A 142,744-nucleotide genomic window follows, 5' to 3' on the forward strand; every position below is an offset into this window, starting at 1 on the left:
ACCTTTGCAAGTATCCCAGCAACCAGCAAGGATTAGGTGGAACACGAGAAACTGTCCAGTAGTTCATCTATATAACCAGGTACTTTCCACACAGGAAGACTATTTTCCTGAGCATGCAGAAGGGGAAGAATGGTTTCTCCCTGTATAATATCTTTTCCCTTACAGTTTGGCCAGCTGACAAAGAACCTTTCTAGAGTCAATGCTGGCCTGGGAAAGAGACATATTGGGGACTCCTCTATCATCTAGATTTTCTGACATTACAAAAGCTTTGTAGAAGAGGTGTACACTTTAGCACAGCCTTCCTGAAACCAGTCTCCTCCAGACTTTGGTACTACAACTGCCAGAATTCTTGACTATTGGCCATGCTGGCTGGACCTGATGGAACTTGACATCAAAAATATCTGGAGGGCACCAGGTTGGGGAGGGCTACTTTAACAGCTCCTATCCTGTGATGCTAACATGAGAAAGGTCCCAAAGAGTATTTTATTAATTTATTTTAAATTTGTGATTTTATTTAATCTGCATTTTACCGTTTATCCTGACAGATTTTATTGTTGACCATTGCAGCTGAGGGGTTAGTATAGTTTATATTTTTATTCAGTAAATTTATTCTGATGTCTTCCTATTTGTTTGGGTATCCATTCTGTGAATCTAGTTAGGAAGACGCTAAGGGCCAAACAAGGTGATGCATGAGTGGATTTCATGTTTCTGTAGTTATTTTGAAGCTGAAACAGCAGTACCATCGGTGGGTGCATCCTGATCCAGATCAGGACTGTGGCACACCATGCCTTTCCCCTCCACACTGTGGTTCTGATGCAAATGGTATCCCTAAAGCTACTATTCACCCCTGGAGGGAAGCTGCCATTAAAATCTGTACCGGGAGCATTCGCACAGTCTTCACTATGTAGGCACATGTGCATTGTCTCAGTCCTGATTTAGGCTGCCTCTGCTACAAAGTAGTCATGTATCCAGACACATTTAGGTCTTTGTTAAATGAGTAATTTATAGCACACTCTTTACTGGCTACTCACATATATTCGCAGGTCCTTTTGATGACACAGTCAGCTTTCTGCACTCCTGCTCCTTTTCTCAGTTTTAGCATGACAAAAAACACACCCTCAGAAAGCCTCTTCTGAGGTTACACTATAAAATGCCCACTAGAGGATGCTGTCCCATTGAAATGTACAGTCCATGTGGTTGCTGCTCTGTTCTCAGTATAATTGTGCTCATTTCAAATGTGGAAGAGAACTAGGAAGAGACCAGTGGTAAGGAAATGCGACCCCACCCCACCCCCGCCTGAAGGGACCCTTGTACTCTTGCCAATATATTTCATTTCAGACTGACAAACAGAATAAGTGATGTAACAATTGTTTGGTCACTTCACCATTGGCTTGAAATAAAGATCAGAGCAATGCACGTCTGGTCATGCAGATTGCTCCGTTGTAATAAAGGAGGTTGAAAACATCTGTGTTCATTCTGGAGGGGATTCTGAGACTTTGGCTCCTTCCCCTTGCTCCCAAAATCAGTTTCCCACTCCAATATGAAAAGAAGCTTCTGCCCTTGCCTTTTCTGTTGATTTAGCTTCCTCTCTCCTTTTTCCTAGTCTTTTCTCACCTCGGCTGTGGGCAGTGGGGCTTGTTAGTTCTACCTGAAGACCATGCCGGGCTTGTACTGCCTGCCAGCTTGGACCACCCTGCCTCTACAGAGCTCATGTGTGAAGGCCTGTGCCAATGGGTATTCCCTGGGACTCACTGTTCACCTTACTTACATCAACTTCGAGCAGCAGCCTGTAGAAGGTAAGAGCTGTTTGGAGCTTCACTGGCAGATTATGCCTGAATAGATGGTAGACAATGCTGTTCCAGATTTAATAGATATTTATTTATTTATTATAGTACTTTTATCCCACCCTTTAGCCAACATGACACAAAAGGAAAGGGGATTGGGAGGGAGGAGGAAAAAAAAGGAGCAATTTCAGGCACTTGATTCCTAGTTGCAAAGTTCAGCAGCTGCTTCCTTTCCCTCCGATGGCCTTAGCAGCGACAGTTGGCACTGGACTCTTTATTTTTGTGCTGCTTCAGGTGCATGACTCCTTTTGGCAGACAGATAATTTATGTATAGATATGGACCACTTCTTTGTTGCCATAGTGGTCATAGCTCAGTGGAAGAGCACTTGCACTGCACTTGCATGCAGAAGGTCCCAGGTTCTCCAAGTAGGACTAGGAAAGAATCCTGCCTGGCACCCTGCAGAGCCCCTGCCAGTCAGTGTCCAAAATACTGTGCTAGATGGACCAAGGATCTGACTCTGTTTTAAAAGGTGGCTTCCTAAATTCACATCAGCCACTACTCTTAAACTTTTTCTGGAAAGTTTTCATTCTGGAAGAGACCAGCAGACTCTTCTGGGTACAGAGTATATCTGTACCCTCAATTTGTGGTAGAATTAAGATGATTTACAATAGCTGTATGGATGAGGCTGAAGTTTCTTGCCCTGTATGAGTCTGGGAGTCATTTTACAAGTTATAACTACTTGTGATAGTTATAACAAGAAGGCAGATAAAATGAATGCTGGGTGGGTGGCGGACTGTTCCTTGGGGATCAGCGTGGCTTCTTTTGTACAGGAGTATTCGTTTATCCCCTGGAGGAGTCAGAGGTGATCTCCAGCTTTGAAGCTGTGACAGGAAGCAGAACCTTCACCTTCCAGATCCAGAACCGTCCCCGGGTGGAGGACTGCTGCCTTGACTGTACTGCAAGTTGGAACCAGCCACTCCGCTGCACTAACGGTTGGTTGTGGTAACATCTCCTTGCAGTGCTCTGTCCCCGGCACTGCTGAAATGAATAGCAGTGTGGGGCTGGAATCAAAGACACCAGCTCAAAGTGGATTCAAATAAGCATTTTCTTGGTGTGGAAGAGTTGCCAAAGGTGATTTTTCTTCTTCTGTTTCCATGAGATAAAGTGATCTGCTTCCCCACTCCAAGAGCACTATCTGTAGGCTAGAGCTAAAGGCGGGTTAGAGAGATCCATTTGACAGCTGGAATAGCTTTAGAGAAGCCTTCCCCAACCTGATGACCTCCAGATGTATCAGACTACAAGTCTCATCGCACCAGCCTGTGTGCAGCTAAAGGCCATGTTGGCTGGGGTGGATGGGAGTTGTAGTCAAACACTTCTGGAGGGCACCAGGTTGGAACACTGAAAGTTTGGAGCCCAGGGTTTTGGCAAAAAGATCAAAGAGAACAGTTCTGGGTCCAACTTTTTCTGGTTGTAAGACATAACCAGCAAAAGAGGAAAGATGGTTTTGAGCATTTCAGACAGTGGATATAATAGGATGGATATCAAATAGACCCGAATCCTATCACCCAAAGCCTCTCAATAATTGTTGCCATGCTTGAAGGTGCGAAACCTCTGTCTGCCCACTATACTTAACACCAATTTCAGGTAACTAGCTTATCATGCGGTATTTGATTAGGCACTGTTCAGTGAATTTGTATTTTTAATCTCTTCATGTGTATGTGACACAGGATCTCATGACAAGACTGCTTGCTAAATATTACCGAGTGGATATAGCTAAATCTACAGCTTTTGGCCTAACCCTCCTCCATTTGCCAAGAGTATACAGAATTTCTGGGATGTAAATACAATGTCAAGAAGCTTCAGTGAGATATAAAAAAGAATATTTAGAGTGGTTTCCCCCCACCTGCATCATGATTTTCCATCCCAGTGGTAGCTTTTAAATGGGAAGAGGAAGCAAGGGCTATGGGGTGACTCTAGTCTTTCCTTGGCTCTATGGGTAGAGATGTGGCTTTTAGACTCTGGCATAGAGAAGGTAGTAGCCTCCCCCATTAGTCTGCCCAAAGCACCTTCCTAACTGCCTCCTCTCTACCTTCTGCCTAGGCCACTTGGTCCTTGATGAAGACTTAGCTCGTTCTACTTTCGTCATCAGCACAGGTCCTATTGGGCCTTCAGAAACCTTGACTGTGAACTTCAGCAGCAGCCAGGAGCTGGCAACTCTGCCGAGCGGTGCATTGCGTGTCCTCTTCCCATCTGTGCTCACGCCCTTCATCGTATCCATTCCCGAAAGTGAAAGTGAGGCAGGAGGCTTGTGTGACGACAGGTTGGCCCTATGGTGATTTTCATGGCTTTCTCGGAGTCTCTGCTATGTGGGGTGGGTGTTGAGGAGGTTCTGGGAGCCACTGATAGCCATCAAGTATCTATGGCATGAGAAGGGTATAGGAGAGTAGAACTGTTTAGCTGACTCACACAGATTCTCATTTTGTACTCCAGCATCACCATACGTAAACAACCTTGCACTGTAGGACACTCTCCCAATGTGGTTTCCTGCATCCTAAGTCCCCTTGTTCTTTTGGCATCATGCACATCATGTCTGTTGGGTCTTCTAGTGGATAGATGCAGAAGAGAAAGAGAGAAGTTTTAGGGAGACTAAGGTGTGTGTAAGGAACTGGAAAGGCCTCAGAAGAGCTGTGGTCAGAGTGTGGATCCACAGTCCACAAGTCCAGGTAGTAGTCCTCAAAAGAGTTACTCATGCCGTGGACATGTGGCACACGTAATATAGGAGTCTGAGCCAATTGGAAGCTTGTTGGGAGTCACGTGACCACAACTCAGCTCAATACCCTCAGTTTTTGATGTTCAGAGGCAATGACCCGTGCTTCTAAAATCAAAATGGCACCATACATGTACAAGAACTAAGTATGAGCAGTCTTGGGGATCTCCATGGTTTGCAGAAATAGAAAAAAATATTTAGGTGTGGGGGGAAAGCAGCCTAATGAAGACTGAATGTGCTCAGTGGCCGCAGAATGCTGACTGACTGTTGTCGTGCTGTAGGGAGCAGAAAACCAGGTGGAATGGGGAATGGGATGGAGTATTGTGGTATCGCACTACCAGTTGGATGTTTGGTCTCGAGGAGACTGCTCTTGTGGTCCATGCAGTCCTTTCCTTTATCCTGTATTAGGACACTGACCCACACTCTAGTAAATCAGCTTGCTACTCACCCATACTGTATGTGTGATGCACAGAGACCACGAAGAAGAAAGATAGATTGCTTACCTGTAACTGTAGTTCTTCAAGTGGTCATCTGTACATTCACACAACCTACCAGTCAACCCATCTTCAGTGTCACACTCGAGATCAACGTGGGTACCGAAGTTCTCACTTCAAAGGTTACAATGTCAGTCGCAAGGAACTGAGGGAATAAGCAGGAACCTGCTAGGGACATACACAATGGGACAGTGGGAGAAGGTTCCCATCAAAATTCCTCAGCTATAGAGGTTTCCTAGAACAAGGCTCCACACAGGCACAGAGCCCACATGTGTGAAAGCACAGATGGCCACTTGAAGAACTACAGTTACAGGTAAGCAACCTGCGTTTTTCAGCATTCCTCCGTCTGAAAACAAAGTATCTCTTTCTAGCATTGTTCTGTTTCTTTCAGGATGTTGGGATGCATTTATAGGAACCTGGGGAAGTATGTGATTTAAAAATAAAAACGTTTCTTGTGAGATTTCCCTGTTTCCAGAAACAATATCATCATTGATTCACTTTAAGGCTGTTTTTGCATTCCCACCACCACCACCACACCAGTAAAAACAGCTGTGCAGCTTAATCCTATCTCTGAAGAGGCCTCTTTGCAGGCCTTGAGTTCTGTTGCAAATATACACCTTGTCCTGGAATGGGCCATTTGCAGGTCTCGCAAGTTAAGGTAACTTGTCAAGCTCAGCCATGCCCTGGTACAGACCAGGCAGCTCTGGTTTGTGACTTTTCTCTCTTCTTCAGCCCCACCAGCTGCTTTGGATCCACTGGTCTGAAGAGTGAGCAGTCTTTCCTCATGCCTCCCGAGGACACCGACATCTTCAGGGGTGAGGTTTACAACCCCTTTCCCTACGAGTTCACCTTTGAGATGCTGGTTAAGGGGCCCTGTTTGCTGGCAGGTATGATATGGCTTCTATTGTTTGCATGTGTTTGAAGGGTCAGTATTGCTGGTAGGGCACATCGCAAACAGATATGGACAGGCAGGAAAGTGCACTTTATGACTTTCCCAACCCTACAGTATATGTGCACAGAGATAGGGGGTTGGACTCGATGGCCTTATAGACCCCATCCAACTCTAAGATTCTATGTCTTTTCTGTACTGATTTCCCCTTCTGCTCCTGGCAACCCACACATCAAAAGGGAATCATTTGGATACTAGTGCAGCATACGTGGCTTTCTGGTTCAAAAGTAGGTTTGATACTATATTTTTGAGGTTTCAAATTTTCATCCTATACTTAAGATGAATAAGAAGGGGTAGCGTAGAGTTTTAGAAATGGCTGCTAAGTAAATACTGTTCGCATTTTGCTAGCATAGATATGTTCACGGCTGCCATTAGAGGGTTCTCTCCACTACCGCTACCTCCCACCCACCCCAATCCAAGGTTCATCCAAACGTGTGGATGGAGAATTCCAACATTATTCCATTCCATTGAATGGTACATCTTGCTTGGATCTTTGCTCAAGTGCTGGCCATTATTATGGAAGAGATGCCATCTCCAGGATTTGAAGCAAATAGGCTTTAACTTACAATTTAAACACCATTCTTTAGTGTTGTGAATTAAGTAGAGTGAAATTTCTTGCTGTCTGTTGATATAGCACACAATTTCTGGAATCCACCGTCACGGCAAGCAAGGTTGGGTTAACCCTTATGCTAAGTACTCCACAGAGTGGGACCCCATTAGGGTTCAGCCGTATGGAAGTTTATCGCCATGATCTAGCGCTAGGCTTCTTGGAAGATGTCTGTAAGGCAGAAAATGGTGGCTTAGTTCGAGGAGGAAGCAAGAGCCATGCCATCCCCCAGCTGTTGGAAAACTATAGTTTTGCCAGCGTGAGGAGTAGAATTCTCTCTGTGCCATGGAGGATTTCACAGTAGAGGACAGTAATGAGGTGGATAGGAATAAGAAGCTGTGTCCACATTTGCCTCCATATATGAATTGTAGGTATGAATTCTTTCAGATGGAGGGCTTCTAGCGCTAACACTTGAAAGGCATTGTGTAGCTGTTCTGTCTTTTCCTCCTTAATGCATTTTATAGGGGGGGGAAAGACAGGGCGTTTTTAATACAAGGCCGTTGATTGCTGTATCTACTTACAGAAGAAAATGTTTTAAGTAAAGAAAGAAAAAAGACAATTGCAGCACAATGCCTTCTGATTGGTAGTGTTAGGAACCCTCTCTCTGGAAACACCCAATGTCTTGATCCTCCATAAAATTCCATGAACGAGGCGGTGTAAATTACATGGCAAAGGTCTCATCTGGAAAAACCTTCAGACTGACTCCTGGGCTCAGTGATGTAGGAGCCTCCAATATTCAGCTTAGGGATCATCTGTGTATTTTTAAAGTAACAGTATTACCAAAACATACATGTATAGCAAATTATTATCATTATTATTATTATTATTATTATTATTATTATTATTATTTATTACCCGCCTCTCCCTCTGGATCAAGGCGGGGAACAACACTAAATAAAACATAATACATATAGATACATGGATATCTATTTTGTGCGTAAACTGCTTAGATATTTTATAATATTAAATGTAATATAAATAAATAAATATTGGGGAGCAGATTCCTGCATTTGAGGTTGGAACTCATATCCCTTCTGTTCACCCCACTGTCCATTCTTGATCCAGTAGCAGGTTACTTGAGAAGACAATGGGGGGATTCCACACGCCGTACTGAGGGCGCTTCCATGCGCCCCCAGTGCGACCCCAAAGCGATCGTGTAACTTGCCTAGCGAAGAGATGACGAAGAGGCGTCCTTGCCGCCGCCACCCACCTACCTCCTCGCCGGCTGGGTCGGAGAGCTCCGTCGAGCTCTCCGACCCGGCCGGCGAGGAGGTAGGTGCGTGGCGGCGGCGGCGGCAAGGACGCCTCTTCCTCGTCTCTTCGCCAGGCAAATTACACGATCGCTTTGGGGTCGCATTGGGGGCGCATGGAAGCGCCCTCAGTATGACGTGTAGAATCCTCCAATGTCAACTCTACCCTTTCATTTTCCTTCCTTTCTGGGCAAGAACAAATGCAGGTTATTTGCTTTTTCTGATCTCCCCCTGCACTTTTTAAAAAGAAATGTCTCTCATGATCTCACAAGACTGGATACTAGAATAATGTGAAAGATACCTTGTACTAAGCAGGTCCAAAGGGAAAGGAGAATGAATGAAACCATTCCCAGAAGTGCTTCTAGTTAGTTGCACCATGTGAAGGATTTATGTAGTAGCTTGTTGAAATTAGCTGAGGGAATCTTGGTTCTTTTTTTTTTTATAACTAAGGATTTATATAAGCTTTATTGCTGAGCTTATTCTTTTTCTCTCATGAAAGAATGATGAATGTGGGGGGCAGAAAGGAAGCAAAAGATGGGGGGGGAGGCGGAAGCAGCTTTGGAGAGCCTGGACCATATGCTTCAGACAGACAAGGGAATTAATCCCATTAGGAGTTGGCTCAAGTCCCATCCCTCTGAGAGGTGTTGCCCTCAATGTCATTCAGTCTAGTAAAAATGCCCGTCTTTCTGTCCTGAGGAATGACCTCTTTGTGATCTGTGCACAAAGGGGGGGGGGGAACTCTGCTGAAAATTTATCCTGCTTCACAAAAGTAGTATGTTTATGCTGGCATCTACGTAACTAAATAAAAGCTATGTAACTACCGTATTTCTTCAATTCTAAGACACACTTTTCCCCCCCATATAAACATCTCTAAAAACGGGGTGTGTCTTAGAATCGCGGGTGCGACTATTATTTCTTAGAATCAAAGCTTTTTTTCTGTTGGTGGTACTGAAATTAGTGTGCCTCTTACAATCAATGGCATCTTACAATCGAAGAAATACTGTATATGTATTTTTATTATTATTATTTTGCATGGTCTGTGGTGACCACAGTATTTAAGCCTTTATAAATTTTGAGATGCTTTGACAAGGAGTGATGGAAATTTTGAACAATGGATAACAAAGGGGCAATCAGGGAACATTCAGGTAGTTGTAGAGTATCTGGGCTGTGTGTTTTTGTAAACAATGTGCAAGAATACACACACACACACACACACACACACACACACAAATCTATACCATGAAAATCCGAAACATTAACATGGTGCATTTAAGTGGAGGCAGTCATCAATCACTGAGTCTTGAAGTTTTTATTTCTATTAACTGTTCAGTTCACATTACGCCTAATTCACACACACACAAACACATAAATGCAATAGTACCATACTTCTTTCACAAGGATGCAGTGGCTTCCATGTCTCAGAAATGTATATTTGTTTATTTTTCAATATACAAATGTTACATTTGCGTAATTGATACATTTATGTTTGTAGTGGCATACACACACATAAAAAATCACCACTTGATGCTGAGTCTTCAAATAAGTGCAGTTGTGTGAACCAGCCTATGTTCCGTGTAAGAACAAGTGCAGCTATTTCCATCTGACAAGCTTTATAGCAGCCTTCCCCAACCGGCTGCTCTCCAGATGTTGAAGGTCCTGCTGGCTGAGAATGATGAGGGTTGCTGTTAAATATATCCGGTATGAGCAATAAAGTCCTATCTCTCCCCTGCCCCTCCTATTTTTATTCATTTGTTCTTGCAGGATTGGAGAGCCCTTCACACGCGCTTCGAGCTGACGCGAATCCTTACGCTACCTCTGCCTCAACAATATGCATTACCTTGGCAGAGAAGCACAGATGTGACAGGAAACTGGAGATTATCTTGTATCCTTGCGGTAAGAGAGCCAGGAGAAGCTGTGATCTCTATGAGGTTTATCACACCAGTATTATACTGTGTAATCACTGTGGATTGCATGGAAAGGACTCAGAAGTTTTCCACCTTATAATCTGCTTTGATTGTGAAGTACTCCCATGCATCCTGCCTTAATTGTGCTATAAAGCCAAAAGATTTGCCGTATTTAACCCCTACTTTTTGAGTCTAACTTCCGAGCTGCCGCTGGGGCACAGGAGCAGGATTTTAAAGAAATACTTACATCTGTGTAATAGCCTTGTGTGGCGCAGAGTGGTAAGTGGCAGTTACTGTGGCCAAAACTCTCCCCACGGCCTGAGTTTGATCCCAGCGGAAGCTGGTTCTCAGGCAGCCGGCTCAGGTCGACTCAGCCTTCCATCCTTCCAAGGTCGGTAAAATGAGTACCCAGCTAGCTGGGGGAAAGCTAACTGCGACTGGGGAAGGCAATGGCAAACCACCCTGCTTCAAAGTCTGCCAAGAAAATGTCAGCGAAAGCAGACGTCCTTCTAGGAGTCAACAATGACTCAAGTGCTTGCACAAGAGGTTCCTTTCCTTTCCTTTCCTTTCTTACATCTGAGTAAGCTTTAAAGATAAAGACACCAGAATTGTCACAGTAATAGATATTAGGGAGAGCTTTAAGCATACCAAATTTGAATTGAATTGGGTCATCCGTTGATTTTTTAGGATTTTTTTACATTTCCCCCCTTAAATTCACTTCCTGGTATGCAAAGGATTGCAATATCTATGCTGCTTATGCAAATCATGAAGACTTTCAAGTTGCAATCCAAAAAAAAAACAACACCTTAGATATACTAACGATTGGTGCATACCAGGTATCTCCTATACGGAAACCATTATAAATTGTTCTTTGGGATGACAGCTTCCAAATGTTGGGCTGTTTCTGTGCAGTAAATGGGTCACCATGGGAGGAGGTGGCTTTTATTCCCATTTTACAGATGGGGAACCAAGACTGGGAATTGCCCAAATCCACCAATTCAATCATGGCTGACTGGGGTTTTTGAAGCAGCCCAACTCTCTATGCACTGGATCATTCTGACTGTCATACGTCTTTACAATCCCCCCACCCCAGAACCTCATCATCCACACCTGATCATCGAAGAGGGAACTATGACGTATCACGAATATGAGGCGCACATAAGGAACCGTCGGGATTATGCACGTATCGCCAAAAAAGACAATGATGGGGAGAGACAGGTAAGCAGATGGGGAGGGGGGAAACATTTTTCCGGTCGCATAAGGATGCTCTAAACATGGATTAAAATGACCAGGACCCAGAAGTAGCACCTTGCTATGTGGCACCAGTAACTGTTTGTGAAATAAGTGTTTCCAGACTCTGACCAAGTGCTTAAGCCCAGCACAACCAAATCTCCACAGCCTCTGGTATATCAAAACCCACATCGTTGTGGAAGGTGGGTGGGTGGAAGTCGTTGTAGTGCAGCCTTCCTCAACCTGGGGTGCTCCAGATGTGTTGGACTACAACTCCCAGAATGCCCCAGCTGGCTGGGGCATTCTGGGAGCTGTAGTCCAACACATCTGGAGCGCCCCAGGTTGAGGAAGGCTGTTGTAGTGCCTTGTGAATCAGCTTTTATTTATTTATTTACATTAAATACTTTAAAATACATTATAATATAAAATACACTATGGAACGATCTCCCCCGATGAGGCTCGCCTCGCGCCAACGTTGTTATCTTTTCAGCGCCAGGTCAAGCCTTTTCTCTTCACGTAGGCATTTAACAACATAGGCTGAGTTTTTCAACTGACCCCAGAATAATTGCTTTAAACAGATATTGTCTGTTTTTGTTTGTATTTTATGCCTTTTATGGTTTTAAATTTTGTATATTTGTTTTTAATGTTCAGTGTTTAAAACTTTTGTAAACCGCCCAGAAAGCTTCAGCTATGGGGTGTTATATAAATGTAATAAATAATAATAATAATAATAATAATAATAATAATAATAATAGCAATACTACAATTAAAATACATAATAATTGCTAAAACATTTATATAAAACCCAATTGTGGAACAATCTCCCTGACGAGGCCTGCTTGGCACCGATACTGTTATCTTTTCAACATAACTTTTCTCTTCTCCCAGGCATTTGGCAATATGTAATGAGCTTGGGTTTGTTTTTGTATGTTTTTGTGGTTTTAAAATGTATGTTTTTGTGGTTTAACATTTTTGTATATTGTTTTTAAGTGTTTTTATTCTATGCAGACCACCCAGAGAGCTTTGGCTATGGGGCAGTATACAAATGCAATAAATAAATAAAAAATGAAAAAAATTAAAACATAAAAGCCCATTAAAACCAACACAACACCATAATTACAAAACGAACAAACTGGGCAACACACTCCTGGATTTATTATATTTTTATCTTGCCATTTCTCCACGGAGCTCCAATCAGCATGCCATGTCCTTCCCCTTACACAAGGCAGGTTAGGCTGAGAGGTCACCCAGTGATTACATGGCTGAGTGAGGATTTGAACCCACTTCTCCCTGATCTGACATTCTAACCAATATAACATCTTGGTTCTCTTTTTTAACCTGCTTCCAATCACCCCTAACGAACTGAAAGAGAATCTCAACACCAGCATCTCTTGCCCCCAGTTCACTCCTGCAGCACACAATTTGCAAGTATTGGAGGGTAATCTTTCTCCTAGACATGTTGTACGGGAAGCCCGTTACATGGGCTACACAGCCTGTGTTGGTCCCTATTAGCTATGTGGACTCCTCAGGTACCAGTCTGAGCCAAAGCACTCTTGTGTACTGTGGAAATGGATGTCCTGAAACCTCATGTCCTATCTTGTCTTTACAGGGAAGGTCAGGGGGGGTAGACTGGGAGAAGGGTAAATGTAGAAAATTAAAGGAAATTGTACATAGGCAGCCAGGAGAGCCAACATAAACTTTTAAAAATGTGCGGTAGAGTCTTTCCAGGACTGTAATCACACAGATAGAACATGATTTCATTTTTGTGTGCTGGCACCACAGTTACGGAAAGGAAGCCTGTGAAGCTTCATCATGATTGAATTTAATGAGGCTAGTTAAGTTTAATTTCTTCTGCCATGCTTTTGGGAATGGTGAATACTGCTTTAGTTTCTAGAGATTGTATGTTATCTACTTTATTGATTTTTGGATAACGTTTGTATGACTGGTGATGTTTTATTGTTGCTTGTATTTTTCATTTTTAGTATACCTCTTTGAGCGATCCAAAAATATATATAAATAAAAAATGCTTCCCCATGGCGTAAATTCCCTGCCCATCATAAACTAGTCTGTCAAGCGAAAGAAATCTAGTGTTAGTTTTTATGTGAAAACTAAGGTTTCATGTATGCCTTTAAAAGGATTGGACAAATTCATGCAAAGAGATACCTTTCAATGGTCATTAGCTGAGATAGCTAAATGGGGGACCTCCAGAGACAATGTATCTCCCAGCTAGCTGCTAGAGACAAACAAGAGGGCCTTTATCTTCGTGTCCTGCTTATTATCTGGAGTTGTGGGGTGCAGTGCCACCAGTACGCTGATGACACCCAACTCTACTACTCCTTTCCACCCAATTCCAAGGAAGCGGTTTCTGTGCTAAACCAGTGTTTGTTGGCAGTAATGGATTGGATGAGGGCGAACAAATTGAAGCTTAATCCAGACAAGACAGAGGTGCTCCTGGTCAGTCGAAAGGCAGATCAGGGAATAGGGATTCAGCTTGTGTTGGATAGGGTTACACTCCCCCTGAAGACACAGGTCCGCAGCTTGGGTGTACTTCTGGATTCAGCCCTGAGCCTGGATGCTCAGGTTTCGGCGGTGGCCAGGAGTTCATTTGCACAGTTAAAGCTAGTGCGCCAGCTGCGCCCGTTCCTGGAGATGTCGGACCTGGCCGCGGTGACACATGCCTTAGTTACATCCCAGTTGGATTACTGTAATGCGCTCTACGTGGGGCTGCCTTTGAAGAGTGTTCGGAAACTCCAGCTGGTTCAAAGAGCTGCAGCCAGATTGTTGACCGGGGCTGGTTACAGGGAGCACACAACTCCCCTGTTAAAACAGCTCCACTGGCTTCCAGTCTGTTTCTGGGCACAATTCAAAGTGCTGGTTATGACCTATAAAGCCCTATATGGTTCGGGTCCAGGTTATTTGAAAGAACGTATTCTCCCTTATGAGCCTGCCCGTGCTTTGAGATCTTCTGGAGAGGCCCTTCTTTCAGTCCCACCTTCTTCACAGGCACGCTTGGTGGGGACATGGGAGAGGGCCTTCTCGGTGGCTGCTCCGGTGCTCTGGAACTCTCTTCCCGGGGAAGCTAGGCTGGCTCCCTCCTTGATGGGCTTTTGGAAGCAGGCTAAAACTTTTTTGTTCCAGCAGGCCTTTGGAGAATAGTCTGGCCCTCCATCTATGTTAATGTCTTATAATTTTATTGTGTATTTTAAATGTTTATGGTTTTGTTTCCCCCCCCCCACATGTATATTTTAAACTTTGTAAGGCCGCCTTGAGGCAAAACTTTGTAAGGCCGCATTGGGCAAAAGGCGGGATACAAATAAATATCATCGTCATCATCATCATCATCTTCCCAGAGGCACTGGAAACAAAGCTGGACAAGATGGGATTTTGTCTGACCTGGCAAGGCAGTTCTTATGGATCTTTCTGAGGTGCCAAAAGCATGTGCAGCTGTCCCCAACCTTGTGCCCTCCAGATGTGTTAGGAACATAAGAAGCTGCCATATATTGAGTCTGACCCTTGTTTCATCTATCCCAGCATTGACAACACTGATTGGCAGAAATAAGTCTTCAGGGTTTCATGCGGGATACTTTCCTTGCCCTATCTGGAGAAGTCAGGGATTGAACTTGGGACCTTCTGCTTGCAAAGGAGGTGCTCTATCACACCGAGCTATGGATTGCAACTCCCATCATCCCCAGACAGCATGGCACGATGTTGCAGTCTAACTCAACTTGAGGGCACCAGGTTAGGGAAAGCTATGTGAGGATATACGAGGAACAGCAGAAGAGAAGTCTGAAGTTGCAACATCCCTTCTTCCTTTCTCTGCTCCCAGGTGGCCTTTGTCCAGAAGAGGTTCCACAAGGACATCTTCCACAATCCTGTCCTGATGCTGAATTTCTGCCCTGAGATGGGCAGCATTTCCACTGATTTCCAGACTGTCACTCGGGAAATGCTCTTCCTCATTGACCGGAGTGGAAGGATGACAGGCCCTGGCATTGATGGGATCAAGGTAAATAGAGCATTGGCCTAGGGGAAGATAGGAAGCCACCTTATATCATGTCAGACCATTGATCCATCTAGCTCAGTATCATCTACACCAGGAGTGGTGCAAATGCAGCCCATGGACCATTTGTAGTAACCTGTGAGCCATATGTGGTCCTCCATGGCTATTTGTTCACCCCACCACCACACACTGCATGTTCCCCTCTGGCCCCGCCACTGCAAGTGCTGCCTTGGAGCATTGGCTGACTGAAGCCCGATGCAGCAGGGGAAGAAGAGGAGTCATCTCCACATGCCTTCTTTCCCTGGAGAATTGTTGCGAGGTTAAAGCACCCTGCCCTTTGCAGCGATCTTCAGCAGCATTGCTGAGATGAGGATGAGTTTTTAACCTCACCCCTATCACAACAGCTCTCCTGGGTAAAAGGGCATGCAAGGACTCATCCTCATATTGCTTCTTTCACAAGAGAATTGGACTTTTGTCTGGCCGCCAAACATCTCTTCGGCAGGCGGGTAGGAGTAGGATGCTGCATTACAGGAGTCCAAACAAGACGTAACTAAAGCATGTGTGACCATACCATCTCTAGGAACAGTCTTATCCAAAGCTCTATGAATAACTTCCATCAATGTACTTTGAACTTGAAAAAGTATTGGCAATTTCATTATCCTGTTTTTTAGTACTGAAAGTAAAATTAACAAAAGCTCATCCACAGACAACTTGACCGCCTTTCCATGTAACAACAGTTACTTTGAGTTTGAAATCTTTGTAGGTTGTTTCTCTCTCTCCCTCTCCCCCTCTCTCTCTCTCTCTCTCTCTCTCTCTCTCTCTCTCATGCATTCTCTCCTTGCTCAGGATGCTCTATTGGTGGCTGTGAAGAGTCTCCCTCCTGGCACCTTGTTGAATGTTGCTGGCTTTGGCTCCAACATCAAGCCTGTCTTCACCACAAGCAAGCCCTGTAATAGTGTGAGTATTCTGCCCACTGAGGCTTCCTGACCATGCCCTATGGCTGGATCTTGACCAGAACTCTATGGGCCTGCAGGAGTGCCATGGATTAGCCTGGTACTGCTGAACTGATTCTGTTCTTGGAGGAAAGTAACGCATCATCAGTTTATTTATTTATTTATTTATTTATTTATTACATTTTTATACCGCCCAATAGCCGAAGCTCTCTGGGCGGTTCACAAAAATTACGTTCTTGTGAAAACCTTGCACCTAAGACACCTTAATCCTGTGCAAAGAAAAATTTAATTCTGTGACTGTTGTATATTGTGCAAAGCATAAAACTGGCACAGATTGGCTTATTTTGTACAGGTTAGGGATAGGCATGGGCCAGGAGCTACGCAAGGGGTGGAGGGTCTGTCTAATGATCCTTTGAAATGCTGCTCAGTTGCACACCTCCCCTCTGCTTCTGAGATTGCCTGAAAGAAAGGAAAGGAACCTCTCATGCAAGCACTGAGTCATTAGTGACTCTTGGAGGGACGCCAGCTTTCGCTGACGTTTTCTTGGCAGGCCTTATAGCGGGGTGGTTTGCCCTTGCCTTCCCCGGCCATTATTACCTTTCCCCCAGCTAACTGGGTACTCATTTTACCGACCTCGGGAGGATGGAAGGCTGAGTCGACCCAAGCCGGCTGCCTGAAACCAGCTTCCGCTGGGATCGAACTCAGGCCGTGGGGAGAGTTTCGGCTGCAGAAACTGCTGCTTTACCGCTCTGCGCCACACTACATATCTTCAAAGTTATCTTCATAGCCATGTGTGCTAGAAACTTGTTTTTTAAACAAGCAAAAGCTGAATTCTGCATCCAGTGTCAAAAGCTAGCTTGTGCAGCATGATTGTGGAATTACAGAATTCACATAGATCTGCTTATAATTACAAGAATTGTGTATCTTATTGACACATAAAGAGGAAGGCAAAAAGATTAAGCAACTCTGTGCTAGGTTAAGTTCGTGATATCTCCAGTTAATGGATCTCCATTATCAGGCTTGAGAAAGGGATACACGTGACCAGGGGGGATTCCACACATCGTACTGAGGGTGCTTCCATGCGCCCCCAGTGCGACCCCAAAGCGATCGTGTAGCTTGCCTGGTGAAGAGACGAGGAAGAGGCGTCCTTGCCGCCGCCACCCACCTCCCTCTTCGCCGGCCGGGTCGGAGAGCTCGAGCTCTCCGACCCGGCCGGCGAGGAGGGAGGTGGGTGGCGACGGCAGCAAGGACGCCTCTTCCTCGTCTCTTCACCAGGCAAGCTACACGATCGCTTTGGGGTCGCACTGGGGGCCATGGAAGCACCCTCAGTATGACGTGTAGAATCCCCCCAGTACTTTGTTTATTAAAAACAACCAAGAACCTTTTGTCAGTGAAAAGACTAACGCATTTCTTTTACCCTAAGCTTTTCTGGACTATAGCCCACTTTATCAGATGCATGGAGTGTTACCGAGGTTTTCAAGTGGCCACAGCCCACAAAAGTGTGTGCTAAAATATGTATTTTTGTCTTTAAATTCCCACAAGACTCTTTTGCTGTCTTTTCTGCAATAGATTAACATAGCTACTTTCTAGAAATTATTTATTAAAGAATGTATATGTTGCTTTTTAGCTTGCAAGCTGTGAAAGCGGCTAACAAAGTAATTATTATTATTTATTTATTTATTTATATAGCACCATCAATGTACATGGTGCTGTACAGAGTAAAACAGTAAATAGCAAGACCCTGCCGCATAGGCTTACATTCTAATAGAATCATAATAAAACAATAAGGAGGGGAAGAGAATGCAAACAGGCACAGGGTAGGGTAAACAGGCACTGGGTAGGGTAAAACTAACAGTTTTAATAAAATAAAACAGTTTTAATAAAAGTAATAAAATCAAATCAGAAAAACAGTAACGTATTTAACTGTTACATAAAATAATGCAGCAGAGCAATAAAACAGTAAAAACTGGCATCAGTAATACAAGTTACCAGATTTAAACCAGGTATTGGATGTGCTGAAAGGCCTGGGCAAATAAAAGGACCTTTGCCTGATGCAAAAAAAATATCAGACGTGATGCCAAGTGAGAGGCCCTGAGAAGAGCATTCCAAAGGCAGGGATCCACAACTGAAAAGGCCCTTTGGTTCTGTAGTATTCTGGAGCTACAGTCAGAGAGTTTAACATGGCTCACACATACAGTATTTGACACCTGGCAGATCAGCCTCCTGGCAATTTCAGCTAATGTATAGCTATGCAATAAAATTGTCAATGTGTAGACGATGCCTGGGGAGATCTGAGAAGCTGGACAGCAAGTTAACCAGGGAGCTGTCTATATGTGGCAAAAGCCCAGCAGTGGCTGCAAATCTGCGCTGCATCAGTTAGATGACACAGCTGCAGCTTTGCAGCCACCACGGGGCTCTGTGGTTAAAAAGCTGTGCAGTTAAAAAGTCAGGGACTTTTTTGGTGGGAGCAAGGTCAGTATACTTCTTCTGACATCTGACCTCACTCCAGGACTGATCTGGGGGGTGGCCCTCGTGGAAGGTAACCAGCGATTTGTTGTCAGAAAGCTGGAAGGGGGTGGTGGGATGGCTCTGGTATCCAGATGACCGCCAGAAACCCTGCACTCCTTCCTTGGTGTTGGGATCACCCAATGCCACCCCACGTAAGGGAAACCGCAGGCTTTTGGGGGAAGGCGGCACCAACTCGGTGCCATGAAGACAGCCCCCAGGACTCTCATTGGGCTTCAGTGCTGTGCCTCATAGCTCCTTTTCCTTTATCTGTAAGCAGTGTTGTAGTAGAGCCAGGGTGTGAGGGTCAAAGTGCCAGGGCATTTTGGTTAGCTGGGACAATGGTGTCATTTGACACCACCCTCACCTGTTGGGCTTCCCTATTCCCTCTAAGCTTAGCTGCAATCCTCAGTTGCTGGGGCGTCGGTGGGGGTGGATTTCCCCACAAACAATATATTGTTCCCCGTTTTTAATGCAAATTATTTTAGGGCGGGGGAGGGTGGGGTGGTCTTGAAGGAGCAATAAAAATCTATTAGCTTTACAAAAGACCTGTCCCTGATGAAGAAGAAAACTACTAGACGTGGTTTGTTGATATGGATTGAACTGCTGCCTGCATTTTCGGACTCTCCTTGGGGATTGTCATGATGAGCGCCTCCACTTTAAAATGCACTTACCACTATACCACAGCCCGTAAGTAGCAGGAGTCATTGGGCCTGTTCACACATAACGGCAGCAAATCAGTAATCCTTGATCGTTAAATCATAATCAGTAAATTGTAATTACAGTAATCCATAATTTGCTGCAGCATGCGCCTGGTGAATGTTACTGTCACCTTGAGTATGCAGGTTCTAATCAGCCTGATTGAAGGTTGCTCTGTGAGGTCCGAAGCTGGACACCTTGGGTTAATCATGGGTTAAACAACCCAAAGTTAACCAAACAACTAATTGCATGTTAACTTTGGGTTCTTTAACCCACGATTAACCCATAGTATCTGGGTTTGGATATCACAGAGCAACCTCTGATGGAGCCAATCCAAAGTTTCATATCCAAAAGGGTGGCGGGTGGCATGCTCTGGCAAACTATGGGTTAATTAAACCACAATTTGCCACTGTTACGTACGAACTGGGTGAATTACTTCGAACTATTTCCACAGTGCATTCAAGCTACATAACCTGATCCTTCAGGATCCAGAATTCGAGTGAGTTTGCCATAAAATGTATGTGTTTGGGTAGAGTTCATAATGGTCTGTGGTCTATGGGTAGATGGTGACGGTTCTTTTGTTGTAAGAGTCTGACTCAGCCCACTTACTACCTCTGTAATCTGCTCATATTTACAGGAGACCCTCAGGATGGCCTGTGAATACATTCAGAGACTACGGGCTGACATGGGTGGACCCAACCTCCTGGCTGCTCTGACGTGGATGCTGGGTCAGCCTCTTCACCGCGGGTATCCGCGACAGCTCTTCCTCTTCACGGATGCCAGTGTTGGTAACACAGGCAAGGTCATTGAGCTGGTCAGGAGGCAGGCGAGCACGGTCAGGTATGGGCTCGTGTGAACTGATCTCAGATGCTGGCCTTTCCTGTTGCAGGGCTATAATTCTAACTACGTATACATAAGGTCCTGTCTATGGGCCTGTATAGGATAAAGCCCTCTGTATTAAAAAAAAATCTTGAAGAACTATTACCATCCAGCACATAAAAGAATGTTGGTTCTGGGTTGGCTTTTATCAAGGAGAGAATCTCTGTGATAGCCTCATGAGGGCCAAAAATCAATAATACTTAGCATTTAAACAGCACTTCCAACTGCTCAAAGCTCTTTGTGTACATTATCTCAGTAATCTTTGCATCAGCCCTGTAAGATTGGCCAGTATTGCTATCATATTGCCAGTGCAGAGGATGAGGGTGAGAGTGAGTGGTTCGCCCGAGGCCTCTTGGTGACTTTATGGCGGAGCAGAAATTTCAACAAGGGACTTTCTGCTCATGCTGTTAACCGCTATGCCACACTAGCAGTTCTGTTCCTTTCCATGATGGGAAAGGCTTCACTTGCTAATTTCTGCCTGACATTTCTGCTGTTAAAGGCCAGAGCTTCTGTACATAAAGATCCCTCCAAAATGAGGATGTGGCAGCAGGGTCTGCTGTAACCGATCATGTAGGAGCACTCCACAAACTAGGACCAACTGCTGGCAAACCTTGACTCTGAGCCCCCGTTGACCTTTCCTGCAATGTTGTGAGAACTCAAAGCAGGGCAACCTGGGCTGACCAAGAGCAGAAAAGCTCACACGGGAGTCAATGTTTCCAAAAGTGCCTTGTGCCTATAGCAAAGGCTCTAAGCAAGCTTTACTGGCTTTGGGTTAAGTCAGATGTAATGTTCAGGTTCGTGATCACATTCAGTACCTCACCATGGTGTTGATCCTGGTTTCACAACTGGCCTTTCTCAGATACATAACAACTAGAGCAGCCTTCCCCAACCTAATGCCTTCCAGATGTTTTTGGCTACAACTCCCATGATCTCCGACTATTGGCTGGGACTGATGGGAGTTGCAGTCAAAAGCATCTGGAGGGCACCAGGTTGGAGAAGGCAGAACTAGAAGAATTTATTTATTTATTTATTACATTTATATACCACCCCATAGCCGAAGCTCTCTGGGCGGTTTACAGAATGCTGGTTCAGGTATTCGTCTCATTCTTTCTTCCCATAAATGATGAAGGCTGACTGCTTTGGGGGGGGGGGGGAATTGTTGAAGAGACATACATACATTACTACATAGAATCATAGAATAGTAGAATTGGAAGGGGCCTACAAGGCCATCGAGTCCAACCCCCTGCTCAATGCAGGAATCCACCCTAAAGCATCCCTGACAGATGGTTGTCCAGCTGCCTCTTGAAGGCCTCTAGTGTGGGAGAAGAGCCCACAGCCTCCCTAGGTAACTGATTCCATTGTCGTACTGCTCTAACAGTCAGGAAGTTTTTCCTGATGTCCAGCCGGAATCTAGCTTCCTTTAACTTGAGCCCGTTATTCTGTGTCCTGCACTCTGGGAGGATCGAGAAGAGATCCTGGCCCTCCTCTGTGTGGCAACCTTTTAAGTATCTGAAGAGTGCTAAAAGGTTGTCACACAGAGGAGGGCCAGGATCTCTTCTCAATCCTCCCAGAGTGCAGGACACGGAATAATGGGCTCAAATGCAGAACACTGAATAATGGGCTCACATACATGTGTTCATCCTTCACTTCATTAAAAAAACCTTCAACAGTTGCAAAATTGTCTGGGGATTAGATGTGGGTGTGTTGGGTTACAGGCACTAGCCAATAGATACCCTTCACTGCTAGTTTCTAATTTTTTTGCAATTGAACCACATTGTACACCTGCAGAATCAGTTTTTGCAGACCCCGCCCTGTGACAGAAAAAAGATATGTTGGTACTGAATGCAGTGGAGGCCACTAACAAAGTACCCCCACTTCTGTTAAAATGTCAAATCTGTCTTTACCAGCTTTCCCCAACTTGGTGCCCACCAGATGTTTTGGACTGCAACTCCCATCATTCCCAGCCATTGGGAATAGCCATTGGTTGGCTGGGAATGATAGTTGCAGTCCGTCACATCTGGAGGGTGCCAAATTGGCAAAGCCTGGTCTTTACACTTAGAGTTGGACCTGTGAGTCCTTGGTTCAAATCATTCCTGAGCCATGAACAATTTGGGTAGCCAAAAGCAAGTCCTTGCCTCTCAAGGCTTTTCTACGCAAAGTTGTTAATCGAATGTTAATTTACTGTATCGACTTTCGGTTTCATTGCAGAATTGAGATCTGAGCACTACATGAGGAATGTTTCCTTTCCTGCTTTTCTGCTACATAACCTCTAGGTGGCACTGTGGTATAGCAGAATAGCGCAAATACTCAAGAAGAAATTGCACTTTCTTTCGCTTTCACAATTAAATGACATATTTCCCCTGCTCAAAAAAAAAGGTGCTTGTTAGACCCAAAAGTAAAACTGTAGGGTCACAACCCCAAAGTAAAACTGTCGGGTCACAACATCATCTACAGAACCCATAAACAAACGTGAGTAGAGAACAACAAGCATGCGATGATGGGCTCTTGGTCTGATCCAGCATGGCTCTTCTTATGTTCTTAAAACCCCTCAGCCTCAGTTCTCCAGCAGCAATCTCACAGCTTTTGTGAAGATGAATGAGGTATTAGTGTTTTTAGTACACTCTGCATACTAAAAAGTGCTGTGCTATAGGATGACAGGACGCATCTCAGTAGAATTTGGAACGGAATGCAATCAGCCCTGAAACAGGCTGGGTGGTTCTGTGAGCAGGCATCTGCATGTCTCTGAAGTGTAGGGACTTCTTTCCCACAGGTGTTTCACCTTTGGCCTGGGCTCTGGTGCCTGCCGAAGACTCCTGAAGGGATTGGCAAAGGTGAGCAGAGGTCGGGCTGAATTCCTAAGCCCAGGTGAAAGACTGCAGCCAAAGGTATGTGTTCTTCTTTGGTGCCAGTACTTTTGTAGTGGGTTCAAAACCACCGACATTAGTGGTCATTTAGTCTCAGTAGTTATGCCATGCTCACAGTGGGTGCAAAACACAGTTTAAGACAGACTGTACACAGGTGGATGGATCCATAGTCCAGGGTAGTACCTTCCTCCTCACTTTCCTGAGTCTCTGCAGACATTCAGCTGATCTGAATGTCCAGATCAAAGGCTGCCAATCCTATAGGAGTTCTGTCATTTCCCCAGCTAATCAGAACAGTCCATTTTGAATCCCTGTTTTTTCACCAAGATTATCTTGACCCAATCTGCATTGCATTCGAATAATTGCCACATAACACCTGAAATTCTCTGTCCTGCTCCTCATCTATTAATATTGATTTGTCACACCGTAAACCATTCGGACCATTCTTTGGCACCCTGCTGCCTTGGAGGAGAAGCAGCAGCTGAGAGGCAAGGCTGAGCCGAGGCGTGGCCATGATTAAGGGAAGTAATCCTTGGTGCCATCTGCTTCTTGGATTTGAAGGGCTTGGTTGAAGTGGGCGCAATTGTGACTAATGTTTTGAAGCAGAGGTGAACTCATCTGAGAAGCTGAGTTTCCTAGCGTTTAGCCTCAATCGCCTCCTTTAATCAGCCACTAGTGGCTGAAAATGAGCTGTGCGCTTGCTGCATAAAGAAGGCGTTGAGAGTTTCCAAAGAACATACTTTGCCAACACAAGGATTTCGAAATGTGTTACCAGCTCCCACTCCCAAAGTACGTTCTTTGTCTACCCTGAGTGTGGAATCCAGCACTATAAACTGAAGTACATGGTTGGCACTACATGAATAATAAGTGTTCTTTTTTCAGTTGCTAATTACTCAGTGGGGAGGAGGGAACATTCTTAATATGCTCAGAGGCACTCCTTTCTTCAGTGCAAGCCCTTATATTGAAAGTTGTTTCCAGCAGTGAGTACTGTAGAAGGACCAAGTGGCTGCAGTTCTCCATAATCTGTGGGAAAGCTGCCCTATTTGCTTCCCAGAGAAATCCTGCACTGGAGTAAATTGTCCTATGCTCTGGCAGTAGTTAAGAATATTGTACTGTATGGTTTTGTTTCTTGGGTATTATGTGATGTTCTAATGTCTCGTGTGGTGCAGAGCGGTAAAGCAGCAGTTTTTGCAGCCGAAACTCTCCCCACGGCCTGAGTTCGATCCCAGCGGAAGCTGGTTTCAGGCAGCCGGCTCAGGTCGACTCAGCCTTCCATCCTCCAGAGGTCGGTAAAATGAGTACCCAGGTAGCTGGGGGAAAGGTAATAACGGCCGGGGAAGGCAACGGCAAACCACCCCGCTATAAGGCCTGCCAAGAAAACGTCAGCGAAAGCTGCCGTCCCTCCAAGAGTCAGTAATGACTCAGTGCTTGCACGAGAGGTTCCTTTCCTTTCCTTCCTTCTAATGTTTTGCACATCACCCCAAGCACCTGCTAGATGTAGCGTGCCATTTTATAAATCTAATAAAGGTACAGAAACAGGGTAAAGACTAATTATTTGGGGTAGAGGGTTGGCTGCTGAATTTTGAGACCAGCTAATCTGTTGGTTCCTATGATCGTTATATTCTAATGCTGTTCAATAAAAAGACATCCCTCTTTGTCCCCTCATCGTTTTGGAAATCACTTTCCAGGTGACGCCCAGTAAAGCTGGTTCTTCTCTTGTAGATGGAATTTTATAGAGATTTCTATAGCTTTTTATTTTAAAAAATATATAAATTGTTTGATTCGATAGTTTGAATCAATCATGGTGAGTTGTTGAGTGTGTGTGTTTTAATTGTTTTGGTACGGTGACTCCTCATTAGGGTGCTTCCAGATTGAGAGTTTTATTGGGAAATCACAGAGCTTTTACGGGGTTCTAGATGGCAGCGTCTTCCATTCGTAACCTCATGTTTCCCCATCGTTTGTCTTTTTTCTTACCACGGAGGATCCGTTGAGGAGGGAAAGAAGAAATAGCTGCACAATGTCTTTTGATCGATTGCCCTTAGTGGCTGCCAATAATGCTTTGGGTTCTACTCAGTTGGCAGAGGGTGTAACCTATGTCTCTAAATAAACAAGAACACAGTAATGAGATATTAGAAGTGAGTGCTGAATATTTGTGGTTTCTCCCCAGCTGATAAAGTCTTTGAAGAAAGCAATTGAGCCAGCTGTGAGTGACATCACAATAGACTGGTATGTGCCTGACACTATGGAGGCCCTGCTGTCGCCCAATGAGATCGCAGCCCTATATCCCGGAGACCGGCTCATCAGCTACTGCACCCTTTACCACATTGCCAGCTTTCGGGACAAGAAGGCAACAGTTGAGCACCCATTCCCTTAAAAACCATGGCTTTCCCTTTGATGGGAAAAGGGTCCACTTTTAATTAGTGGGTGGTCCCTGTAGTCAACTTGCCTTGGTTGGCCAGTGATGTATAGCAGGAAGATGCTAGTGTGTTGGCATATCCTTCAACACTTGAGGATAGAGATGTTTTTCATACCTGCCATAATATATTATTATTGTTATTTGGTCATCGTATTCCCCCAGGGCAGAGAACGGATGTGTCGGAGTCTTTCTAGAGGCTCTACGGGTTCGGTGTTCCCATCCCAGGAGGAAGGGATAGGACAAGGAGGAACTCATCCACACCCAGCTGTGGAGAGTCAAGACATTTGTAGAGCCCTTCACGAAATTTCCCATGAGATATCCCTGGAGTTCTCAGCTGAGGGCACAGAAGACTCCATGAAGAGTGAGTAGAGCCACAGAGGGGCAGCATTCATTTTGGGCAGCCTTCCCCAGTCTGGTGCCCTCCAGATGTTGTGGACTACAGCTTCTATCATTCTCAGCAGTCAGCACTCCCAATGGGCATGCTGGATGGAGGATGATGTAGTCCAACACATCTGGAGGGCACCAGGTTGGGGAAGGAAGCAACTTCTCTGAGATCTCTTGGACTGCTCAGGAATGGGCAAACTTTGTTCCAGGTGCACTAATCAATCATGTGGCTTTTTTAAACTGTGAAGAGTAATTAAATGGTGGTGAAGGACCAGAGCTTTTTGCAGACCATGGCTCTGCATGTTGGAGCTTCTGGGTTCACACCGTGGCATTTCCAGTTGAGGTGTCTTTGGGTGCTGGATATCTTATGCTGTTCTCCATGCCAGTCACCCTAAATGTTCCTCCCTGGCAGGTGGGGATCCTGTGTCAGGAGGAGACATCTGGAAGCGGATTTACCGGCCCTCCTACATCCAAGAACAGTATGTGCTCACCCACTGCTCGGTCAGCACCGACCACAGCCAGGGCTTGCTCTCTCACAGCTCCACCAGCAGTGAGTCCACCGGTTCCAGAGATGTCCCTCCAGAAGGAGGCTCCTTAGCCCAGACTCTCGAAGGCAGCTCTCAGCAAGGCCAGAAGAGTGTCTCACTATGCAATTCCTCCACCAAGTCTGCTCCAATCCCCCAGGCTCAGCCGGGTGCTGGTACTAAGGTAAGGCATGCTCCAACTGTCTTAGTGACTATGGGAATAAGCCATCAAGCACTGGTGCCTGGCTGAAAAGCCATAACTTGTAGAGCAAGCCTTAGCCTCTTCATACATGATGTGGTGGATCAGGGAGAGAGGATGCATGAGTGAAGGGCATGTTTCTGTCTATGCTCCCTATGTCTTGTGCAGAGAGAGATGGATCTGTTCATGCTGCTGGTATAGCTCATGCAACTCTCCGCCAAGGGAGAGAGACGCGTTTCCCCTGCACAACAGATGGTTTGTTGCACTGCCATGTTGCATGTGAAGCCCTCTTTTCTCTTGGAATGGTGCTTTTGCTGTGGTGTGGAAAGCAGAGCAATTCCTAAAAAGGCCTGTGTTAACTGCTTCTTCACAATGAAATTTCACTTGCTGCAGGGTTTGGAAGCATTTCCAGTTAGATGAAGGCCGAGAAAGGATGGTAGCAATCCAGACAATGAGCCTGCTTTCTCATATTAACTTTGATCCACACGATTCTAAAGAATGGTCTCTTATCTCTGTAGAATTTAGGCAAGGGTCAGCTTTATGTGGGCTTCATGCCAGAGAGAGGCTTGTGGAAGAACTTGGGAGCCAAATATGAATCAAGCGAAGCAGCATGGGAGCAGCCTTTATGTCTGGGTTACGTGATGGCCTTGCTTCGAGTTCCCCCATCATTCCAGAGGGCCGTGGAAGGGAGCTGCACTTGGTACAGTCTGGCTTCTTTGCGAGGTTTAACTTCAGATTGTTACAGTTTTCAGACATCAGGCTTAAAGTGGATCCTGCTTCAACTGGGTTTGTAAACCCAGTCCATAACCAAGGCCTCTCAACTATCTCTGAACATCCTTTTTATCGTTTTGAAAGTGCTACATAGGTAGGTGCATGTGTGAGCGAGTGTGTGCGTGTGAGAGGGAGAGAGAGAGAATGAATGAATGAACCTCAGGTGTAGGCCCAGCGCTGGACCTGAACAAGGCAAAGGGATTTTGCTTCCTTGCAGTAACGTTAGGGGTAGTTCCCTGGGTTTTCCCAGCCTTGACCCTCTTGCATCCCTTAAGGTATCCACAGCCTTGAGCTCTGAGGAGTTGGCGCGAAGGAAGACGGCACTGGCCCGAGCTGCCCTGTCTGGGCGGAGTTTCTCCTCCCCACATGGCGAGTTGGACGCCCATCGGTTGCGCCGGGCCCTGGAGAAAGTATCCCAGAAGCGGAACCGATCTCTCGAAGGGAAACTAGATGAGATCGGGCCTGAGTTTCAGAAGTTGCGCAGGAGCCTTGCTGATTCAAGTGAGTGATGAGGGGGGCGGAGGTTGAGGGAACCTACTGAGAGAAGAGAAGGGGCAAGATCCACCCCTGCCGTCATGAGAAAAGAGAAAGCCAAGAACGGCTGGGATTTGCAAACGGGGTGGACACAGAATACGCCTCTCTATCAGTGGAGGATGGTATCCCAGTGCAGGTTATCTTCCCACTCCGGAAATTAGAACCATCATATCTACCATATCTACCGATTTTGGTCCTGCCTGCCCTGTTGAGTTATGGCATAAAAGCTGATTAGTTATGGCACAGACTGGGATTCTGGCACGTAACCTTTTTGTATTAAGTCTCTGTCTGGGCCTCCAGAGACTAGCAGAGGATGCAGCGGTTCTCAGCCAAGAGACAGCAAAGACATGAATTAAGGCAAAGATTCTTGTAGGTTAAAACAAACCTTTTTACTGGCAAATACATATAATTTAGTTATGGCAGTACCGATACAAATACTTACAAACGGTCAGTCAATACAGCACACATCAAGTGGTAATGGGGAACAAGCAGCAGATACGGAACATGCAAAACACATTTACTTTTATAGACAACCTGTACAATGATGCAACTCCTTGCAACCCTTAATTGAAGACAATCACTTAGACAATTATTCAATTATGACACTCAATGTCCAGGGCAGGATCTACACTATTCATTACACCGTTGTTTAAGTGCATTGTTGCGTCCTCCCTTGCTACGTTACAAAATGCAACTTGAGCCCAGTCAATCGAAATACCTTTTCTTCTATCGTTTTACCCCAGCACACTCTTCTTTAGAACGTTCTTCATTATGCTCATACCGGCTCTGAAGGAAACCTCCTTGTTCCGGTGACTCTGAGCTAGACCTGCCGGGATAAGCCGGCAGGGAGGCGGGGCGACGCGTAGGGACGAGGGAAGCCCTGCAGCGTCTTAAAGGGGCCACGTGCGCCCCGAAAGATAAGCGTTTTTTAAAAAAAATTAAGCCTCTGTCCCCTCTTTCACCGCCCTCCCTCCCCCTCCCCCTCCCCCTCGTCGCGTTGTGCCAGCTCTCCCTCCCCTAGAAAAGCCCTCACTTGTCCTAATCAGGAAGCAAAGACCATGGTCTTTGAAAGACGGCATTGAATACAACGAAAGGTTGGGGCACATTGTTAGTTTTAAAACGATTTTAACAGAAAGTGGAACGGTTTTAAAAGTCAGAAGAAACGTAACAACAACAGCATCACTTGACTGCTGACGTCATCTCTGCCAACTTGTTACGTTTCATCTAGACAAGTGTAGACGGGCTCCCTGTGTAGAGTTGACCTTTAAGTTTCTGCTGAGTCCTCTGTTCTTCCAGATCCTCAGCAATTAACAAAGCAATGGAAAACATAACCAAGATCCATTCCAGGATCCAACATGCCCCACAGAGGCAGGGCTTTCCTGGGAGAGGTTTTTAAAGTGTTTTTCTTTCCTTCTCTTTTTCTTTTTAAAATAAGCAATACTGCTCCATTTTTTCCTCCCCACTCACCCTTGACTGAGCAGTTGCCTGGGGAAATACGAATCCAAAGGCCGTCTCCAGAACACAAAAAGACCTTTGCACACAAAACGTGCCACCTCCGAGGGCCCTGTGCGCCCAGCGTTATGGAGAGCGTGCACGGCTGTCAAGAAGAGCCCACGCCCTAGGCCTTCTCTGACATGGAGAGAATCACATCTTGGGACAGGCAGGGTTGTCAGCTCTCCAACCTTGGAGAGTACTTTGCAGGATCGTAGCAAGACTCATCCTGGATCAGGTGGGCCATTGCTGGTTAGTGCCCAGTTACCTCCCCTTGTGAAATAGCAGCTGCCGTTTCTGACAGCAGGAGAAAGTGCCCCTTTCCTGCTGATGTCGGGACCAGAAATGAGCTGGTAAAATCTCCCTGCTCTTGAGTGTTGAAGCAGAGCCTCATGGGGTTGCAAGTAGGGGCTCTCTGTCAGGGTTAAACGCCCTGTGGTGGCTGCGCAGTGCACTGTGTCGATTACACGACACAGCAGTCACCTTGCAGCCACTGCAAAGCTTTCCCGTGAAGATGCACAGTAAAAAAAAAGTTGGGGATTTACCCCGACTTTTCCTGCTGGAGCAAGGTCTTCACCATCTGTCCTCACTCCGGCGCCACGCCACATGCATTCCCAGGTAGAAGGCAACTTCCCACTAGTTACCGGAAGCCAGGCAAGGAGGAGGGGGCAGGCCCAGAGAGCCAAATGGCCGCCGAAAGCCCACGCTGCCTCCTGTGTCAGGATCACTTGACGCCACCCTGCAGCAGCAAAAGCGCGGATTTTTCCAGAAACCTCAAGGCAGCCCTCTGTACTGGGTTTACAAGTGACTACCATGCCTTAAATGGTCATTGCAGGCACTCACAGTCTCTTGGATCCTGCAATATTTGGACGTTGTGGTAGCTGGGTGTCAAACATGGGTATGTGTATAATGCTGGGACTAAGCAACAGGGATGTCCATCACCTGGGTGAGAACTTCTGGAGGTCTCTTCCAGAGCCCAGCTTGGGAGCCTTTGTCCTACTGCAAAACCTGACCTCTCCCTCACCCATACACTACCATGCCTCACTCTCTCCTAGGCAACTTGCTGTCACCAGCCCACCTGGACTGGGACACACTTTTGGAGCCCCCGTACCTTTTCAGCCCATCGCCGGCAACCGAGCAGGGAGAGTGCGAAGGCAGCTCCTGGCCGCCTCTTCGGTGCCAGGTGGTGATCCGTGCGCTCAGTGCAGGCAAGCCGGTTTCCTGGGAAGAGACTGTCGCCCTGGATTCTCTACTCCTTGCCAAAGATAGCCAGGCCAAAGAGGAGCCTTCCCAACGACAACCGCAGAGCAAGAGCTGGGATAAACTGCTCCACCGCCTGACTGCTGGCTCCGTCATCCGTGATAACGAGAATGTGGCCCAGAAAGAAGCTGAACTGGAACATGGTGAGCCTGCCCTGCCTGTAGGTCATAGAATCATAGAATCATAGAATAGCAGAGTTGGAAGAGGCCTACAAGGCCATCTAGTCCAACCCCCTGCTCAATGCAGGAATCCACCCTAAAGCATCCCTGACAGATGCTTGTCCAGCTGCCTCTTGAAGGCCTCTAGTGTGGGAGAGCCCACAACCTCCCTAGGTAACTGATTCCATTGTCGTACTGCTCTAACAGTCAGGAAGTTTTTCCTGATGTCCAGCCGGAATCTGGCTTCCTTTAACTTGAGCCTGTTATTCCGTGTCCTGCACTCTGGGAGGATCGAGAAGAGATCCTGGCCCTCCTCTGGTTGACAACCTTTTAAGTATTTGAAGAGTGCTCTCATGTCTCCCCTCAATCTTCTCTTCTCCAGGCTAAACATGCCCAGTTCTTTCAGTCTCTCTTCATAGGGCTTTGTTTCTAGACCTCTGATCATCCTGGTTGCCCTCTTCTGAACACGCTCCAGCTTGTCTGCATCCTTCTTGAATTGTGGAGCCCAGAACTGGACACAATACTCTAGATGAGGCCTAACCAGGGCCGAATAGAGAGGAACCAGTACCTCACGTGATTCCTCTCTATTCGGCCCTGGTTAGGTCTGTGGATAGCTCTGGTCAACAACTGGCCCTTACAGGAGGGCTACTTCAAAAAGAGGATGGCGGGCAGTGATCTAGTCTCCCTCCCATCTCCCAAAGTGGACGGCAAGCAAGACCTTTTGCCTCACCCACTCAGCCTTCTACATACCTCTATTGCCTCTAGGTTAAGAATATAAGAAGAGCCCTTCTGGATCAGACCAAAGGCCTCTCTAGTCCAGTATTCTGTTCCCACAGTGGCCAAGTACGTGCCTACAGGAAGCCCCAAAGCGGGACATGAGTGCATTAGCACCCTCCTGCTTATGTTCCCCAGCAACTGGTATTCATTGTACAGCACCATGTACACTGATGGTGCTAAATAAATAAATAAATAAATAATGGCTGTGTTGGGGGGGGGGGGGGAGAGGAATCTGAATTCTATAGTAAGAATAGCTACTGTAAATTCCACAGCTGGAATGAATTGTGCAACCAAATTGAATTTGGATGGGCTGGGTTCTGAGGTGTTAAAGCTCATCCCTAAAGACACAGGGAATCCAAGCACGTTTAAAGATACAAAAGCCTAAGACTGTGTTGCTGAATTTTTTGTCTACTTAACCGGCCTATCCTATATCTGAATCTACCTCCCCTCCTAACTTTAACCGTTGCTTTAGTTAGTGCAAAGTAGTGGCCAGACTATAATTTGGCGTGCGTTTTTAGACCGTGTAACACAGCTTTGCTTGAACCTGAAACAGCTTCCACTGGCTTCTTGTTTCCGAGCCAAATTCAGGATGCTGGTTCTTAAGTCAAAATCTCTAAATGGCCTGGGGCCAGGGTACCTGAAAGATCACCTCCTCCCGTAAGAACCTGCCTGAAGCCTGTGCACATCATTTGAGGCCCTGTTATATGTCCCACCTCCTAGAGAGGTGAGATTGGTGGGCCGTTGGGAGACAGGGTGGGTGTCTTCATGGCGCCAGGTTTGCGCCAGGTCCATCGGAAACCCCACGGCTTCCCTCCCCCAAGGAGGGAGCCGCCCCTGCCCTCTTCATGGTGGAAGGCGACCAATCACAGGTCGCCTTCCACCAGGCTTCGCCCAGCCAAGCCTCCGCTGTGACTCCGGAGCGAGGCTTTGGGGCAGTCTTGATGCCCTCTTGCGCATCCTCGCCTCGCTCCAGAAAAAAAAAAGTTGGGATAAGTCCCTGACTTTTTTTTCTCCACAGCTTCGGCGGAAAGCTCCGAGGTGGGTGCGCGACTGCAGTGTCGTCGTATAATTGACACAGCGCAATCACCCCGGGGCTTTCTGAGCATTTACTCAGTCCCCCAGGGTCTTTTGTGCTGTACCCCCCTTTGTGTAATTGCCATGCCAGGGAGGTTGGGATGGCTTTGTTGTTATTGGCCTTTAGGCAGCCGGTAAAAACTATACAGTATGGCTGAGCTTTGAGTGACTATTGATTTTAGAGGGTTCCTCTGTTCTGTTCTGTAATATATGTATTTTTGTTGATTTTGTTTTAAGGTGGGGGGTTTTAATGGTTGCCTTTTATTCTTTCTATGGTTTTATTGTGAATTGCCCTGAGCGCTCAGTGAGTGGAGGTGTGATAAAAAAAAATACGTTAAATAAATAAAATAATTTTGGTTGCCTCCCACCTTCTGCGCAGGTTTCTCACGAAGGTTCCGCCTTAAGGCTGTGCAGTCCAGCAAAGCTTTTAACACACCCTCCATTTATACGTCCGTGGTGCCTGTGGACTCTTCCACTCAGGAAACGTTGCCCTCCGCCCTTGAGATTCGCAGCAAAGGTAGGTCTGCGTGGAGTGTGGATGTGCATGGCTCAGCTTCTTAGGTCAGAATCCCTGGGATTCTCTAAGCCTCCTCTGTTCACCTTTGATGAGAAGTTATATCACGATTACTAGGAATTTGGTGACTTTCCCTAGTCTAGTTTATTTCCTCCTTGCAGGATTAAAGCACCCTTCTGCCCCTGTGTATTGCTGTCCTCGCTCTATGTCCTTTGCTGGTGGCGTGTGCTTAGAAGAGAGGTCTTGCTGATGAAAGAAGAGGGTGGGGCGGTTCTTCTTCTCCAGCACAACGTGTCGAACGAACAGGCTTGTGCTGAGTTGGTTGAATGGACTTTTGCTGCTCCAAAATGCTTACAGCACTCATTTTTAAAGATAAAGAGATGGAGCTTGGCACCATGACAGCTCTTAAGTAGGGCTTTAAGGCATGCCGAGTTTGAAGCAGATCCCTTCATCCCTTGATTTTTAAAGAATTCTTTAGTTTCCCCCCTCAAACCATTCCACCCCCATAAATAAACACACACATACCTCTGATTCTGTGTTAATCCACCCCTGCACATTTATGGGGGGAGCTTTTATCCTTTACTTTGCTGATACATATCAGGGGGGGGGGGGAAAGTAGGTGTGATGGACTTGATTGTATCATTGGGAATTTGGCTGGGAAGAACGAACCAGCCTCGGTTAAAGTGGGCGATTGGGAAGATGTTAAACTGGGCATGTTTAGCCTGGAAAAGAGAAGATTGAGGGAAGACATGATAGCACTCTTCAAATTCTTAAAAGGTTGTCACACAGAGGAAGGCCAGGATCTCTTCTCGATCCTCCCAGAGTGCAGGACACAGAATAACGGGCTCAAGTTACAGGAAGTCAGATTCCAGCTGGACATCAGGAAAAACTTCCTGACTGTTAGAGCAGTACGACAATGGAATCAGTTACTTAGGGAGGTTGTGGGCTCTCCCACACTAGAGGCCTACAAGAGGCAGCCAGACAACCATCTGTCAGGGCTGCTTTAGGGTGGATTCCTGCATTGAGCAGGGGGTTGGACTCGGTGGCCTTGTAGGCCCCTTCCAACTCTGCTATTCGATGATTCTATGATCTTTAAATGTCAAAGCAGGGGCAGGGGCAGCCTTGGTGAAACTTTTCCGACAAGGCATGGGGGAAAGTGTGCATGAAAGTTGGGAAGCTGGCTTTATGTTAAGCAAAGAGGTGGCGAAAAAGTCACCCATGTGCTGTCAGGAGGACTCTGCACATGGCTTAAAGTCCTCCTCGCTCGTCCCACCACACGCTTCCCAAACATTTTGAGGACTTTCGTGACATACAGAAGACCTGCCTGTGACTCCCCAAATGTTAACCATTGCGATCACTCCGATGTTGGGAACGCTTTGTATATTCTCATCTCCTCACATGTTTCCTGGCAATTAAAAATAAATAAATAAATTAGGTCCCGAGTGGAGGCGCCCACGTTCGTCACTGGACAAGAACCAATAAACTGGAGGGGGAAGGAGAAGGGGTGGGGCGGACACAATAGCAGGAGAGCAAACAAGTGAAAAGAGAGTTCACCGGTATAGCAACGATTGTGAAAGGGACCAGCGCTTACCGTGCTAATGAAACAGAGGTCAAAATCGCGGGTGCATACCAGGGGGAAAAAGTAGGTGTGATGGAGCTCATAGGCTAAGAAGGAATGTTAGTAGGCAGCACAGGTTCCAAATTAGTCCCAAAATAGACTCTGTGCTCTAGACTTCCAGAACAAAACTGGTTGCTTCTACGAGCTTCTCTCTTGCTAGCAAGTGCTGAGAGTAGCCGCAATTTTTGCAGACTCTCTGCTCTGCATAGATATTTATATATATATAAATTTCAGACATAGACAAGTAACTAGGGAGAAATATTTGTCTTGCTGCATTTAACTGCATCAACTTGAATCAGTCTCTGATTGAAGGGGGAAGGAAGATTTCCAGTAGCAGCCAGGAATATATCTGTGTCTGTTGAATGCCTTTAATGCAGAGAAAGCAATATTGTTCTGGAGAGCTGAATTTGCCCAACGATGACCAAGCTGGTATCTAAACACCCTTTTGAAATGTCCTGTCTTCTAGAGGGCTTATACAGCTACCAGCAAAGGTCCCGTTCAGTCAGCAGGCGTCAGCGCAGTTACTCAGCAGGTCTCGGACGGAGGCAGGACTCAGAGGACCTGGACGATGCACCTGTTTCTGCAGGTACCAGTCCCACTTCATCTGTCTAATCTGAGCCCTTTACCTGCATGACACATGCAAAGGGGGATGGGCTTTTTATTCATATGTACGGCTGCCAAGTGTGCAAGCAAAGTTTCGTTTCCTTTGGATGGGAAAGCATTAGAGACTTCTTTCTTTCTTTCTTTCTTTCTTTCTTTCTTTCTTTCTTTCTTTCTTTCTTTCTTTCTTCATTTTGGTAATATTTGTTTGTTTTTTAAACATACAGACAAAGCCTAATGGAAGCAAATAGGCAGCAGCCCTGCCTCAGATTCCCAGAAAGCAACAATTTTAGCCCGAAACTAAGGCTGCCCTCGGGTTTGCTAGCTTCAGCTACACCAGTGGTTCCCAAACTTTTTCAGGTCACCGCCCCCTTGGTTCCACAAACTCACGCCCAGTGCCCCCCGCCCCCCCGGGCAGACACCATAAAAATCATTATTCAGAATAGCGGTTTTCAACGACCCACTAAGGAAGATAACAATAAAATTCAAAACAGTAACAATTAATTGATTGTTTATTCAAAATCCAATTAACTTTTTTTTAATTTATTCAATTAAACTTGACCCAGTGATATCATCTTTTCAGTGTGATAGTCATTAAGCAAGGATATTAGGTATCACATTTAGTAACTAGGGTAGAGTACCTCACTATTCTGTAAATTCTTAATGTGACAGATGGGCTTGATGAAGTGATACCAGTTTCCCAATGTCTGGTTTAAAGTCACTAATATGAGTCTTAAATCACCACGTTTAGTTATCTGGAGTTGATTTCTTTACTTGGAGAGAAGTAGGCAGACCACACTAAAACCACATTCCACCAAATATGATGTTGGAAATGCAACCAGGAGCTTCTGAACCACTCTCCATAGAGCAGGATAGCAATTCACCATTAAAAGGACTCTTCTTAAATGGTATTAATACATGTGTGGATCCCCTATTTGGCTTGGGACCAAACTACCTTCTCCCATAAAAATGTCCCTGGGTTTTAAGACCTTCTGGAGAGGTCCTTCTCGGAAAAGACCACCTCGAGTGCCCCCCTGCCGCCCCTTTGCCTTTTAGTGCCCCCCCTGCCGCTCCCCTGCCTCTTAACACCCCCCTATGCAATCCCACCGCCCCCAAGGGGGCGGTAGCTACACTCACAGATTTCTCTGTCTCACTCTCTATTTCAGACCGCAAGCTGTTTTTCTTGCTCATATGTAATGACAAGTCATCTTGGATTAATTTACCTATGGGGCTTTTTGACGCATGTCAGCAGATGTTTTTAAATGGGCTGTTTTAGGGTTGTGGGTGGTTTGTTAATAACGACAACAACCCACCCTGGCTGGATCACCCACCACAACTTGCACTTTAATCATCCCAAATGTCTGCTGCCGTGCAGCAACGAGCTTTGAGGGTAAATTAACCCATAGCGACCTGTTGTTAGGTGTGAACAGGCTCCCAAACACACACACCATGCAGAGCACAGGTTTCATATCCTGCCCATTCAAGGGAACATCTGTAGCCATTAAAGGACCATTACGTCTCTTTTGTCAAATCCCTAACTCCCATCAGGTAACCACAGTTATCAGACAGCCCATGTTCACAATTCTTTGGCAATAATTGCATAGCATGTTAAATCAACACAGAGGGTTGAAAGGCAACATCCCGGATACAAATGTCAGGGGAAGGTGGATACTAGTATTAGATGTCTTTCAAGTAGACACATTCTATGATTGTGTTCCAAGTATGTTGTATTCATTTTTTCTGTCCGTTCCTCATCTCCTGCTAGGTGAACACGGGACTTTTCAGAAGTTTCTTTTGAGAAGTGGGGAGAAGGGCAATGCTGTCTGTTTTAGTTAGGGCGACCAACTGCCAGGATTTCCCTGGATTTGTCCTGTTTTTTGTTCTATCCTGGTTGTCAAGAGGGATTTGCTATAATTTCCTATAATGTCCTAGAAAGACAAGCTTTCCCTTTAAAGTCCGCCATTAGCGTGGCAGGAGGGTATGATGCGCTTTCTGGAGGTGTGTCATTTTTAAAAAACAACAACCCACACACGCTGCTCCAATCAGTGCCTTAAAGGGGAAAGCATGTCATTCCCAAACATTATAGAATAGGCCCTGATTGGAGCAGTAGTGGGCTGGAATGACATGCTTTCCCCAACTCCACTCTAACTGGGACCTTTAAGGTGGCAGCGTGGGGGAGCTGTTTCCCCCCCACACACACACACTGGGTGTCCTCTTTTTTTGGTTTCCCACATATGGTCACCCTATTTTAGTAATGTAGTAGCAATAGACACATGAAGTCCTTTTCTGATCCCAACCATAATGGATGTGGGGGCAAAGTTAGGCCTGATATCAAGGCTGGTCTTGCTTTGAAGAGAAAAGGAGGGTGTTGAACAAATGGAAAAGTGCTGAAATCTGCCCCACAGTAGAGGGGTTCATGCACTGGTTATTTCTCAGTTGGACTACTGCAACCTTCTTCTCTCTGGCCTTCCTTCTTCTCACATCAGTCCGTTGGTCTCTGTCCACCACTCTGCCGCTAAGATCATCTTCTTGGCTCGCCGCTCTGACCATGTCACTCCACTACTGAAATCTCTTCATTGGCTTCCAATCCACTTCAGAATCCAATATAAACTTCTCCTTTTAACCTTCAAAGCTTTTCACGGTCTAGCTCCTGCCTATCTCTCCTCTCTCATCTCACAATATTGCCCCGCTCGTGCTCTTCGCTCCTCTGATGCCATGTTTCTCGCCTGCCCAAGGGTCTCTACTTCCCTTGCTCAGCTTCGTCCATTTTCTTCTGCTGCCCCTTATGCCTGGAACACTCTTCCAGAACATTTGAGAACTACAAGCTCAATCTCAACTTTTAAAGCTCAGCTAAAAACTTTTCTTTTTCCTAAAGCTTTTAAAACTTGATGTTGTTTGGACTTTATACTGTTAGTTTTACCCTACCCTGTGCCTGTTTACCCTACCCTGTGCCTGTTTGCATTCTCTTCCCCTCCTTATTGTTCTACTATGATTTTATTAGATTGTAAGCCTATGCGGCAGGGTCTTGCTATTTACTGTTTTACGCTGTACAGCACCATGTACATTGATGGTGCTATATAAATAAATAAATAAATAATAATAATAAGGGTGGGGAGCAGTTAAAAATTGGCAAGGCCGTTCAAGGTGGTATGGATAAATTGGGGAAGGGACAGCTGGTACAGCTGCCTTGGGTATCCTCCAATACTACTGGTGAAACCAGTATAATTTGCATGGACAAATGTGCTCAGTGGAGCCAAACTATATGTGAGGTAGGGGAAATGTAAAAGTGTCACTTGACCTTTTCTTTTACAACTTTTGTAGCACAGTGAGGGGCCGCTTCACCTTTTCCCTGCAGGGCACCTGCCTGCTAAAAATCATGTTCACCTCCCCCTTCTGCAAACAACTTTCTCTCTGCATGCAAGAGAAAATAAATTTGTGAACCGCCCAGAGAGCTTCGGCTATGGGGCGGTATAAAAATGTAATAAATAAATAAATAAATAAATAAAATTTATTTATTTATTTATTTATTTATTACATTTATATACCGCCCCATAGCTGAAGCTCTCTGGGCGGTTTACAGAAAAGATATAAAGAAATGTTGTATTTCCCTCTCTGGGTATAGGAAAGCAGCATAAGGAGAGCACTTTTGATGGGAAAGGACTAAACCCACCCCATCACGTGCCCCTAATCACATTTGAGCCTCCTGCTGCTCTGGTAAAGTTTTGAAGGCAAAAAATAAATTTTAAAAAAATCAGCTCCACTTCCAAGCAACTGAATATAGCAATTTGAGTGCCTGGAAACTGTGACTTACTAATGATGGGAACACTTGGTGAGATGATTTTGTTTTGACAGGTTAACAATGGTTGCACCATCTGCCCAGAAAAAGGCAATGTTTAGAAAGGTGTTCTGTAGGATGATGCCAGCGTTGTGCTATCTCATTCTCTGCAACAATCCAGTGCAATACGTTGCTACGTTTTGAAGGCAAATCAAGCGGTTTTTCTGATCACTCGGATCATTCCCTTTCACACACTTGACATATTAGTGTCACTCTTCTCTGCCATTGCTTGCCTTCACTGAATTTTTTTAGGCTAAAATGAGCTTTGTGCGGTGGATGTGATTTGCAGTGGATTTTTTCTGACTTCATATTCTGAGAGTCTGCCTTGGCTTTGTACAACTTATTGCTGTGAAGCCCTCCACTTCTCTACCAGCTGTATCAGTTCGTTTTAACATCTGCATCTTACTTTGCTTTCTAGAACGAGAAGAGATTCCTCCTTCTCCTGTTAGCCTATCCTCTGCCACCCAAGAAAAGCCAAACTATCCTGATGGTAAGTCCTGCTCACAGTGCAGTTTGGAAAACGTGAAAGTTTTAGACCCTGTATTAGACCCTGTGCTAAAATAGATAAAAACTCAGTGGCATGGTAAGCCAAATTCTGCACCAAGAAACATTGGGTGTTGAGCAATGTATATACATGCTTATGAAGTGTCAATTATTCTACTTTTGCTAGATGAAGGAAGAGTTATGCTATTCAGAGCACTGAAGCTCCAACTGGGAGGTATTTGCCATTAAGATGCAGCCATGTGAATGAAGCTACAGCTGTAACAAGCTTTATGGAAAAGCAGCTTCCCAGTCTTACCTACATTTCTCAACTCCTAACTAGTCTCCCTCTTGCTGTTCTAGGTGTTGATTCCAGTCCTTCTCCTGTCTCTGTGGGCTCCCAGAAGTCGATGGAGAACTTTGCAGGCTCCAGGTGACACTTTCAAGGCCACCTTGGGGGACGGCTAGGAAGGGAGATGTGATCATTTGCAGGAAGGTTATTCTTTGATCGTCGCTGGAGAAGACTCCAGCCATTGAGATCATGCAGCACCAACTAGCAACCTCAGAGTGAATTCTCTTATCGAGCAGCAGCAGAGAACCTAGGTGCTCTCAAGGAGTTACCAGATGAGACGGCCCTGGGCACAACCGAAGTATTTTAGCACCAACAATGTACTGTGTGCTGTATAAAATTCAGAACTGACCCATCCTGAAGTTTTAAGAGAGACAGAGCAAAAAAAAATGATAGTAGGGAAGGACTCAATAGAGGGTTGGGATGGCAGAAACAGAAAAGTGTTTTTTGTTTTAAAGGAAGGCAGGTTAATCAATAAAAACTTATTCCAGGCATAGGCATCAGCATAGCAGAAAGAAACAGCAAGAGCTTCTCCAAAATTGGATTTAGCCCTTGGGCTGAAAGAGGTTCAGTTAGCCTTGGCATTATTATTTATTGCATTTTTACCCCACTCCTCACCCTAAAAGCCTCTCAAACTGGCTTACAAATATTAGTAGACCTTTGGTCCAATCAAGCAAGAGAGTCCTTACAGCCTTGCGTTTTTAACCGGCCAATTTTCGTCTCTGCAGATTCAGCATCAGCCGGCGACGGGGACAAGGCCTGGCACTGCGCCCACAGTGTCTGAGCCCTGAAAGCGAACTCTCCTCTCGTGATAGTGCCATTCAGGACTACCTCCCGTTGGTAAGCACCCCTTCCCCATTTCTCACACCTGCCCTGAAAGTGGCATTCTCTCTAGTCCAACTCGTGTGGGCTCAGGCCTGGACCATGTGAAAACCCTTCCTCTACTCTACATCAGCAATATACAAACTACCAGGGCATAACTGGGCTGTTGCCTTCCTTCTGAGGGTGCCTGTTTCTGTTTTAGCGTGCAGGGCGCAATCCGTAGGAAGCTCTGTTGCGCAAACCCACTGAAAGGAAAGGGAGCTGCCCAGGAGTGCTTCTCACTGGGTGGATCGTGGCCCAGGTGCTTTATGCTTTAAGTGCATGTGCAATTTCTTCCCCGCCACCCTAGGTGCGGCTGCAGGAGGCCCCTGGCATGTTCCAGCTGACAGAGAGCTTCTCAGACGTTGTGCAGATCCCACTGGATCGCTTGCGCAGGGCCTCTCCCTACACCTCCCACCGCGCCAGCCTCAGCCCTGCCTCCAGCACCTCCCCTTGGGTGCTAATAGCCAAGAGCAGCCCAAAGGCGTCCGCAAACCAGCCTTCCCCAGATGGCGGTGAAGAGGTGGCTGGGACAAGCAAAGAGGGGGCAGCGGAGCCAGGTTCACCCCACTCCCACAGCACCTGCTCCGACGTGCTGAGTGCGGCCGTGTGGGCACAGGCAGACAGCGGGCGTGGCTCTGAGACAGACGCCTGCGACCATTCACATTCAGATGCCTCCGAAGTGAGCGTCAGCCTGCAGGAGACGGGCCTGGAGCTGGAGGAGGGAGACCTGGAGAGCATGAGCTGGGCCACCGCTGTAGCACTGGCCTGGCTGGAGCACCGCTGCGCTGGCTTCTTTGTCGAGTGGGAACTGCTGGCAGCCAAGGCTGATGCCTGGCTGCGGGCACAGCAGCTGCCCGAAGGTGTGGACGTCGCCACCCTTAAAGGAGCGGCACGCCAACTCTTCCTGCTGCTCCGCCACTGGGATGAGAACATCAAACTGAACATGCTGTGTTACAACCCAAATAATGTGTGAAGGAGCGAAGAGCAGGCTGGGCCTTCCAACTTTATGGGTGCCAATAAAGAGAATTGGTTTAGAGTCTATAGTGTCATAGCTCTGTACGTCTGTACCCGCTGCTTTGTTTTGTTCAGAATACATACCAGAAATTATTAACACTTGTCTGTTGGAGAAATCCAGGGTCATCCTCAACTTCCCTGCAGTGTGCACCCTTCTGAGACCAAATGTGGGTGTTTTAAAATATTGAAGTGTGTGTGTGTGTGTAGGGGAGTGGCTTTCAGATCTCCCAATGATGCAATCTGCAGTGCTCAATTGCAGGGGAGTTTGGAGTGCAGTTTCCGTAAGTCCGGCAAGCATGGCTAGAAGCTTCTGGGTGTTCTCCAGAATGTGCCTCAGAATGCTCTGCGATGCAGAGGGATTTCCATGGTCGTGGAGGGGTTTCTTAACAGATAACCCAATATCGAAAGAGACTGCTGAACACAGGAAGTTCAAACAAGCCACCTGAGAGACGTTGGGACTGAACCTGCTGGGATCTTCTGCATGCAAAGCACGTGCGTTGCTACTTTCAGCCCTCTCCTGCTCGTGACCAAATCTTGTGTCGGACTCCTGATTAGGATATTGCGACACGAGCAGAGAAATTTGTACTTTGGAAAGAAAACATAAGATACTCTCTCCCAGTTCTGTGTCACGTTTGCAATAGAAGAAGCGATTTGCTATGAGGGAAGGGTGAAGCCCCATCCCATAATTACCGCACGTTCTAGTTAATCCCTGTTCCCAACTCGCCCCACTACACCCCATCCTGGGACTTTCCCACTCAGTCTACAGGTTGAAGTTTTCTCCCCAGTTATAAAAGGCCTAAAAATGTGCTTTAAAAACAAAGCTAGTGTTTCTGGGACGCCACGTCCCATATGGCCGAATGCATCAATTGCAGCCACAAGATAAAAACACGAAATGCAGAGGCAATAGGCCTCAACCCAGGCCCCAGCTGTTTTATTGAAGGGGTTTCCACCGTGCTGGTGGCCGATACGTGGGTTGTGCTCTTTCGCAGCCGCTCTCCAATCAAGCGAGACAACTCGGGGCCAGAACGCAGCGCCTACGCCTGAGCAATGGAAATGGACCATCAGCAGCTGCCCTGGAGCATTGTCCAACCCAAGCCCAGGCTATCTTGTTCAGATTCTCTCGCTGTTCTCGTCCAGTCCTTACTCTGCCTTTTTCGACGGCTGCTTTCCTTCCTGGGCGGCTGAGGAAGACGCCGTCCCGTACCAGAGCTGCAGAAGGATGATGCCGTGACAGACGTGTAGGGAGGCTGCACTGTAAACTGTCGAGGGATATGTGTTCCAAGAGAGCTCAATCAAACCTAGGATAAGCACCCTGAAGCAAAGGGAAGAGAAGCAGGCTGTTAGCCAGTACTGAGTTTGGGGCAGTAACCATTCAGACAGCTGCGTAAAGCCGTGTACAGGCCTACCTGCCAAAAGAAAGTGTGAGATTTTCTGCTTCCCCCATTTGGGGGGAAGTTTGACACACATACAACCTCCGAATCTTTGCCTACCCTAATCCCATGCTTTATTTATTTATTATTTATTTATTACATTTATATCCCGCCTTTTTTCCTCCAAGGAACCCAAGGCAGCGTACGTAATCCTCCTCCTCTCCATGTTATCCTCACAACAACAACCCTGCGAGGAAGGTTGGGCTGAGAGTCTCTGACTGGCTCAAAGTCGCCAAGTGGGGACTAGAACCCGGATCTCCTGACTCCCAGTCATAGAATCATAGAATAGTAGAGTTGGAAGGGGCCTACAAGGCCATCGAGTCCAACCCCCTGCTCAATGCAGGAATCCACCCTAAAGCATCCCTGACAGATGGTTGTCCAGCTGCCTCTTGAAGGCCTCTAGTGTGGGAGAGCCCACAACCTCACCAGGCAACTGATTCCATTCTCGTACCGCTCTAACAGGAAGTTTTTCCTGATGTCGTGCCGGAATCTGGCTTCCTTTAACTTGAGCCCGTTATTCCGTGTCCTGCACTCTGGGAGGATCGAGAAGAGATCCTGGCCCTCCTCTGTGGGACAACCTTTTAAGTATTTGAAGAGTGCTATCATGTCTCCCCTCAATCTTCTCTTCTCCAGTCTAAACATGCCCAGTTCTTTCAGTCTCTCTTCATAGGGCTTTGATTCCAGACCCCTGATCATCCTGGTTGCCCTCCTCTGAACACGCTCCAGCTTGTCTGCGTCCTTCTTGTGGAGCCCAGAACTGGATGCAATACTCTAGATGAGGCCTAACCAGGGCCGAATAGAGAGGAACCAGTACCTCACGTGATTTGGAAGCTATACTTCTATTAATGCAGCCCAAAATAGCATTTGCCTTTCTTGCAGCCATATCACACTGTTGGCTCATATTCAGCTTGCGATCTACAACAATTCCAAGATCTTTCTCGTTTGTAGTATTGCTGAGCCAAGTGTCCCCCATCTTGTAACTGTGCATTTGGTTTCTATTTCGTAAATGTAGAACTTGGCATTTATCCCTATTAAATTTCATTCTGTTGTTTTCAGCCCAGCACTCCAGCCTATCAAGATCACTTTGAAGTTTGTTTCTGTCTTCCAGGGTATTAGCTATCCCACCCAATTTGGTGTCATCTGCAAATTTGATAAGCGTTCCCTGTACCTCCTCGTCCAAATCATTAATAAATGATTTTATCCAACACCTTAGCCACTACACCACACTTTAGGTGATCTGTTTTCTGCTCTAGAGATAGGTTTAACAAAGGTTTAACAAAGGATCGTTTTTTACAACCACGTTTGTGAGAAACCTTCTCGCTACAAGCAATCATCGTAGGCCAAGGTTGTGTTGGAGCTTGCATGGTTAGTGTCATGTTTTACCCTTACTTTCTTCCTTCTTCTCCTAATGTCATGTAAACTAGACATGGGAAGCTATATCCAACTGCAGTGTGCCTCATGAGATCCTCCAGACAACACACAAACTAGACCCTGAAATAGGAGGCTTCTGTTCCCCCCACTCCCTCCTTGTCCCACGCAGGTAGATAGATAACATGTTATTGCAAGCCTTGATCAGCAGCACACACACACACCCCGTGCAGGTACGTACTTTAGCAGGTGAGCAAGCTTCTTGGGAGGCGTGCACCAGAGCAGGTAGGGCAGAGTGTGGAAATACCACACATAGAACTGATAATGCAAGGAGCGGCTGAAGCAAATGCCGATGAAATTGGAAGTGAAGAGAGGAAAGACTACCTGTAGCCTTCTGTTAAGGTAAGGTTACACTGCATGAAGTTCAGAGCGCATCTGTAGAACAGCTCTTGGGGGGTGCTAGGCCCAACCTCAGGCTCTTCCCCCTCCATCCCTCAAACCAAGACAGGCTCAGGTTGTCCTGTCGTCCCTTTTGGCAAAAGGATATGATTGGCTGAGAGGGGCTGTGGAGGGTTCTTTCTCTCCGCTGGATTCTTCAGCAGTGACAGAATGTTTTCGTGAGACCTGGAGATGGGTAGGGTGGGGGAAGATAAGAAGCAGAACTGTTGTAATCCATAAGGAAATGGCCTCTTCCTTGTCATTGCATCCTCCCGGAAGAGGTTACTACAGGTGAGATTCTGGGAGATGTAACCTGCACCCCAGGACCATCTCATCTGTGCAGACTGACCAGATAGTTGGGCTCAGAAAAGAATCCTCCCCACGTACTGGTTAACAGACTTGAGCACTTTGGGCCTTCCTTTGAAATGGAAGACAGAGCTACCAGGTGGAGCTATTGCACTACAAGCCTATGAGATGCTATGCCGTAGACTGGTACTTCTTTACAGTTCAAACGCCTATCTTATCAAACTATCTTTGTAACAATTGGTGAGAGGGCGACTGAAGAGAACTCCCCATTGGTCCACCAGCACCTATAAGCCACAACAGCTCTAAGAATCTCTAAGGCAGCTTCTCTGTGAAAACCAGGTGCTGGGGACCAGCAACAGGCAGGTCTGCTGCCTTCATACCCTGAATGTAAGCATTTGCTTACCTCTGTTGGAAAGAGAATCCTGGACAAAATGGACCTTTGCTCTGACTGAGCGGTTCTGTTCTCCTGACTGAGTTTCATGGTTACGCTGGGATTTCAACCTAGGACTCCCTAGTCCAGCTCTTAACATTCATGCATTACATTACACCAACTCTCAATGCAAGCAGTGACTTGCAGGGTCCCGTGGCTGGGATAGAGTCTGGGAGATTTGTGTCCCTTTTGCACTTCTTTCCAGTGAGAACAAGCACAGTGCTACCATCTCACCTGTGCCACCTATTCAATGCAAAGAGCCCCAAGGCAGTCAAGTGGGCGATCAGCAGTGCCAGGTGGAAAGCCCGGTGCTGGAAAACCTCTTCTGGCAAGAATCGCCAATTTACTGTCCACTTGAAGAGGAACTGGCGGCCCAGATCAAAGGAGTGGGTCAGATACCCGACGGGATTTACCACCAGGAAGGGAAGCCCCAGAACCACCTGCAAGAAACACCAATACCTTGAAACCCTCTCCCCAAGAACAAGGTGAGGTGGTCAGTTTCTGATTCAGGTTGTCACACTCTAGCCAGAGACACTACTGATTACTATTTCCACCGAATTCCACCCCAAGGCAGAAATTGGTTTCCCTTAACGCAACGAAACGGTAGGCAGACGTACCAACATCCATAGAGTTTCATAAGCTCTGCGGTCCATTCATCCAGGAAGTACTCTATTATTTTTAGCACTAATGATGCGATATCAGGTACACAAAGGTACTAACCCTTTATGCTATCTGAAGATTACAACATCCACGATGCAACGCAGATGAAAGCAAAATATGCAGATGTAAAAACAATGTCCGGGGCCCCATATCTATTACCTCTGACTTCCTCCTTTTATCTTTGGAGTTATCTGTGCTGTAGCTCAGCTTTGTTCAGTGTCTGTTCAAACGACCTGCTGCATTTACTCTTGGCAACCTAATCTTAATTGCTGCAGGACTGTAATTGAACCCTTTGGGTACATAGCAATAAGCTTTCTCTTGCCAAAAAAGCTTTTTCCGAGCTTTGCCAATGTAACTGTCCTCCCATTTTTGCTGGAGAGGCAATTTACTTGCCTGCATCTTCATAAATCATATTTCCCCCTCCATTTAGGAAATAAAATACCAGGGAGAAATAACTGGCATTTGTTTTGTGTGACTGAGAATTATTCCATGAGTTTCGTGCAACTGATCACACGCACAGAACTTACGGAATAATGTACAACTGCCCAAAACAAAATGGTATATGCACACTTTCTTTGCAGGGTGTATTGCTAGGTTATTCATCAAAATCTGCACTCTGGAAAGAACTAGAGGTCAGGGAAGAAAAATGTAACAGGACACATCACAAAAGAGATATGTGTGACATGGAGGAAGATGTATACTAATCACTGGAAGTCCAATCCAAAATCTGACTTCTGGGTCTGCCTGCCTGCATGAGGCCTAGGAACTTTTTTAAATAATAAAACCTGAGATATTGATAACATCATAATCAGGGTATAAGGATTCCAGGGGATGGGATAGGATCACAGTTATGCAGCTTTCCAAGTCCTTGTGGGCAGCTTCTTGCCTATACTCTTCTTTCACTAGGCAGGTCCAGAATTTGACTCGCCCTACACAGTCTTGCACAAACTGGATTGTTCACCTGCAACCATAAATGCAGGCACATCAGTGCAAACATCCAGAAGGGAAGATTTGTGGCTCGGCCTGCCCATTTAGTTGATGCATATGAACAGCTTTGAATCACAAGATGAGTCACCATATGAAGCCATTTAAAGAGCCCAGAGAAAGAAGGTAGGTAAATTAGGAAGTTGGAGTGCAGTGGCCCACATTGCACCAAACACTGTAGTAGTTAAGTAAGGGACCAAGTCATATGCTACTTCTATATGGAGCTGCCATCTACGAAGTCAAAACATTGGTCTATCAGAGTACTGTGTATTCTAAGTGGCAGCAGCCTTTCCCAGCCGTACCTCTGAAACCCTTTTAACCGGAGATGCCAGGGACTGAAGCCCTTCTGGCTGCAAAGGAGGTGTTTTCGAATTGATCTAGGATCCCTCCCTCCTCCTTACCTGCAGGACTGCACAGATGGCAAGCTTGGGAACAGCACCTACGAGGCCAAAGCGCCACAGGAGAAGGAAAAGTAGACCTGGCGCAAAGAGCAGAATGTTCATTTTCACAGACACAGCCAGGCTGGAGGAAGACAGACAAGGAATAGCGTCAGGGCCTGCAGTTAGCACAAGCTCTGTTCGATATTAAATACCACTGCTATTTAATATTGACAAAGCACCAATAGTATAGAACGCAAAAGGATTCTGTCCTTGTCCGCAAGGTTTGCAATCTACACTGGACAAGCAGTGCAAGAGGGACCGATGAATGAGCTATAGGAATGGGACAAGGCACAGAAAGGCAGCACTGGAGGGGCAAAGTAAGATGAGTGAATCTGCAAGAACTGGGTTGAAGAAGTGGATCCTGAGGAGGGATTTAAAGGGGGAGAAGGGAGTCTGCCTCCTTAACAGAGAGGGGGAAGGTATTGTAGACAAAGGCCCTGTTCAGAAGACACCTTAAACCATGGCTTTAACCATGGTGAATAAAGCAAAAGGCCTTATTCACCATGGTTAAAGCCATGGTTTAACGTGTCATCTGAACATGGCCCAAAGGGTTCAACAGAAAGGAAGGGAAGAAAGACAAAAGGGGCAATTATTGTTCATGTGGAGCAAAAGAAACAAGAAGGGGAGATAAGCAGTGGAAAGCTTAAACAATTAGAAACCTGTAAATGAGGAAAGGGCGGCGCAGTTAAAAAAAAATTAAGAACAAATTGCCAATTCTGCCAAGTAGTGGGTGGGAATGATATTTCTTAGAAAACTGGGCCTGCATCTGTAGCAGAATGAGGTGGTGAAATGCCAAGGTGGAAGAATGGATTGTAGTATTTCAGACACAAGTGGAGTTTGCCGCTTTTGAAGGCTTCTGCACATAAGAGACTCACTGCAAGAAGAAAGCCAGCATATCAGGGTTTCTTAGCTCTTTGCTTGCTGTTCTGATTTAGAGATGTAAAGACCCAGGGTAAAGAATGGGGGTGGGGGAATCAGTAGGAAGAGAAAGGGTTTTTCCCCATTCTCCTCCACCCCACCCACACACCAAACTTATCAACAGAAAAATTGGACATTTTGGGGAATGCATAACATGCTTTTTTAAGGCAAGGTTTTACTGAAATGTCTGAGGATTTTTAAGTAAGTCAATCGAAAGCATTAGAGTGATAACCCCGGTGCACAATATGTAGACATACACAACACTCAAATACAGGACACATTTCTACACTAGACAGTGCTGCCATCTTCATGAGAGGAGCAATACAGGGCCTTTGTTTTCTTGCGAACTGTTACTTGCTTCAGACTGGTGACTTTTGATCTAGTCTGGAAATGCTAAAGGAAGTATCCTGCATCTGCTGTACTTTTGCTTATACAAAACTAAGGCTGCACTCTTCTACACACTTTTAAATCCCATTGATTTCAATAGGGCTTCTGAGTAGACAGGTATGGGATTGCACTGAAGGGCATTTATACTTTGAGGCTGCAAACCTGCGTGTCCTTAGCAAGGAGTAAATACCACTAAACTGAATGGATCATTTCTGAGTAAACAAGCACAGGGTCGTTCTCTTAAATATCTTGGATATGCCACATTGCACAGTTTTATATGCTTAGTTATGAATGATGTGTTTTATGTCGTTGAAGCACTAAAAATAAGTTTGCTTGATAAGAAAGTAAGTCTTGCATATATTTCAATTTAAACCAAAATTTCAATTCCTTACCCCAACCCCAACTCCTCCCACTTTCCACCGGAAAACCATGTTTTTTTCAATGACTCAATGACTTTCTAGAAATTCTACATCCCTGTTCTGGTTATCTATCTGCAGGGATTATTTTAATGTAGAGGAGCATTAAAAAACTGTGCGTGCACACGCATACGTCCACTGGCTAAAATGCTGCTGTCTATTCTGCCACTTCATTCTGCCATGTTTATGAACAGGCAACTTGTATGAGTTAGGAAGGGCAGAACGAAGAAGTGGGGCTTGGACAAGAGGTGGAATTTCATAGGTGCAGTGGGGATAGGTGGGAACAATAAGAACATAAGTTAAGTATTGATTATCTTTTTCTTCGTAAAGCTTCGAAGAGGTCAACAAAATCTAGGAGCTAATTAACATTAATAGTGATTTTGAAATCTTACACCTGTTTACTCCAAAGCAACAAGGGAGAGGGCCTTTTCAGTGGTGGCCCCCCCCCAATTCTGGAACAATCTCCCTGATGAGTCTCGCCTGGAGCCAACATTGGTATCTTTTCGGCCCCAGGTCACGACTTTTCTCTTCTGCCAGGCATTGAACAACATATGCTAAGTTGTTGGGTTTTTTTAATGGACCCCAGAACTGTTGTTGTTTAAATGGATACTGTTGTTTTATACTGTTGTTTTTATATTTTTGATGGTTTAAAATTTTGTATACTTTTTGAGGTTCAGTGTTTTTAACTTTTGTAAACCGCCCAGAGAGCTTCAGCTATGGGGCGGTATATAAATTAAATAAATAAATAAATAAATAAAAATAAGCATAATAAGAAGAGCCCTGCTGGATCAGACCAAAGGTCGCACTCTGTTTCACACAGTGGCCAACCAGCTGTCGGCCAGGGCCCCACAAGCAGGACGCTCTGCAACAGCACCCTCGCAGCCATGATGCAAATAGCCTCACTGCTCGGATACTGGAGGTAGCACCTAGCCATCAGGACTAGTAGCCCTTGATAAACTTCTCCAGGAATTTATCCAAACCCCTTTTAAAGCCATCCAAACCCCTACAGCTTGTGGTAGTGAATTCCATAGTTTAACTATGCGCTGTGTGAAGAAGTCATTTGTCCAGAATAAATGTGGAGCTACACAAAGGGTTGATTAGCAAAGAGGTAAAGAATCGAAAGTTTCACCAGTTTTAGGGGCCTCCTGTGAACTAACGGACAGGCTCTGTAAGTCCCCGCGTCGCATCGCATGGATGGATGGATGGACTCCCAAGAGGGTCTCACCTGAAGCAGAAGCAGCCCCAGGACCACCGCTCCTCCAGGAAGAGGTTGACAGCCAGGAAAAGGATTGCCATGGCAACTGGGTCATTGAAAAGGCGCAGGACAAAGATTGAGTGGATGCGGTAGGAGGCGCAGCACATGAAGAAGAAAACGTAGGGAGGGACCTGTAGGAGAGGTGGCCATGAATAACCAGACTCATCTGTCATAGGTGCAGCCCCAGCTCCAAGAGACTGAAGCTGCTGCACTTCCCATTCTACAGACGGGCACCTTTCAACAGCATTTATTAAACCAACAGCCTCTATTTCTTGCTGTATGTGACGACTGCTTGTGTGGGTTCATGGCTCCTCCAAAAGGCGGAGGGAGGCTGAGAGTTCTGCCGAGGGAAGATTTCAGTTTGTACAACAATTAGAACCATAACCCTGCCCTTCTTTATTTGGCAACCCCCCAGCAGAAGCTGCCCAAAGCATTTCCCATTAGCCATTAATATCTTGCATTTTCTCAAAAAGCAAGGGCATGTTCTCAGGACTGTCCTCCTTGATATACCTGGTGCAAAAAAGGGGCAACCACAGAACTGAAAACATGTAGGTGTATCTCTCTTTCACAACGCAAGAGTGCATTTATACAAACCATCAACACATTTCTGTAAAAGATAAACGAACACCAAAGTTTCCAAATTTCACAGTTTGCAGCATCAGCTTAGACTGGACATTCCTTGGGGCAGGGAACGGTCTTTTCTTCTTTTAAACTGTTGCTTATAAAACTGTGTAAAAGGTCACAAACACTGAATGCTCTATATAAAGTATAAAGCATGATCCCCGCAAAACAGATTGCTAGAATTTCTGCCCCTCCACCTAACCGGAACCCCTCTGCTGTCCTCCTTTTGGCATTCACTTTCAGGTGACACAACCTCTCCATGAGATGAATGTGCTTAGATGTAGCTAACTATCTGCAGTAGGAAAAGCAATAATCTTTAGTAGTTCCTTGAGATTCTCTAGTGGCTACTGACCTTACTCGTTCGGGTATAGATGCGGAAAACAAGCAGCAATGTGACGAGGTAAAGCGCAGCAAAGAAGTACTGGGCCAGGCGGACGTTGGTGCCATGGCCAGTGGCATAATACAGACCCAGAAATATGTAAACAAACCCAGCAGGGTACCTGTGAAGGGAGAATAGCGTAACTAAAAAGGAAGAAGAGTGATGCTGCCCTGCAGCCCAACCTAAGATTTAGGAAGAGATGCATCCACCCAACCCTCCTGATCTATAGTCTTTTGACACCCTCATTATGCCTGCAAGGTCACTGGTACTCACACAAGGGGGCCTGTGTCCCCCTTTAGTTGGGTGTAATCCAAGGTCCCATTGATAACACCCTCCACCTCATCCATGTAGGCTTTCCAGTCAATCTCTGTATCTGTGGGGAGAGCACAGGGGAAGCTGCACCATCAAGTATGAGCATGTGCTTGGTTCAGCAGCTGGAAAGATCTGGGCTTGAAAGGACAGCTCTGAAATGGGGTGGGAGGAAGGCACACGGTAGATTCCCTCTGTGATTTGCAGCAGCTCGGCAAGGATTTCATTTTAACAATAGCTACAACGAAAGGACCCCTCTCCCAACACCCTAAACTATTCTGCTGAAATGAAGAAAGCTTGGGGTAACCAGGAGCCGTGTGTGTGTGTGTGTGTGTGTGTGTGTGTGTGTATGTATGTTATATATATATATATATATATATATATATATATATATATATATTGTGAGCTCTGTTCCATTCTGAGACCCAAATTTCAGGGCCCAGAATTCTTAATTCTACTTTTGCACCAGACTGTGGTTTGTGGATCTGAGGATTCTAGTAAAAAACAGCAGCTTCCGTAAGTCTGCCCAGCGAAGTCTAAAATGATCTGTGTGTTCATAGAATCATAGAATAGCAGAGTTGGAAGGGGCCTACAAGGCCATCGAGTCCAACCCCCTGCTCAATCGTCTCTTGCTGCCCATCACACCTAGGCACAATAATCCAGCCTCCGACCTCCCATCCTCCTAACCAGCACGCTGGTCCTCAGGACCTGTCCACCGCCACCCAAACAGCTTCAGGCCTGGTCTGCTGCATTCCTCCCTCCCCCCGCCCCAACCTTGCCCCTTAGCCCCCGAGATCCGCTGGTGCCCATAAGTTCCCCAGCCGCCCTCACCCCCTGCGATGGGCCCCTCCCGCTCCTTTCCTGGGACAGGGCGGGGCGGGGCGGTGGGGGTCGCCGCAGGCACTCACTCACATGCCACCCTCTGTATGACCCAGTGATTGACCCCCACTTCCGCCAGGCAGAGGCAGGCGGCCACGAGCGGGGTGTACTGGGGCTCGAAGAGCACCAGGTGCTTGTCCTGCCAGGCCCGGCGCAGGCTCTGGCGCAGGAAGGGCGGCCAGCGCAGGTGGGCCAGCCCCGCGGCCCCCTTCCTCCTCAGCCCGGGCCCGGGCGCCATGTCCCCCGCCCGGCACAGCCTGCTCGAGACCGACGCGACGCCGACGCCGCCGACGCCTGCGCTGCTTCTGACAGCTCGCGCAACGGGCAAAGCGCTCCGACGCCCCAACGCGCGCTCGGCGCAGACCGTTCCGGCTCTTGGCAGGCCCCGCCCGTGCCATCGCCTTGGAGCTGCCACGTCGCCCGGACGGCTGTTTCTCTCCCTCCGGCTGAGGAAGGTGTTCAACACCACCACCATCATCATCATCATCATCGAATCATAGAATAGCAGAGTTGGAAGGGGCCTACAAGGCCATCGAGTCCAACCCTCCTGCTCATTGCAGGAATCCACCCTAAAGCATCCCTGACAGATGGTTGTCCAGCTGCCTCTTGAATGCCTCTAGGGTGGGAGAGCCCACAACCTCCCTAGGGAACTCATCATCATCAATCATCATCATCATCATCAATCATCATCATCCTAGCAGGAATTGGTCTTTTATTTATTTCCAGTATTTATAGGCGGCCCCACCATAAAGGTTTTCAGGGAGGCTTACGATAAAGGTTAAAAGAAATTCACGCCCTAAAATAAAACAATCCCTGAAAGCAGCATAATAAAAACAGATGTGGCAGAGAGAAAAGAGATGGACAGGGAAATCCTTAGGCCCACGTAGCGGGACCCAATTGGGCTTACTTCAGAGTAGACCTGTAGAGGATTGTAAAGAGAGCACCGTGGGCAGGATTATTTATTTATTTATTTATTTAGAATATTTATATACCGCTCCCCATTGAAAAATTTCAGAGCGGTGTACAAGGTAAAATGAAAATAAAAACAGAATAAAACAAAATTTAAAAGAAGCAAAAACAGAGATTCAAGGCTGCATATTAAGGAAAGGCTTCTTGGAATAAAGATGTTTTCAGGAGGCGCCGAAAGGAGGACAAGGTTGGCGCCTGCCTGACCTCCAGAGGCAGGGAATTCCACAGGAGGGGGACCACCACGCTGAAGGCTCTTCCCCTGGTGGATTCCAATCGAAGGATGGATCTATGTGGAACCACCAGGAGCAGGCCCTCGGATGACTTCAGTGACCAGGCAGGTTGGTAAGGGAGAAGGCGCTCTCTCAGGTATTTGAACCCAGACCTCTGAGGCCCAAACTGGATGTGGCTAGAATGAACTGGGGGGACGGGGGACGGACACACAGACTTTTAAGGGGTGCATTTTATACTGCATTGGAGGGAATTTTATTGGGGGGGGGGGTTGGCTAGTCTCTGAAATGTGTGCACAAATACCCACACCGATTCCTGCATTGAGCAGGGGGTTGGACTCGATGGCCTTATAGGTCCCTTCCAACTCTATGGTTCTGTTGGTTTTTACGGTCACTGCTTTATTATATTATATAATACAGTATATAATATAGTAAAAAGATGACTGTATATAAGGTCCACACTGATGTGAGCCATCTTCCTTTTTTATTTATTTTTTATTTTTAAATTTTTCTTAGGCTGCAATCCTATCTCGCTTTACTTTTCTTTCTTTTACCCAAAGGTGAATCTCTTATATCCATCGATTTCGTATTGAATTCAATACAGGCTTCTGAGTAGACATGCAGAGTATTGCACTGTAAATAGCGAATAAACCGCCTTTCAGGGGGGCCCTTGCCATCCCAAGGCAAGTGTACATATACCATAAAACATACATAAAAACAATCATAACACCGTTGTCGTCGTCACCAAATTCCATTACACACTTTAAAACGGACTAGAAATTTTATTCATTCATAATTCACAGCAATTAAAAAAAAACAAAAAGCGGCTTGAAATGAAATCTTAGAAGTTTATGGATATAAAGATAGGACACTCACATTTCCTTGAGATGGCATTTGGTTATAAAGGCTGAGTATACATTTTTAGCAGAACTAAATAAATGCCTATGCAAGAGAGAGCAGTCAATCCCTTATACACGTTTAGACAGAGGAGAGAGGAAAAAGTCCTACAACTCCCAGCATGTTTTTCTGTCTAAATATATACAGGATGGAGCCCTAAAGAACACAGATCCCACCCACCTCTTTTCTTTTGTGAGTGTAAATTGGCCAAAGGATAAGTTCATAGTCCTCTTTGAGGCGGCAAACCTATGTGAGGGCTGTACCACTTCAGACTGCAGGTGGGAGTTGACATGACTGAATACAACAATTTCATTATTTTAAAAACAACAACCAAACCACCCAGTAAATCCCTGCACGTAGAAAACTAAAAGTCAGGGAGAAAGAAGTATTCTAGTTTAGTCACCCCCACTAAGATGCTTGTTTTGTATATTTAAGGGAGGGCAACCAGGATGATCAGGGGTCTGGAAACAAAGCCCTATGAAGAGAGACTGAAAGAACTGGGCATGTTTAGCCTGGAGAAGAGAAGATTGAGGGGAGACATGAGAGCACTCTTCAAAGACTTAAAAGGTTGTCACACAGGGGAAGGCCAGGATCTCTTCTGGATCCTCCTAGAGTGCAGGACACGGAATAACGGGCTCAAGTTAAAGGAAGCCAGATTCCAGCTGGACATCAGGAGAAACCTCCTGACTGTTAACAATGGAATCAGTGACCTAGGGAGTTGGTGGGCTCTCCCACACTAGAGGCCTTCAAGAGGCAGCTGGACAACCATCTGTCAGGGATGCTTTAGGGTGGATTCCTGCATTGAGCAGGGGGTTGGACTCGATGGCCTTGTAAACCCCTTCCAACTCTGCTATCCTATGATTCTAAGGGTGTGTCCTGCAGTGTGAAGTGGTACAGCCCACAAAAAAGGCTTGATTACCTAAGTGAGGGCGAAGCCCACAGGGAATGAGCCCGTTCCCCGGGGGAGCCTTTTCACGCTCACACCACTCCCGACCAGGAAGTGGCCACCGGAAGCTCCACGTGGTTTTTGCGGGAGCACGTGGGCGGAGCGCGGGTCCGGCTGGTTCGCCCTGCCTGGCCTCCCCTGCGCCCTCTCTCGGCCGCGTGGCTCTGCTGCCCTCGCCTGGCCGCCCTCGGGTTGGCTCCGGCGCGCCGGCAGCATGGAGCGGCCCCCGCGGAGGCAGCTGCCGGATTCCAACGCCCGGTACCGGGACCAAAGCTTCTGGGAGTCGCGGTATCGGGCTGAGGGGGCCAATCCGGCGGAATGGTTTGGGGGCTTGGAAAGCTTCCGAGAACAGCTGGAGACGGAGCTGAACGCGGGAGACCGGATCCTGGTGCTGGGTGAGTTGCCTCCGTCTCCTCCCTGTGCCCTTCTCTAGCGGCGGCGATCTGTGTGGACTGGGAAACCTTTCTTTTCTCCTCTCTTCTTCAATTGAAGGGCTTCGTCCTTCGCCGGCGTAGTGCTGCCCAGTTTTGGCCGTGCTGGCTGGATTGTGGGAGTTGCCGCCTAACGTATCAGGAGGGCAACAGATTGGGAAAGGCTGCTGCGCATACACAGGGAGCTGCCAGATACTGAGTCAGAACCTTGTTCCGTCTAGCAATGCCTCTCCAGTCAGAGGCGGAATTCTTGCCTCGCCCTACCTGGCGAAGCCGGAGATCATATGTCTCGGACTGCAATTCCCATCATCCCCAGCCAGCACGGAAGGCACGAGATTGGGGAAGGCTGTTGTGTTGTTACATAGAAAGTATTCTTTTGTAAACCACCAGGAAAGCTTTAGCTATGGGGCGGTATAGAAATGTAATAAATAAATAAACAATACATCACATTATTATTATTATTATTATTATTATTTATTTATATAGCACCATCAATGTACATCAGCATGGTAAAACAAGTTGCACTTCAAGGGGCTTGGTATTAAGCTAGCCAGCAGCTTCCGTTTCAGAGTACATTTTAATTTCACTCTAATGGTATGAATTCTAATTCTTCAACATATCAGACCATAGTTATTTACCATTAGTAACTTTTGTCAGCGTGCTGGTGTTTATTTATTTATTGCATTTTTATAGCACCCGATAGCCAAAGCTCACAAAAATTAAAACCACTCAAAGTATGAAACAAACAGCATAAAAGCAGGATATAAAATACAATATAAAAATACAACCAGGATAAAATCAGCAGAAATACAAATTTAAGATACATATTTACAACAGCAAAGTTAAAATTAAGTTTATAGAGTATTAAAATGCTGAGAAAATAAAAAAAAGGTCTTCACCTGGCGTCTAAAAGTATAGTGTAGGTGCCAGGCGAACCTCCTTAGGGAGCTCATTCCATAGCTGGGGTGCCACAGCAGAGAAGGCCCTCCTCCTAGTAGCCAGCCTAGGCTGAGTTCGGACAACATGCTAATCAACTGGGAGGTGGGGGGGGGGGTAATAGGAACAGAATGGGAAACAACTGTTAATTAGCGTGTCATCTGAACTCAGCCCTAGTGTTGCCTGCTTCCAGGCGGTACCAAGTCTGCACATCTGAAACTGAACTCAGGGTTTGATTTCTGCGTCACGCTTTGCATTAAACTGTCTACCTAACCTTAAAGATGGTTCTATGTCTTTATTGACTCCTCAGCGGCTGCTGGTGCATCTCCAAGTGTTAGATTTTTTCCCCTGTCTTCCCCTTATGGCTTTTGGGGTGTGCTTTCCCGTAAGGTCTTCACAACATTGCTAGCGGTGTGTGTGTAGGCTGTATATACACATGCATATCCATTTTTACCATGGTTGGGTTGTAAGTGACTTGGAACAAATGAGCTACAGTTGCTTATGCTTCCAATTACCATTCCTTCTGTTCCTTATCTTCAGCCTTGAGGGTCATCAGTTATGTAGGCAAAATGGCACCACCCATAAAGACGGTGGTGTGTGTGTGTGTGAGAGAGAGAGAGAGAGAGTATGTGCATGCTTGGAGGATCTCCATTTTTTATTATTATTATTATTATTTATTATTATTATTATTTATTTATATAGCACCATCAATGTACATGGTGCTGTACAGATTACACAGTAAATAGCAAGACCCTGCCGCATAGGCTTAAAGTTTCATAAGTGCATGCATAGGTTCACAGGGTGGGGAGTGCACACACACACACACACACACAGAGCCAAGTGTGCACACAGTTGCAAAAGCTTCAGCTGCAACAACTGAGAGACCCCTGGCATTGCATAGCAGCGTTCAAAGAAGCGGTGAAATGCATGTAACTGTATAGAATTACAGCATTGCCCCTTTCTGCATACATTTCTGTAATGGGGCTGCAACTTCAACAGGGAATCTACTAAAACAACAACAACAACAACCCACCCACCCCCAGGCCACAAATAAACTAAAGCTCTCCTCCACACTCAAATGCAACTTATGGGTTCACTGTATTCAGACATGTTCTCTCCTGGCTACGTAGTCCCATGGAGAACGAAGGAGCTGGATGTGTGTGTGGGGGGGGGGGAGGGGGTTCAGGCCCAGCTGGATCCTGCAATTTCCTTTCTCCCAGGACAGTGGGCTCCAAGCGAGGAAACTTCACCCTCAAAAGGGGACACAAACCTAAACAGCAACGTGACAACTGTGTGTGCTGTCATGGAGGAGGAATGAGTGAATGTGTGCTCCCCAACAAAAGCAATTAACTGTGTGGTTACAAAACTCTAAAAGGAGCAAGCACCAAAGCTCTCTGATGCCCTCACTTCGAAGAGAAAGCAAAGCAAAAATCCATGGAGGGGAGAACAGCATGGAGGCTTGCAAAATGACATCTGCGGGATGTTTGGGAAAAGGGGCATTCAGCCTGTTTGCACCAGAGGCTGGGGAATATGGCAGGAGGGTGCAGTCGCACCCATGTCCTGCTTGTGGGTCCCTGGTCGACAGCTGGTTGGCCACCGTGTGAACAGAGTGCTGGATTGGATGGACCCTTGGTCTGATCCTGCATGGCTCTTCTTAGGTTCTTCCTCTGTCCTAGGGCGACCATATGAAAAGGAGGACAGGGCTCCTGTATCTTTAACAGTTGCATAGAAAAGGGAATTTCAGCAGGTGTCATTTGTATATATTTATTTATATTTATTTATTTATTACATGTATATACCGCACCACAGCCGAAGCTCTCTGGGCGGTTTACAACAGTTAAAAATGGTAAACATTAACAAGTATGCAAAATTTAAAAACCATCCAAAACCTAAAAACAACAGTATAAAAAACAACAGTATCCATTTAAAACAACAATTCTGGGGTCCATTAAAAACAAACTTAACGTTGTTGAATGCTGTTAAAATGCCTGGAAGAAGAGAAAAGTCTTGACCTGGCGCCGAAAAGATAACAATGTTGGCGCCAGGCGAGCCTCACTGGGGAGAGCATTCCACAGTCGGGGGGCCACCACCAAGGAGGCAGTGGTGAACCTGGTGAAATTCCCTCTTCATCACAACAGTTAAAGCTGCAGGAGCTATACTAGAGTGACCAGATTTAAAAGAGGGCAGGGCTCCTGCAGCTTTAACTGTTGTGAAGAAGAGGACATTTCACCAGGTTCTCCATATATACAAATGACACCTGCTGAAATTCCCTTTTCAGTACAACTGTTAAAGATACAGGAGCCCTGTCCTCCTTTTCATATGGTCACCCTACTCTGTCCTCACGAGTGGGAGGAAGGTGGAGGTGGTGTATTTGAACTCATGCTGCTACATTCTCCCCACCCCCACCCCCAAATACCCATGAATATATCTGCCAAATGAGGGTGACACTTCGTGCACCTTATAAAGTGGGCTTCAGTCCTCCAAAGCTTCTACCGTAATAAATCTGTGTGTCTTTCAGGGCCTGATCCTAATCATGTTTAGACGGGGGTGGAGGAATCTAAACATGCGTAGCGTGCATCACAATGCTGGCTTAGCGTGCTGGGAGTTGTAGGACTGTTTCCTCTTTAGACAAGCATAGGATTGTGCCTTTAAGTGCAACAGCCTGGTGGTACTGGTTGGCTCAGTGAAAATAGGGCATGTATTCATTTGGTTAATTAGTTAAGACCATAGCCCTGTACATGTCTAGACAGGAAAATAAAAGTCCTTGTGGGACTTTTATTTTCCTGTCTAGACATGCATGGGATTGTGCCCTAAATCTCAAAAACTCAGTCAGACAAGTGGCCAGAAAAGTGATCACAGGGATAGGTATTGTGAGTCTTAAGAACAAAGCTACACAGTCAGGACAACCATGGGATGCAATTCAATGTTCTCTGCAGCTTCAACACACACACACACACACACACCCCCCAAATACACGCAAGAGGAATTCCAGCCAGCACAGCAGCATAACAGGCCAGAGCGTGATGCTCCACAGTGAAAAGTTTAGCCGTCACTGAACAGGACCTGATGGAACAAAGGTAAGGCGATGGAGGTGAACTCTCAAAGCTGAGCAGTTCCAGGAAGAGCCAGCGAGCCCTGAAGAAGAATGAAGAGCTCCGGAGAAGAATCACTAGCTCTGAGGAAGAGTGAAGAAAGGGACACATCAGGACGCTTCCTTCCGCATTCCAGGCTTCTTCTGGGGGCATTTTTTTAGCCACAAAGCAGCTAAAGATCATGAGTGCAAGGCAAGCCAAAGAAGGTTTTTTTTTTAAAAAAGGTATCTGCCTTGGCTGGTGTTGTGCTAATTATTTCTAATTATACTTAAAAGGTTGTCACACAGAGGAGGGCCAAGATCTTTCCTCCATCATCCCAGACTGCAGGACACAGAATAACGGGCTCAAATTACGGGAAGCCAGATTCCGGCTGGACATCAGGAAAAACTTCCTGACTGTTAGAGCAGTACGACAATGGAACCAGTGACCTAGGATGGTGGTGGGCTCTCCCACGCTAGAGGCCTTCAAGAGGCAGCTGGACAACCATCTGTCAGGGATGCTTATTCCTGCATTGAGCATGATATTGGAATCGATGGCCTTATAGGCCCTTTCCAACTCTACTATTCTGCGATTAGCCTCAGTATTCTTCGCCTATGAAACAGGAGTACTATAAATTGGTTGCCTTTGGCCAGGTCCTTGTCTATCTCTACCAGTTTTGTGTTAGTATCCCTGATCTCTAGTAACCCGGGTATAAATTTCTGTTTGCATGTACAGAATATGGCTCGTGGGGTGCCGTAGCTAATTGACTCCACTCCCTCTCCATATGCACACATGCGCGTGCACACACACTCGTTTGCGCCTGGCTCTTAGCATACCTCTCTGTCCTGATACCCACAAGCCCCACATCTGCGCACCCCTTCTATATGTGAGACATATATGATAGAGCCACTGGAGGGCAGCAACAGCACATGGTTGGTCATGTTGGAGGTGACAGGCAGTGTGGAAGTGCTGAGCATCTGGAGCGTATTATGGGGTTTGTTGCTCTCCTGGGAAAGCTGTACCTGTTTGGCATCAGTCCTTGCTGGCCCAAGGACAGAATGCCTTTCAAGGGACGGAGAATGCGAATAGAAATAAGGGTTGGGTGTAAAAACTATAAACGGCAACACTTTGGTTAAGTGCGAGTGGTTGCATTGGAAGGGTGGTTGTTAACACAGGACCTTGCATGTCTACTCAAGAGTAAGGCCCAGGATAAGTCAGAAACAAACTTCAAAGTGATCTTGATAGGCTGGAGTGCTGGGCTGAAAACAACAGAATGAAATTTAATAGGGATAAATGCCAAGTTCTGCATCTAGGAAATAGAAACCAAATGCACGTTACAAGATGGGGGACACTTGGCTCAGCAATACTACAAACGAGAAGGATCTTGGAATTGTTGTAGATCACGAGCTGAATATAAGCCAACAGTGCAATATGGCTGCAAGAAAGGCAAATGTTATTTTGGGCTGCATTAATAGAAGTATAGCTTCCAAATCACGTGAGGTACTGGTTCCTCTCTATTCGGCCCTGGTTAGGCCTCATTAGAGTATTGCGTCCAGTTCTGGGCTCCATAATTCAAGCAGGATGCAGGCAAGCTGGAGCGTGTTCAGAAGAGGGCAACCAGGATGATCAGGGGTCTGGAAACAAAGCCCTATGAAGAGAGACTGAAAGAACGGCATGTTTAGCCTGGAGAAGAGAAGATGGAGGGGAGACATGATAGCACTCTTCAAATACTTAAAAGGTTGTCACACAGAGGAGGGCCAGGATCTCTTCTTGATCCTCCCAGAGTGCAGGACACGGAATAACGGGCTCAAGTTAAAGGAAGCCAGATTGCAGCTGGACATCAGGAAAAACTTCCTGACTGTTAGAGCAGTATGACAATGGAATCAATGACCTAGGGAGGTTGTGGGCTCTGCCACACTAGAGGCCTTCAAGAGGCAGCTGGACAACCACCTGTCAGGGATGCTTTAGGGTGGATTCCTGCATTGAGCAGGGGGTTGGACTTGATGGCCTTGTAGGCCCCTTCCAACTCTGCTATTCTATGATTCTAAATATGTACTGCAGCCTTCCACGCCCTGGTACCCTCCATAGGTGTTGGGACTGCAACTCCCATGCTGGCTGTGAATGATGGGAGGTGCAATCCAACACTTCCTGAGGGCATCAGGTTGGGGAAGGCTGGTGCTGTGGAGGCAATGGCTCTGTGGTCATTGGGGCCATGAATCTGCTCCGGGTTTCAGTCTGAACTCACCTTGGGCAGCTCCTTTAGAGTTCAGACTGAAACCCGGAGCGGATTCATCACTCCGTTGACATTGGAGCTACCAACCTGCACTGGGTTGATGTCTAATATTGAAATCTGTGTGTGCAGGAGGTGGAAATGCAGCAGCGGCAGCTCTAAGCTGGTGGCCACCTTTTGAGAGAGGCGTTGGCAGTCCTGTGAGATTCCGGATTTCCTGGGGCACCCGGGCTTCTGGAGGCTGCTGGTTCTTTATCTCTCAATTGTAAAGGGTTAGCAGAAATCAGCGCCTCTGGTGGATTCGGACCCAAGGATTCGTAGCTCTTCTTATTGGGATGAATCCTGCAAATTGGGGCGTATGTTTCATCCATGCAGATGCAGATGCTTCATTTTGCATTATTTCGTCCTCCACGTTTCCGATTTTAAAATAATATCTTGATTCGTTTGGCAAAGAAGGCGGTGGTGTGGGAAAGGGTGCTTGGGTGGGAATGGCAGCTTCAAGCTTATTCCCCTACAACCCTGAGGACGAGAATTATTATTTTAGGATTCTGTTCGGAAGATGCTGCGCTTACTTGGAAAACAAAGGAACGTACCCATGCATCTCTCTTTACAAGAGACGTTGCTGGGGTCTGTCTCTCGTTTTCACTCCTCCTCGTGCGCTGGAGTGCCTCTTTTCCCTAGGCAAACTTGCAGCGTCCTGCAGAGAGGACACACATCATCGTGGTGGAGGGAAGTGCAGCAGGACACTTTGCATTTCTGCTGCAGGGACGCTATTTTGTAAACAAGCAGAATCCACGTGCCCCTGGCCAACGCCAGATGGCAGCGTGGCACCCCTAGAACGGATGCTGTTGCTTACTTCCCATACGAACACAAGGGCCATGCTGGGTCGGACCAGGGGTCCATCTAAGTGCCTGTAGCAAGCCCACAAACAGGGCAGGAGTACGATAGCACTCATAGAATCATAGAACAATAGAATTGGAAGGGGCCTACAAGGCCATCTAGTCCAACCCCCTGCTCAATGCAGGAATCCACCCTAAAGCATCCCTGACAGATGGTTGTCCAGCTGCCTCTTGAATGCTTCTAGTGTGGGAGAGCCCATGACATCCCTAGGTAACGTTCCATTGTCGTACTGCTCTAACAGTCAGGAAGTTTTTCCTGATGTCCAGCCGGAATCTGGCTTCCTGTAACTTGAGCCCGTTATGCCATGTCCTGCACTCTGGGAGGATCGAGAAGAGATCCTGGCCCTCCTGTGTGTGACAACCTTTTAAGTATTTGAAGAGTGCTATCAGGTCTCCCCTCATCCAGTTGTGTTGCTCAGCATCTGCTGTACATAGGGCATGTTGGAAGCAATATAGCCATCAGCACTAATAGCATTTGGTAGCCTTTTCCTCAATGAATTTGTCTAACCTTTTAAAGCCATCCAAATGGGTGGCCATCGCTACATCGTGTGGTACCAAATTCTGTAGTTTAACTCTGCACTGTGTGAGGAAGGACTTCCTCTGATCTCTCCTGAACCTCCCACCAATCAGCTTCATGGAATGACCCCGGTTTCTAGCATTATGGGAGAGGGAGAGAAATGCCTCCGTATCCGCATTCTCCACACCAGGCATAATTTTGTGCTCCTCTATCATGTCTTCGTTTAACCTCCTTTCCCCCCAAGCTAAACCATTTCTGTTCATAGCGGAGATTCTCCAGCCCCTTAATCATTTCTGTTGCCCTTTTCTGCACTTTTTCCAGCTCTACAATATCCTTCTTGAGGGGTGGTGATGATCCGCCCCTGTCTTTCCCCAACCTCGTATCTTCCAGATGCTTTGATCTTCAACTCTCATGCTGGCTGCTAGATGCTGGTGGTCGTAGTCCCAACACATCTGGAAGGCACGCGGTTGCGAAAAGGCTGATCTGCCCCTTTGAGGTTCTTCATGGAGATGCAGCCTAGGTGCTTCCATAGGGGTCCTTTTGGGAAAACTCAGTGGTAACATTCTCCATAGGTTCCTTAAGCCTTTTGATTCCTGGATTTGTTTCCACATTTCTGTTGTGAACCGAGGGTTAGGAAATTGCTTTCCATCCCCCCCCCCCCTTTAGAATATTTTAGTTACTGTCAAAACTGTGTTATACATTTGGCCTCCTAGTGGTATCGTTGCTAGGTGAAGCAGGCCACGTGGGCAGATGCCACAGCAGTTTTCGGAATCCTCATTTGCATTAAAAGTTGTGTTTCTAGCCCTCATGACCGCAGTAGCCGAGGTTGACAACGTATTGGTGGAAATGCAGGAAGAATTGAAAAACCAAGAGACAAGTAAAAAGAAGTCGTCACACACACACACACACACTTTGTTGTCTTTTGGGATTTGAGCCCGTCTGTCAGGGTTTTTCTGGGGCTGACTCAGGCTTTTCACACTGATGAGTTATAGTACGAATATTATGGAGTCAGGGCAACTTGTCCGCCAACTCTGATTTGTCATCTGCCGTGGAAATGTTATGCAGATTGTTAATTGCACGAGCCTTAAATATCCAAGTTAGCTTTGGCTGGCTGTCTCGGGTATAAAAATACACCTATTTTAGTATTTATCTACAAACTGGGCATCTGTTTAAATATTTTACAAATGTATATCCTGCCTTATGGGCCCAACCAGGATTGTCAAAGCAGCTTAATCTGGTAAGGGAGCCTCGTACTCTTAAAAATATTTTTTTATGAAAACGCACCACTCCTGAAAAATAAAGAAACGTACAGTATTTGATATTGAGGAAACTCTGTTTTTAGAGGACAGTCTTGTCCTGCAGATATTAGCTTTTGTAGATAGAGTTGTTCTGCACTTACGGAATTTGTGCCTGGAAACTTAATGCCTGGCTTTTGGGAGGGGCGGGGGAAGCAAGCGTCTAGTTCTCATGGCTGCGGAAGAGCATGGTTGTCTAACCCCATAGATTTCCATAGACCTAAACCATGCTTGACTAGATGCAGGCAGTATCTGCAGAAGGCATCTGTGTGTCCAGAGGACTCTTACGACATGCTTGGCAAAGTCAGGCCATCTTTCTGGCCTCCTGTCATATCCCCTTGACTAGAGCAACATACCGGCCCTTGCTTGCTCATGCATACAGAATTGGATGTTAAGGTTTGCCGCTGTAGCACATGGCTTGTCTTGTCTTCAGCCAAATGCTCTTCAGCACATCTGCCTTCCTTTTCCTGGCGCATAGATATCCGGAGTTGGCGGGGTGGGGAGGGATTGCCTTGAAGGAAGGCGTAGGTCTAAATGCCCGCTTCTCTGCCTTCAAATGGCATTTAAAGCAAAGTAGGTTTCTAAAGGCCTCCAGATTACTGAACTCCGAATCAAGGGCGTGATTGTGCAAGAATGGCAGCATGTGCTTAGCGAAGGGGCCGAGCTCATTTCCAGCCTGCTGAATTTGGAATGCCTTGATTGTAAAAACTGGATGCTACCAGCTGGGAGCAGCTCTGTCCCTAGAAAGCCTGGCTAGTTATGCAAGCTTGACTAGCTGGCTAACCCAATTGTATTTTCTCTTTTCCCAAGAAATATTGATGTGCCTCCTTTTAGTTGCACAGCGTGGGTTTGTGACTTGAGTTGATCTTTCTCGGGGCTTCTGCAGCGCTGTAAATCCTCCACCCTAATCATAACCAACAAATTAACAGAATCCTGGTTTATGGGTTGGGAAAGTACCGAGCCAAGGGGGGGGGACTCTAAGCCCCATTAATCCTACCTGATGCTTTATCTCTCTGATCTGATTGCTGCTGCTGTAGCTTTTAACCTGGTACTTCCTTAATCTGATATCGGGAGGGAGGCTAGAGTTTCCAGGCAGGTTGGGATTAACCGGGTCTAATCTCCTGAGCCTGTTAAAGGACCCGTCTGCCTAATGTGTGATTAACAGTAGCCGTATCCTTGCTATGCTGGAAAAGATGGTGTTGAGGGGCAAAATAGGGAGTCGAGGAGGCAAGGAGTCAACAGCACCAGTGGGGCGGTCCAGCTGGAATTGGGGATTTTGATGGTTAATCTCCTGCTTGCAGCAGGAATGGCGGGATTCTGGCTCCTGCGTCATAAACGCAGTTTCCAGATAGGGAGCTGCCGTCTCAGTCTGTTGCAAAAGAAACCACAGAGGCTCCTGGCACCTGAAAGACTTAACACATTTTTATTGTGACATGCACTGCTGTAGACTGGGCCAGCCTTCCCCAACCTGGTACCCGCCAGATGTGTTGGACTGTCAACGTTGGCTGGGAATGCCTGAGTTGCAGCCCGATACATCTGGAGGGCACCAGGTTGGGGAAGGCTGACCTAAGCCATTTCGTTGTGTGAGGGTGAGGGGTGTACCCTGTATGTTATGGCCATGATCCACAGAACCTCTTCAGGCACATAGACTTGACCACACCACTGTTTGCATCTCTCCCTTGGGAGAATTGACCATTTATTCCTACTCTCTGCTTTATGTTCTTTAACCAGTTACTAACACATAAAGAGGACCTCTCTTCTTATTCCATGTCTGCTACGTTTGCTCAGGAGTCTTTGGAAAGGGACTTCATCAAAAGCCTTTTGGAAGTCCAAGTAAACAATGTCTACTGGGTCACCCATATCTGCATATGTATTGAAACTCTCAAAAAACTCTCAAAGGTTATTGAGACAGGACTTACCTTTGTGGAAGCCATGTTGATTCTTTTCCAGCATGGCTTGTCCTTCTGTATGCTTACTAATTTGTTCTTCAGTAATGCTTTCCACCAATTTACTCAGAACAGATGTTAAGCTAACTGGCCTGTAATTTCCCAGAACCCCCCTTCCTACCAGCCAGACCCCTTTTTTAAAAAAAAAATGGCATTCCATTGGCCATTCTCCAGTCCTCTGTTACAGAAGCTGATCTTCAGGACATGTTACATATTTTTGTTAGGAAATCAGCAATTTCATGTTTGAATTCTTTATGGATGTTATCTGGACCTGGTCATTTATCGGCTTTCAGTTTGTCAATAAGTTTAAGCTGGAGGCATTATAGTCAAAAAGATATAGAACATAAGATTGCCTAAGACGGAACCTGTCCAATTGCCTGGTTCTAATTAAATCTTAATTGTGAGTGCTCAGAGTGTTATGGACTCTCATGACCACAAGATCAGGTAACCTGTGCATTTTTGAAGGGGCAACCTTGAATTTGTTCACCAATTTCCCGCAATATTTGTTTACTCATAGAGAATACTGTATCTATCAGCAAATTGCACTGTAGCAATTCTGTTTCCTCCAAAGGTTTTCTGGGGGATAAAGCCCAAACTTGATGAAAGGGAAATGGATCGCTGTTGTGATAATTCCTGGTCTTTCTGGAATAATGGGGAAATCTCTGCATCTTTACTCTGTACATATGTTCCATTCTCTTCTTTAGGCTGCGGGAATGGTAGGGGGCTATTATTGAGATTTGTTGTTAACGTTTACACCTTTCGGCATGTTTTCAGTGGAGCATGGTGGCTTTCACATGGCTGTTGACTAGTTCTGGGTTAGGCATTTCCATAGCGAGATATGCTTTCTCTTCGTTACCAAATTGTAGAAATCCCCAGAAAGCGTAAGGATGGGCCAAAATCCTAGGGGCTGGAGCTGATACAAGTGAAGTATCCAGGATGGCCTGTCCTGGGGTGTTGGCATCCTGGTGCATTCCCCCATGTGTGTGCAAGTGCAAGGCGCAGAGATTCCAAGCCCAATGCGAAAGTAATTAAAGTGCCTTTTGCAACCCATTCATTAAGTGCTGCTTCATCTCTAATTAAGCTAATTGTGATCCACGTCACCCACACGCCCCGCTTTTTCTCTCCCCCCCCCAATCCCAATCCGCTTGTGGTTTTCCAGATTCAGTGAGCTAGTGAAGAGGGATGATTCAGAGGGCAGCTGGGCCGAATTCCCTGTTTTCGGAGTTGGGCGGATTAAGTGTGTGGCTGCTAGGCTCAGCTCTAGCGATCGCTGTCCAGGCTCTGAGCATGAATCCTTCTGTAGCCAAAAGGGCAGCACCCGCGCTCAGGGGGGAAGTATTGGCCAGCAGAGAGGAATCCCAGGGCTTGCGAAATACAAGCATACTTAAGTGGGGGGGGGGGGAACCTTAAGCCTGGGTGGGGTGGGGTGGGGTGTTGGGAACAAACTGAGGAAGCCCATGCAAAATGGCATCCGTTTCATTGTCTTTCATTAATTAACTCGAATGTGGAATCTGAGTTGATACAATGCAGAATGTGGACGGTGGCTCAAAGCTTGACTTTTTTGAAACTTCGAAAATCAGATTTTGAAACTAGAATTCTAAGACAATGCATTTTCAGTTTTGCTGGCTATGGTGTAGTGGGGAAAGCCCCAGGTTCGATCCTGGTCATTGTGTCAGTTTTCCATGATGATATCATAGAATCATAGAATAGCAGAGTTGGAAGGGGCCTACAAGGCCATCGAGTCCAACCCCCTGCTCAATGCAGGAATCCACCCTAAAGCATCCCTGACAGATGCTTGTCCAGCTGCCTCTTGAATGCTTCTAGTGTGGGAGAGCCCACAACCTCCCTAGGTAACTGATTCCATTGTCACACTGCTCTAACAGTCAGGAAGTTTTTCCTGATGTCCAGCTGGAATCTGGCTTCCTTTAACTTGAGCCCGTTATTCCGTGTCCTGCACTCTGGGAGGATCGAGAAGAGATCCTGGCCCTCCTCTGTGTGACAACCTTTTAAGTATTTGAAGAGTGCTATCATGTCTCCCCTGATATGATAGGATGTGAATCGGAAAGTTCAGAAACAATGGATAAATATTCAAAATTCTAGTTCATTGATACAAAATTTGAATTTCTCATAACTGTTGTGTTTCCATTGGGTTATTCAGTAGCTTTTTAATGGGTTGGACCTGGATGTTCCAGCCCTGTATGGTAGCTGCCGCACTGTGAGTGTTTGGACTGGGGTCACCCTATGGCTGTCATATAAATGTCCTACTCATAGGTATGGAAAAATTGCAGAGCCCCTGTGCCATCTGATTCTCCAGGTCGCTGCCCCGATAATGTTGCTTTGTGTGATATTCTTAACAATAACTAACCCAAGACCATGAATCTTGCAGGCTGTGGAAACAGTGCTCTGAGTTATGACCTCTTCCAACTCGGATATACGGACATCACTAGCATAGACTACTCAGCAGCATGCATTGCAAGTATGCAAGACCGCTACGCCCACTGCCCAGGCTTGCACTGGGCAGTGATGGATGCCCGGACGTTGGACTTTGTGGATGGAAGCTTTGATGTCGTCCTAGAGAAGGGCACTCTCGATGCCATGATGGTGGAAGAAACAGACCCCTGGAATGTCTCCCATGAAGCCAGGATGCTCCTTGACCAGGTGTTAACAGAGGTGAGCAGCGAGATGGCGCTATTCTTGACCGTTCAGGTGTGTTTGCTTCACAGATCTCAAGCTATTCTTGCATCATGGTTCAAGGCATTAGTTAGATGTCACTGCTGCTTGATATTTCGCCTGCTCTCTGCTACTGTAGAATCACACTTTGTTCTGGAAAATCTATTTATTTATTTTATTTATTTTATTGCGTTGCATTTGTATACCGCCCCATAGCCAAAGCTCTCTGGGCGGTTCACATAAGATAAAAACACTTAAAAACAATATACAAAGATTAAAACCACAAAAACATGCAAAATGCACATACATTTAAAACCACTATAACAACTTTACAAATGATGAGTCATTTAGCATTCTCCAAATGCTAAATGCCTTGGAGAACAGAAAAGTCTTGCCCTGGCGCTGGAAAGATGACAATGTCAGCATCAGGCGGGCCTTGTCAGGGAGATTGTTCCTCAGTTGTGGGGCCACCACAGAGAAGGCCCTCTCTCTTGTTGCCACCCTCCGAGCTTCCCTCAGAGTAGGCACCCAGAGGAGGACCTTAGATGTTGAACGTAGTGTTCAGGTAGGTTTATTTATTTATTTATTTATTTATTGCATTTCTACCGCCCAATAGCCGAAGCTCTCCGGGCGGTTCATGTCAGGAAAGGCGTTCCGTCAGGTATTGTGGTCCCAAGCCATGTAGAGACCATACCTGCCATCACATAGCTCTTTTCCAGAAAAAAACCTATGTTTTTTAATGTTTCTAGTCTAGAGGACCTATTTTATAGGTGTCTTTTCAATACAAATAATATAAATAAGTAGTTCTCGCTGTTACAATAGCAGCTGTAAAAAAACAACAGCACTGCAGTTTCATCAGGTTTGGAGTCAGTGCTGTTCAAGTTTGTCAAGTTGTGGACAGGATTGTGACCAATGTCTGCAAATCCACGTCCCATAGAGATATCTATTCCTTTCTTCTGGACTTCAGTCATTTCCCCCTACTCTATATGCCCCAAATGCCCCCACATGTATGCATCCTCCTTCTGCCATCACATTGTTCTTTTCCAGAAAAAAAAAGCACCCACAAAGGCTATAGTCTACAAAAGCTAAAATACGAGACCCAAAGTGAGCAAGGCAGCAAACTAAGGAAGCCCATGCAAAATAGCATCCATTTTATTGTCTCTCGTTAATTAACTTGAACACGGAATCTGAGTTGATATGAAACAGAATGTGGATGGTGACTCAAAGTTTGGCTCTTCCCCCCCCCCCTTCCCCTCATTCTCCAATATAATCCTTCTAACTACTTCCACAAAAAGCGTTGACATTCTATATGCCCGGAACGTATATTATTGACTTGGAAATCTTGCCTGTTAAATCCTTTACATCAGCCTCCCTCAACCTGGGGCGCTCCAGATGTGTTGTTGTTATTATTATTATTATTATTATTATTATTATTATTATTATTATTTATTTATATAGCACCATCAATGTACATGGTGCTGTACAGAGTAAAACAGTAAATAGCAAGACCCTGCCGCATAGGCTTACAATCTAATAAAATCATAATAAAACAATAAGGAGGGGAAGAGAATGCAAACAGGTACAGGGTAGGGTAAGCAGGCACAGGGTAGGGTAAAACTAACAGTAGAAAGTAACAGTAGAAGTCTGCACAACATCAAGTTTTAAAAGCTTTAGGAAAAAGAAAAGTTTTTAGTTGAGCTTTAAAAGCTGCGGTTGAACTTGTAGTTCTCAAATGTTCTGGAAGAGCGTTCCAGGCGTAAGGGGCAGCAGACGAAAATGGACGAAGCCGAGCAAGGGAAGTAGAGGCCCTTGGGCAGGCGAGAAACATGGCATCAGAGGAGCGAAGAGCACGAGCGGGGCAATAGTGTGAGATGAGAGAGAAGAGATAGGAAGGAGCTAGACCGTGAAAAGCTTTGAAGGTTAACAGGAGAAGTTTATATTGGATTCTGAAGTGAATTGGAAGCCAATGAAGAGATTTCAGAAGCGGAGTAACATGGTCAGAGCGGCGAGCCAAGAAGATGATCTTAGCAGCAGAGTGGTGAACAGAAACCAACGGACTGATGTGAGAAGAAGGAAGGCCAGAGAGAAGAAGGTTGCAGTAGTCCAACCGTGAAATAACCAGTGCATGAACAAGCGTCTTGGCAGAAGAGACAGACAAAAATGATCGAATCCTGGCAATATTATACAGGAAAAATCGACAAGATTTAGCTACTGCCTCAATATGAGGAATAAAGGAGAGCGAGGAGTCGAATATAAAGCCAAGGCTACGAGCTTCCTTGACCGGAGTAAGCGTAACATCATTGACAGTAAGAGAGAATGAGAGATGAGGAGAAGGTTTAGGAGGAAAAACAAGCAATTCAGTCTTTGCCATGTTAAGTTTCAAGCGACGATGGACTACAACTCCCAGAATGCCCCAGCCAGCTGGCTGGGGCATTCTGGGAGATGCAGTCCAACACATCTAGAGCGCCCCAGGTTGGTTGGAAGGAGGGTGGTGGGAGGTGTCTCTAGTTATTTCCTAGCTGAAGAAAGCCACTCTGTATATGCTTCAGGGTCTCTTGTCTTTATTATTTCCCATGTTTTAGGTCTGACACACTAGAGTGAGACCAGCTTTGGGGCTGAGCCCTCCTAAATCCTGGGATGGTTCCTTTATTTATTTATTTATTTATTTGTTACATTTATATACTGCCCCATAGCCGAAGCTCTCTGGGCAGTTTACAAAAGTTAAAAACAGTAAATATTAAAAGGATACAACATTTAAAAACATAAAAACAACAGTATAAAAACAACAGTATCCATTTAACAGTTCTGGGGCTCCGTTAAAAAACAAACTTAGCCTTGTTAAATGATGTTAAATGCCTGGGAGAAGAGAAAAGTCTTGACCTGGCGCCTAAAAGATAACTGTGTCAGCGCCAGGCGAGCCTCATCGGGGAGATCGTTCCACAGTCGGGGGGCCACCAAAGAAAAGGCCCTCTCCCTTGTTGCCATCCTCCGAGCTTCCCTCGGAGTAGGCACTCGGAGGAGGACCTTAGATGTTGAGCGCAGTGTACGGGTAGGTTCATGTCGGGAGAGGCGTTCCATCAGGTATTGTGGTCCTTGGGAGAATCAAAGCAACCTACAATGTATATGAGCCCTCAGCTGAGCCTAACCAGGTTCCCTGCCACCTGTCGGTGTGTGAAATGAGAGTCAGAGTAAGGGGAGCATGACCTGGGCTTCCCCACTCCCTCTCCCCAATTATGGGATTCTCTTATGCCATTCTGGTTTGGAATTTTTCTCCCTCTCCCATAATACTAAAACCCAATGGGGTCATCCCATGGAGCTGATTGGTGGAGATTCAGCACAGATAAAAGGAAGTACTTCTTCACACAGCGCATGGTCAAACTATGGAAATTCACTGCCACAAGATGCGGTGATGGCTGCCAATTTGGATGGCTTTAAAAGGGAGTTGGATAAATATTCCTGGAGGAGAAGGCTTTCAATGGCTATTAGTCTTGATGGTTATGTGCTACCTCAAGTATCAGAGGCAGTAAGCCTGTATACATGAGTTGCTGGGGAACATGGGTGGTAGGGAACTGTTGCACCGTGTCCTGCTTGTGGGTCCCTGGTTGACAGCTGGTTGGCCACTATGTGAACAAAGTGTTGGACTAGATAGACCCTGGGTCTGATCCAGCAGGGCTCTTGTTCTTATCTTCATTCTGTTAGAGGGGGGAATTCTTGTGCAATGCACCCAAAGGTGTCACTTCCAGAATCTAAAAGTTGGAATGCCTTGAAGGGGTGGGGGGGAGTTGAATAGGTGAAGATAGTTCTGGGGGAAGAGGAGATGGGGAGCATTGGAGCCGCCAAAGCTACTCCAGAATTTGCTGTCGGCCCAGGATGACTCCTTGCCTCTCGTTGGCTTTATTCCACCCCCACCACCCACCCCAAGTCACTCTTCAGCATCTCTCACATTAAGGTGCAAAATCTCTGCTCTCTTTCCCCCACCCTCCCTATATGGCACCCCCCCCAACCCACCCCCAAAATGACCCAGTTTGAATGGCCCCTGTTGCCATGGCGATGCCTCTCTGTCATAAAGTGGCTGCTTGCAGATGGCAGTAATTTGGGCAGCGGGCTTGGTTCCTCTGTTTTCCAACGAAGGGTGGCTCAGAGCCGTTTCCGTTGAATTTAGCTTGGGGTGGGGGTGGGTCCATGGGTAAGAATCACACACAGGTTAGGAATCCTCAAACTCCCATCCTGGGGATAAACCTGTAGTCCTTCCCGCTAGGCCTTGGGGGGATTTTGGCTAGGAAGGGGGGACATGCCATGTCTTTTTATAGGTCTTCTTTTCCCTTTCTTCGCTTCCCGCTGCCCCCCCCCCCCCGGTTGTCTGGCTTTCCCACTTTCCTCCCCAGTTCCATCTCATTAGCTTAGTGAGTGTCTCTCTTCTGCCCCCCCCTCCAAGTTCTGACCAGCTCTTTCTCTGTGTTTCCATGGAAACGCTGCTCCGTATTGACTAGGCCCCAGCCTTGCCATTGGGGTAGGCGATGCCTCTGGGCCATTATTAATTGGCATGATGTGTCCAAAGCAGCAGGAACCGTATTGAATTTGGCAGTGTGTGTTTTGTTGGGGGTGGGGGGGTGCTGGGAATTGCTGCTCGTCATCCGTGTTTTGGAGGCAGGATGTCTAATGCTACTCCTCCCTATCTCTCTCTCTCTCTCTCTCTCTCTCCTCCCTGCCTGCCGTTTTTGCATCTCTCTTTCCAAGGAGGAGGTGGGCCGGTAGACCCATAATTGGGGGGGGGGGCAAAGCTTGACTGACATCAGCCCCCACCGGGGTTGGCTTTGCAGGCCTGGGCCAAGCGCCCGCTCTAGCTAGCCACTCCAGGGCAGCCGGGGTCATTTCGCCTTGAGCGGGAGGAGGCTATTCCCCGTTTCCGTTTGATTTCCCACCCTGCCGATCCTCTGCCTGAGTGCTTTTTGCGGGTGATTCCATGGGTCAGCCTCTCTCTCTCCCCCCCCACCCCTCCACTCCGCTGCCTTTGGGGAATTCTGTCATGCGCGGGCCCCATGTGCATCTCTGGCAGAAGCGAGCCAGGGATCAATCCTTCCCTGCAGTGAAAATGTGGGCTTCCCCCCCCCCGCCCCGCCCTGGGTCCCAGGCCCTCTTTACTGAGACCCGGCCGCTCTCTGCCGGCTTGCCGTACCACCATATCGAACGCTGCGCTTCCTCCGTGCATGGGGGGGTGGGTCTGTACGGCGACATCCCCAGTTGACCTCTGCTGTTGAACGGGCGCTGGGCACGAGGATGGGCGTTTTGGGTGTGCTTCCATTTTCCTCGGAGCTGGTCAACCAGGCTGCGGTGACAGCGCTGTTTAAAAGGATTTGGGGGTCTCTGTTCCCATTTGGCTGTCTCAAGAGAGAGGAAGGGCAGGAGGGACAGCTGCATGCAGTCAGGGGGCTGCAGGGTTTGGGGGTACAGGGTTTGGGGGTACAGGAAGAAGAGCTTCTCCACCAACACCCCCCCCCAATACTTCATGGTGCTGTAAGTTACCTTTCCCAGGAGGTCTTTGGGATTTTCCCTTAGTCCTGACACCCTATTACAACCTTCTCCAACCGGGTGCCCTCCAGACGTGGTAGACTACAACTCCCAGCATGCTGGGAGTTGTAGTCCACCACATCTGGAGGGGACCCGGTTGGGGAAGACTGCCGTATCATGTCACTGAGCCAAAGCAGGTGTAATGGAAATAATGGTGCATCCTTCCTGTTCTATTCTGACCCACCACCCTTTCTCAGTTGTCCTCTTTCATCTGCTTGAGATTGTAAAACCCTTGACATGAGGACCTGTCGCACCTGTGTTTTTGTAAAGTCCATGAATGGCTCTACATACATCATGATGGTTGCAAAGTAGACGCTCTGAAGAAAGGTGCCTGTAGAACTCCTGGAAACTGGAATAATGAAGAACGAGGTGGGGGTGGTCATAAGATTTTGAATACCTATATAAAAAGCTCCCAGCAATAGCAAACTTGCACATCAAAGAGAGAGGCTTAGAGCTGCCATCTCCCTGAGATGTCAGCTTGCTACATGCTAGGAACTCTTTTATATGTGTTTTAAAAATACGACACTTCCACCTACAGTGTGAAATTGTGCCGGCCAAAATTCTAGCACCTCATTCTGCTTTTGTTCACACGTGGAGGTGGTAAACCTTTATCTGGGCTATACCATTTCAGAATGCAAGCGGAGGGGCACACGTCATTCAATGCGCTTTTGTAAAAGAAAAGCAATTTGAGCAGAAGGCTAGATTCGTTCTCCCTGACATGCTAGCCTTCTACCTGCAGGGTATTTTAATTTTAATGTGTTATTTTTGTGGGGAGGGAGGGAGCATTCAGTGAGGCAGGGTTCCACCTGCTGTGATTTGAACTGCTACAGCCCAGATGCAGGTTTACCACCTCAGCGACAACTAGGGGCTTTGCTAGACCTACCGGGTGTTCCGTCGTTGAGGAGCGGTGAAAGCGGCTTTTCCCGTTCAGCCGTTACGCCTCATGCTCCACACCTGCCTTCGATTTGTGGCGGAAGTTTGCTCTGGTTGTGCTGCTGCCACCGCGAGCACGGTTGCGCAGCCACACCGGCCTGATTGCCGCGGCTTTTTTTTTCGCTCGGCGCACGGTTTGCGCAAGTCCGAAAGACCACAAACTTGCGCAGCCGTCAGCGATGCCGCCGGCAGAGCCGGCGGCGGCGGCGGCAGTGCCAGTGCCAGCTGAAGTGCTGCTGGTGCTGTTGAGGGTCAACATTGATGCGGTCACTTCCTGATGGGGGTCGTGGCAGGTGTAATATGACCCGAGGTCAATCGTCTGCATGGGCACTCTGTGCCTACATCTCCCATCATGCCTCTGAGGTGTCGGCGCCGATGACTGCCTCTGTGCCCTCTGCCCCATCCCAAGGAGCCAACCCACATCTGACCGTAGCCATGGCAGCAGCCCACAACCAGCTCTGCCCTCTGCCAGCCTGGTACGCCCACTGCGAGGAGTCACCAACTCCCCATGAAGGCGGACTGTGGGATGCCCGGCTTTCCGAAAACTGACCCACGCAGAGGTTGCAGTAGAAAAAACAGGCGCACATGCCCCAGCAGCGCACCAGCCACTTTTCCGGTCCTCCAGTCCTGCGCAAAATGTCACTGTGGAAATAAAAAAAAAAGCCGCTCCGCCGCGCTGACCCAGCTGGTGGGCTGGGCGCAAATGGCGGAGGCGGCTTGACCGAAGCCGCTGGCCACTCCCCTTAGCACGCCTTTTCCTGACCAGTGCGGACCGCAGTGACCTCACATCCTCCCACACGTACTCCGAATTAGCACGGGACGGCAGGAAAAGGCGCACTAGAACTCACTTTTTTAAAGTCGGGAGAAAGAGGCTTCACTGCAGGATAACGACGGATCCTGGTGAACGTCATCTGGAAGCCTCGACACGACTGCGGAAGGTAACGCGCGCTACAGCCTCGTCTAGTAACGCCCTAGGTCTCTCTGTACAATGTGGATTGGTAGACCTAGAGCTAAATGGATCCGCTGCCCTCATGGGGTGTGTGAACCTTGGCTTTGTACAGCAAACCCAAAGTGTCAGAGGAAGCGGATGCATATTCTGGAGCCACTTCTCCTAGGAGCAACGCTCTACGGTCCCCCAGACACTCTGCAGTAGCTGCCAACTGGCAAACTTCCATGCAACTGTCTCTAAGCAACAGCCTTTCCTGTTCTGTTAACTGCAGGCTTCACTGGCAGGGGGAGAGTACCAGGCTGGATCCTGTTCAGTGAGGGTGATGGGTCCGCTCGGGATCTTTCATCTGCTCCTCTCTTCCATTTTTTGCCTTGTGTCTTTGTGTGTGAAAGAAACCTGTTCCGGGGCTGTGGGTGCCATGGGCCTCTTCATTCCTGCGCTTAGACTTGGGTGCATCTTTGAGGGATCCCTTGCCATCTGTTTCTATTGGAATAACGCGCCACGCCCCCGTGCCCCCCCCCCCGAATTTTATTTCACTTCCATTCGTATCTCACTTAATACGAATGGAAGTCACTTAACACTTATCTCACTTAACACCTCTTGCTCTACACAAGTGTCAATGATGTCACCTCCTTGGGTTGTTTCAGAAGGTTGCAGTTTGCTCTCCAATCTTAATCTCCGCCATTCCTTTACATCTTCCTGCCTGGACACTTCCCTTGTAAAGAGAAGAGTTGGTTTTGAGTCCAGCAAGCCAAGAGCCTTTCTCTGACACACGTGGGTTTGTGAAGCCCTCTTTGGCATACAGTGTCTCTGCTTTTGGCTTTCACTGTCTCTTATCCTCACTTGCTCCCAGAGCTCCAGAAGATGAACCTACCAGGAAAGAGCAGCCCAAATGATCACGGGAGCTGGAATAACTCCCCTACGAGGAAAGGCTACAGTGTTTGGAGCTACTTAATTTAGGGGGGAAAGGCACAAAAGGGGGAACATAGAATCATAGAATAGTAGAGGTGGAAGGGGCCTATAAGGCCATCGAGTCCAACCCCCTGCTCAATGCAGGAATCCACCCTAAAGCATCCCTGACAGATGACTGTCCAGCTGCCTCTTGAAGGCCTCTAGTGTGGGAGAGCCCACAACCTCCCTAGATCACTGGTTCCATTGATGTACTGCTCTAACAGTCAGGAAGTTTTTCCTGATGCTCAGCCGGAATCTGGCTTCTTGTAACCTGAGCCCATTAGTCCGTGTCCTGCAGTCTGGGATGATCAAGAAGAGATCCTGGCCCTCCTCTGTGTGACAACCTATTCCACAGAAGGCAAATTCTTTTTCTCTCCCTTCCTGCTCTACCAGCCAATTTATTCCCCCACTTCTCTTTTTCTCTCACACCTTGGATCACCACACAAGCACACACACTCACACAGTCTCTCTGATGAGCATGCTCATAGCCTATGTGTCTATTATGCGTGCATGTATGCATACACACACACACACACCTCCCTTCTTGTTCTCACTGCAAACACATGAAGAACCGCAGTCGCTCTTTTTCAGGGTCCCTCCACAATCCCCCCTAAACCCGTTCTCTCTCCTTGGTGAGTGCCAAGGCTGGTTTCTGGGGGTGCACTCTACCTCTGGAACAGAATCATAGAATAGTAGAGTTGGAAGGGGCCTCTAAGGCCATCGAGTCAAACTCCCTGCTCAATGCAGGAATCCACCTTAAAGCATCCCTAGCAGATGGTTGTCCAGCTGCCTCTTGAGGGCCTCTAGGGTGGGAGAGCCCACAACCTCCCTAGATAACTGGTTCCATTGTCGTACTGCATTGTTGTATAGACAGTATTGGGGTACACACACACACACACACACACACACCTGTGCCGCTTCTGTTGGACTAGATGGATCTTGGTCTGATCCAGCATAGCGGTACTTTTGCTCCTTGGCATCTGTCGAGTCCTGATTTTCAAGGCTGGGGCACCCTTTGCTCGAAATATTCTACAGACGAGGGTCTCAGCCCAGTTCAGATCGCTTAAGCAATCTGAAGTTTCCCACAGTGGAAGTTCACGGCTTTTTTCTCGCTGCCGATGGTGCATATATTCCTACCGCATATAATGTACTGGTTGTTTGTTCCAAACACAATGGCAACTCCCCTCCCTTTATTATTCCCCCCCCCTTTATTATTCCCCCCCCCCTCCGGATGGAGTCAATGCAAAATACTGACTCTGGTCCGGAGAATATGGGTCAGTGCAGGATAAGCAGATGCTAGAGCATGTGGCCTGCTGCAGTTCTGTAGGTGCCCAGGCCAGGCAAAATGTCCCACGAGGGAGAGTGGGCCCCAGAATATGGGGGAGCTCAGGGGCCCTCCTAATCCTTGCAGTCTGGCCCCTGAAATCCTGCATAGGAGTTACTGAAGGAGCGCGTCGAAACACACACACACACACCCCGGCAACACTGAGTGCCTGTCTTCCTCTGTGTCTGCAGAAATCCCCACTCCTCTAAAAGGACTGTTCCAGCCTTCCACTACAGGCTGTTCTGGTTAACTGGTGAGTCATGAACAGATGAAGGGCATTCAATTCCCACCTGTCACAGGAGGCCCCGGGCAGCAGCGTGCGGGGGTGTTTCCGGGCTCTGCTGGGTAGGCTGCTTGTACCGGCAGGAGCTGCTCGGCGGTGTGAGGGGGGGAGGGAAGGGGGGGGGAGAAAGGCGCCAAGCGAGCCCCAATGGCGGAGTTAGCATGCTGAGCACGCCGGCACTGGCCGTAAATGCCTTTGACTTTGGATAAAGCCAAGCAAGGAAATTGATGTTCTTTTCCATCCTATTAGCAGGAGCTTAGTTCCAGCGAGGAGAAAATGATGATTAAAAGGGTCAAGTCCACTCGGCTTCAAACAAGCCGTACCTTGGACACAGTGTCTCTTTAAGATCTTGGCTCGGGAATGTTCTGAGGGGGAGGGGAGAACGGGAGGCAGCCGTGGAAACCGGGTGTGTGTGTGTGTGTGTGTGTGTTGAGTCAGGGTGAAAGCGGGGTGCCTTGCTCCCTTCTATGAGCCTGCCCCGGAAAGCGGAGATGTCTTAATCAAGCCTTTATTACTGAAATATCATAGAATCATAGAATAGCAGAGTTGGAAGGGGCCTACAAGGCCATCGAGTCCAACCCCCTGCTCAATGCAGGAATCCACCCTAAAGCATCCCTGACAGATGGTTGTCCAGCTGCCTCTTGAAGGCCTCTAGTGTGGGAGAGCCCACAACCTCCCTAGGTAACTGATTCCTTTGTCGTACTACTCTAACAGTCAGGAAGTTTTTCCTGATGTCCAGCCGGAATCTGGCTTCCTTTAACTTGAGCCCATTATTCCGTGTCCTGCACTCTGGGATGAGTGAGAAGAGATCCTGGCCCTCCTCTGTGTGACAACCTTTTAAGTATTTGAAGAGTGCTATCATGTCTCTCCTCAACCTTCTCTTCTGCAGGCTAAACATGCCCAGTTCTTTCAGTCTCTCCTCAAAGGGCTTTGTTTCCAGACCCCTGATCATCCTGGTTGCCCTCCTCTGAACATGCTCAGAGGAGGGTCTGGAGCTCATGCAGAAGGTCCCAGGTTCAGGAGCCACTTGAGGCTGAGGTGGGCTCAGTGGCACGGAGGGCCTTCTACCAACTTTGGTTTGTGGCCCAGTTACCCCTCTATCTGGACAGAGATAACCTGGCTTCAGTTGTCGAGGCTCTGGTAACCTCCAAGCTAGATTACTGCAATGCACTCTGCGTGGGGCTGCCTTTGAAGAGGGCTCAGAAGTTGCAGCTTGTGCAAAATGCAGTGGCCAGGTGGATAGCGGGGGGAGCAGGATGTTCGGATATGTAAGACCCACTCTGGCCAGCTTGTGTCGGCTGCCTGTATGCTTCCGAGCCTGATTCAAGATGCTGGTTTTAACCTATACAGCTTTACACGGCTCAGGACCGCTATATCCGCAATTGGGAGAAGGATGCTGAGGTTGGATCTGATATGTGGGTCGCAAAGTCCTGTTTCAGCCCTAGATGGGCCATGAATCTGGTCCCAGGTTTTTAAGCACCCTGGGCAGCCCACCCACCCACCTCTTGATCCGTCTTGCTCACCAATTCCCAAGCCACCTTGCTCCTTGCTTTTAATTTGACAGCTCCATTGCTTTCCACCATTTTGCCAAACCCAGGAGAGGAAGGCCCTGGTATTGGTGTTGCCCAAGAACTGTATAAGGAGTCGTAGCCTTTCTGTTCATTGGAAACCATTGGATTGCTCCTGGATGACTACTGGACAGATTCTTCCCTCACCCTAGAAGCCCCAAAGCAGCCAGAAGAGGCCAAAGTTCAACTGGATTGTAAGGGAAGATACAGTGGGAATAGTGTGGGGTGCATCAAGACAAGTCCCCGCCCTATGGACTTCACAGTCTGAAGTTTGACAGGGAGAAAAGACAGGGTGGAGGGTGGGGATAGACAGGCCAGGGTAACTGTGGGTGGGGGTGAGCTGCTAACCCCCTTGAGCATTTATGTAGTGCTTTTGGGTGGTCACTGCATTGCACATGCAGGAACTCAATCATCCTTATAAAGTAGGCCAGTGTTGTTATCGCCATATTGAAGGGAGTGACTTGCTTCTGGCCACCTAGAGAAATTATGGCAGAGTTGAGGTTTGAACTGGAGATACCCCAGCTGCTAGGCTAAACTGTATTTAGGTTTCATTGCTGCTAGAGGTGAAGAGTAAAGACTGCCTTTTTGGGCAGTCACCTGGGCCAACCTTCTCCCACCTGGGGCCCTCCAGATGTGTTGGGCTACAACTTAAGAACACAAGAAGGGCCCTGCTGGACCAGACCAAAGGTCCATCTAGTCCAGCCGACCAGGAACCCACAAGCACGACATGAGTGCCGCGGCACCCTCCCGCCTATGTTCCCCAGCGACTGGTGCACATAGGCATACTGCCTCGGATACTGGAGGTAGTGCATAGCCATTTGGACTAGTAGCCACCAATAGCCTGCTCCAGAAATGTATCCAACCCCCTTTTAAAGCCATCCAAAGGGGCGGCTGTCACTTCCAACATGGCCAATAGCCATTGCAGCACGTCACACCGGGAGAACACCTGGTTAGGGAGGTCTCAGCGAGGCCTTCCTCTTGTCACATGCGTGTACATGCTTTTGCGCTTACACATAGAATCTGCCTTGAATCTGCTGGTTCATCTGTCCGGCAAGGTGATGTTTGCCCTGTCCTGGACGGGGTTGCGCTCTCCCTAAAGGATCAGGTCCGTAGTTTGGGGGTGCTCTTGGATCCAGAACTGTCACTTCAGGCACAGGTGAACTCATGGCAATGAGCACCTTTTATCAGCTTAGGTTGATATACCAACTACGCCCTTATCTGGACAGAGATAGCCTAGCTACAGTGATCCATGCTCTGATAACCTCTCGTTTGGATTACTGCAATGCGTTATACGTGGGGCTGCCTTTGAAAACGGTCCGGAAGCTTCAGCTGGTACAAAACAGGGCAGCCCGTTTACTAACAGGGACTGGCCGGCGAGATCACATTACACCAGTCCTTTTACAACTTCATTGGCTGCCAGTCCAGGTCTGGGCCCGATTCGAAGTGCTGGTATTGACATTTAAAGCCTTAAACAGTTTGGGGCCAGGTTATTTGAAGGAACGCCTCCTCCCATATGTACCTGCCCAGACCTTAAGATCATCTACAGGAGCCCTTCTCCGTGAGCCCCTGCCAAAGGAAGTGAGGCAGGTGGCTACTAGGAGGAGGGCCTTCTCTGCTGTGGCACCCCGGCTGTGGAATGAGCTCCCCAGAGAGGTCCGCCTGGCGCCTACACTGTACTCCTTTCGTCGCCAGCTGAAGACCTTTTTATTCTCTCAGCATTTTAACACTTAATTTTAACTTAAATCTAAATTTTACTGTTCTAACTCTGTATTTTAATCTGATATCAATTTTTGCTGCGTGGTTTTATCCTGGTTGTGCTTTTTTATACTGTATTTTGTATTTGTGTTTTTAACCTGTTGGTTGTTTTATGATGGTTTTAATTTTCGTGAACCGCCCAGAGAGCTTCGGCTATTGGGCGGTATAAAAATGTAATAAATAAATAAAATAAATAAATAAATTGTACCAACTCAAGCCAGTGGTCTCTCTAGCTCAGCATCATCTACAGAGGTGGGTGTGGATCCTATGGTCTTCCAGATGTTGGACAGAAACTCCCATCCCACCTGACTATTGGCCCTGCTGTCTGGGGCTGAATTGGGAGTCCAACCAACATCTGGAGGCCCACCCGTTCTCAACTCCTGGCCTGCACTAACTGGCAGAGGCTATTCAGGGTTTCATATTATAGAAAGGAGCAAAATTATGCACTCAGAATTGGAAGTATAAACCTTTTATTTCAAACATGTCCATGTAGTAAGTAGTGTATGTGGACCCAAAAACTCATACATCCTACATCAGGAACACAACAGTACTAAAAGGACAGACAATATCGAACCAAAGGGCATGGTGACACACCGTACACGTTGTGTCTCAATGTAGCCAGTATATAACGGGAACATGTTCCTAGAATCAATACGTAATGTGTGCACACCCATATGGTTAAACTCAGATGTGCAACAATGAGGGAAGCCATCCCCTGAGTTGGTATTGCTTCCCAGGACCTACCTCTTACCTGTGGCAAGTTCAGCTCCACTCCTTTAGTGACCTTGGAGGAATTGCATCTGATGACTCTGGTCCACGAAAACTTGCGGTACAATAAATTGGTTGGTCTTCAAGGTCATAGAATAGCAGAGTTGGAAGGGGCCTACAAGGCCATCGAGTCCATCCCCTTGCTCAATGCAGGGATCCACCCTAAAGCATCCCTGACAGATGGCTGTCTAGCTGCCTCTTGAATGCCTCTAGTGTGGGACAGCCCATGACCTCCCTAGGAAATTGGTTCCATTGTCGTACTGCTCTAACAGTTAGGAAGTTCTTCCTGATGTCCGACAGACTCACTTTTTGTTCTTGGGGGAGGGGGGGATTGGTGTCTTTCAGCTACGGCTACTCGTCTGAAAAATCGAAGTACTGGTATTACCAGGACAAATGGGAGAGGGACTATTGAATGATACACACCAAATGAGATGTACAAATAATAGCAGGGAGCAACTTTGGGGGAGGGGAACATTTTCAGGGCCTTTTGCCACTTGGGTCTTTCCCAATATTGCAAACACACAGAGTGCCTCACTGTCTGAGCCAAAGTTAGGTGCTTTGAGCTCCCTATATGTTTAAGCGATTTCTTTGTCGCCGTGAAGGCTAGAAACTTGGAACTGTTCTGCCAAAACCAAGTGGGAGCCGTGTGCGTCAGTGACTGGCGTCCATATTTTTATTTATTTAATTGCATTTCTATGCTGCCCCATAGCTGAGGGTGGTATAGAAATGTAATCTTTACAAAGATTAAAAACATTAAAATACAGCGTTCAAAGTTTTAAGAACCATTTACATAAACCGCGCAAACAATGTTACACCAAGGCAACATAAGACCTGGGTGTGGGAGAAGTAGGGGTGGTCCTAGCCTAGCAAAGAGCCCTCTGTAACTTTGCCCTTCTTTTCCCTCCCAGGTCAGCAGAGTCTTACGGGCAGGTGGGCGGTTCATCTCCATCACTTTCGCCCAGCCGCACTTCCGCAAGCGCCATTATGCCCAGCCTGCCTACGGTTGGTCCATCCGACACGTCCCGTACGGACACAGCTTCCACTACTTCCTCTATGTCATGACGAAGGGCGAGGAGCCGTCCCCTGCAGACCTGGCCCTGGGGCGGAGCCTCCACCGGCGTCCCGCCACTCCTCCACCCACATGCTACCTCCAGGACTCGGACAGCGAGGATTACCTTTCCGCCATTGAACTGTGATACCCGGGGGGGAAATGAGCGTGGGGCAAAGCCATCCATCCACGTGGCAATCTACCTGCTGTTCAGCTGCCAGTGACACAATTTCTCCAGGTCACTTTGGGTGATCCCTGCATCTTTAATAATGCTTTTTTAAAAACGAAAATCTCTGCAGTTGGCAACAGGAGCCAATTCCCCGTGGAACTGGATGGGAACGTTTTCTGCCGCCAACTCTGTTGCAGGAAAAGAACTTTTCTCTCTCCTCCAAATATTCTCTTCTGCTTGCACCTAAGGGCTGTGAACCAGTTCGTGGAAAGGTGTGTGTGTGTGTGTGTGTGTGTGGAATGTTAGAATCTCTCAGATTTTTTTTTAAAAAAATCTCAATACTGTGACATGATTTCCCCCCTCATTTGTAATGAGGGTGGTGCTTTGAAATATGGCTCAATTTATCAGCAGGCCTCGGAACAGGCAATTCTCTCTCAAGACCCAGCGTCTGAGTCTGTCTTCTCTGCCATCTTTGGAACTTGAGCGGTTGCTAGACGAGGAGTTAGCACGGTGTGAGGCCCGGTCTCCCTCCTGTGCATCCAGATGACGCACAGGGGATTCCGGGGTCAGGCCAGGCTAACGCCTCCCTTAACCCGGGATAAGCGGATTCGCTTATGGCCCGGCTTTTCCGCAGCCTCAGGCCGGGGCTGCAGAAAGTCTAGCAGGGTCCGTGGCTTTTCCCGGCTGCTCGCTTACTTGCAAGTAGCCGGGAGAAGCCACGGACAGGGCACAGCACTCCATAGGAGTGCTGTGCCCATCAGGCCAGGGGGGGAATCATGGGGGGGCACGGAGGGGGCATCGGATATGACGGACGGGGACGGTTAGGGTTAGGGGGGCATGACGGGGCATGACGAGCGGGGACGGGGACAGGGCATGGCGGAAGGGGGGAGAAGAACGGGGACGGGGGACAGGGCATGGTGGACGGGGGGAGGACGGGCGAGCGAGTGGGCAGGGGGGGCAACACACATCGTGGGGGGAAATCAGGGGGAGCGGGGAACCCTTTATTTTTTAAAAACAGTTACCTTTTCCAGCGGTGCGTTCCTGCACACATGGCCCTTTAAACGGCGGAAAAACGGAGCACACGATGGGGCTTCCCCTTGCCCCGTTGCGTGTTGACGTGTGGAAAAGGGCGATGGCACGCGCTAGCTGTAGCACGCCGTCGCCCCTCCTCCCAGACGGATTTTCTGGTAGGTCTAGCAAGGCCCTTGGAGTGGTTTTATTCAGTCCCCCCGACTTCTAAAATAAATGGCAGCCAGCACAGCCAAATGCAGGCATTTCCCCTGTTTTCTTTTGGTCCTGGCTATGACCATGGTAGGACAAGGCCTAGGACAATTCTTTCTCTCACACACAGTGCTGAGTTTCCTATCTGGAAATACTCCATCCCATGGAAATATCCCAAATTCTACTACCTGAAATCAGAATCCAGCAAGTTGAATTCTTTATGCAAATTAAGTATGTGTGCACGAATGGATTTTTGCGCTTTATTCTGGGTTTTGTATTGGATATGTTTTGTGCCAAATTTAGGAGAGGCTGGATTCGGTGGGCTGTGTCCCATACCAGGAAAGGAGCCTCAGATTTAAATTAACTAGGAGGAAGGGGCTCCTGTTTCTAAAATAATTGCAGAGGCGATGGAATTGGCGGTAGGCACAGTTTGTTTAGCAGAAATGAAATGCTGTGACTTGTGGAATTCTCTCTGCTATACAATTAATAAAGATACTGGGCTCCTGTATCCACCTTGCTTCTGGTCATAGCTGTGAACGTCATTGTGCCAAAGCATTAAGGACTCTTGGACATGGTCAGATGATATTGTTGATTTGCTATGGAGAGGGGAAAAGAATGCTGAAAACTGCGCTCAAATCCATCTAGTTTCTGCATGCTTAATATGAGTTATCTTTGCCCTTTGAGTTTCATAATAAATATGAGGTCTAGAACTCTTCCTTTCTTTTTAAAACACACACACGCACACACAGGTTGTGCCAGTATTTTGGAGATGTGGTATACACTACTGGAAAAGGAGAATCCTATTTAAGTTAGCCATCCATGTGAGTGGTATTTTCTGATTTAGGGCTACTTAGGACTGTCTTGGCTGAATTCAATATAGATAGCATTGAGTACTGAATTAAACTTCCTAAAAATGTTGGGTTTAGATGTTTATAACAGCGCGATCCTATGTGTCTACTTAGAAATAAGCCCGATTAAGTTCAATAAGGCCTTTACTCCAGGCACTGATGAAAACAAATTTTGCTAAATAGAGCTTGCACATTTTGTTTATTTTGCATGATCTATGCAAGTGGCAGGGGCTCTGCTTTTCTCGGGTTATGTTGGTACGGAACGTCACATTTTAAGCACCGAGCCTGTAGCGCCTTGAACATAAGTTTGCAATCTGGTACAGAGAGCGCTGAAAGCTAAAATTAGTTCCCAGAAACACACTGGGGTCAGTATCCAAGTTGTGGATTCAGGGCAGGATGGGACAAAGGTTCCAAGACGAGGAGGGAAAGGCAGTTCAGGGGGAAATAACTCTGTGTGAGCAAACCAGACTCTTCGGGGAGCTCTTCTTGTACGGGTTGCTGAGAGGCTGTGCCCAGGGCCAGCCAGTCAGGGACCAGAGTTACGTGGTTCCTGACAGGTTGTGCCTTGCAAGCTCTGTGCCCCTTGAAACCTCGCTGCTGCTGTTGCTGCTCCATGGAGGTCTAGGGCAGGCCGCGCACAGCTCGGCAGCGCAGGCACGCAAAGGGCATTTGTGTCAAAGAGCATTATGTTCAGCTGCTTCCTGGCAGAACCCCTGCCTCATTACCTCTGTTCCCACCCCCTCCGTTCGTTAATTCTGGAGGAAGTCCAGCTCTCTGCTCTTTGTGGATGTTAATGAAACTGCCAGACAACCGGTGAATCATTTTAATGCTCCCCATCCATCTTGGATGACGATGGAGAGAGAGGAAGGGACAGGAACGGCCTCTGTGTGTGTGTGTGTGTGTGTGTGTGTGTGTGTGTGTGTGTGTGTGTGTCAGTAAGAGTGACTCTTTGATGTAGATCTCACAGGAGTGTATCTGGAGTGGTGAGCGGGGAGGCAGAGATAGAGGCTTTCTGTTTTATCCTCTGCCACAAGCAAATTGCTTTAATCCTGTTTCTGCCTCTTTAATAATTGGGAAGCCCAGCACTAGGGTGGGTTCCACTTCTTTTCATAGGAGTCCTCGTCTCTGCACCGTAGGCATACCCAGCACATTTCATTAGGGTGCGCACCCAGAGGTTTTGGGGTTTTTCAAAGGTGAACATTTATTGAATACTTAATCATAAAGGACATTATTTTTATTCATTTATTTATTAAACACTGTAGACACTGATGCCCTACTACCCGTTTGGCTTGCCTGACCGTTTTATTTTATTTATTTATTACATTTTTATACCGCCCAATAGCTGAAGCTCTCTGGGCTTGCAAGTGGGGGGGGGTGAATGAGGAGACGTTTCTCAAGCCCCAGCATCGGTGGGACTTTGGGGTGACCTTGGCCAGAGGCGGGGCTTACGAGGCGGTGTTACCCTTTGGGGGCCCTCCTCCTGCAGCTCCCAGCAAAGCGGCTCCCAGCAAAGCGATTGCTCTGTCTGGATCCCCACTCAATGATCCCCTAAATTCGATGCTTATTGCTTGAGACATTAGGGTGTGCCTGGGCACCCCCAGCACACCCCTTGCGCATGCCTATGCTCTGCACAAAAGATGTTCAGTAACAACCATTCATGTCTCTTTTTCTTTCTCTCTCCCAACCCCTGGCATTAGAAGTTTCCAGAAGGAGTGGTTCCTTCTGGCATGCTGGATGTGATTTAACTGCTACCACTCTTCACAAAATCCACAAAGTTTACAGGGCTCACAAACTCTAACTAACAGACAGTTGCAGTAAAGCAGTGATATTTGCAATGGCATCTGTGATCTCTTCACAGGCATGCTGCTTTGCAAATGCAGTTGTTAAGGAGACCCATCACCTTGCCCGCTTCCTGTGTCTCTCTTAGCAGAGCTGAAAACGTTAATTGATTTAACACCTGCCTTTAATTGCGAATTAAAAGTGTGGATTTTTTAATAAGATCTAATCAGAGATGTCTCCCTCTGAAAAGATGTCCATGGCTGTTGGCATAATCTGCGTACATCCATCTTTCTCTCTTTCAGAATGTAAATGTTGCAATTATATAAATGAGACAAAGTGCATATCAATGCAGAATACTCAAGACTCAGATTTGCAGCACTTACAATTGCAAAATAAGCTACCTTAAAGCATTGCTGGTATGTGTGATCTGCATACATCTCTTGATTCAGGCAATGTATTCTGAAATTATTTCTCAACACCATTAAACATTTAATATCCTGTTTAAGCAAGGGTGGACACTTGTACTTTGATACTTCTTTGTCACTTTTGCCGAGTGTATTAGCAGTTACCGACAGAAAGCTCTGGCGTGGGCTGGTCCATGAAGTCACGAAGAGTCAGCAGCGACTGAACGAATAAACAACAACAAATCAGTTACGATCAGATGGGCTAACAATTCAGGCTTGAGAGGCCTGAATTCAATTCCCAGCCCTCCTGTGGATTAGTGGTGATGCCTTGGCTGGATCACCACTCCTCAGCCTTGGTTCCCTGTCTGTGAAATGGAAGAACAGTGGCCTACCTTGCAGGGTGAAAAAAAAGAATGCAAAGAAGATTACACATTAAAAGTGTCATGTAAGAGATGTAGGCTTTGAGAGAAAGTTAATGTAGGCCTGCTTAGACATACAAAAATATTATCCAGGTGTTTTCTCAAATGTATGGGGGCAGAGGACTTTTTTTTAAAGTTGTGTTGGGGAACTGCAATGGGCGCGCTTTTGCGGACTACAAGTTAGACTGCAGGTGCACCACACACCTGCCACGTACAAGCTATGGAATAAAATTCACTGTTGTAAGGCAAACTTAGTGTTCCCTAAGTTTGGAAAATGCCTGACATGAAAAACCTACCACTGTGGTTCATGAGCCAATGTTTAATACGATTCAAAACAGCCTGGGAAAACATTTTCAGCCCTGTGGACTGAATTGGCCCCAGACTGGGATGTTGAAGTCTGCATGCCAGCAGTCGGTCATGCCATTGGCCAAAGTGGATGAGGTTTGTTTATTTATTTATTACATTTTTATACCGCCCAATAGCGGAAGCTCTCTGGGAAGTTCACGAAAATTTAAACCATAATAAAACAACCTTCAGGTTAAAAACACAAATACAAAATACAGTATAAAAAAGCACAACCAGTATAAAACCACGCAGCAAAATTGATATAAGATTAAAATACAGAGTTAAAACAGTAAAATTTAAATTTAAGTTAAAATTAAGTGTTTAAATACTCAGAGAATAAAAAGGTCTTCAGCTGGCGATGAAAAGAGTCACAGCGGAGAAGGCCCTCCTCCTAGTAGCCACCTGGCTCACTTCCTTTGGCAGGGGCTCACAGAGAAGGGACCCTGTAGATGATCTTAAGGTCCGGGCAGGTACATATGGGAGGAGGCGTTACACCTGGCATGTCCATCCCCGTCCCCTCATTTTCATTCTCTTTCTCGTGCACACACACCCTCCTCCCAGCCCCACTTCCTCAGGTGATCCATGCAGATCAACGGGGGGGGGGGGGGGCATTTTCCATGCCCAGCACTGAAATGGAGAAAAGTCATATCCAATCAGCTGCTGAGCAGAGATAAGACCTTTTGCCTAGGGGAAAGTTGTCCTAGGGGAAAGAAGACCCCATGGAATAGAGGTTTCCCATGCCAGATTTAAAAGATAAGTAAGAATTAAATGCTGTTAAACATTATGAATCCTGTTCAGGTTTATGCAGAAGTAAGTTCCTCTGTCTTTATTAGAGCTGATGTGGAAGTAAGTATTCACAGAATTGCAGCTGTAAGCTTTTTTCAAAATAACTAACAGGAAGATTTTTTGGGTTGTTGTGTACTCAAGAACTACCTTTCATATCCTACAGAAAGGTTGGTGGGTAAAAACATTGAAAAATTAACATTTCAAATATTTTAGTGACTGTTATTGGTAAATGACTCGTAATACTAAATGGACCGACATTTCAGCTGTAAACTTGTTATAGTTGGCAGATAGATTATATTGGGATTTCCAAGCAAAAAGTAATAAGCTTCAGACAGAAACTTGGAGCGCTAGAGATGAGCAAGAAACCAAAATCATGTTTCTCCCACTACTTGCTGTGTATCTTAGAACACTTCCCTCCATTTTAGTGTACAGTCTACACTAGGGTGACCATATGAAAAGGAGGACAGGGCTCCTGTGTCTTTGACAGCTGTATCTTTATCCATGCCCATTGCCAACGCTGCCGCCTTCTCCAACCTGGGAATGATGGGAGTTTCAATCCAGACACCCATGGGGGGGGGTTCTAACTTTCGTTGCCTGTGAGCTGTTTTCCTACCAGGCACCAACTACTCCTCTTCCTCCCACTGGCCCGTCTCTTTTGGCTTGTGTGTCTTAGGGTGACCATATGGAAAGGAGGACCGGGCTCCTGAATCTTTAACAGTTGCATAGAAAAGGGGATTTCAGCAGGTGTTGTTTGTATATATGGAGAACCTGGTGAAATCCCCTCTTCATCACACCAGTTAAAAGCTGCAGGAGCTATACTAGAGTGACCAGATTTAAAAGAGGGCAGGGCACCTGCAGCTTTAACTGTTGTGATGAAGAGGGAATTTCACTAGGTTCTCCAAATATACAAATGACACCTGCTGAAATTACCTTTTCAATACAACTGTTAAAGACACAGGAGCCATGTCCTCCTTTTCATATGGTCGCCCTAGACTACACGGATCAACGGACCGGCTGTGTTCAGCCAAGGTGTAGTGCAGGAATTAGAAAGGCCCTATTCCATGCAACTATGAAGAGATGGCATTGTGACCTAGTGGGTCCCCAGAGTTGAATCCAGGAGTCTCGGGGGGGGGGGGGATGAGATTGTGCCTGCATTTCTGAGTTTTGTGGTTCTGTGCGCCATGGACATGGCAGGGGGAGCAATTTGTATTGAATGCATAAACTCACCCTGCCTTGTTCTTACAAAGGTAGGGTGACCATATGAAAAGGAGGACAGGGCTCCTGTATCTTTAACAGTTGCATAGAAAAGGGAATTTCAGCAGGTGACATTTGTGTGCATACAGCACCGAGCAAAATTCCCTCTCTATTACAACAGTTAAAGCTGCAGGAGCTATACTAGAGTGGCCAAATACAAAAGAGGGCAGGGCTCCTGCAGCTTTAACAGTTGTGATGAATAGGGAATTTCACCAGGTGCTACATGCATACAAATAACACCTGCTGAAATTCCTTTTTCTATGCAACTGTTAAAGCTGCAGGAGCCCTGCCCTCTTTTTGTGTCTGGTCACTCTAGTATAGCTCATACGGCTATATGGTATATAAACCTGATGTTTCCTTTTAGCCAGGGGCAGGCAAAAGATTAATTGGGATCTACTGGTAGATCTCCGCCTGACTTGCAATAGATCAGCAAGTGTTTCCGACTTCCAGCTGTTCTCTCTCTCTCCTGAAACAAAAAAAATGTGTTGTGAGGCACTAAGAGTGGGGTTTTCTGGGAAAAGGCTAAAAGCTCAGTTCTGGTAACGAAAACAAATTCCTGCACTGAGGATATGCTGCAGAGGTACCCTTGTCTGCCCCACTATGTAAATACCGTTGCTGGTCCTCAGAGATCTAGGAAAAGAACCAAAGTAGATCCCACAAGCCTGTAGTCTGCCCACCTTGGCTTTTAGCTACAATGGCTAATAAGCACCCTTAGCTCCATTGTCCCATGGGTTTGTCTAATCCCTCTTTAAAACCATCTAAATCAATGCCACAGCTGCCACAGCAGATTCCATCAGCCAACCAGCCCGAATGGCCAGTGGTTCGCTGGACATTATGGACATCTGGAAACCACCGAGTTGGGTAAGTCTTAATTGAAGCTTAATCCAGACAAGACGGGGTGCTTTTGGTCAGTCGAAAGGCAGATCAGGAACAGAGGTTCAACCTGTGCTGGATGGGGTTATACCCCCCGAAGACTCAGACTCGCAGTTTGGATGTACTCTCGGACCTGGCCCTGAACTGGATGCCCAGGTCTCAACGGGGGCCAGGAGTGCGCTTGCACAGCTGAGACTGGTATGCCAACTGCACCCATTCCTAGAGACGTCTGATCTGGCCACGGTCACACATGGCCTTAGTTACATCCTGCTTGGAATACTGTAGCGCACTCCATGTGAAGCTGCCTCTGAAAACTGTTCACAGTTGCTGTTTACAGGGAGCCAGAGACTCTCTTGTTAACAGCAGCTTCACTGGTTACTGGTCTGTTTTGGGGCTGAATTCAAAGTACTGGTTACAATCTATAAAGCTCTATAGCAATGGTTCCAAAGTGGGTGGTACTGCCCCCTTGGGGTGGGTGGGATTGCATAGGGGGACATTAAGAGGCAAGGGGGCAGCAGGGGGGCGCTCGAGGTGGTCTTTTCCGAGAAGCGCCTCTCCAGAAGGACTTAAAACCCGGGGACATTTTTATGGGAGAAGGTAGTTTGGTCCCAAGACATATAGGGGAAGAATCCACACATGTATTAATACCGTTTAAGAAGAGTCCTTTTAACAGTGAATTGAAATGTTTCAAAAGCACCAAAACGCTAATGAAGAGACATACCCTGCTTGGTGTGCCCCGCCATGCTGGCTGCAAAACAGATTACTAAACGTGGCGATTTAAGACTCATGTTAAGAGACTTTAAACCAGACATTGGAAAACTGGTATCACTTTATCAAGCCCATCCATCACATTAAGAATTTACAGAATAGTGAGGTACTCTACTGCCCAGAGAGCTTCAGCTATGGGGCGGTATATAAATGCAATAAATCAAATCAAATCAAATCTGCCCTAGTTACTAAATGTGATATCTAATATACTTGCTAAATGACTATCAGACTTTGAAAAGATGATATCACTGGATCGAGTTCATCAATTATGTTTAATTGAATAAACTAAAAAAATGTAATTGGATTTTGAATAAATATTCAATTAATTGTTACTGTTTTGAATTGTTATTATCTTCCTTAGTGGGTCATTGAAAACTGCTATTCTGAATAATGATTTTTATAGTGTAGGGTAGGGGGCACTGGGCGTGAGTTTGTGGAACTAAGGGGGCGGTTCCCTGAAAAAGTTTGGGAACCACTGCTCTATAGGGCCTGGGACCAGGCTACTTGAAAGTCACACCTCCTCCTATATGAGCCTGCCCAGTCCTTAAGATCTTCTGGAGAAGCCTTTCTTTCAAGACCTCCATCATCAGAAGCACATTTGGTGGCGATGCAAGAGTGGGCCTTTTTGGTGGCTGCTCCCAGGCTGTGGAACTCCCTCCCAAGAGAGACTAAGTTTACTCCCTTTCTGCTCTCCTTCTACCAGCAGGCAAGTCCGCTTTATTCAAGAAGGCCTTTGGCCTGTAAGTGGGTCTGTGCTAGGTGCTGTTTTTAATCTCTAGAAACACAGCCGGTGTGGCGAAGTGGTTAGAGTGTCGGTCTGGGAGTCGGGAGACCCTGGTTCTAGTCCCCACTCAGCCATGGAAGCCCACTGGGTGACCTTGGGCCAGTCACAGACTCTCAGCCCAACCTACCTCACAGGGTTGTTGCAAGGATAAAATGGGAGAGGAGGGGGATTATGAGTTTCTTAAGGAGGGGGGGAAAGGTGGTATGTAAATGTAATAAATAAACGTTATGTTTTTATTGTTTTTTTTTTTATGGGCTCCGTTGTTTTAATTGTTTTACATCATTTTCGCAAGCTGCTTTGAGTGCCGTGTTTTGGAAGAATCGAATAACACTAGAGGCCTTCAAGAGGCAGCTGGACAACCATCTGTCAGGGATGCTTTAGGGTGGATTCCTGCATTGAGCAGGGGGTTGGACTCGATGGCCTTGTAGGCTCCTTCCAACTCTGCTATTCTATGATTCTATGAAATGAATGAATAAGGCTGGGCTAGAAGCAGAACCCAGCATAAATGGGTTCAAATCCTCACTCAGTCGTGAAGCTATCTCGTTGACCTCGGGACAGTTACTATCTCTCAGCCTGGCCGTCCTTGCAGGATTGTTGTGCAGGTAAAATGGAGAGGGAGGGGACCCTGTAAACCATCCTGAGTACCTTCAAAGAAGGGTTGGGATTAAAACGCACTGCTAATGAACTAGGGCCCTGTCGGCTCTCATCCCACTGTGGCTGCCAGTAGAAAGGCCTCTGGTTCTGTCCCTCTGTCCTGCCATGGTTTCCCCCCACCCCCTGTTCAACCTGAACCTCTTTCAGCATCCTCTGCAAAGCACCTTTTCTTGCTGCTTTATAAGAGCTTGGAAATTTCTGCAGTCCTCTGGTTAGTCATCCAGCTGTCTCCCTCCTCTCTCTCTCTCTCTCTCTCTCTCTCTCTCTTTTTTTTGCCAAAGATGCCACTGCAGCCGCTAAGCAGGGATGCTGCACCACCAACAGGAGGTGTGAGGTGCCTGGCCACCCACACACAGGCTTGATCAGAACAATGATGCGCCCTACTATTTCTATTAGCTCTGCATCACCGGGGGGGAGGGGGCTAAGAATCTGTGTGCACAACACCATTAATGTCGCTCATGACCTAGATTAATCTCTCTTTTTTGGACCGAGCGGATGGAGGAAATGTATGCCGCACTTTTCAGCTGCCACTTTGGGAGTAGTTGAAGTTAATTAGGTTGGTTCGTTTCCCATGTGCTCTCCGGGGATTTGTCGATTCCACGCTGAAGGTTTGCCACAAAAGCTGAGGGAGAGCTTGCTTAAAAGCAGGTGGAGAAATCTCCCCTGAGCTCGGTTGCGATGCCTCTGATGGGAAGGAGCTGGGAGGCCTGGCTGGGCATGAATTTGGGACCTGCAGAGTGGGGTTGGGCCGGACGATTTCTGCTGGTGTGATGTCTCTAGAAAAGACATCATGCCGGTTCAGATGTTCAGATGGGTCGCACTTGGAAGTAACTGTGCGAATGGTGTTGCTTGGATGAGCAGAACCAATTCTACAGATAAAGTAGGGTGACCATATGGAAAGGAGGACAGGGCTCATGTCTCTTTAACAGTTGCATAGAAAAAGGGAATTCCAGCAGGTGTCCTTAGTAGGCATGCAGCGCCTGGAGAAATTCCCTCTTCATCGCAACAGTACAAGCTGCAGGAGCCCTGCCCTAGAGCGACCAGATACAAAAGAGGGCAGGGCTCCTGCAGCTTGTACAGTTGTGATGAAGAGGGAATTTCTCCAGGCGCTGCATGCCTACAAAGGACACCTGCTGAAATTCCATTTACTGTACAACTGTTAAAGATACAGGAGCCCAGTCCTCCTTTCCATATGGTCACCCTAAATGAAGGGCTGTGGCACTGCTACTCTGGGCTGTGTGGTTGAACTCTCTGATTGGAAAAACAAAATCCTCTCCCTGCAGGTAGAAAACAAGCATTTCAGGGAGAAGGATAACTTAGAGGAAGGACCCTAACTCATTGGTGAGGCACCTGCTTTGTATGCAGAGGATCCCAAATTCAAACCTTAGCATCTCTAGTTGAAGGAGCTAAGAATTTAAGGAGAGCCATGCTGAATCAACCAGGGTTCTATCTTGTCCAACATTCTGTTTCCCACAATGACCAACTAGATGCCTCTTGGAAGCCCAAAATCAGGACATGATTGCAACAGCACTCTCCCGCACATGTTCCTCAGCAACTGGTGTACATTGGAATACTGCCTCTGATATTGGAGGCAACTCTGCTATTCTATGATTCTATGATATAATCTTCTCCAGGGATTTGTCCAATTCCCTTTTAAAGCCATCCAAATAGTTGGCCATCACTACATCTTGTGGTAGTGAACTCCATAGTTTATCTATGTGTTGTGTGAATCATAGAATAGCAGAGTTGGAAGGGGCCTACAAGGCCATCGAGTCCAACCCCCTGCTCAATGCAGGAATCCACCCTAAAGCATCCCTGACAGATGCTTGTCCAGCTGCCTCTTGAAGGCCTCGAGTGTGGGAGAGCCCACAACTTCACCAGGCAACTGATTCCATTGTCGTACTGCTCTAACAGTCAGGAAGTTTTTCCTGATGTCCAGCTGGAATCTGGCTTCCTGTAACTTGAGCCCATTATTCCGTGTCCTGCACTCTGGGAGGATCGAGAAGAGATCCTGGCCTTCCTCTGTGTGACAACCTTTTAAGTCTTTGAAGACTGCTCTCATGTCTCCCCTCAATCTTCTCTTCTCCAGGCTAAACAAGCCCAGTTCTTTCAGTCTCTCTTCATAGGGCTTTGTTTCCTGACCCCTGATCATCCTGGTTGCCCTCCTCTGAACACGCTCCAGCTTGTCTGCGTCCTTCTTGAATTATGGAGCCCAGAACTGGACGCAATACTCTAGATGAGGCCTAACCAGGGCCAAATAGAGAGGAACCAGTACCTCACATGATTTGGAAGCTATACTTCTATTAATGCAGCCCAAAATAGCATTTGCCTTTCTTGCAGCCATATCGCACTGTTGGCTCATATTCAGCTTGTGATCTACAACAATTCCAAGATCCTTCAAACTCCAGCTCCCTCCTCCAGCCCAGTCTGGTCATCTGAAGTCAGCAGTTGAGCCCTATAATCAAGGAGGCTGACCACGGGCATGTCTACACCAGCCCTATATCCTGGGATCATCCCAAGATCGTCCCTGTGCATCAAATGCCACACAGGGGATCCCGGGAGCAGGCAGGGATGATCCCTCCATTTTCCTGGGAAAACCCTTAGGTGTAGAAAGGGCACGTGTTTTGTACAGCAGGGACAGGCAGATGTGAGGCTTGCAAGGTCTCTTTCCATTTTAGTAGAACCCAGAAGGCCACCAACTGAAGCCAGGTGGAAAATAATACTCACTGAGTTGGGTGAATAGACAGTAAGAATGAAGGCACAGGGTGCCTCTGCTCACATCCTCAGCCCAAGAATTTATGAATAGTACCAGAACCAAGCTCACAGGTCCTTTCAGACAAAAATCCACCCCTGCATTTCCTCCAGGCGTTTGGGGGGGAGGGGGTCTTTTTAGTTGTTGCTGTTAGACAACTGAAAGTCAGGAACCCTTGCTGATCTATTGCAGATCACCCACAGATCTACCAGTAGATCCCAATCTATCTTTGGCCCACCCCTGTTCTACAAGACCCGTTGGCCCATATTCAGCTTGTGATCTACAACAATTCCAAGATCCTTCTCGTTTGTAGTATTGCTGAGCCAAGTATCCCCCATCTTGTAACTGTGCATTTGGTTTCGATTTCCTAAATGTAGAACTTGGCATTTATCCCTATTAAATGTCATTCTGTTGTTTTCAGCCTATCAAGATCACTTTGAAGTTTGTTTCTGTCTTCTGAAGAAGTCATTTTTTCTGTCCTGAATCTCCCACCAATCAGCTTCATGAGATGACCCCTTCGGGTTCTAGTATTTTGAGAGAGGGAGAAAAATGTCTCCCTATCCACTTTCTCTACACCATGCATAATTTTGTACACCTCCATCATGTCTTCCCTTAGCTTCTTTTTTCCAAGCTAACAATCCCAGTTGTTGTAACCTTCCCCCATAGGGGAGATGCTCCAACCCGTTGGTCATTTTAGTTGCCTCTTTTGCACTTTTTTCCAGCTCCGTGGTACCCCTTTTCAGGTGTGGTGACCAGAACTGTACATTCAAGTGTGGTCTCACCATGGATTTGTATTAGGGCAGTATGTTACTGGCAGTTTTATTTTTGATTCCTTTCCTATTTATGCCTAACGTGGAATTTGCGCTTTTTCTCAGCAGCCGTACACAGCAAACTGATAGTCATTTACTTAGTTATTTTTTGTTGTATTTTTACTGCGAGGGATTAGGAGAGGTGTTTGTGAGATTTTCTGCTTCGCGTGACAAAATAATTTGGTTGATTTTGTGTACTGGGGTGGCCAATTCTCCCTTTTTTAAAAAAAAAAGGGGGGAAAAGTGGTCAGTCCTCTGATTGAAGGACTGACAAAGGACTATCTCCTACTTTGAGGGTGTCCTCTGTTTGAAAGGTGGGGTCTGGTCTAAAGATAAAGGAAGAAATGGGCCTTGGAGTTCCTCCACAACAGCACCTGGACAGCAGAATGAGGAAGGCACACCAATTAAGTGACCCACACTATGGTGAGATATATTGTATTTCTATTTAAATTGTAATGATTTTCATCTGATTAGCATATGTACATTTCATGCTAATCTGTGTCCCCTTTGACCTCTTTTTTGATGATTCGTAACCTTGGCATAGGTGGGTGGAAGCACCATTGGAAGGAGATGGGCCCCACCACCATTTTTGCCCCAGACAGTAAAATATCTGGGGCCGGCCCTGCAGATACATGTGTGGGCTGACAATAGTTATATTCAACGGCAAGGGAAATTGCACTTTGCATATGCCCAGAGTTGCATTTCTCTCTGTTTCCGCCTCATTATCATCCAAGGCTGTGCCCTAGCAATGAAATCAAATTCTGGGACTGAATCCTAAGCTTGGCCTGTGAAAGATGGGTTTCGCAGCTGAGGCAGAACAGAACAGCTGGTCTACCGAGGGCTGGAAAGCCATGAAGGGCAAACTTCTATATCGCTGCTGGGAATCTTTCTCGCCACTGGAGAGAAACTTTCCTTCTGGTTAACCTTTTGACTACAGCCAGCATTTCCTGTCCTTGTTTGCAGAGGCCTTTTTGGGGAGGTGATGCAGGGAAGGTGGGGCTGGGTGCTGTCTCTCTCTCTCTCCCTCTGCCTCCTCTCTCTGTTCCCCGATGGCTTCGTGCGAAACACAGCCTAGGCCTCATTACTGCCAGCAAGCACAGTGGGGGACCCAGGCAAACAATCGAGATATTCCGCCGAAACCGCCGGAAGCCACGGACAGATCGATATCATCCATTGGTGCTCCCTTGTGCAGTGGTAGTCCTGACCAGTGATCTGTTAACAGGCTTTATGGGTGTGGGGGGGTTGCATGGAGACCGCAGCGCCGCGCTTGTTCTTTGCCTGGGTTTTGCTTCATGCTGCGCTGCGCCTGGAGGAGCGGAGTCCTCCTGCCTGCCTCTCCTCTCCGTCCTGTTTTCACTTGCTGCTTTGCTTTCCTGGTTTGAAAGAGGCTGTTCTAGAAAGGCACTGAGTCGTGAAGAAAGCCTCCATGGGCCCAGGGTGGGGAATAGTGAGAGGCAGATGGGAAGCCAATGCGTGCTTTAGATTACCCCCCCCCCCCCCGCCCTCTAATTCTTGCCCTAGGAAAAATTGGGGTAGGAGTGACGTGCACAGTTTGGCGGTGGAGCTCAGTACCACCCCATTTTTTGCCCCCTAGGGCAAGAACTAGAAAACTATAAAGCGTGCAGGGCATTTCTTTCTGCCTAGAGACAAGATGTAAGGCTGCACCTCATCTCCTGGTAGATTCCTGCTTGCTGTACGTCCCTCCAGCCACCACTTAGACATTAGTCTGCAGCTACCTGAAGGGAAAATGCAACAGATACATATCGATGTGAGCACACGCACGCACGCACGCACGCACACAGCAGCTGCAATCAGTATGTGTGTGTCCTTAAAAGCCCAGGTCCTGCGATATGAATAAAAGATATATGGGTTTGGGGGTGGGGAAATTGGTCCGTTGTCTATGTAACCTGTAGGTAATTCTTCATGCAAGATTTTGTGGGTGAGTGGATGGGTTTAGGACCTGTAGGAAATCGAGGGAAAGTTCAGCAAGAAAGGGAAGGCCAACCTTCAGAACAACTCTGTTTATTCTAAAGTTAAGATGCAAAAGAACTGGGCATGTTTAGCCTGGAGAAGAGGAAACTGAGCAGAGACATGATAGCACTCTTCAAGTACTTGAAAGGTTGTCACACAGAGGAGGGCCAGGATCTCTTCTTGATCCTCCCAGAGTGCAGGACATGGAAGAATGGGCTCAAGTTAGAGGAAGCCAGATTCCAGCTGGATATCAGGAAAAGCTCCCTGACTGTTAGAGCGGTATGGCAATGGAACCAGTTACCTAGGGAGGTTGTGGGCTCTCCCACCCTAGAAGACTTCAAGAGGCAGCTGGACAACCATTTGTCAGGGATGCTTTCGGGTGGATTCCTGCATTGAGCAGGGGGTTGGACTCGATGGCCTTATAGGCCCCTTCCAACTCTACTGTTCTATGAATCTATGAAAATCTGCTTTATACCAAGGGTGGGCGACTTGTGGCTCTCCAGATGTTGTTAGACTGCACCTACCACCCTGCCTCATCAATGGCTATGCTAGTTAGAGGGGCCGCTCCAGGTATTGGAGGGCTCTTTGGCAAGACACCCTCCTTGGAACCCCCTCAGTCAGCGAGGCTACTTTCTTCGCTGCGATGGCTCCTACTCTTTCTCTTCACTGGCTTGCTTTGCTGGCAGAAAGATGGTGAGCAAGTAGGCTGTAGTATCTCCTGCTCCTCCTCCTCCTCCTCACCACCACTGTTGTCTGGGCCAGAACAAGAGGCAGGTGAACAAGCAGGTTAAGAACATAAGAGGAGCCCTGTTGGATCAGACCGAGGGTCCATCTAGTCCAGCACTCTGTTCACACAGTGGCCAACCAACCATCGGCCAGGGATGAACAAGCAGGAGATGAGTGCAACAGCACCCTCCCACCCATGTTCCCCAGCAACTGGTGAACACAGGCTTACTGCCTCAGATACTAGAGGTTGCACATAACCATCAGGGCTAGTAGCCATGGTTAGCCTTCGCCTCCAGGAATTTGTCCAATTCCCTTTTAAAGACTTCCAAATTGTTGGCCATCAACACATCTTGCTGGATCACAGAGTGACCAACCAGCTGTCGACCAGGGAAAGTACATGGGTGCAATAGCACCCTCCTACCATGTTCCACAGCAACTAGTGTATATAGACCTGCTGCCTCAGATACTGGATGTAGCCCATATCTATCAGGATTAGTAGTTGGCAACATGCAATGCCTGAAGAGGAAGGAATGTACAGGGAGGGCTCCATCTTTCTCATGTCCCATTGAGCTTCACAACCTAACAGCAAATCTTAGGTTCTCTTCATGGATTGTTCGAGGTTAACAAACCATGCTTCGTTGGTGCACGTGGGTTCACACAACAGATCAACCCATGAACATAAGAACATAAGAAATGCCATTCTGGATCAGACAAAGGGTCATTCTAGTTCACCACTCTGTTCACACAGTGGCCAACCAGCTGTCGACCAGGGACCAACATAGCAGGACATGGGTGCAACAGCACCCTCCCACCCATATCCCCCAGCAACTGGTGCATATAGACTTGCTGCCTTGGATACTGGAGGTAGCCCATAGCAGGACTAGTAGCCATTGATAGCCTTCTCCTCCAGGAATTTGTCGAATTCCCTTTTAGAGACTTCCAAATTGTTGGCCATCAACACATTTTGTGGTGGTGAATTCCATAGTTTAGCTATGTGCTGTGTGAAGAAGTCCTTCTTTTAGATTCTCAGCAGGGTTACTGTTAGGACAAAATGGAGCGGAGGAGGATCATGTACCTTAGGCTCCTTGGAGGGAAGGCAGGATATAAATGTGATAGATAAATATTAGAATAGTCCGACACTTCTGGAGGGCCCCAAGTTACCCGGACATGGTTTACAGGATGTAGCTTTTATACCCTCGATTTCAGGCCAGAAAGGTAGGGGAGAGTCAAAACATTTTGCAGCGGGAGGTGAAGGAAAAGGTCGTTCCCCCTCCCCATTCCTCATACAGAAGCCAACTGGACTTGCAGTTAACAGGATCGTATCCACCAACACCCCTAAGGCAAGTGGCTAGTTTAGGGGGCTGTGAAGGTTGGTGGCTCCAATGTCAGTGGGGCAGTAAATCCGCTCCGGGTTTTAGTCAGAACTCCAAAGAAGCTATCCAAGGTGCACTAGAGTTCTGGCGGAAACCCGTAGCGGATTTACTGCGCCACTGACATCGGAGCCACCAGCCTCCACTGGCTACTGGTCCGGAAGGTTTCTGCATGTGGAGTGAAGGGCCACTTTTTTGTCCTTTGGCTATGGCAGTGAAATGTCATGGGCTGGCCTTGAGGGTTATTTCCAGTTGCCTGCCTACAACATCTGGGGCATTTTGCTATTTGATCTGAAGGTTTCTTTTTGCTAATACATAGCTAATATCGGTTTGCTTGGTCTGTCCTCCCATTAATTTATCTAATCCTTATTAAAAAGCAACCCAGGCTACTGGTGTTCTGTCCAGAGCTGGGCTACTGGTCTTGGAGAGAGCTACCTCTCCCGACTCAGCAACCGCCTGTGATGGGTGACTAACAAATCTTCACATGTAGGAAAGCTAAGGATATCTCATCCCTTTATGCTTTGGCATCACCTTCCTAAAACAGGAAAGGATCCAGGACTGAACATTTATTACATCTTGTTATGTCCGGTGGTATTAGGAGGTATACAGGGCTCTCCGAAACTCCATCCGGCCTGCTTCCTGGTAAGTGTGAGTAGGTTTGTAGCCTGGAGACACAAGGCAACCCAAAATCTGTTCAATATAGAATAATAGAATAATAGAATAATAGAATAGCAGAGTTAGAAGGGGCCTACAAGGCCATCAAGTCCAACCCCCTGCTCAATGCAGGAATCCACCCTAAAGCATCCCCGACAGATGGTTGTCCAGCTGCCTCTTGAAGGCCTCTAGTGTGGGAGCAAGCACAGTTTTGGAACCAAGGACAATTTATAATTCCTAATGGAACAAAGCACACATGTTCTAAAAGAAACATGATCAAAGTAAAAGAGAAAGCAGGTGCTCATTGCTTCGTTGGCCATCAAGTTGCCTGTTCTCTATAGTTCCAGATTTTAGAACAGGGTTGGGTGGCCCCCAGTGTAATTTCAGAAGTCCTCTTGCAAGCCATCAGTTCAGGATTCTGGCAACCCTCTGGGTGGGGAGGGAGGAAGCAGAAGGGAGTGACAGAGAGAGGGGGGTGCCTCCGCCCACTGCCGGTTTGACCCCCACCTATGACTGGCATGTAGCTCCTTACAAAGTAACCCTGAGGAAATGTGGCCCTCAACAGAAAGAGGAAAAGAAAAGAAATGTTTTCTTTTCCACCCTTGTTTTCGATCATAAAGCAACAACTGAGGAATCAGGGTCTGGATGCAAAAACGGAACCCCTGCCTTCCCAGAAGCCTTTGATGAGATCCACACTCTACCCCACCTCAGCCCACTGCCATTCCATGCTTTAAAACGGCTTCTGCCATTCCTGATACGTTAGAACAATGAAATTATTTGCCAACCCTGATTTCAATAACAATAATAATAATAATATCTGAGAAGATGCAGTTTTGCTTTTTAACCTCATTTAAATTGTAGTACTATCATGCCTACAGGAATAAAATGGAGTTTGCCTCAGATGTCCTCTGGGTGGTCATTTGGGGTCTCCCTGGGCTGCAGAGCCCTGGATTTTGGGCCCCAAGGTTAAGCCCCCGCTATACCACCATCGCTAGAACTTGCAGTGGTGAATTCTACCTGTTACAGGAAGCCAGATTCCAGCTGGACATCAGGAAAAACCTACTGACTGTTGGAGCAGGACAACAATGGAACCAATGACCTATGGAGGTGGTGGGCTCTCCCACACTAGAGGCATTCAAGATGCATCTGGACAGTCATCTTTCAGGCATGCTTTAAGGTGGATTCCTGTACTGAGCAGTGGGTTGGACTCGATGGCCTTATAGGCCCCTTCCAACTCTATGATTCTATGATTCTCTGAAGTACTTGAAAGGTTACACAGAGGAGGGCCAGGATCTCTTCTCGATCCTCCCAGAGTGCAGGACACGGAATAATGGGCTCAAGTTACAGGAAGCCAGAATCCGGCTGGACATCAGGAAAAACTTCCTGTTAGAGTAGTATGACAATGGAACCAATGACCTAGGCAGGTCGTGGGCTCTTCCATACTCCAGGCCATCAAAAAGCAGCTGGACAGCCATCGTTCAGGCATGCTTTAAGGTCGATTCCTGCATTGAGCAGGGGGTTGGACTCAATGGCCTTAGAGGCCCCTTCCAACTCTACTATTCTATGATGATGCAGAGCGCAGAGACGTAAATAGGACCCTGGATATTGGACATGTCCTTGTGATGCTGCTGGTGGTTGCTTGAGTCACTGCTGCTAGGAAGAAGTGGATGACTCCAGGAAGCAGGTAGCCGTGACTGCCTGGGGATCTCGGGTGTCAGGTGATACCATTAATTAAATGTTGCTATTCAGGAGGGGGAATTAGCTTGTGAATAAAAAAAAATGTCTGATTGTAAAGCACTTCCTTGTGCAGAGCCAGCTGGGGCTGAGCAGAGCCTGAGGCGTTAGGAGCAGCGTCATCAGAGACTGCAGCATGGCAAAAAAGCTGGCAAAGCTGCCAAAGGACACAGCCATGTATCTCTGACTGAGCAATCAGCAGGCACCCCAAAAAACCAGAATTTCTGGAGCCACGGGAGTTTTCCTCACCAGCAGAGCTACATTTCAGAGAATCGGAAATTAACTCCCCACCCTCTCCCCCTTACTCTTTTAAAACTGCAGGGGTGGGGTGGTTTGGTTAGAAATGAGTGGCATTTCTGTTGTGATTATTCAGGTGTAGTTGACAGTATGTGTGTGTGCGCACCGCTGACGCCTGTAGCTGTGAGTGCAATGCTATACGATTGTTCCTAAGAGTGAATGTATAACCGCTTACCTCTACATGTGCATCTGTTGCTCTCAATACCTGTGTTGATGATACAGCTGTTGGATCTCTCTTTCAGGATCCGTGCCTGCCTGTATGCGTTCCAGTTAATTGTGTGCTGAACAGTTCAGCTGCCTTGTTTGCATCTGTGTGTTGGTGTCTAGCCCTGCATTTGCACCTGTAATCGCTCTCTGTATTCCCCCCCCCTGCCCCTAGTTTTGCATGCCCTTAGTTCTGCAAGTGCATAGCTTTGTAGCTTGCTGGGTTGCATTATCAGTGGAGTCAGCAGGGACTTCTTGGCAAAGGAGTCCTTTTGAGTTAAACGGCACAAACAAAACAGAAGCAGCATTCCACTAAAGAAACCAAATGAATGTTTTCCAAAGGGGGAAAACAAAAACCCATCCAGAGCAATCCCAGGATGTATAGAAGGAGAAATAAACACGCCTTAGAGTTCCTTAGAGTTGTCCCTCGTTTGCAAACATTTCCCAAGGGCTTGAAGGACGTTCCCTAGGCCTCCTGCTTGGAATGGATCCAGGCACCTCATGGATGGCTCCCAGTGTGAGCTTTTCCAGCAAAGGGCTTGCTAATGGTCATGGCCATTTCTCCCTGGGCCACCCCTTCTGTGCTGCTATCAGCCTGCCACCCTCTCAACTGAGACTAAATGCAGCAGACTTCTCTTCTCAGGCATCCCCTCTCCCGCACAATGCAGGTGCCCCCAATGAGCCGATTTCTGCACCGTTGCCTTCCTCCACAGAGCCCCGTCCCTTTCCCAAAGGCGAAAAGGGCAGCTCCTTTGAGATGCTCTGCTAAAATATTTAACAGCCAACAAGCTGCTCAGCTGCTTGAATTTCTATTTCTGTCTATCATGCAAAACTAGGTCATTTAGTTCTTGCCATCCCAATCAGGCAACTGCAGAGATTTAGGCTTCCATAGCTAGAATATCTCTGGCTCAAAACCTGGCTCTCTCTGCCTGGTTCCTAGAACCTAAGCCTTTTGCCCTGAGAGAGAGAAAAAGAGAAAGAGAAAGTACCTGGGTCAAGGTCTATAGCTCAGCACAGTCCTTGGCAGGATTCCTACATGATTCCCCAGAGAAAACAGTAATTGCTTTTTAAACAATCTCTCAGCCATTTCTGTCAATGGGTTGGAGTCCTTGGCTGGTGGAGAAGTTGCCGTAGCAGCTGTTGTGTTGCTAACCACTGGCTTCTAGATCGTGCTTGATCTTTACTAAGGAAGATACTCAGAACTGTCTACTTCCATTTCAGTACATGTATGTATTTATTCATTTGAGTTTTGTTCACCAGTACAGTGAAAAATGGCATTAAAATTTACAATGGGTCATTCTTAGAATGTTATGACAATATTATTATTTTTTGCTTGTCTTCATAAAATGTCATTGTATATTATTGAAAAGATGATGGTTTTTCATGCACAATGGACAAGAATTAGCTTCTTAAAAAAAATAAATTAAATTAAAGTACAAAATTAAAAACAACTCTGAACATCTCCTCCTAAGAAAGAGGCATCAAATAACCAGCAAGTTATCTGAACACATTCATAAACAGTGCAATAGTTTTTTTTCTAAATTCATCATGTTCCTACAAAGTCCATCAACAAAGCCATTGATCACAGTATAAGACTCTTCAAATACATTTCTTGTTAACGATGATGTGTGCAAAACCTGAAACACATTCAAGAAGTCCTGTCCAATACTGATATATAATTAAGATAGCCAACTATTTCAATATATCTGCCTTCCGAAGGGAAATCCATCTTATAAAAATCTTGTCTCACTTTCTTTTTATGGGAAAAAAAATACAAACAATCTTTTGATGCAACGTTTTGACATTAGACATTAGCAGATTGTTGTTAACAAATATTCGGATATAAAAATACAAATATGAGGAGTTTCTGTTAAAAAGAAGCGTGCCATAGTGGAATGACTAGTGGCACCGAAACGTGGGCACCAAGACCAGGAAGCTCATGCAAAAAAGATGGAGCAAAAATGTCTCTTGACAGCAAAAACAATCACTGTCTTTTTGAATTATTATTATTATAGTCCATCCGCATCCGAACCTTCTCTGTCTTCCACTCAGCACTGCTGGCTTTGGGTTTGCTTCCAAACTGCTGGTATTTTGCAAACGGATTGGTTTTTTTACGGGTTGGTTTGTAGGGGTCAGAGGACCTACTGTGTAGGATGGAGCGGTTGTCCATTGGAAATACAGAAGTGGTGACTCCAAATACAATGGAACTGTTATTGTTAGTGTGGGTCTGTATATGTATATACGTATCTTATGTCTATGCAGGTGTCAGCTACACAGCCACCCCCCGGAAAAGGGAAAGGCGTAAAGTGCATGGCTAAAGGAGAACCACCACCACCCACCTTAAAAATGGAGAGCACTGGGCGATCCCGTGGCTCAGCGCTCTCAGAGAAACAGCACCTTCGTGTCATGGCCTGGGGTCACCCAAGACAAAAGAGGGGACGCTACACTGCTGTTGTTGCTGCTGCTGCTGTGGACTGGGTGGAAGCAATTGCGGGGGAGGGGGTGCGGGATAGAAGGTTCTGGAATACAGGGAAACAGACAGCACCCAGCATGGGCGCAGGAAAAGCCGCTGCCATGGACGGCTTTGCAGCCGGAGCATCCCAGGGGAGGATGCTGAAATGGACAGCTCCCCGAGAGCGGGCGCGTAGGGAGATGGCCGGCGTGCGCCGAGCGGCAGTGCTGAAGTGGACAGCTCCCCAAGGCGCGAGAGCTTCCATTCCGCAACCAAAAAAGAGGAAAAGAAAAAAGGAAGCTCCTTCTAGAAGGGTCGTGGACGTCGCAACTCCGGGGTTGGGCATCGTGCATTGGTAATCAGGATAGCGTTGGGCGACAAGGTCTTTTTGTCCCTTGGCTCTCCGTTGATGCGGAGGAGGGTGAGATGGTGGCCCCCATCAGTTACCTCTTCGGGTTGGGGTCTGCGTTGGGGGTGGAGGGTGTTGCCAGCAGCCTCATCTCCTTCCTTTGCTTTCCTTGTTTGTCCACAATCCCAACAAACATGCACAGCCAAAAGTGCTTAAAAATTCAGGGATCAGTCTGCATCTGGGTGCAGGCGCCTTCCGTGCTGATTTATACCCCAGAAGGCGACTTGTCTGTCATCCCCTTCAACACATCGTCTATTCTATCATCTTCAATCACAACTGCAGGGACAGGAGAGTAAACACACATCACACCGTCAGAAGGGGCAGCAGGAGAGAAGCTCAGCACCTCTTGGCGCCCCGGCTGGGCTCGGTCCACCAAAGCCCCCTTGCCCTGCCGTCCCTTGGGGGCTGCTATGGGGCTTGATTTGCCGCTGCCGCTGCCGCCGCCTCCACCCCCCCCTCAACATCTGGCAACGAAATCCGCTCCAGGAAAATGGCTCCCTGCCTTTTCCAGATGGAGCGCAGAGCCCGCCAACTAAGGTGATTAAAAAGCGAGCGCAGCCAGCCCGGGGAACAGGCTAGAGGCGCCGGGGGAGCACCTTAGCCTTGGGGGAGATGTGCGTGTGTGTGTGTGCGTGCGTGCGCGTGTGCGCTTGTTTGGGGGAGGAGTGGGATTTATGCGGCAAATGGGCCAGATCGGAGACCAGCTGCCAGAGGAAACGGGGATCTCGATGTGTGCCGGGCGGTGGGTTTTTTAGAGGGGCAGTGATCGATCCGCCCCTGTCCCTCTGCGGCAGGATCCGCCTGCACCAATCCGGCTAGAATGTACAATCCCAGGTGCAAAGCGAGAGACAGACGGCGAAGGAAGTGCGGGCGGAGGGGAGGGGGGTCAACCAACCCATCGGGTTTGGAGTGGTGGTGGGGAGCTTCGATTTACTCCCGAGGAGGACGCTGGGATCCGTTTCGCGGGGTGGTTGGTTGGCCTGCCCGCCTTCCCTTCCCCGTTTGTGGGCAGGGGCCAGGAGGGGGGGGGTGTTGATGGTGTTATGGGGGTGGAGGCGATGCCACCACCCCCCGCCGCCGCCGCGCGCGCAAAGTGCGCCAAAGCCAGGCAGCCGCGCGCGGGCGCCGCTTACCTCTCTTGGCTCTGCCAATCTGGCCCAGCTTGGGGGGCCTCTTGGACTGGTTGCTCCAGGAGTTGGTGTCCTGGAGGCGGCAGCTGAAGGAGATGTCGCTGACTTCCGAATCGGTGCCATAGCGAGCCACTTTGTCGTCGTTGTAGGGCAGGATCTCAGACATCGCGGCGGCGGCGGCGGCTCGATCGCTTGCTTCGGCGCTACCCAGAGAGATCGAGAGGGAGGGAAGCCGGGCGGGTCGGCGGGAGTCCGTGCGGTTGGGGCGGGCGGGCGGGCGATGGAGGGAGCGGGCGGGCGAGCGAGCGCGTGCGGCGTCCAGCAGACTCGGCGGCGTCTGAGCAGAGCGCTCGGGAGAGCCCTACATCATAAAGGAAACCCGGGCGGAAGGATGAAGTCATGCATCCGGGGCTGAGCGGCCGGGCGCCTGCCCGGGAAGGCCCGCCCCTGGCCCCGCCCCTGCTCCGCCCGCCTGGCAGCCGAGGGAGGAGGCGGCCCCGTCGGGGGCGAGGCAAGAATGGCGGTGAGGCTGCAGCAGCAGCAAAAGGCGGCCGGAGAGCGGGGCGGAAGCGGCCGTCCCCAACGCCCCGGGAGCCCGGAGCCCCGGGCAGGCGCGGGCCCTCCCAAATCCCCCCCCGGCCCAGATCCCCCCCAGGGATCCCCGAGCCCCTGACCCCTCCCCGCTCCCCAGCGTCACTGTGTTCCCCTTTTCTGCAACCACAGGCGAGGCCGGCCGGCCTTGCTCGCGTCCCCGCTCTTGCTACTTGCTTGTCAGCATCAGCAAAGCTTCGCTGAAACCATAGGGCTCGCAAGGGGGCCGGGGGCTCAGCTCCGGAACGCTCCGACTCACGTGGTGCTTCGGAGCATGTGCAGAGGGCTTTCCTCCTCACCGCTGAATTTCCACGCGTGATCCGCTCGTATGTATTTGGAGCCCCACTCTTATCTTCATTGTATGTCGCCAAAGATGTGATAAAACACCATTGTCTAGAACCAACATGCAAAGATCAGTGGGAGCTGTTTCCCTTTTGAGTTTCCCCAAGGGGTTCAGCACTACGATAGCTCTTTTAGAGTTCTGACTGGTTCTGGCCGAAACCCAGAACAGATTCACAGCCCCACTGAAAACTGAGTCACCAGGCTCCACTGGCAAAGACTCAATAGTGAAGCAAAACATAATGTCATTAAATAGAGACCAGGATTGCCTTCAACTATTAGGCAATGCTGCCATACTCCTCTCTCTCTCCCTCTCTCTCTCTCTCTCTCTCTTATTCACACACACACACACACACACACCTATCTGGGATTGGAAGAGGTTTCCCAGGTATGGGGTGTGTGTATGGGGGAGGAGTGGCAGTCCAGGCAAATTTGTACCATGGATTTTTATAAAAATAAATAAAAATTTGATCAGTGTGGATTTAAGGTCTCAGACAAAGTTTGCCTAAGACATTTTTTGTGCCTGATATGGAAAGTAAAAAATAATGCCCCCACACTATGAACACGAGCACATTTTTTTAAAAATCATACCCAGAGATGAAGACAGGAAGCAAAAAGGGGGGCAGGTGACCCCCCCCTCGAGCTGGAGGGATGGGACGTGTGTGTGTTTATTTTTTTATTTCAAAAATGTATACGCCATGCCTGCATTCAGAAATTTCAGGGCAGAATATACAAAAAATCAAACATTCAACCCAATCAAAATACAATAACATTGAGAGGCATAAAAACTATTGCAACCAGCTAAAATTGCAAGTTTTAAATGCGTGGGGAAAAGCAAAGGTTTTAACTGGGTATTGAAAGGAATACAATTTTGACACCAAGCCATAGCTCCCATGGGAAGGCATTTGAAAGTCAGGGCGCCACGACAGAGTAGAACCCCCCCCCACACACACACCTGTTGTAGAACAAAAAATACTTTTCTTATAGATGCAGTTTGCACACCAGCTTGATATGGGAGGGGGTGCTCCTTCCGATATTTAGGGCTTTAAAGGCAAATACTAGAACCTTCAAATGGGCTTGGTATGGAATCAGCAGCCAATGTAATTCTTTCAGAACAGATGTAACATAGAATCATAAAATAATAGAATTGGAAGGGGCCTATAAGGCCATCAAGTCCAACCCCCGGCTCAATGCAGGAATCCACCCTAAAGCATCCCTGACAGATGGTTGTCCAGCTGCCTCTTGAAGGCCTCTAGCGTGAGCGAGGCCACAGCCTCCCTAGGTAACTGATTCCATTACCGTACTGCCCTAACAGTCAGGAAATTTTTCCTGATGTCCAGCCAGAATCTGGCTTCCTGTCACTTGAGCCCAGTAGTCCGTGTCCTGCACTCTGGGATGATCGAGAAGAGATCCTGGCCCTCCTCTGTGTGACAACCTTTCAAGTATTTGAGGAGTGCTATCATGTCCACCTAATTCCATCTAAACTAGCTAGAACTCCAGCAGACAAATTTATTTATTTGTTGCATTTCTATACCTCCCAATAGCTGTACTAGATGAAGTTTCTGAACTGTTACCAAGGGTAGCTCCATGTAGAATGTGATTCACTAATCCAATCTGGAGCTTAATAGAGCATGGAGCTTCCAACATCACCTTCCTGGGGCTCAGGTGTAACATCCCCATTGCCATTCAAAAGAGCTCTGTCAGACAAGCTTCCCAAGGGTGCAATGGAGGCAGAGAACTAACATCATTCTCTTGCATGTTTCATCACCTGGTCTAGCTCGCTGGTCTGCCCAGTGACTGCCTGGGCTCTATGCTCACCTCTAACTCCAGGGCCAGATCTACACTAAGCAAGATATGACCCTTTGAAAATGTTTTGAAAACTGTATGTGGTGTGTGTCCTGGGCCCCAACAGTTGTCACTGCTGTTATAAACTGTTTTAAAGCAGCAGTGTAGTGTCAGGAGGGTGATGTGTTTCACACCAGCAGAGCATGCACAGAGTGCAAATAATGCAAGCTGAACCAGAGGATCCAGGTAGCAAATGAATAGTCCAATGAAGAAGGAAGACTCAGACACAGTAGCTTTTAACTACTTATCTAAGTTTACTGTACAAGTATATACAGAGAACAATTCAGAATAATGCTCCACAAAAACTCTCCACACTGATTCATTACCAATAACATATTTATACAGATGAGAACCAATCACAGTGTTCTCATGCAATGTGAACACTGGATTGCATCAGCTAGTTTGCTGTTCTGCCCAGATACCCTCCACCTGAGTATCCTGGCTTCTTTCCAAAGCCTTGAGATGAGTATCCCAATTAACATTTCTTAGGTCCCTAGTTCCAGTAAAAACTTACACAGGCTAAAAACCTGACATGTAGATCCTGCCCAGATCATTAACGACCAAGTTAAAAAGCACCGGTTCCCAGTACAGATCCTTGTGGGGGCCCCCATTTACATCCCTCCATGGGGAGAATTGACCATTTATTCCCGCTCTCTGTTTCTTGTGCTTTAATGAGTTGCCAAACCACAAGACATCAACTTACCCCATGATTACTAAGTTTACTCAGGAGTCTTTGGTGAGTGACTTTGTCAAAAGCCTTTGAAAGTCTAAGTAGACCTTGTCTAGGTGGATCACCTTTATCCACATGATATCTAATGTAGTGCTGGCAGGCTGCACTACAATCCTTGCAAGCAATTAGGGGGTTTCAAGGAGGTTGTGTTTATCTGAAGTCACATCGCCTTCATGACCCAACAGGTTCTCAATCCACCAAGCGATACATGCAAATTTTTTCAGCTGGATCAGGGCATTAAAAAATATAAAGAAGTAAGGTAGGCATGGGCATAAGGTAGATGTAGATCTACTGATAGAACTCTGGGTGGTTTGGAAATAGATCAACAAAGATTTCTGGCTTCCGATTGTTTCACACAGGGGTTTCCAACATGGTGCCCATGGACTTGAATGTGCCAGCAAGCACCTGTCTTGATGCCCAGCAGGGACCTTCCTGATTTTAAGGGTGTTTTTTAAGCCGTTTTTTTAAATTAGGAGGCTGGCATGCTGCAAAATGAAGTGTTCCCCTGAAGCGCCACCTTTCTGAAGGTTGAAAAGACTATTTTGGTGTTCTGGAGCTCAGACCTCACTTCTGCTTCATAGTTAGGATCTTAGGGTTATTGTGGTACTTCGGTTCTTATTTTCCTTTTAATTGCACACCAGTTTGCCTTCTGGGAAATGGGTGTTTTGTGACTACCATAGCAGCCATTTGAATAGGCAAGCCCGCCCATGTCAACCATTTTGTGAGAGCACTCACAACACACTATCAAAATTCCAAATGTGACAGTGACTCAAAAAAGTTGGGGGGTGGGCTGGATTGCAGGATCAAAAAGACACCCACCTGGCCCTAAATAAAACTGCTGAAATGAGGAAAATTCAGAGTAATCAAGAGAGGTGGGTTTTGTTTTTGTTTTTGTTTTTTTGGAAAACCTGTGAACTGCATTCAGTTCGGGTACTTAAAACAAATTATAGGCCTCAGAATTTTTAAATTCTAAGTGTGTGTGTGTGTGTGTGTGTGTGTGAGAGAGAGAGAGAGTGTGTGTGTGTTTGCTCTAGGTTCCAGTTGGTGGATCTTTAGTTAAAACAAACCGACAAACCAAGTAGACCATGCAAGTATGAAGTCTGTCCACACTTGAAAAAAGGGACTTACAAGAAGTATTTGATTGATTGATTGATTACATTTTTATACCGCCCAATAGCCGAAGCTCTCTGGGCGGTTCACAAAAATTAAAACCACAATAAAACAACCAACAGGTTAAAAGCACAATTACAAAATACAGTATAAAAAGCACAACCAGGATAAAACCACGCAACAAAATTGATATAAGATTAAAATACAGAGTTAAAACAGTAAGATTTAAATTTAAGTTAAAATTAAGTGTTAAAATATTGAGAGAATAAAAAGGTCTTCAGCTGACGACGAAAGCAGTACAGTGTAGGCACCAGGCGGACCTCTCTGGGGAGCTCATTCCACAACCGGGGTGCCACAGGGAAGAAAGCCCTCTTTCTAGTAGCCACCTGCCTCACTTCCTTTGGCAGGGGCTCACGGAGAAGGGCCCCTGTAGATGATCTTAAGGTCCAGGCAGGTACATATGGGAGGAAGCGTTCCTTCAAATTACCTGGCCCCAAACTGTTTAGGGCTTTAAATGTCAATACCAGCACCAGTAGCGAGTCAAATGGAATAATGAAACTTTGGCTGACGGAGTGTTTGCATGCATGCGTGTGTGTGCGTGTATAATTTCTTTTATTGTCACTGTGTTTTAAAATTTATCCTCCAATGAAGGGTCATTACAGCTTGAAATGCTTTTGGACTCTCCATCCTTGACGTCAAAATGTCAATGCTCCTTTTGTGGCCTTCCACTTGAGTCCCCCCACCCACCCACCCTTTCAACGATAATGAAGGGAAGCAGCTCTACAATATTCTCCATTCCCCCCCCCACCTATTATTTTTATAAATAATGAAAGAGGGGAGGAAAACAATGGTCTTAAAAGCATTTTCCTGGCATTGTCTGCGATGTCCCTCTAAGCACCTGTTCTTCTGGATAGAGACACATGTCCAAGAATGAAATTAACTGCACTGAGATTCGGGAACTTGGGGGCATTTTTATGTCAGAGATGGGAAAGCCAGCTGGCTGCTCTTTGTGAAATCTTCTTGTGAAGCATCAAAGGCCTGAAACACAAAAGAGGCACAGCGATGAATCAGGCCTTTGCACAGCAGGGATGGGGGGAAGGACTTGATGATGTCAAGAAAACTCTTAAACTTAAGCTCCTACTGTTATCGTAATGCCCTCGGAACCACTGTCAGGTGGGCAAATCTTTGTGCAGCTTGCTGCCAAAAATGAATCTCTTCTTGTGCCTATTTAATGGGGTTATAGAGAAAGCAGAGGAATGCAGACTTTCCAGAAGAATTAATGATGATCCTAAGCTGAAACAACAATTATGTATTCATAATATGCTTTCATACTTAAATGAGACCACCAGTGCCTAATCCTGCAACTGCTGTTGCCCAAAACCAGAACAGCATGTACTCTGTGTCATCACACTGGCGATGTCTCATGTGCACACGTGTTCTAATGCACACATGGGGTTTCCTTCACACCAAGGCTGGCCAGTTTATTTCAGTGGAAGGAACTACTCCAGGGATGGGGAGCGTGTGGTCCTCCAGAATGGAGGGACTGTAGCTCCCAGCATTCCTCACCATTGGCTATGCTGTCCAGGGCTGATGGAAGTTGCAGTCCATGGACATCTAGAAGGCCATGCGTTCCCCACCTCCGAACGAGATGGACAGAGCTGCTCCCATCATTGAAATGAAAAGGACAACCTAAGCATAGAAGAGCCTGACATACACATTGGCCTGGGTGCATTAGGTCACATGACGTAGGCATCCTGAAGCTTGAGTTGTATGAGAGTTTTGGTTTCACTTGCAAAACATGCGAGCATGCCTTGACTGTGAGCACAACGTCTGCAGAAAATATTAGTTCTTGATTTCCAGTTCAATTTGCACTAATGTCCTAATTTGCGCAAATTTCCAGTCTCGCTTAACTTTATGGAGGAAATTTGCGCAAATTTCCGGTCCGGCTTCAGCAGGAAATCGCGGTGAGTTCCATTTTTTTAAAGTAAATTGGACTTACCGAGGTCTTTTTGTGTCATGGGAAGAAAGCCAGAAAGAACGGAAGATGCATGGGAGGCTGGTGACGTCGTGAATAGGACCCGCGAAAATCCATGAGTGCCCAGTAATGAGCAGCCTATAAAACATTTGTCTGATGACCCCCTAACTCTGTGTTGCTGCTCAGTTTTATTCTGGCTGTAGTTTTATATTGGCCTGGTTCAGACAACACGCTAAACCATGCTGCTTAACCACAAAATGGTTAATGGAATGCATTGATCTTAATGCATTCCATTAACCATTTTGTGGTTAAACGGCATGGTTTAGCATGTTGTGTGAACCAGACCATTGTGGTTTTAAGCTTCCATATTTTATATTTTATGCTGCACCTTGTGGTTTAAATTTTTCCAAACCACCAAGAGAGCTTCAGCTCTCTTGAGCTGAAGCTCAAGGTGATATAGAAATGAAGGTGATATAGAAATGAAATGAAATAAATAAATCACAGAATCATAGAACAGTAGAGCTGGAAGGAGCTTATAAGGCCATCGAGTCTAACCCCCTGCTTAGTGCAGGAATCTACCTTAAAGCCACCTGTGCATGTGCTAACCTGGTCAAATAACCACCTCTGTGTCATTGGCTACTTCCATGGAGAAGGCTTTAGTCCAGCAAACCTTATGCCCAAATAAATTTGTTATTCTCTTGAAAGTGCCATGAGACTCTTGTCTTCCTCATTTGTTTATTTATTGCATTTCTATACCGCCCAATAGCTGAAGCTCTCTGGGCGGTTAACAAACATTAAAACCATTCAAAGTATAAAACAACAGTATAAAAACATGATATAAAATGCAATAAATACAATGTTGCTTGTCATGGGCCTGAAACATCTCCCCAGAACTTTGATGGCAGACTTCCCCAGCCTGGAGCCTTCCAGATGGCACCATGCTGTCAGGGGATGATAGAAGTTGTAGTGTAGTCCAACACATCTGCAGGGCATGAAGTTGGGGAAGCCTGTCTGACGTGACGCCAACTCCCTTCTCGGAATCTTCTTTGCCTCGGCTGCCTTTGGCTTAGCTCCTAAGTCCTTTTACTGCAAGGAGAATGTATGTTTGACTTAAGGCTGCAATCTTATAGCCACTCATCCACTACTCAGTGGAAGTTACAACCAGCAGTCAACAAGGGACCAACAAAGCAGGACATGGTGCAACAGCACCCTTCCACCCATGTTCCCCAACAACTGGTGCACACAGCCTTACTGCCTCAGATACTGAAGGTAGCACACAACCATCAGGGCTAGTAGCCATGGTTAGCCTTCTCTTCCAGGAATTTATCCAACTGCCTTTTAAAGCCATCCACATTGGTGGCCATCACTACATCTTGTGGTAGTGAATTCCATAGTATATAACTATGGGCTGTGTGAAGTACTTTCTTTTAACTGTCCTGAATCTCCCACCAATCAGCTTCATGGGATGACCCTGTTGGGTTCTAGTTTTTTGAGAGAGGGAGAAAAATGTCTCCCTATCCACGGTCTCCACACCTCCTTTTTTTCCAAGCTAAACAATCCCAGCTGTTGTAACCTTTCCTCATAAGGGAGATGCTCCAGCCCCTTAATCATTTGAGTTGCCCCTTTCTGCACTTTTTCTAGCTCTATAATATTTGTTTAGGTGTGGTGACCAGAACTGTACACAGTATTCTAAGTGTGGTCGCACCATAGATTTGAATGAAGGCAGTTTTATTCTCAATTCCTTTTCTTATAATGTGTGACATGGAGTTTGCCTTCTTCACAGCTGCTGCACACTGAGCTGACATTTTCATCAAGCTGTCCACCACAACCCACAGTGTGTTTGATTGACACATCCCCCTCTCTCCCCCCCCCTCTAGTCCTCCTGCTGGTATCCCATCAGCCATTGCAAGTTTTGCTGGCTGGACCAGAGTGGCAGCTGCCGCTGCTTTGGCTGCTCTTGCCAGGGGAATTCTGTAGTCGCTGAAAATAACCAACTGTGTGCGACAAAATAGTCAACTGTGCCTGATACACGACATGAGAACCAACGGTTATTCAAATAATCAACTCTGCACAACGCTGATTATTTTCATTTGTTATTTCAGCTGAATAACCAACCATGGTGTGAAGAGGTCCCAACAGACAACACAATAGCCAGCCATTGACTGTTTAACCCACCGTTGACAATTTAACCCACCGTTGGTTATCATGCCGTCCGAACCCAGTCAGAGTCACAGAAACTGAGAAATAGAAGGAAGGGAAGAGCAAAGAGGAGTGGGGAATGGTATTTTGTCTGAAATAGGACACTGCTGGTCTGTGACAGTCATATACAACAATAATACAAATATTCAGTTTTGCCATTATAACCATTATTGATAGAGGAAGGCTTCCTGCCCCAATATAAGTAGTTGAGATTCCTTCCAGTGCAAAGTCTCCGTTATTAATACTTCACATATTTTTAAAAAGCCTCAATTCACTTTTAAAAAAACAACGTATAGAACAGGAAACTAGCCATCATGCTGTGAGCTGCCCTTTAATATCCCCCAACTTCTATCACAGAGCATCTCCTCAAACACAGCCATTGAGAAGAATTTTTATTTCATTTCATTTTATTTCTGATTCAACCCAGCAAGCAAAAGCTACCAAAAGAACAAAAAAAGAGAGAGAGAGAGAGAGAGAGAGAGAGAGAGAGTCTATTGTAGCCTCCTGAGAATGTAGGACACCTTTGATTATAGCTCTCTCTGTCTCCTGCCTGCACTTTTACTGGCCAAGTTATGAAATGCCGAGGGAGAACAGACCGAGAACCGGATGGAGTTTTTGGAATTAAAACTTTTGCTGTTGTTCAAAACACCGATCATAAATCAAAGGGAAATTTTACAAGTGCGAGAAAGGGGCCGATGGTGTGATTGTGTGTTGTGGTTGCAGAATGGAAGGGACAATGGAGAGGCTTAGATGGCAAAGTGTAGTGAGCTAGAAATAGTGAGGAGTTAGGTCTGGTGTTGAAGTTACACAGTTGTCCAATATGCTGTTTATTAAATCTATACAGGCCTGTTTAAAGGGCAGTTTTCTTGTTTCTAATATAATAATAATAATAATAATAATAATAATAATAATAATAATAATAATAATAATAATTTTATTTCTTACCCACCTCTCCATTTGGATCGAGGCAGGGAACAACAATAAGTATAAAATACATAAAACTGAATTAAAAACATAGTATATATTATTAAAACATCCCAAAAACATCCCAAAATTCCACTGGATAGGCCTGCCGGAATAGATCAGTCTTTATAGCTTTCTTAAATGCTAAAAGACTGTTAAGTTGACGAGTCTCCTCCAGCAGGCCAGTCCACAGTCTGGGAGCAGCAGAAGAGAAGGTCCTCTGGGTAATACTTGTCAGCCTAATTTTCGCAGACTAAAGTAAATTCTTCCCAGAGGACCTGAGTGTGCGGGGCTGATTGTACGGGAGAAGGTGATCCCGCAGGTAGCCTGGATCCAAACCATGTAGGGTTTCAAGGTAATAGGAAAGGAAAGGAACTTCTCGTGCAAGCACTTGAGTCATTGCCAACTCCTAGAGGGACGCCTGCTTTCGCTGACGTTTTCTTGGCAGACTTTTTGGAGCGGGGTGGTTTGCCATTGCCTTCCCCAGTCGCAGTTACCTTTCCCCCAGCTAGCTGGGTACTCATTTTACCGACCTCGGAAGGATGGAAGGCTGAGTCGACCTGAGCTGGCTGCCTGAGAACCAGCTTCCGCTGGGATCGAACTCAGGCCGGGGGGAGAGTTTGGCTGCAGTAACTGACGCTTACCACTCTGCGCCACACAAGGCTCAAGGTAATAACCAACACTTTATACTTTGCCTGGAAACTAATTGGCAGCCAGTAAAGAGATTTAAAAACTTATTCTAGTACATGCCCTAGATGTATTGGGCAACGCTGTGGCTTCTCATAGTGAGAGAGATGGGTATAAAGCAAGCAGGCTTCAATACACAGGCTTAACAATTTCTAGTTGTCTGGCTCTGACAAGAGTGCAGTCCTCAATTTAAGCAGCTACCTAATTTTCTCTGTTTGCTTTACTGCTCTATCTTGCTGAGGAAATGAGAATCTAACCCTCCACCCCACCCTCACCCCATGTTGGAATGTTGGGATCTGTTAGTCATAGGACAAGTAACTCATTAGTCCATGCTTTGGGGCATGTACTAGAATATCAGAAAGCGTATAAATGATGGAGCTGAGGCCTAACCAATTTGGCCTCGCTCCAAGGGGAATGTGCACACCAACTTGGAGATCTTGAGGCTCAAAGGAACGATCTCTGTTTGCTGTTGATTTGGGGCCCCAGCAAATGCCAGCTCTCTGGGAGTTGCCAGCTACGTGAGCGGAAGAGATGTGTGAGCTTTCTTTGCATTGTTATTCTGCATCCATTCTCTATCAATAAGCTGTCACTCCTTTCACAAGTGCTCTAGTTTCATCTCGGCAATCATTCCAAAGTATCTACTTTGACTGGGTGCTGAATAGCTCAGGCCTCCAGAATAACACACAAAGTAATCGTTCTAAGCTAAAGGGCATAAGTTATGAAGCATCACCCGATAGATCAGTTTGCTTAGATTCCGTTAGACATGAAGTCGACTGGCGAAGCACAGAAATCAATGCAGGTTTCCAAAAGGCAATTGCATTTCCTACAACGAAACAAAGGCCAGGCCCCTGGGTTCCTCCTCCAATCCACGCTTTTGTCTCTTTGAGTGCGAGGCTCCTGGAAATACTACTGCCCATTCAGGGGCATCTGGACACAGCTCCCCTGTTGCAGCTACCCGTTCTTTAGATTCAGGGGCCCTGTTCAGAAGACACCTTAAACTATGGCTTTAACCATGGTGGTTAAGCCAGAAAGCCAGGCCATGTTGTGCAAAGGCACAGACCTTTGCCTGTTTAGGAAAAAATATAGCTAATTAGCTCTTTGTATACTGTGTAGATATAATACCGGAAGATGGTCTCATCTTGAAAAACTTAATAAAGAGAGATTGCGTGAGCTTTCTGTTAGATCAATGTTCTTTTCACCCAAGGACGAGATCCAAACAGCCCTTAAGCATGACTCCACCATTCCAGCGACAGAGGGTTCAAAAGTGCTTTATTGATTAGTAATCAAGGCCTGGTCTCTTCAAAGGGAGCAATCAGACGAAAGACATAGGGAATATGGTACAGTATTAAAGCTTTCAAGGGGCAGGGCCCAGTAGCAGCATTAACCAATCAGAACATAACACTGAGGCATAGCTAATTATGCTAAACAGTCCTGTAAACAATACCTTTGGCCTGACAGTAAGTTATAGAAGTTAACTTCGACACAGACAGCTGGAGCCAGGACTCTTGTTTATATTAGTAATCAAGGATGCAAGGACGCACACAAGGAGACATTCTCATACAGGGCATTATGACATTTTGCTTGGTGTGCAATGGAGATTTTACAGTTTCCTGTTAAAAATGGAGGTGGTTCTGCTAACATTTCCACTGCCTGTTGGCGGTAAGTTGTCTGAATAAAGCAATTTGCGGTGTTCTTATCTTGTGAACCAGCCAAAAGAATAAGAAGTAAATGAGAGCCGTTGCTGTGGAGTAACTCTAATCAAATGTGTTTACTTTGGAATTGTTATTTTTTACAGAGTACTAAGACCGACGTTTTTGAAGAAGATACTTCGAAACAAGGAATAACATGAACCTTGTTGACGAAATTTGGTCTTAATATACTGTTGATGTGATTAGATGAAAGTGTTTGATGTCTACGGGTCGGATTTTCTGCAATGATTGTTTAAATTTGGTTTGAAATGATTGTTAAGTACAATTGAATGCTATTGATATGTAATGAAATGCTACACTGATGTGATAGTTGATTGTTGTAGACTTGTATTAGTATTGGATTGTAAATAGTTATTCTAGTAAAAACAAGTGTGTATACTTTTTGAATGACGATTTAATTCATTGGGTTTATTTTGTTTCTACGGTGGTCGCCTTTTGAGTTCCTTTTGTTCACATTTTCACCACCACTGCCTCCCTTACTATAGTTACATGTTCAGAAGACACCTTATACCAGCCTTCCTCAACCTGGGGCGCTCCAGATGTGTTGGACGGCATCTCCCAGAATGCCCCAGCCAGCTGGCTGGGGCATTCTGGGAGTTGTAGTCCAACACATCTGGAGCGCCCCAGGTTGAGGAAGGCTGCCTTATACCATGGCTTTAACCACAGTGAATAAAGCAAAAGGCCTTATTCACTGTGGTTCAAGCCATGGTTTAAGGTGTCTTCTGAACATGGCCTGGCTTTCTGGCTTAACCACCATGGTTAAAGCCATGGTTTAAGGTGGTGGGCTACAGTCGAAAGGTGCAGCTAAACACGCTGCAATACTGCAGGAGGTGGAGGAACGCCTTCTAGAATTGCCCAAGTGAGCAGAGGAAGTATTTTGCTCCATTATAGCGTTCCTAGGGGATTCGGGCCAAAAGAATCTGATTGGCTATTTTGAGTGAATATGCAGGATTTCATCTCCCCACCCCCCACCCCGGCAAGAGCTGACCAGAGGCAAAAGAGAATGGGGCCTCTTAAGAGCTGTACCGAAGATGGAATCTTGGGAAGTTCCTGCTTTTCTCCTGCCAGCCTGTGCTTGCCAAAGCGTCATCTTCTGTGCAGCTATAAACGGGGCCCAGCAGCAACTTTGCATCTCATCACCCTACTTCTGTCAGGGCCTGAAAAGTGGAACTAAGCTAGCTGTGAGATTTCTAAGGATATCCGATACTCTGTATGACAAGTGCAGGGAAGGCGGAGAATCGTTCATCGATTCTGCGACCTGTTCTGCTTGGTTCTTTATCCAGCCTTCTCGTGTTCCCCAAATGCCCACCCCTACCCCAAGCTCATTGTCTGTTGGTTTTGCAGCTTTGGGGTAGTTCTCCCCTCCCCCAAAATTCTGAGAGGCTGAAAAGACTTACACTAAAATATGCAGATACTTTTGGTATTTTGTCCCTGTTCTTTTTGCCCCCTGCTCAGCAAAGCCAGTGAGACTGCACCCCTGAATCATAGAATAGTAGAGTTGGAAGGGGCCTACAAGGCCATCGAGTCCAACCCCCTGCTGAATGCAGGAATCCACCTTACAGCATCCCTGACAGATGGCTGTCCAGTTGCCTCTTGAAGGCCTCTATTGTGGGAGAGCCATCAACCTCTCTAGGGAATTGGTTCCAATGCCACACCACTCTAACAGTCAGAAAGTTTCTCCAAAACTGAATTCAATCCTCAGGCTGAAATCCTGCTTTAAACACTTCCCTACACGGTTGTTGTAGGCAGAGTGTTGGACTTGGACAAAGAAGGCCTAGATTCAAGTCTCCGCTTCCCTATAAAGCACACTAGGCTGCTGTGGGCAACAGTTTCTCAACCAAAGCTACCCAGCAGGGTTGTTGTGAGGATGGAATTGAGTAGACCCAGGTTGCCACCTTGAGGACTTTGATGGAAAGATGGGTTGCAAATGTGATCAATGTATTTGGCCTTTTCAGGCAAAGTAGGGCTTGGGGCACATTCTTAGAGAATTCATCACTAGGAAAGACAGTGACCTTGTTCAGACGACACACTAAGCCACGGTGGTTAAGCATTTTGAGCTAAACATTATGGCTTAGCACGTCATGTGAACTCTGACTTGGGGCCTGTTCAAACAACACACTAAGCCATGGTTACGCCGCTAACCCTTTTGCAGCAAATGGTTAGTGAGCGTGTTTAAACTGTGATTATGATGCCACCACGGTTAGGAATGGTTTATACAACACACTAAGCCATGGTTCACCCAACATGCTAAGCCATAATGTTTAGCTCAAAATGCTTAACCACCGTGGCTTAGCGTGTCATTTCAACAGGGTCTTAAGTGCATCGTGTGAACCATTCCTAACCATGGTGGCTACATAACCATGGTTTAAACATGCTCACTAACCATTTGCTGCAGAAAGGTTAGCAGCTTAACCATGGGTTAGCGTGTTGTCTGAACAGCCCCAATCTATGCTAGGGATCCCATGACTACGCTCTCTCCCCTGGCCTGGACAATCCCAAACATGGTTTCCGATCCACGTAAGATACTTTCCCTTTGTTGTTTATTTGTTCAGTCACTTCCGACTCTTCATGACTTCATGGACCAGCCCACGCCAGAGCTTTCTGTTGGCCATTGCCACCCCTAGCTCCCCCAAGGTCAAGTCTGTCAACTCCAGAATATCATCCATCCATCTTGCCCTTGGTCGGCCCCTCTTCCTTTTGCCTTCCACTTTCCCTAGCATCAGCATCTTTCCCTACTTACCTCCTATCCAACATTTGCCCCAGAATTGCGAAACTCTTCCACTAATTTCCCTTTGTCCTAAAGTGGGTTAGGACCATCTCTTGTTTGACCCACATCTACAGAGCAGAACAGCTGGGGGAAACGGACAAGCCTACACCCCAACCCAACCTCTAAGTCACCTGTAGCAAAGAAATGAAAGAAAGTTTTCTCCAAGCCTCCTACAAAACTCCTTTTAGCTCCGTGATTTTATTTCTATTCAGCGGTGACTACTTACTGCTATGAAGGATGGCATTTTTAAAATTATTATTGGGCAAAGGAGTGTTGATTCATTGTATTGCTTTGAGTATGAAAACAGACGTAGGTGTGAGGTTTCTTCCCCATTGTGCCTCCTGACTGGGAATATGAGTGGCATTTGGAGCAGTTAATTGGGATGGGAAAATTCCATCACTGTTCAGCTCACCACGTTATGTACATGACTCAAAAGTTGTGATGTTGCGGCCATAAAGGTCAATGCCATTTGGGCTTGTGTTAACGGAAACATCACGTCCCAGGCTCAAGAAGTCCGTCATGCCCTCTGATGTTGGCAATTTTGTTTATGGTATCTTGCATCAGTTTGCCTAACGTGGGACTTCCAAAAGAGTTTTGACAAAACGGAAAAGATGCGGACGAAAGCCACAGGTAGCATCATAGGACAGGTCATACGGGAAAGGTTCGAAAAGTGAGCAATTGGTTCCCCCCCCTTTTCTTTTGATATTTAAAGAAAGGTTAAGGAGAAGGCAGCCTGTGTCCAGCCTGCCATGATCCAGGTGTGTTGGACTATAACTCCCATGCTGGCTGAAATGATGGGAATCGTAGTCTGACGCATCTGGAAAATACCAGGTTGGGGAAGGCTGAATGAGAGAAATTGTTTGAAATCCAGTGGAGATTGGAAAGAAACCCAGTTGGAGACGTAATTGCATTTTAGTCATCCCACCTTAATGTAGGGTGACCATATGAAAAGGAGGACAGGGCTCCTGTATCTTTAACAGTTGTGATGGAAGGGATTTCAGCAGGTGTCATTTGTATGCCTGCAGAACCTGGTGACATTTCCTCTTAATCACAACTATTAAAGCTGCAGGAGCTATACTGGAGTGATCAGATACAAAAGAGGTCAGGGCTCTTGCAGCTTAAACTGTTGTGATGAAGAGGGAATTTCACCAGGTGCTGCATGCAAACAAATGACATCTAGTGGAATTGCCTCTTCATCACAACTGTTAAAGATACAGGAGCCCTGTCCTCCTTTCCATATGGTCACCCTACTTAATGGAGCCCTTCCCATTCAGTAACTTTTTTTCTCTCCTTCACAGTCAGTATATGCTTGTACTCACCTTGTGGGGGAAGTGTGGGTGGGTGAGAAGCCAAACCCCTGGAACGTGAGGAGCCTGCAGAATCAGAGGCTGGATTTTGGAGGGGCTTTTTGCAATGAGACCCCCTGCGCCCCCTTCACCAGAAAGCTGGGTGTGCAAACTCAGAATTCCTTCCCATTGCCTTTGGACACCTTGAGTCTTATGTTCAGAGGAAGAATGGCAATACTCTTGGGGCTGTGTGGCTGGAGCAGAAGGGAATGGGGCCAGCAGGCTGAATAATTCAAGCAATGTAAGCAAATGTCCCACCCTCACACCCTCTGGAGACAGCTACAGAGGCAGGCAATGAGGTTACACTAACAGGCGCTGTGGGCCATGTTGCTGTTAACATAAGATGAGCCATTCTGGATCAGATCAAAGTCTATCTAGTCTAGCATTCTGTTCACCAACCAGCTGCTCATGCGAAACCCACACGCAGGACATGAGTGCAATAGTACCACCCCACTCATGTTCCCCATGGCGTACCTAGGCATACTGCTTCTGATTCCAGAAGTAACGCCGAGCCCTCAGGACTAGTAGATGTTGATAGCCTTCTCCGCTATGAATTTGTCCAATCCCCTTTTAAAGCCATCCAAATGGGTGGCCATCACTACCTCTTGGAGTAGCAAATCCCATAGTTTTAACTATGCGCTGTGTGAAGGAGGACTTCTTGTTTTACCTCTCCTGAATCTCCCACCATCCAGCTTCATGGGTTGACCCATTGCATTCTGATGATATGAGAAAAGGGGGGAAATGTCTCGGCTACTTTCTCCACGCCTTGCATAATTTTGTACACCTCTATCAAGTTTCCCCTTACTCGCATTTTTCTAAGCTAAACAGCCCCAAACACTGTAACTATTCCTTACGGAGGGTCTTTCTCCAACCGCTCGAACTTGCTGGCTGCCGTTTTCTGCACCTTTTCCAGGTCTGCGATAGCCTATTCGTTGTGTGGTTATGGGTCGAGGTGGTTGTTATCACAAAGATCGGAATCTTTTCCATCTCATGAGCCATTCTTTCAAATACTGAACTCCACCATAAGCCCATCTTCATCTTCCTCCTCCTCCTCCTCCTCCTCCTCCTCCTCCTCCTCCTCACCTCATTCCTGTCTGACAAGACAAAGCGATAGTCCAGGAAGAGATGTACAGAAGGCTCAGCCCACATTTTAGGAAGCTGCACAGACTGTCTGCAACATTCAAGCCACAGACAGAACTCAGAGATCCTAAATGTTCAGGGCAGGAAATGTTATCACAACTCACTGAGAGGTACTGCTTCATTTCTCAAGCCAGGCAGGGTCTATGCTAAGGGGGAAAGGGCAATCCTTTGAAAGAATTATTACAGCACACCATTCTAGCACAAACACAGGCATGCATGGCTACGATTGCACTGTGGAGCACAAAATAGGTCCTTAATGCAGAATAATCCAGTAGTTTGCAAAGCCCTTCACTTATACAAACAAGCGGTTTCTATCCCTCATGGCTAATATTAAACACCAACATTTACTTAGCATGTTTTGATTGTTCAAAACACTTAGTATGCATTATCTTAGTAATTCATACAGCAATCCTGTAAGGTGGGTCAACATGGGTCAGACTGAGGCTTAGAGAGAGCAGCCTGCCTACGGCCACTTAATAATCTCATGGCTTACGTGAGCTTTTAACCGGGGACTTTCTGGTTCAAACAATATTCTTAGGGCACAATCCTATGCACGTTTAGACAGGAAAAAAAATCAGACAACTCCCAGCATGCACTAGTCAGCCCTTTATGTTTCAATTTTAAGGTGACCCCTGCTCTGTGGTAGCTAACTGCTCTGGAGCATGTTCAGAGGAGGGCAACCAGGATGATCAAGGGTCTGGAAACAAAGCCCTATGAAGAGAGACTGAAAGAACTGGGCATGTTTAGCCTGGAGAAGAGAAGATGGAGGGGAGACATGAGAGCACTCTTCAAATACTTAAAAGGTTGTCACACAGAGGAGGGCCAGGAGCTCTTCTCGATCCACCCAGTGCGCAGGACACGGAATAACGGGCTCAAGTTAAAGGAAGCCAGATTCCAGCTGGACATCAGGAAAAACTTCCTGACTGTTAGAGCAGTACAACAATGGAATCAGTTACCTAGGGAGGTTGTGGGCTCTCCCACACTAGAGGCCTTTCAAGAGGCAGCTGGACAACCATCTGTCAGGGATGCTTTAGGGTGGATTCCTGCATTGAGCAGGGGGTTGGACTTGATGGCCTTGTAGGCCCCTTCCAACTCTGCTATGCTATGATTCTATGATTCTATGAAATAGCTAGGGACCAGGCATGTGTGCCTGAATGATAATTTCTGTGAACTGAGCAGAGAGCTTTGGCTGTTGGATGCTATAGAAATGAAATAAATAAATGGCACAAGCAAGAGAGCAGGACATACCAATTTCTGGGGAACATGGGTAGGAAGGTGCTGTTGCTCACATGTCCTGCTTGTGGGTTTTCTGTGGTCGGCCACTGTGCAAGTAGAATGTGGACTTTATGCACCCTTGGTCTGACCCAGCAGGGCTGTTCTTTATGCACGGATGTTTCCCAAGGAATTGGCGCTTTTGGCTGGGTTTTGATCAAATACATTCACTGAATACAGATCCTAGCAAAGTTATTAATTCCACGTTTACTTTCATGTCCCACAGGAAAGGTTTAAAGTACACGAGAGAACACAGAATACGAGCAAGAAAAGACTGCAGAATTTCTAACTTGCTTTATGGAAGCCAGATTCCAGCTGGGCATCAGGAAAAAGTTCCTGTTAGAGTAGTACGACAAAAGAACCAATGACCTAGGGATGTCCTGGGCTCTCCCACACTAGAGGCATTCAAGAGGCAGCCGGACAGCCATTTTTCAGCTTTGCTTTAAGGTAGATTCCCGCATTCAGCAGAGGGTTGGACTCGATGGCCTTAGAGGCCCCTTCCAACTCTACTATGCTATGACTATTCTGTGATTCTATGAATAGGTTTCTGTTGGGGCTGAAATCTGTGAGTTAAGAATGTAAGAAGAGCCCTGCTGGATCAGACCAAGGCTCCATCTAGTCCAGCACTCTGGTCACACAGTGGCCTACCAGCTGTCGACTAGGGACCCACAAGGCAGGACATGGGGCTTGTTCAGTGTGCTGGGGCTCAGCCCCCAACTCCACCTTGTTTTTGGTCTTTTGGGTCGTTTGCGGCTAGCCACGCCTCCCATGGCAGCCATTTTGCGGTGGTGCCCGGGACAGTTTCTCAAACTGCTAAATGTGCCCATAGGCCCCCAAAAGTTGCCTACTCAGTTCCGACTGGCAGTGGCTTTCCCGGGTCTCAGGCATTACTTGTTACGTGATCCCCTATTTAATGGCACCTGCTGCATGTGGCTCTATCACTCAGCTATGGTCTTATAGGCCCCTTCCAACTCACCAATTCTATGATTCTATATACCCTACTTTCTAACACCAGCTAGGCCAGTGTAGCAGGTCCTAGTGAGCACTAGTGAGGCTTCTCCACTCCTTCTCTCTCTGCAGTAACTGCTCGTGCTCAGGAGGAGCTCTCTAGCTTTTCCTTATTGTTTGTTTGTTTTAGTGATGGGCTGGCTGCTGAGATCAGGGCTAGCAGAGGCGGCTTTAGGGCTTGGGAGCTGAGGGGGGCGGGCGGGGACCTGCCATTTTTTTCAGCTGTGAGGTGCCTGGGGGAGAAGGGGACAATGCAGGAGCAATCAGCCAATGAGCTGTGCAGGGGAGGAGCCCAAGAGGCAACACGGTTGGCTAGATGCACTGGAGGGGAAATTAAATGTGTGTGCGAAAAAGAGAGAGCAAGGAGATTTTGCAGAGACGAGCAAAAGATCCATCTCAATCCAAGGCGCAAGTGAGCCGGCTGGAATTTGCCTGCCTGGTAGCTGACTGAGGAGGCCTTGCTTGGGCAGTGGGGAGGGGAGGAAGGAGGAGGGGCTTTAAAAAGCCTACAGCCAAGTCTGGTGTACACCATCACTGCTTGGCAGGGGGGCCAGGAGAGCCCTCCCCTCACCCAAGGGCCCAGGAAAGGCCCCCAAGTGGCCTCTGTGGCGATGCTTAGAGCCAAACTAGATTCTGCTTGAAAAATAGTGAAGATCACTGTGCTAAGTGCAGGAATCTATTAGCAGCTGCCACGGATGCATGATGCGTTTCTAATATTAGGGTGACCATATAGAAAAGAGGACAGGGTTCCTGTTTCTTTAACAGTTGCATAGAAAAGGGACTTTCAGCACCTGGTGAAATTCACTCTTTTATATATATATATATATACACTTTATTAAACTCTATTTAACAAAGCGGTTAAAAAAGTTAACTCTTCATCGCAACAGTTAAAGCTGCAGGAGCCCTGCCCTCTTTTGTAGCTGGTCAAGAGGGCAGGGCTCCTGCAGTTTTAACTGTTGTGATGAAGAGGGAATTTCACCAGATGCATACAAATGACATCTGCTGAAATTCCCTTTTTAATACGACTGTTAAAGATGCAGGAGCCCTGTCCTCCTTTCCTTATTTATTTTATTACTTATAAAACATTTCTATCCCGCTGCATATCACAAGGATCTCAGGGGGGCGTACAGATAAAATCATACAAACAATATAAAATAATAGGTATACACAGCTAAAAACAAATCAAACCGTTAATAAGCTAAAAGCTTGTTATTGTCACACTACTAATTGTAATCATTCCCTTTACTCATAAGAGGTTTGATGTCTTGTCAGGCTGGCAAGTTCAAGTTACTACACCATAGATATAGGAAGAGATGAAGGACCCTAAATGGGCATCCAGTCAGCTGAGTTCCCGTCCACTCAAGACAAAGCACCCAGTTTAGGACTTGTGTTTTATGTGAATCCGTTCCTAGTACATGTGACTGGCTTAAGACACTGCCATTGCTGCCAAGAATGAGCCCTGCAAAGGAGAGGAAGATGCATCTCTTCCAGGAATGTTTTGTTACTAGGTTGCAAAATGCAGCGGCCGGATTGATAACAGAACCAGAAGGTTTGAACATATAACACCAATTCTGGCCCGCTTGAATTGGCTGCCTATACGTTTCCGAGCCCAATTCAAGGTGCTGGTTTTAACCTATAAAGCCTTACACAGCTTGGGACCACAATACCTGACAAACTGCCTCTCCTGATGTGAACCTACCCATACACTATGCTCACCATCAAAGGTCCTCTTCCAAGTGCCTACTCTGAGGGAAGCTCGGAGGATGGCAACAAGGGAGAGGGCCTTTTCAGTGGTGGCCCCCCAATTCTACAATGATCTCTCCAACGAGGCTTACCTGGCGCCAACGTTGTTATCTTTTCGGCACCAGGTTAAGACTTTTCTCTTCTCCCAGGCATTTAACAACATATGCTGAGTTTTTTAATTGACCCCAGAATAGTTGTTTTAAACGATATTGCTGTTTTTATGCTTTTAAATTCTTGTATATTTGTTTTTAATGTTCACTGTTTTAAACTTTTGTAAACCGCCCAGAGAGCTTCGTATATGGGGCGGTATATAAATGTAATAAATAAATAAAGTAAATAAAAGGGTACGGCGTTTTGACCACCCGTCTTTATTGTAAGCTCCATCACTAGGCTGATGCCCTCAAAAAACCTTACGATGGAGTCACAAGGTTGATTCCATATGAGAAATGCAGACTAAGCAAAAGCCATTTGGGACAGGAAAAAAGACATCTGGGTTGTTTACAAGAGATTTGAATTATCTGGATGAGAAGATAATGGCCTTGTTCTTTGAAATCCCTGTCTCTGAAGCAGCTCCTTGAAGCAGGGGCTGGGTACATGGCACGTTCCCCTTCTGTTCATTTTTGTCTTAGTTCAAAGAAACAACAACTGAATAACAGAACACAACAAGCCATTAATGCAGCATATTGCTAACTCTCTTCATCACACTGCTTTTGATGGGATGATGGGTGTGTGTGTGTCATTATGCTTCTTCAAGTATGTTGAGCCAAGGTCATTGGTTGCAGATGTAACCCTGGATAAATCTTATGCACTGTGGCAGCTGTCAAGATTCCTTCTGTGTCCCGGACCCTCTGAGTAACTCCTTAAAGATCTCTGCCTCCTTTAGAGCCCCACCTTCCACTTCCCCCTTCCGAGTAATGTGGGGTAGACATGGGGTGAGTAACACTCCAGATGTTTGTGGCTTAACACAGCAGTTTACTAGGACATTAAAACAACCAAAATTACAAATATAGGTGTTTAGTCAATAGAGCTGAGGGATACAAAGGCATTAAAAGAAAATAAAAGTTGCAAAACCACAAGTCCTTTACCCTAGATGCATTTAGACTTTTCCAGCTACTTCTTCCTCATGCTCTCGTCCTTTCCTGCTCTCTCAGCTGGCTCTCTCCTCACTTTTTGTACCCTCTTCCCCCAACCTTGAAGAAATGAAACTTAACTGTAGAAATAAAACTTCTCTTCTCAGGGATGCCCCCTCCCAACAGAATAACTCCAGGCCTTAGAGGCCTGACTTTATTACCTTGCCTCCTTAGGTCTCAAACCTTCACAATGGGTGGCAAACTCTCTTTCTATCAGATAAACCTAAGAAGCTGCCTTATACGGAGGCAGACAGTTGGTCTATGTAGCCCAGTACTGTTGACACTGACTGGCAGCATCTTTCCAGGGTTTCAGGCAGGCGTTTTTCCAGCCCTACCTAGAGATCCTGGGGATCTTCCTTCCTTACTCCTTTTTATATTGAGAGCTAAATTGATGGAGGTGAAAGTATTGTGGACACTATAGGAACAGGGATAGATGGAGCACTTGGGGGGGGGGGGAAGACAGTGCAGTAGTAGGGTGACCATATGAAAAGGAGGACAGGGCTCCTGTATCTTTAACAGTTGTATTGAAAAGGGAATTTCAGGAAGTGTCGTTTGTATATATGGGGAACCTGGTGAAATTTCCTCTTCATCACAACAGTTAAAGCTGCAGGTGCCCTGCCCTCTTTTAAATCTGGTCACTCTAGTATAGCTCCTGCACTTTAACTGTTGTGATGAAGAGGGGATTTCACCAGGTTCTCCATATGTACAAACGACATGTCCTGACATTCCCTTTTCAATACAACTGTTAAAGATACAGGAGCCCTGTCCTCCTTTTCATATGGTCACCCTATGCAGTATGAAAAAGTGTGACATCCCACCACCACCCATCAAACCTTTAGGGCAGGGAGGGGGAACCTCTGCCCCCCTCCCCCCAGGAGTTGGCAATCTGGCCTGCAAGTTTCTTTTCCTGTTTCTCCAGTTTCTGAGTCACTCTGTGTGACCTCATGGACCTCTTTGGTCATTCTTCAACCCCACACCTACATTCATGAGGGCATGAGTGATGCTTGGGCCTCAGTCACTCCGTTGAGGTGCCAGTCAGGACTATCAGTATGGTTAGGGCATTTCCCCATGGCTTAGAAAGCTGGAGTTTAGTACATGTGCAGTCCAAGGCTATGAAAGTCTTTGACCCTGTTCAGCCGACACACTAAGCCACAGTGGTTAAGCAGTTTGAGCTAAACGTTGACCCCGTTCAGAAGACACCTTAAGCCATGGCTTTAACCACAGTGATTAAGCCAGAAAGCCAGGCTGAATAAAGCAAAAAGCCTTATTTGCTGTGGTTAAAGCCATGGTTTAAAGTGTCTTCTGAACATGGCCCAGCTTTCTGGCTTAGGCCATAGCTAGACCTAAGGTTTATCCCTGGATCGTCCAGGGGTCAAACCTGTTCATCTAGGTGACACACAGGGGATCCAGTGCTCAGGCAGGGGTGAACCTTGGATGATCCCAGGATAAACCTTAGGTCTAGCTGTGGCCTTAACCACCGTGGTTAAAGCCATGGTTTAAAGTGTCTTCTGAATGGGCCCATTATGGCTTAGTGTGTCATGTGAACCATTCCTAACCATGGTGGATACATAACCATTGTTTAAACATGCTCACTTACCATTTGCTGACCTAACCATGCTTAACATATTGTCTGAAGAGGCTCTATAAAAACTCACGTTTGAACACGCAACAGTCAAGATGAAGGAGATGCCATTTATTTGAGTCCAGTGCAGAGTAAGTCAAACTATCTTTGGGTGAAAAACTGTTGGGTTGCAAGAGCTCCATCTCCCCTTCACTCCACTGAATCAGCCATAGTGAGGAGGAGTCTAGAAGCATCCCGGCATGTGGGTCTATGGAGTCTAGAAGCATCCCGGCATGTGGGTCTATGCTTCTACGATACAAGCCAGTATATTAACGGACAGACTCAAATGGAAAATGTCAGGGATGCAATTCAATCCATGTTGCAAGCCAAATTCAGTGCTTCACAGTCTGGTAAGGGCCATGCCTGCTTATTTCAGGGGTGAGCAACTAAGCATCCCCATCTCCTAGACTGTCCCAAGGGGCCAGACTACTGCTGCATCAGCCCACACAGTGGCCAGGCTATAGAAACTCCAAAGAGCCGCATTTAACTTAAAAACAAGCTACATTTCGCTTGTTTGAGACTCCACCGTGGTTGTGTAGTAAAGGAAATTTCAGCAGGTGTCATTTGTAGGCAAGTGGAAGAAAGAGAGACGAGCTCTGGTGCCATGTATAGATAAACAATGAACTTCTTATTTTTGTAATGATGCATTTTCACATAATTACAAAAATAAAAAGTTCATTGTTTATCTATACACGGCACCAGAGCTCGCCTCTCTTTCTTCCACCTTCCTACTGGTGCCAATTCCCTTCATCTACCAGTGTCATTTGTAGGCATGCACTACCAAACAAAAATCCTTCTTCATCAGGTAAAGCTGCAGGAGCCCTGCCCTCTTTTGTATCTGGTCACTCTAGTAGAGCTCCTGCAACTTTAACTGTTGTGATGAAGAGGGAATTTCACCTGGTGCTGCAGGGATATAAATGACACCTGCTGAAATTTCCTTTTCTATACAACGGTTAAAGATACAGGAGCCCTGTCCTCCTTTTCATATCATCATCCTAGGTGTATGTGGTCTCTGGGTCACATGTTGCTGTAGAATCTGTACAATTTGAAAAAGCTTGTGGCTTAAGATACTTAGGGCAGAATCCTAAGAGAGCCAGTATGGTGTAGTGGAGAAAGTGTTGGAGATCTGGGTTCTAGTCCCCACTTTGCCATGGAAATTCCCTGGGTAACTTTGGCCAAGTCCCAGACTCTCAGCTCAACCTACCTCACAGGTTTGTTGTTGTGAGGATAAAACAGAGATGAGGAAGATTATGTACGCCGCCTTGGGTTCCTTCAGAGGGGGGAAAGGCGGGATATAAATGCAATAATAAATAATCATGAATAAAAAATCCTATGTAGGACTTATTTCTGCTTGAACATGCATAGGGTTCTGCCCTTTAATAGGGAGGCCAGCCTCAGGCTCAGATTTCCTGGAAGGCGCTTGCCTGCTGCATTGCTTCTCTGTTCAATCAGGGTGGGGGCAGGAAAGCGGAAGTCCTTCTTCCCTCTGCTTGCGGTGCTGCTGTGAAGAGGAGCATCCCATTAATATTTTGAGTCTCAAAAGGCTACGTTGGCAGGGAGTGAATGAACAGCTGCATACCAATCCCTCCTTCCGATTCAGATGGCGCCGGAATCATTGGGAAGATGAAGGCAGAAGAGCGGGAACATCCTCCCTGGTGCCTAGTGAAGGTCATAGTGAATTTATTTATTTATTTATTTATTTATTTATTTATTTATTTATTTTATTGCATTTCTACACTGCCCAAATAGCCTAAGCTCTCGGCTACAACCACTGCAAGAGCATTTGCCAAAAGTTGCAGATAAAGGGTTATTGGCAGACACTTCTAAGACACATGCAGACACACACCTCTACAACTTTTTTTTCGTGTGGACTTTTACTCTACACCATTGTGATTTTACTTACAGTGACCCTATGGAAAGGAGGACAGGGCTCCTGTATCTTTAACTGTTGTGCAGAAAAGGGGATTTCAGCAGGTGTCATTTGTATGCCTGGAGCACCTGGTGAAATCCCCTCTTCTTCACAACAGGCAAAGCTGCAGGAGCTATACTAGAGTGACCAGATACAAAAGAGGGCAGTGCTCCTGCAGCTTTAACTGTTGTGATGAAGTGGGAATTTCACCAGGTGCTGCATGCATACACATGCCACCTGCTGAAATTCCCCTTTCTATGCAATCCTGTCCTCCTTTTCATATGGTCACCCTAATTTTACTCCATGCCCTCACGGAAGCTCTTCTTGCCCCTCTACTCTGTATTTATATTCTCTACTTATGTAACTTTTCTTGATGTTCCATGAAGTATTTATTTATTTATTTATTTATTACATTTTTATACCGCCCAATAGCCGAAGCTCTCTGGGTGGTTCACAAAAACCACAATAAAACAACCAACAGGTTAAAAGCACAATTACAAAATACAGTATAAAAAGCACAACCAGGATAAAACCACGCAGCAAAATTGATATAAGATTAAAATACAGAGTTAAAACAGTAAGATTTAAATTTAAGTTAAAATTAAGTGTTAAACTATTGAGAGAATAAAAAGGCCTTCAGCTGGCGACGGAAGGAATACAGTGTAGGCGCCAGGCGGACCTCTCTGGGGAGCTCATTCCACAACCGGGGTGCCACAGCGGAGAAAGCCCTCCTCCTAGTAGCCACCTGCCTCACTTCCTTTGGCAGGGGCTCACGGAGAAGGGCTCCTGTAGATGATCTTAAGGTCCCGGCAGGTACATATGGGAGGAGGCGTTCCTTCAAATAACCTGGCCCCAAACCGTTTAGGGCTTTAAATGTCAATAACAGCACTTTGAATTGGACCAGGACCTGGACTGGCAGCCAATGAAGCTGGAAAAGGGGGGGGCGCACCAGGGTCTCAATATGTGTGCAGGGACTGACTGTGAGTGTGTGAAAAGCCATCATAAGAACATAAGAAGAGCCATGCTCCATTTAGTCCAGCGCTCTGTTCACACAGTGGCCAGCCAGCTGTCAACCAGGGGACCCACAAGCAGGACATAGTACAATAGCACCCACTCACCCATATTCCCCAGCAACTGGAGTATTTAAGCTTACTGCCTTCTCCGGCTAAAAATAAAAGGAGGGGCTTTCTCAGAACTTTATGTATGTATATATTTTGTTAAAGTGGTGAAGAAACCACACACACACACACACACACACACACACACTCACACTCTCTCTCACACACACACCCTTTCCATCATTCTTTTTCTTGAGTGGTTCTCTTGGGGGAGGGGAGCAGGGGGGGAGGAGACGCCTCGTTCATCTTCCCCTGGTGTTGCCACCAATGCCGCTGCTGGATTTTAAGGGAAAAGTAATTAACATCTGCATCACCTTGACGCAGAATGAGCTGTGTATAACGGCGATAAGGGATCCTTTTCCTGCACCGCTGACAGTGATCAAAATGGGGAGCCCATTATCGCCCACACTAATAGAGTGAGTTGTCATCCGACCGTGCCTGTGATGTTGAAGGCAGTTTTCCTGCCACATCTGTGGATTTAACAAGCTACTTAGGGGCGGTGTAAGCCACCCGTATAACAAATGCAACAGAAATCAGCTTAAGTGAGGTCCAGCACGTTCACGGTCTCATCATAAACAGTGACCCTCCACTCTTCGTTTTTAGGCTGGTTCCTATTCCACTCTAACCATGGACTGATCATCCATTCGTTCGTATGATAACATGACCTTAATGACATAATAATAATAATAATAATAATAATAATAATAATAATAATAATAATAATATTTATTTATTACCTGCCTCTCCCTTTGGATCGAGGTGGGGAACAATATTAGAACAGGAATCAATACATCTTAAAAATTCTTGATTTAACATTGATCTGGATAGGCCTGCCGGAAAAGGCTAGTCTTTAAAGCTGCCTTAAAATCACACAGAGAGTTAATTTTATGAATCTCCTCCGGCAGGCTGTTCCACAATTTAGGGGCAACATGAACAATCAAAGATGATGCCCCAAGGAAGTTACAAACTGAACCTTTTTCCCCCCTTATCCGGCACCCTCCGGATGCCTTGAACAACAGCTCTCACCTTCCCCAGGTTGGGGATGCTGGGATATGTGGTTCAATACATCTGGAAGGCCCCCGGTTGGGGAAGGCTGGTCTAAATTCTGCCAGTCACAGAAACAACATTAGGGAGAGAGAGACAAGGATAAGAAGCATATAGAGAAAAGGCAGGCAACAGTGAGGGCAGCAGGAAAAAGGGGGAAATGGTGAGCCAACGCAGTGCCGCCCCTTCCTTCCCTCCCTCCCTCCCTCCCACATGCATGGTTGTCACTTGCTTGGTCATCCCTTGATTGCTCAGCACTTGATGAGTTGTGCTTGACTGCATGGTCTAATTAGAGCAAAATGTATCATCTGAAATAAGACCGGTGTGGTGGATTATTGGTGCCATCGCGCCTGGCCATTTGTCTCGATGTCTTGCCTCGTCACTTTCACTGACCTCCCTGGTTCATCCAAGCTTCTCTGCTGTTAGTGACTCCTGTCCCTATCGCCCACTTCTGCCCCTGTGACTTCTACCAGGAGGCTGTCCATGCAATGGATCGGCTTTCTCTCCTTGAAGCTCCAAGCTGCTTTCCTGCCTTTCTCTTTGCTCCTCAAGAGTTTTCCTGGACTTCCGCCTTACCTTAGCTATCATTTGGCCATGACCTGGCTCTTCTCTCCTCCATCACTATGACTCCTCCATCATAGAATCATAGAATCATAGAATAGCAGAGTTGGAAGCAGCCTACAAGGCCATCGAGTCCAACCCCCTGCTCAATGCAGGAATCCACCCTAAAGCATCCCTGACAGATGCTTGTCCAGCTGCCTCTTGAAGGCCTCGAGTGTGGGAGAGCCCACAACTTCACCAGGCAACTGATTCCATTGTCGTACTGCTCTAACAGTCAGGAAGTTTTTCCTGATGTCTAGCCGGAATCTGGCTTCCTTTAACTTGAGCCCGTTATTTCATGTCCTGCACTCTGGGAGGATCGAAAAGAGATCCTGGCCCTCCTCTGTGTGACAACCTTTTAAGTATTTGAAGAGTGCTATTATGTCTCCCCTCAATCTTCTCTTCTCCAGGCTAAGCATGCCCAGTTCTTTCAGTCTTTCTTCTCAGGGCTTTGTTTCCAGACCCCTGATCATCCTGGTTGCCCTCCTCTGAACACGCTCCAGCTTGTCTGTGTCCTTCTTGAATTGTAGAGCCCAGAACTGGACGCAATACTCTAGATGAGGCCTAACCAGGGCCAAATAGAGAGGAACCAGTACCTCACGTGATTTGGAAGCTATACTTCTATTAATGCAGCCCAAAATAGCATTCGCCTTTCTTGCAGCCATATCGCACTGTTGGCTCATATTCAGCTTGTGATCTACAACAATTCCAAGATCCTTCAAACTCCAGCTCCCTCCTCCAGCCCAGTCTGGTCATCCGAAGTCAGCAGTTGAGCCCTATAATCAAGGAGGCTGACCACGGGCATGTCTACACCAGCCCTATACCCTGGGATCATCCCAAGATCGTCCCTGTGCATCAAATGCCACACAGGGGATCCCGGGAGCAGGCAGGGATGATCCCTCCATTTTCCTGGGAAAACCCTTAGGTGTAGAAAGGGCACGTGTTTTGTACAGCAGGGACAGGCAGATGTGAGGCTTGCAAGGTCTCTTTCCATTTTAGTAGAACCCAGAAGGCCACCAACTGAAGCCAGGTGGAAAATAATACTCACTGAGTTGGGTGAATAGACAGTAAGAATGAAGGCACAGGGTGCCTCTGCTCACATCCTCAGCCCAAGAATTTATGAATAGTACCAGAACCAAGCTCACAGGTCCTTTCACACAAAAATCCACCCCTGCATTTCCTCCAGGCGTTTGGGGGGGAGGGGGTCTTTTTAGTTGTTGCTGTTAGACAACTGAAAGTCAGGAACCCTTGCTGATCTATTGCAGATCACCCACAGATCTACCAGTAGATCCCAATCTATCTTTGGCCCACCCCTGTTCTACAAGACCCGTTGGCCCCTTGTGCACCCATCATGATAGAAGTAGAGTGTTGATTTGGAATCCAACCCAATGTGAGTGGGGCGGTGCTCTTTGGAGAGCTCCTTTAGAGTTCTGACTGAAACCCAGAGTGGATTCACTGCCCCACCGATATCGAAGCCACCAGCCTCCACTCATGCTCTAGGAGAGGCATGGAGAACTTCCTGGCTCTTTTCTCCCATCAGGAATTTACTTCCCTCTCATAATGCAAGCGAGGCTATTAAAAAGCCTCCACCGATGACAACGGAGGTCTTCAAAAGCCAAATTAAAACAGGGGGAGGTGGGTCGTGGTGGGAGCTATTACCCTCCCCCGTCCTTGAACAATCACCTTCCCTGCTGCACTTGGACTTTAAAAGAGCCTCCATTGAGGCTACAGACTAAGACAAAAATTGGGTTGCATAACCTGTTTGGCTCTGTGATTCTTCTCCCTGCAAAGGGATGTGGATGTCGCAGAGACAGCAGGCCAGGGATGCTACTAGAGCGTTTTCTCAATGAGCGCGGGCGGAGGAGGCTCCTCCTCCCCCCTCCCCCGCCCCCGCCCCCCTTCCGCTCCCCCATCTCTCCCCCAACCAGGATGAAGCAGCGCCAGAGCTCTGCTGAGAAGCCACCTTTGGCGCAAACGGGGCTGGATTAATATTCAGCACCACGGCTAGCTCCTTAACGCACCGCCGCTCCGTCTGCCAGGCTGCATTGAGAAATTCCGCGGGCAGGAGGCTGCAGCACCCAGCTTGTTATATCTGCCTGGGATGTCAGTCCCGAAGGGATGGGGCCAGAGCAAAAACAACAACAACAACAACGACAACAACAACAACGACAACAACCCCAGCGGCACTAGCACCACCAGTGGAGGCTGGTGGCTGCGATGGAAGTGTGTCGGTAAATCCGCTCCGGGTTTCCATCAGAACTAGACAGAACTGTAAGGAGCTACCCAAGGTGCAGAAGCAGCATGGATAGCATCTTTAGAGGTTTGTCCGATTCTGACGGAAACCCAGAGTGGATTCGCTGCTCCACTGCTGCATAGCTCCTTTAGAGTTTTGTCCGGTTCTGATGGAAACCCAGAGCAGATTTGCTGCCCCACTGCTGCATAGCTCCTTTAGAGTTCTGTCCAGTTCTGATGGAAACCCGGAGTGGATTCGCTGCCCCACTGCTGCATAGCTCCTTTAGAGTTCTGTCCGGTTCTGATGGAAGCCTGGAGCAGATTTGCCACCCCAAGGCTGCATAGCTCCTTTAGAGTGCTGTCTGGTTCTAAAAGAAATCCAGAGTGGATTTGCTGCCCCACTGCTGCATAGCTCCTTTAGAGTTCTGTCTAGTTCTGACGGAAAACCAGAGCAGATTTGCCACCCCAGTGCCATTGGAGACACCAGCCTCCACTTATTCCTACCAGCCCCACTTCAGCCAGGGAAGCTGGTGAAAGAAGGACAATGGCATTGCTCAGCATCAGGGCTGGGATAGCTGTGAACCCTCCCTTCCAGCAAGCTTGTGAACTGAGCATCTCTGGGCAAAGACAGCAAAGCAGAGAAGACAAAAGACCCACAGCATTCCCTCATGTCAAGGAGGCGCATCGCATACGGCTGCCTTTGCAACCTGGTGCCTTCCAGATGTTTGGGACTTCAATTCCCATCAGCCCCAGCTGACATGGCTAATAATCAGGAATGCTGGGAGCTGTGATCTGAAATGTATCAAGGGCACCGTGGGGGACGTTGGGGAAGGCTGACCTACAAAATGCAGGCACGCGAGGGGCCTGTGGATTTGGGCAGGTGTGCCGGGACAGTTGAGTGGGGATGTGCAAGAATTTGGGGAGGATGCATGGAAGTTGAAACAGGATCAGCAACAAAAATTCCAGAGGGGTAGCTTAGTTAATCTTGTGTTACAGTCAGGGGGCACCAGCCACTTTATCTTCCTACACACGCACACGCACACAACACACGCCATTCAGGGGACAGGAGAAGGGATCTAGGGAGAGGCCATCAGGCTAGACAGGGAAGTGCCGTGGTCCAGAGCTTCCTCACACCTGCTGCATAGGACCAAGCAGTTGTGGGTTTGCAAGAGCACGTGAGCACAGAGCCTCACTGTCTAAATGCATTCAGGAAAAGCGTCAGAAGAGCGCAAGACACCTGCTGGGCTGGAATAAAGGCCGTCTACTCCATCAACCTGGTTCTCCCAGATGCTCCCGGGAAGCCCCTGGAGGCAAGAGCTTCTGGGCACGGAGGCTTCATCTAGCTACTATGGTCAAGAGCTAGATATCTAACATGGTCAAGGCGGCAGACATGCAGCTGATGAGTGTTTACCAGACTAGTTTGGGGAGGATATGCAAAACACCTAGAGCGGAACGAGAGAGTGTGCAATTCTGCCCAGCAGTGAATAACTCTGTCTGTCTGTTTTTGCCCTGTGTGTGTGTATGTGTGTGTGTGTGTGTGTGTGTGTGTGTGTGTGTGTGTGTGTTTGCGTGTGCGCGGCCCCTATGTGTATCTGCCAGGAGCTGCATCTGTGGCAGTTGGCACAGGAAGGCGTGCAAAGTGCCTTCCTCTGATGCCCCGAGTCGATCCATTGAAAAGCCAGCCAGGCACGTCGCCCATTTTTATTCATAA

General features: G+C 47.0%; 4 protein-coding genes across 4 annotated transcripts; 2 read left to right on the plus strand and 2 right to left on the minus strand.

The window, feature by feature from the left end:
- The first annotated feature begins 1,639 nt into the window (after positions 1–1,639).
- On the plus strand, positions 1,640–41,835 carry VWA5B2 (von Willebrand factor A domain containing 5B2). Its single transcript, XM_063131849.1, has 21 exons — positions 1,640–1,796; positions 2,616–2,777; positions 3,886–4,105; positions 5,779–5,933; positions 9,614–9,745; positions 10,850–10,974; positions 14,813–14,989; positions 15,830–15,940; positions 19,778–19,980; positions 22,790–22,904; positions 25,048–25,233; positions 25,459–25,657; positions 26,093–26,388; positions 27,450–27,675; positions 30,255–30,602; positions 32,848–32,985; positions 35,067–35,186; positions 39,454–39,525; positions 39,879–39,948; positions 40,593–40,704; positions 41,036–41,835. Exons 1-21 carry the CDS (start codon positions 1,658–1,660, stop codon positions 41,699–41,701), a joined length of 3,972 nt encoding a protein of 1,323 aa, XP_062987919.1. The 5' UTR covers positions 1,640–1,657; the 3' UTR covers positions 41,702–41,835.
- Positions 41,836–42,635: 800 nt separating this feature from the next.
- Positions 42,636–53,210, minus strand: ALG3 (ALG3 alpha-1,3- mannosyltransferase). Its single transcript, XM_063131430.1, has 9 exons — positions 52,996–53,210; positions 52,048–52,147; positions 51,748–51,895; positions 50,745–50,905; positions 47,760–47,880; positions 45,949–46,154; positions 45,087–45,164; positions 44,782–44,925; positions 42,636–43,054 (listed from the first exon to the last, which is right to left on the minus strand). Exons 1-9 carry the CDS (start codon positions 53,198–53,200, stop codon positions 42,883–42,885), a joined length of 1,335 nt encoding a protein of 444 aa, XP_062987500.1. The 5' UTR covers positions 53,201–53,210; the 3' UTR covers positions 42,636–42,882.
- On the plus strand, positions 53,199–85,341 carry EEF1AKMT4 (EEF1A lysine methyltransferase 4). Its single transcript, XM_063131854.1, has 4 exons — positions 53,199–53,353; positions 56,053–56,396; positions 69,713–69,996; positions 85,004–85,341. Exons 1-4 carry the CDS (start codon positions 53,199–53,201, stop codon positions 85,289–85,291), a joined length of 1,071 nt encoding a protein of 356 aa, XP_062987924.1. The 3' UTR covers positions 85,292–85,341.
- A 21,833-nt stretch (positions 85,342–107,174) lies between these two features.
- CAMK2N2 (calcium/calmodulin dependent protein kinase II inhibitor 2) lies at positions 107,175–110,182 on the minus strand. The gene is made up of 2 exons (XM_063131431.1): positions 109,959–110,182; positions 107,175–109,101 (listed from the first exon to the last, which is right to left on the minus strand). The coding sequence occupies exons 1-2, from the start codon at positions 110,119–110,121 to the stop codon at positions 109,031–109,033; spliced, it is 234 nt and encodes a 77-aa protein (XP_062987501.1). The 5' UTR covers positions 110,122–110,182; the 3' UTR covers positions 107,175–109,030.
- Between the last annotated feature and the right edge of the window lie 32,562 nt (positions 110,183–142,744).

The sequence above is a fragment of the Elgaria multicarinata genome, chromosome 8, assembly GCF_023053635.1.
Source record: "Elgaria multicarinata webbii isolate HBS135686 ecotype San Diego chromosome 8, rElgMul1.1.pri, whole genome shotgun sequence".
Classification (NCBI taxonomy): Eukaryota; Metazoa; Chordata; class Lepidosauria; order Squamata; family Anguidae; genus Elgaria; species Elgaria multicarinata.

Excerpts from the sequence above, each read along its gene's own strand:
- VWA5B2 (XM_063131849.1), top strand. The coding sequence starts at position 1,658 with ATGCCGGGCTTGTACTGCCTGCCAGCTTGGACCACCCTGCCTCTACAG. Across the intron at positions 14,990-15,829 it reads CTGGCATTGATGGGATCAAG|GATGCTCTATTGGTGGCTGT; the intron begins GTAAATAGAGCA and ends CTCCTTGCTCAG. Across the intron at positions 22,905-25,047 it reads GTGAAAGACTGCAGCCAAAG|CTGATAAAGTCTTTGAAGAA; the intron begins GTATGTGTTCTT and ends GTTTCTCCCCAG.
- EEF1AKMT4 (XM_063131854.1), top strand. The coding sequence starts at position 53,199 with ATGTCCCCCGCCCGGCACAGCCTGCTCGAGACCGACGCGACGCCGACG. Across the intron at positions 53,354-56,052 it reads GCTCTTGGCAGGCCCCGCCC|GAAGTGGCCACCGGAAGCTC; the intron begins GTGCCATCGCCT and ends ACTCCCGACCAG. Across the intron at positions 56,397-69,712 it reads AGACCGGATCCTGGTGCTGG|GCTGTGGAAACAGTGCTCTG; the intron begins GTGAGTTGCCTC and ends TGAATCTTGCAG.
- ALG3 (XM_063131430.1), bottom strand. The coding sequence starts at position 53,200 with ATGGCGCCCGGGCCCGGGCTGAGGAGGAAGGGGGCCGCGGGGCTGGCC. Across the intron at positions 52,148-52,995 it reads GGTCATACAGAGGGTGGCAT|ATACAGAGATTGACTGGAAA; the intron begins GTGAGTGAGTGC and ends CTCTCCCCACAG. Across the intron at positions 50,906-51,747 it reads TCTATACCCGAACGAGTAAG|GTCCCTCCCTACGTTTTCTT; the intron begins GTCAGTAGCCAC and ends CCTCTCCTACAG.
- CAMK2N2 (XM_063131431.1), bottom strand. The coding sequence starts at position 110,121 with ATGTCTGAGATCCTGCCCTACAACGACGACAAAGTGGCTCGCTATGGC. Across the intron at positions 109,102-109,958 it reads GATTGGCAGAGCCAAGAGAG|TTGTGATTGAAGATGATAGA; the intron begins GTAAGCGGCGCC and ends CTGTCCCTGCAG.